This window comes from Akebia trifoliata, chromosome 8 (assembly GCF_017979445.1).
Source record: "Akebia trifoliata isolate Shusen 1 chromosome 8, ASM1797944v1, whole genome shotgun sequence".
Classification (NCBI taxonomy): Eukaryota; Viridiplantae; Streptophyta; class Magnoliopsida; order Ranunculales; family Lardizabalaceae; genus Akebia; species Akebia trifoliata.
In genome coordinates, this window is record NC_141382.1 from 51,394,548 (window position 1) to 51,501,274 (window position 106,727).

Consider the following 106,727-nt stretch of genomic DNA (forward strand, 5'->3'; position numbering starts at 1 on the left):
CCAACTCCTCCCAAAATTGATCCTTGAATCTCCTATTGCTCGGCCCGCCCAAACACACCACCAAATTAGCTAAATTGGTGAAGTCTTTGGGTGATGATACCAAAGACCTGCCTCAAATCCTGCCAACACTGAGTTACAGAGAACTTGTTAAAAACTTGCTTATCCATCAAAACAAAATTGTACAATCCATAGATCTCTTTGGTATCTACTTACTAGATATACTGCAAAACACAAATCAGGTCTAATACATAACATTGCATATATTAAGCTACCAACAACATGAGCATATGGTTGGGCTTAGACTCAGGTTTGACGAATTGCAAAGAAACTTTGAGGTCATGGGTTCAAGTCCAGCTTACCCACCCATAAAAAAAAAATACATGTGCATATGGTTCACTTTTCATTTCCCTCCTTTTGGTACCTTTAACTATTAATCTAGTTTTGTATTTTTTCAAGGATGCATCAAGTTTTAATTGCCTTCTCAAAATCCATTCACACCCAATAACATTTCTATTTTAAGCAAATCCGCTAATTCCTATACTTCCTTTTAAAATAGAAGATATTATTATATTTACTCTTAATATCAATGATGCCTTTAGTCCCTTGTTTGTTAGAGTCCCACCCCCTCCCTTACACATTTTTTTGCTTTTTCACTACTCAATTGACTGATACTATGATGTTGTTGTTGCAATTTAATAACACATATTCACTAGAATAACTTCATCGACTTGAGATCTTGTCCAAAATCACCTGTCCCTCTAAGATTCTTGTATAACCACCTTGTTCTTGACCTGAGGCAAGAAGAGTTTGCGATTTATTCAAATCTAAGACATAGTTCGAGTCTTTTATAACCACCTTTTTATTGACCGGAGGAGAAAGCAGTTTTGTTGAATCCAAATTTTGTAATCTTGTGTGTAGTCCATTAAAGTTGTAAAGATAGGCAGCCTTAATCATGTTGAATCCAAATTTTTGCTGAACCCCCAATGCTAGGCAACCATAGACTACAAGGCTTCAGCCGCTTGACCATTTGTTTGAAACATAGATTTAAACCTAAGTGATTTATGAAGTACCAAAATCATAACCTACAAAGCTAGAAACCCCTCCCCCAACTTTCTGGAATTCATGTGGCTAGCACATGCCACTTCAGATATTGTCTTAGTCTCGTCTGTGAATGAGTTTTCCAATAAATTTGAGTCATCTCACTCAACGATAAGAAAACTGAACTGTGATTTTAAATCTTGTCCGATAGGCTTGACATGTCTATCGGTCTCATTGGTGGACGACACAGACGTATTGGACGAGTCATCTAGGTCTCAGACAAGATTTAAAACAATGCTTCAGCCAACACATTCAAGTTGCTTTTCAATAATAAGAAAAGTGTATTTCAAACACAAATTCAAGAAAAGTCCACTTGGCTAAAAAGCACAAATACATTAAATTAAAACTATAAAAATACAGATACACTACACAGATAGGTTCAATCAAACACTTAAAAGTTCATATCCTCAATAAAATAGAAGTCTATGACTTGGTTACATACCTTCATTAGTCTCCCATGAAACGCCTCCAACGAAGATTTTTCTACCAAACAAGAAAAATTACAGTTATTCTTCAATATATCGTCATTTTGGCGGCAACTCAGGAGGGATGATGAAATTCATCGTGAGAAGCGCTCTCCGTAAATCTAAAACACCAAAAATTTCTAACAGAAGCCCATAGAATCTATAATCAAACCCTAAGACCTTACAAACTAACCCTGGAGTGGAAACAGGACTGATGGAACGCTTTAGATCATCTCTTGCACTATCTACAACATCGATCTGACGTTCTGAAGATTTTTCTTCTTCAATTTCTTCAAGAACCTCTCTTTCGCCATTATCGGCGATGAAATCAACTCCATCTCGCTTCTCTTCTGCAATATCCATGATTTTTCTTTTTCTCTCAACCTATAGACCTGCAAATGAAGAAATATTATTTGAAACTAGCCCTAGATTTCCCTAATTCTATCTTTCTAACCCTAATTAAACCAAACAACCTAGATCGAAATACCTTCCTATCTAGGTTTTATCAGCACAATATTTCGATTGGGCGATCGATTATAGGGGATTTTTTACGAAAGATAGATACGTTTTTTTAGGGCTTTTGGATTCAGAAACCAGTCCCTGTGCGCGCGCCTCTTTGCAAAGAAAATTTGATGGAATTCAAGTGATTCATTATTTTCTTCTCTTTATATTTTTATAAGTTCTGAAAGGGGTGCGCGTACTACGCAGTACGCACTTGGCTTATCAGATCACGCAACAAATTGGCGGTAATTTAGATATAGCCCTCAACTTTTTGGTGAATATTTGAGAATACCCCTTTTTGACAGTAATGAAATCCACCTTACCTTGGTCTTTTATGATAGACCAAAAACGAAAACCCGGAATGCCCTCATCTTCATCTCTAATAAAATAAGAGAGCTATTATTGCCACACCTACTTTATTAACGCCACATCAACTGTGTGTAATTTTTTTATTATTTACATAAGAATTGGTGTGGCGTTAGTCAAAATTGATATGACAATAACAACTCTCTAAAATGATCTTTCTTTTCAAAATCAATCACATCAACCTTAAAAACTCTAGGCATGGAATTTTTTAGATAAATAGATAATTTTAAAAAAAATTTGATGGAAAAATAGAGAATTTTATACAAAAACATCAACACAAGGTTGAAAATAATGAATTAAAGATAATGTGGAGTAGATTGAAAGTAGTTCACCATGGAGGTTGAAGAGTTGAAGAACTTTGATTATTTTGAGAGTAAAATTAAGGTGAATTTTTTTGTTTAAGGAGTAGGTGAGTTATTTTGTGTCAAGGGTGTTTAAACTAGAATCTCAAGTGGATTAGTACGAACAAGACACCTAATCTCTTAGAGCACTATATCTCGTTTAATTCTCTCTATACATAGAATACCCTCACAATTAACACATACCAAGTAAGTTGGGGATAAACCCCTACGAGTGCCCCAATGAGAGTGCTTAAAGTTGCTTAAAATATTGTCAAATTCTCCATGATGGAATCAACTTGTCCAAGTCAGTTCAACTTTGCAACAATACACTTCAAAAATGCACCTTGTGAGATTAAAAACTGATCGACTTAGTTGATCATATATAATATTTTTGCAAACTGAAAAATATATATATTTTATTTATTTTAAATATTAAAACGTCTATAAGTTTAATACATTTTGATTTGACAGATACAAGACGAGTCACGATTGTTTAGCTTGACTGGATGCTCTGTACATCCGTGTCAAGTCTGAGTTTTAGGGTTTTAACACTGGTTTTAGTTTTTGAAGTGGTTAATGAGTAATGAGAGAACAGCGCATGGGGAAGGGAAAATCATTTGGTAAAAAGCATTTTCCTCCAAAGGTGAAAAATCACTTCATTTCATCTTAAAATTGCATTTTCCTCGGAAATTTTTTTCCACACGTTCACTCCATGCACAATTATAGAGTACCTAAAATTAATTAAATGAGTAAATGACATAAAAGATATAGCTTTAAAAGAGTTAAAACAGAAAAATAAAAGAGTTACTATTGCCACACCAACTTTTACTAACACCACAGCAACTGAAATTCTTCAATGATTTACATCAGAATTGGTGTGGCATTAGTAAAAGTTGGTGTTAGGGAAAGGAAGATCACGAAAGAAAAATGTAGGCAACAAAGAAGGATTTGAACAAATGGGAATTGAAGAAAAAACACTGTGACTTGTCAAATTCAATTGAAGGAATGGTCCAAAAGCCTCATGCCCTCCAAAAAAAAAAAAATACAAAGTACAAGACAAACCCATACTACTTCACTCTGAACTATTGACAACATATGGAAAACAGAACAAAGACATGAAATCTAGCATATATTTCGGTCATTTTACCACCATTTCAGTGCTTTTCTTTTGCTGGGGACGTTATTAAATGATGCAATGTGGTTGCTTGGATGACAGTGCTCGGGTTTGAATCCCTAGCACGTATTGATCCGGAACGCCTAAGGTTTGTATTCCTCTCAACACCGCCACGTACAAAACGTCGTAATGAATGTGGAAGGTGTTTCACAAGCCTTCTTGAACTCACCAGTAGAATCACACCCACAACTATGAATAGCCTACACTTGTAGAATTTCCAAGTGAATTTCAATTATTAAAAAAAAAAAATTCAGAAATTAAGGTAGGTGAATCCACAAGTTACCATCCAAGAAGGAGCCAAAGCCTAGCAACTGAAGCCGAAGGCAATTGTTCACCAAGAGCAAGCATGCCAGCAACTACACCAGTCACTATTGATGCCACGGCAGCACAAGTGGACACCACGATGGCTCTCCCATGTTTTAAACCTCGTGTCTGTCCATGGATGGGAATCATCATATTAACATATAGCGGAACTAAACTATTAAGAATATCAGAAATCCATCTGCGCAAATAGTAACATGGATGGGTTCAGCAAATATCGTCTTTAAGATACCTGGTAAATGAACCCAGTGCCGCTACAACATATACTAATTGAAATACACATGGGAACCAACATCTTGGAGAAGCCCTGCTCTAAGAACAGAAACCCCATCTTGGAAATCACAGATGCCATCCTGCAGTTATATTCTGGGGTATAAGTAATCCTCAGTAAAATAAATATAAAAATAAAAAATTCAGACCAATCTTATTATATGTAAATCCATGATAACTGAACACAATCTGTGCATTTGTAAGAATTTAATAACAGTATAACAATAACACTATTTGCATTAGTGCCTGTGCCTGTACTCAATAAGGAGAACAAAAATCAACTTCAGCAATGAAAAATCAGAAATTTCCTAACACATGCCAAAAGTAAGAGCTAAAGTTTGAAAATCATCCCATGAGAAAGAAAATAGGGATCCCATACCATCAGCTATACTAACGATGACTTTTAGAAAGCCCCAAACATCTTCCACCAGTATTAACCAGGTTGGACCCTTTCTCAAAAACCCAACAACGACCTAATATTCACTCATCACTAAATTGATTTCCAATAGTTCACTGCATCAAACGAAACTATGGGTCTTCTAAAGCCCAACATATTGATTAACACCTCCCCCGGGCACAAGTTCTAAGTCTTCTATTCTTACACATCAGAATTTGTAGACCAAATTTAGCCTTTGCCACAATGAAGTTTGAAAAAAATAAAAAATAACTAACAACAACAAACTTTTAAGTTTAATCATCTGTTGCCATTCCAAAGAAAACAGTGCCATCCATATGATAGCACACAGTTTCTAAAACATAAATAACTTCTTCCAGACAGTCATGTCGAATTTTATGAAAGATCTTCCACCATATAATTCTATCTTTATCAGAAGTAAATGCATAAAATTAGGCCAGGATAATTTCTTTGAATTGTTCTTAGACAGAATAAAATCAATTCTTATCTTAATGATGAAAACACACAAGGAAAAAAAAAGCAAATAAAATAGATTCAGGGAAAAATAACACTTCAAATAGAAAGTAGAATGCAAATCTAAAGAGGCATATAAAAATGGATCAATTACAAATTAAAAAGAAAATACTAAAATGGATAAAATCAAAATAATCAACAGTCAAGAGCTTATAATGGCACATAAAAGATCAATTCTACTTCAACTAAAAGAAAACTAGAAATTAGTATAAAGATGCACTTATGCTTTTAAGATTTCTCTTCAAAAAATTCATATTTTGAAGCCAAAAAAGAAAACTGAAAGCTGATAAAGCGTGAAGTATCTGAATAAAATAAGAAGACGAGAGACAGTGCAGAAACACCACCCAAATAAAATGCCCGATTCCAAGCCATATATAATTTCCTCAACAACTTCAGATTGTATCTGCATGGGATAGACAGAATGTCACAAGTTGAACAACAGAACTGTCAAAGAATGGGGAGAAAAAAAAAAACCTACACACCATAAGATACTAAAACATGGAGCTAATGTAGTGTGACCAGAGCAGATAAGGGAACTCACCAACTCCTGTTCTCTTCGTTGACGTTGGCAGATGCGAAGCCATCCATTAAGGAGGGCCTATAAACCCATGGGCCACACCAGTTTTTAGAAATGGGAAAAAAAAAAAGTAACCAAAAAAGTAATCATAAATACAATTCCACAAAAAACATGCAATGAACATTCTTTCATTGACATACTCCTCCTATAGGTATGAAGATTTATAAAGGGATAAAGCACATTTAAGTAGAAAGCGGAATATCATATAGAGGAATGATCAATATTGTAAGTTCTTCTGGCTTGGGGTCGTTCAGCCTTTTCAAGTTCACCTGGTTAAAAGTCAGATAGAGATGTAACTAAAAGTGCAAATAGATTTGGAATCTGAATATGCCATTTATCCATGGCTTTGAGAGGGAATAAGGAGTTCACTTATGTTTCATCTGTTACTTAAATCTAGGATTCAGTTTCATTAATGAAGTCGTTTTTTCTGCTAGAAAGCGAAATTAGTGATTAATAATTAGTAATTAGTAGGTGAAGGAGGGTTTTGAACCCCAGGTTGTGGTATCAACATTCGCAGACTTTAACCAACCTAGCTGCACCTTCATTTTCATCAATGAAGTCATTGTATGATGTCACAAGAGAATCTAGATTTTTGAACTTCTTAATATAACACTGTAATCATAATCCATCCAATAAAGAGATCCCTTTTGAGACCTAAAAAATTGCTTCATAGATTCAAGTAGCACTTAAGAACTTGGTGACATGACAAAAATTTCTTATAAAAGCTAGGGATGCCTCCAGAATCATTTTTAGATTATTGGAAAAGTAAATATTACTTATGTCAGATGGTGCACAGGATATGATACCTACAAACAAGATGGAAATAATGAAAATCAGCCAAGGTAGATTGAAAACAGATATGGCAGAAGCCTTTTGCTCCTCTCCTCCAACACCCACTCCTGCAAAATAAAGAAGCACTCATAACATTAAAAGCCAAGAATGCTCTATTGGCCACAATTCATGTAACAACGATATGACACTTGTAGGATTTTTTGGAAGGTCGGACATCAATTTACACTTGCATCCATGTGGACACGTCCTAAGTCCTAACACACGTCCTGGCACATACATTTCTTTCTTCTTCTTTTTTACTTTTTCAGAAAGGACTTATGAGACAAATTGAACAGTGTTAGAATATATAAACAAATTAGGCTTCTTAAATGCGCCATGTCAAACACATACCTATGTCAGACATTGATACACGTGTATATGTCATTGTTAAATATCATATCTGAGGTAGATCCGACGGTTGATGATCAAACAACTGCAGCCCCACAATCACCCCTCATCAAGACCTTTGATCCTAGGCCCAAACCAGATAGTTTTATGGGGTTCAAGGCAACACATACATGAGGGGAAGACCTAGAGAAAGAGAGATCCAGAATCAGCGGGCCACATGACAGCCCACATGAGAAGGTAGGTGGTATTATCACTCGCAGACTTTACCAGCTTCCAAAATTGGAACCTAAACTCGGTTGTGACCAACAAATAACTTCCATCATTAATGGCAGTTACATGACCAAGTCCTGCCTCATGTAAGACTACTAAAGGGCGAAAAATTGTTTCAAAAGAAAAGGATGGGAGTGTTTAGGAGGAGTCCAAATCCTTCCAGATTTTTGTGCAACCCAAGGACCCATTCATGCAACTATCTAAGGCATTTTAATGCCCGTACGATTAGAAAGAATAAATTTCAAAAAAGAAGAGGAAACGAAAAATACTATTATCAGTATGAGAATTTGAGATACTGTGGTGACCCACAACTTCTAGAATATCAGAGACAAATAGGAACGGAACTTTCCAAGTGTAATGCTCTATGAAACAAACTTGAGATGAATCACAGATTGGTTAGAATAAGGAGAACTTTTACGTGGAACAAAGGATCCAGGTTGAAAATACGCTTTGTGCCTGTTGGGGAAGATGATCCCCACTGAAGCAGAGGATCAAAAGCAAGCAGAGGGATTTAAGTATTTTAGTTTTCCTTTGAAAATCCATATAATTGAAATATCTTAGATTTATGTGTAACTTAGGGCGTTGTGTACATGGTTCCAACAAACTTGCAGATTCTTTTAACTAAAGAGGTTGTGTCTAGTTCGTCTCCATACATTGGAAGATGCCTCTAGCTCCCCTTTAACAAATTTTCATCAATTACAAAAAAAATATAAAATAAAATGCTTTACCTTACACAGTTCTCATGCCTATCATTCTTAATTTCCTATTTTAAATTTTTTATTCAAGAAAACAAACCATTCTTTAATTTGATGTTGAATAAACCCTATCATGTCAGGTTTCTACTCTACACATTGGAATATCTGAAAGCTCAATGTCACTCTAGTTTTTCTCTTTAGGTAAGTTCTGGTATCTTTCAACAAAAAGAATAATAACAAACTTACATTACCTATCGTGCCAACACCTGCCAAGGCAATCCCCACCCAGTCAATACCATTCATAACTTCCTTAAGATAAAAATGAGAAAAGATGCAAAGTATGGCAAGGCCGCAACCAGAAACTGGTTGTATAACAGATACCTGCAATAAATATATTGATAAGGTTTTCAGGACAATGTATAAGCAACAAATTGTAGATAATGTACCACAAAAATATACAAACGCAATAGATGATGGAAAAATAATAGTTCAATCTTGGGTTAACTCACCGGAGCTTGAGATAAAGCCCTCAACATCAATAGGGCTCCAAATATATCCATAAGAAAACCTATAATCCATGCTTTGTTGAAAGCATATGCTCTTAACACCTAGAGGCAGCCATTTAGGAAATTTAGAATGATACATAAAACAAATATATATACACAATACATGCTTTGCTTTCAAATTACAAGAAGTATCCCAAAGAATTGGAGTTGAACATGCTTTGCTTTTAAATTGATAAACACATATTACAAGACTCCTCCTAGATCACAATATTGAATATAATATTGGAGTCTGAGAAGGTGGTGATCGGAGAAGGTGGGTTGGGTAAAATTTATTAAATGTGTTATGTATTGAATAGGTTATCTATTTAATAAATGTGTCGGGTTTAAGTTTTCGACACGATTATTAAAAGGGTCAGGTTTGGGTTGGGTAAAATTTCAGAATACCCTTACCTCAACATCACAGGACTCGACCTATTGCCACCCCAAGAAACCGAATACACAACTTGAGGGAGCAAACCCATGTCGCTAGTGTTACCATTGAGCCAACCTCCCTGGGATTACACCCTTTCACAAAATTGTAATGGTGTCTTTCTTTTTTGTTTTGTTTTGTTTAGCTTTTTTTTCTTATTGATTGATAAAAGAAAAATTATATATCAAAAGAGAAAGAGGCCAAGGGGACCTCCAAATACAAGGTAATTGAAAGACAGGAAAAGAAAAGAGAATAACAAAACATCACAAAAGCACAAAATAACTTACTAGACCATGGAAGGAACATAATATCTCAATCTCCAGATGTAAAAGAGGACATACTGATGTTAGAAGCAAGGAAGGAGGAATAGTGGGATGGGGACAATTTACAAGAAATTTTTTGTTCAGGAAATGTTTGATGTGGTGTTTCAATAGTATTACATGCGAGGGATAGTTGAAAAGATTTTGTGGATGCCAACTTCTTCTAAATCCTATTGAAACACCAGCTATCGTAAGCAACGATAAAAATTGTAGTGCCCCTAAGTTCGAAGAGATTCTTTTTCTTCTTTTTGAGAGAGAGAAAAGAGATCTTCTATTTGCTCGAAGTCATAACCATCCATTAAAATCCACTTTTATCAATGTTCTATACATCTGTGTTTTCATATAATATATGAAAATCAAAACTAGAATATAAATGTCTACAAAACAAAACCTTTGGATCTCCAAAAAAAGTCACCCCTATCCCTAAACATGAAGAGAAGACAATGCCCCCATTAAGACAACCCTCATGCAGATTATAGGGATAAAAGAATAAAATCAGAATTTATCAAGAAATTAATGAAATTTATACAAACATACATACACCCAAAAAGAAACTACATCAATATCAAATTGAAAAAATTAAAAATCAAAAGCGAAGGAAAGTGGGAAAAACATGCCTTAAGCTTAAAAGAAAGAGGAGGGAGAATGATGGTTCCTTTCTTTTGCAGAACTTTCCCTATATTGTTTCCAGCAGTCGCTGCCAAGGTCAGGCAGATGGATTCCCACATCTCTCTCTCTCTCTCTCTCCCTCCCAATTATGCAAGATCTTGGTTTGGTGGTTTGAGTCTTTGCGGGGTTTCTTTACGTTTCAATTTTTTAGATTATTATTATGTTTCACTCACTAGTCACTATATTATAGGGTGAAAAGACAAACTTATCCTTTCTATAACAAAGACAAATAGTTTTTACTGGATACTCCGTATTTATGCTTATGAAGGACATTTTTGGTATAAAAAAAAAATCAATGATCTTCGTGCATAACTGGTCCGAAGATCTTCTAAAAATTAGGTTGTTATTTTATTTTATTTAAAGATTAAAAAAATTGTTAGAGAATTGCTATTAACACACCAATTTTTACTTATAACACACCGATCCATATGTACACAATTGCTTAATGAGATATTTCCTATGATTAAATTCCCAAAACATATTTTTCCAGTGAATTCGTCACTTTATATTAACAAATTCATTGATAAATTACTAGTACGATCGTTGATATGGCAAAATCATAATTATTTTATCAGTAAATTTATTAATTATAAAAGTGACAAATTCACTAAAAAAATATGTTTCAGAAATTAAAAAGAATAATGTACCGGACTCATAATTTTGTCATATTCTACCCATGAAATGGATAGTCACCTTGCTTAATTTCAAAAGGATTTGGTGTTGTAAGTAAAAGTTGGTGTGGCAATAAAATTTAATTGTTTGATTGTTGAATTAATTACTGAATATTTGATGGTAGCTGTTATTTGTATTTGCCAAAGTTACTAATATCCACTAATTTGTTGGAGGCTAATTCTAGCCTCCGAGTTCAATCTAAAAAGGAAACTATTCATGGTCTAATCTTAATTTCTTTAGAAGATAGTCTTAAACTTGGATTAATGTCCATCAATCGAATTAAATCTAGTCAGATCATGAGTTAATTAAAAATATATTAAATTTATAAACATTTTAAAAGTAATTTTTAATATTATAAAATGAAAATTTTGTAAAAAAAAAAATAATACAACTTGATTATTTTAGCAAAAAAAAGGGCTGAAACAAAAGTATCTTATAGCAAATCAAGTGATTTCCTACAGTGACTATTGTTTTGGGACCAAAATATCATTGTGTGAAAAAAAAAAGAACTTTTTTTTTTCACCAAATACTTTCTTCTACGAATTAACAAACACATCTCTCTCTCTCTCTAGATCTCACGTACATCTACTTCAAATGGCTGCAACAAAATCTTTGTGGCTTGACCGCAAGCCTAGCATTATCTTCTTTCTCGAAATCGAACTCGATCTCAAGTTTATCTTCATCTAGTGGCACGAAGGGGTAAGCTCAAAAACCTCAAACTCCATTCTCGATCTACCCCTCTCAAAGACAAAAAGGTACATCCACCCGTTCCCTCTCTCTATCTCCATTTTGAATCTCCCCATCTGGAATTGCCATCATGGTGGATTACTTTTGTACTTTAGTTAGGATTTGTAATTTTCCTTAAAAGTTCATGCTAATTATTAATAGGATTTGTTATTTTATTTTTCTTCAATTTGTTGATTAATTTTAATTAATTTTTATGAATAAACAAGATAAGATCATGGTGCATTTGCCACAAGTTTACATGCACTCATGCATCTCAAGGGGCCGACCTTATGTCAAATATCTCTATTTTTTTTTTCAATATTTTGGCTATAACTCAAATAATGGAGTGTCCTCCAGTGAAAGAGCATATGTGGTTCCTACACACTTCCACACTTCCTACAAACTTCCACCTCAGGAAAGTGAGATATGAGGTACAATCTTAAGGTTTCTTCAACATTATTCATGTTTGAATAGTATAATTTTCAAGCCCCCTTGTTGGCCACCGACAGAAATTTATACCGTCTTTCTTGTTTGCTTACGGGCGGGCTATTGCATGTACCCAGGGGATTTGGATGGATATGGTGCTCTAAGAGGCCAACTGCCTTGCCCATGCTTGTCGGGTCTATGGTCCGGCCACCCCATCGGAAAAAAAAAAAAAAAAAAACATATCGAATAGCTTGTTGAGTAAGGATTTGGCCCACTACATGATTAGATTACATCAGATTTCCTTGTCTAACATTTCAACACTAATTCTTATGTGGCCTTTTCATTGTCGATTTTCTGGTGTGACAATCAAGGGACACTAGAAGAAGTCCAAGTCGGTTCCTTAAAGATGTCTCAATCAGTTCAAGAATGGAACGTCAATTGTTTCTAAATTCTAATTTCAAGTGTTGGCCATGGGTTATGTTTAATTATTCAAATTAATTTAGTAGATCATGCTTGTGGGAGTTCTTTCTTATAAAATATGTTGTATGTGGGTGGAAAATCAATGTAATTGATCAAATTAATTTAATAAGTGACTTTTGTAATTGAACAATGATAATCAATGTTCTCTTTAAATTTCTGATCGCTGATAGGTGCATTTTCAAGTTGACTCAAATGATTTGACTTTCAAATTTACCAAGTTGAATCGACAAGTTGGGTCCATCAATTTTTTTTGGTTGAATCACCTCGAAATCCCATTGTGTTTTTGACCCTTCAAATCTAAAATTCATGTTGATCGAATTTTTTTTTACACATTGTTTTTCTTCAAAATCCAATATGGTTTTTTATTTATTTTTGCTAGGCAAGCGAGATTGGTGGCCACTAATTAGTAGATGAGCATGCATGCAAGAACAAGTTCTAAGCTCTAACCTACTATATATAGATGCTACCAAAAGAGGGCTCACTAGCAGAAGATGCCCATCATCATTGGTGACGCAAGTCTGTTTAGAAGCACAATGTGTGGAGATTCTTTTTGAACAAGTAAAGCTATGGGGAACCAAGCCATATGAATTATAAAAGCAAACCCTCCTCATTGCCCACTCCCCAAAAGGGAGACCCTAATTTTTTCTAAAGTAAACTGTTACAACCCCACATGTTGGTGGTGGTATAATTGTAATAAACTTGTGATGGTAACACATGTCCTTGCACAAATGAGTTTAATAGAGTTCTTCCATAAGTAGAGTCCTTCATTAGTTGAGTTCCTTAGTATTTATCAAATTCTGGAGTCTGTTGTTACTAAAGATGGGTAGGAGTCTTAGGTGGCAAGATTCACTTGCACTATGTGAAAACTGAAAATTTTGACATGACAATTTGACGTGCCAAAGCCCACAAATTTTTGAAACTGAATTTTGACGGCCATGACTGTTGATATTTTTTATGTTCTCCAATTCGACGGTTTAGAGCAATCAAATTTATGTCATCTTCCATTAATTTGATGGTTTCGGTCTATTGAAAAAAAATATTTGACAATGAAAATTTAATTTGTCGCCTTGGTCCATCGAATTTTATGAAATTCGACGGCTTTGGACTGTCAAATATAGATTTTTTTTCCATTGTGTTGCATATTTGTAGGAGTTAGGTAGAATAATATATTTCATGTTGAACTTCTTTTTGGAATTAATGAGAATTATCAGAGTTTCTTCCAAAGGAACTAAGAGGGGTTGTTCTCGCTCTAATGAGAACAAGTCTCCCTTTAACGAGGATTCATTCTACAAAATATTGTTTATTTCTGTGTATTTGTAACAGGTTTGTTACATAACCCCCACTACTAAAATGAGAAACATTTTATTTTTTTCTCTTTAAACCTCACCATTTATCATCATTAGTGCAACAGTTAGAGATGTAAATGATGAGGTTCATATGATATACCCTTTGTTCATTCTCCAATGGCTCTACACATCATAAGATGCAGACTCTTCAATCATTTAGTTAAAGATCTTGACAAATGGTTGACTCCCATCTATATGGCTAAAAATTAAAAATGTTAAAATGAAAATGAAAATGAAGTTGAATTTGATTCTTGCAATTCATTTGCTTGCCTAGCAAAGAAAATAAAGTATGGCATCTAATAATAATTAATAGGGAATGAGAGAAAGAGGCAAGACATCCATTGAACAATGCTTTTGTTGTGAATGGAGAGAACATTTTCAATGGTTCTTGGTATAATTTTAGTTTAATTAACATAAAGCATATATACTTTAAGATATTTTCCGCCGCAATAAATCTTTGCTTGCGCAAAGTTTCAAGGCCATGTCAAGCTCTGGTTGGCTGTTGGTTTCATAAACAAAGAACATATTTTCTTTCTCTTTCTCTTTTTCTAATTAATGGGGCCAGCCATAGTTGAAACTAATATTCCTTTGTAAGGCTTCAAGAAGAGATGAACTTGTTTGTGAACTAATACAGATTACACAGATGCATGTAGATGATCACAAACAATACATGGATCATATCCTATGATCCCTGCCATGCATATGATATCAATGAGCTTTTTTTCCCTAAATTAACCACCACCCATCATTTAATCCCCAATTAAACACCCCTCCACGATTGGGGTGCGATAGGTCTGCTTGGACTAAAGTAGTATTAAGATGGGCAACCTCCTGGGAAGTTCTTGTGCTGCACCCATCCACGAAAGAACTTGTCCTTTGTTCAAAACTCATCGTGACAAATTTGAACGTGCCAGCTTGGTAAGTTGATATAGTCTGTGAAAATGCTAGCTTGCCTAGTCAGTCAAAGTCTATTAGTGTTAACCACTAAGTCACTTGCTTATGAAAAAAAAGTTGGTAGTCTGTTAAACACTTGGATTAAATAGTAGTCTTCTTCACTTACTTAAAAAAAAAAAAAAAAAAAGACACTCTTTCTAGTACTAGTAAGCTTGCTAGGTGAAGGAATGACCCACCTATCAACTGTCTGCAATTAATGTACACTAGAAGGTGGCATGAGCAAATTAAGAAGGTGGCATGAGCAAATTAAACGCACATGTATCAAGAGGGTCTGTTATATGTTAGTAACATTGATCGATTAAGGGACTGTGAATATTGCATAAAAAATATATTTTTGTAATTTTGAAAACTAACTAACGACATTATATACAGACACGGCTGCAATTTTCTTGATTTTTGACCAAAATAACCTCGATTATATTAAATTTAAATATAAAAGTGGCGGCATGTATGACCACTCAAATTTTGGTGTTGAACCACTTGTACTCTCTCATTATAATAGTAAAGATAAAGATGGTGCATCCATAGTAGATAGATATAGTTGATAAAACCTCACTTTTTTTCAACTCTCTAAAGTTGTTGCAAAAAATTGGTCTTTGGTGGTCCATTTAATTAAGAATATAGGACTGCATGGGAAGAGAGAGGATTGGGATCGAGATTAAGTGATAGGAAGGGGGTGGTGGTGGGGACTGAGAATTAGAGATTTAGAATTACAAGGCGCATTGGTAAGAGGAATTGAATAAATGAGACATGTTGGGGTTGTATGGAGAAAGAAAGTAAAAGATAGATAGCTCTTTATCTTCTTTATCTAAAAATATTTAAAGTGTAACCAATAGGAGCTAAAATCACATTTATGCCATACGTGATCAGCAGCTCTTCTCATCCTATATAAGGTTTGCGGTCCTTCCTTCTTCATCCATCAAGTTCTTCATCCATCAAGTTAAGCTTTCCTTATTTCTAGTAATAATGAAATAGTTGATGAGGTTGTGTAGAGAGGATTGTGTGAGGAAGGTAATTGTTTTGTTTATTTGGGTTTCAAGGAAGGTGACAGAAGAGAGTGAGCACACATGGTTTTTCTTGCATGAAGGTCCATGCTTGAAGCTCTGCGTGCTTACTCTCTATCTGTCACCTACCACCATCTCTCTCTCTCTCTCTCTCTCTCTCTGTATTTTCCTAGTACTTTTGCAGATGTTAATCATCCTCTTGAAGGGTTCTTCCTTGAAAACTACATATTTGATGCGTGTCTTTGTATGTTTTCCCAAGTACGTTTGATTAACCTCTTGGAGGGTTCTTCTTGAAAACTGCATATGTTAGTGTGTGAGTGGTTAACTTTTATTACTTTTGACTTTGAATCCTTCTATTTTTAGTGTTCTTCTTTGGAAACTAGCTATTATTGGGTGCTCGTTTGTGTGTTACTTTGGCTAATTTTCATTGCTTCTGAGTTTTGTATCCTTCTGTTTAAGGGTTACTTGGAAACTAAATATTCTTGTGTGTGTACTTTCATTACTTTCAAGTTTTGCATCCTACACACAACACAGCACTCTGTTAGTTAGTCTAGTCATAACCATTTTAATGAGGGTACCATGTCTTGAGATTCACTTTGGACAAGCATCATGCCGATCATTCGATTTTAACCATCCATTAGTTTGACTTTCTTAATTTCTAGCTAGAATACAAAATAACTCAAATTTGGAATGATTTTGGGATCAACTGATCAGTAATTGATCATGGATATACATGAGTTGGTGGGTCATCTTGTACTCTAAAGAAATAGGATTCATTATAAGGATGATAAGGTCCATCATCTCTCTCATAGGAGTATGGAGCAAATCTACTCAATGTACAGTTAGGCTAAGTTATGGTCACTTAGTCATCATCCCACCTTGACTAAGATTTGTTTAGCCCCCAAGGATTGCCATGTTGATCAACTCAGCCCAAATTTAAATCCAACAATAAAAAATAGAGAAAGTTTCCAAAACGTGATCAACTTTTGACGAAGTTCCCATTCCGACAAACTGTTCATTTTAATTCTCAAAACATGAAGTGAGATTGCAGGTTTTTCAAAGTGACGATCTCACAGGTTTAAAGTAGTGAGATCACCATTTTTTTTTTTTTTTTTCAAAGTGACTGTCGCTAGTTAAAAGTGATATGATCTCAAAGGTTTGCAACAATCTCACTACTTTAAACCAGTGATATCGTGACTTTGAAAAACCAGCAACCTGGATTTTTCAAGTTTTGGGAATTAAAATGAACAGTGAGCTGGAATCGAAATTTTGTCATATTCAGATCATGAAATGGTAATTTACCCTAAAAAATATCTTTTTTATTTTATTTATTTTTTTTTTTTTTGTGCTCAACATCTTTGTGGCATATGATCATGTTTTTAATGACACATGGAACTTACTTGGCTTAGTCAGGAAATTATTTTCTTAGGCATTTGCATTGGGTGGGAGGGGGGACTTGGAAGGTAAAAATATTGCTATAGAATCTGACTCATTCTTTGTAGGGGTGTTGAAAGGGGGTAGTAATGTGGGTGGTCGATGAATGGGTTAAGGTTGGAATATTGTTTGAAATGAACAAATTGGGTGTTCCCCAAGTAGTTTGAGGGGGGAATAAAGTTGCCTCTTGATATATACTCACATCCAGAACTGAAGAAAGATATTTGATGATTTAGTGGAGGTGTCTACTGTCGTAAAAGGAGCTCTAGTTGGGCCTCTATGCCTTCTTGTTATGTTATCTTTAGAGTATATCCCCTATCATATTGCACTGTAATTTCATTTAATACATTTCTTGATTAGCAGAAAAAAAAAAAAAAGTTTTTAACATTAGTAGAAGTATCTCCTACCCAACATGTCACTCCCCCATAAACTGATGCCCTAAAACCTGATGCTCTTTGTACACTCTCTGGCGTGGCAGTGCATCGAACCATAGATCTTTTTCCTTGTGTATCCCGGTGTTCCTTTTCTTTTAGTGCTTCAACCCAAAGTGATAGCTTCTAGGTAGTTCAGTGGATAGTTGCTACGCTCCAGCTCACTCAAGAATGGGACGTCATTGGTCCGCCACTTCTAGTAGCTGAGATCGAAACCCAATCCAAATATAGAAGAACTCTTGGGATGAATAATAAACCACGAAGTTGCACTAAATCAATCTTAAAGGGTTTATATATATATATATATATATATATATATATATAATACATAGCCATGCAATGTTCACTACGAAACCTCAAGTTGTACCAAGAAAATTTAATAGTTTCCTTTACCGTGCTCACTAGTTTGAAAGCATCATCATTTCCCATATATGGTTATGGAATCTCTTTTTTGGGAAGAAAGTCTTGACAAAAATTTACATTAATGTAAAATGAAGTTGAATATCCATAGTTTTTTTCCTCACATCATTGGGTTTCTCCATACCCTTTTGGAATGGGACTTGTCCCCCAAGTTGGCATGTCTTGTCCCCATGGAAGTTATATCTCATTATTCAAAATCTCCACTTAGCCTTCATCTTTGAACTTATCCTTTTGTAAATTAAGAAAACTTCATACTTTAATGCAAGTTTATCAAACATTTAAACCTATTGCAAATTAAGAAAACTTGGATACTTCTACACATATTAATCAAAATGTGGATAGTACTATATATATATATTAGATATTTTAATTCTTATTCTAAAAAAACATAGAATAAATTTAAAATTAAGAACATAATAATTTTTTATGATTAATTGTATTATTAAGACAAATCTTCATAATGCAAAACACATACTCTCTTACTTAATTGAGTTATGAAGACTCATGTTCAAAAAATATAACGGTAGGAAAGAAGAGATATAATAAGAGTGAAAAAACTAACTTGTTGATTGATAATCTTGAGATTTAATAATAAGTTATATTTAACGACTATCTAATGGTAAAAACTTTAAGTGTAAGGAGAGTATAGTGATATATATATAGTATAAAAATTGGGTTAATTTGTATTTTTACCCCTTTTGTAGAAAGTATTTTTAACTACCCATTAGGGGTGTAGCTCAACAATAAGACATAGCGACAAGAGTTTGCTCCTCTCGGTCATGAAGTTCGAAATTGAATGCAACCTTTGGATTACTTGGTACGTGGGGTTGTGGGTTCAACATGGGACCTTAGGGACCGATGTGGGGATACTTCCTAGGTTAAAAAAAAAGGAGGTATTTTAACTGATTTAATTTGGGAAAAGAATAAATTAGAAATAATACAAAAAATGTCAAGAAGTTGCGAATTTTTACAAGGAATTGAATTGGAAGAAAGTTTCAATTGTTTCAATTGTATCACTTGAAAATTCAAGTATAAATAGCGAACTGTTCAGAGAATTAATAACTATGCTAAAACAAAGCTATTGATTGAATAATGGAAATATGTGAGTTTCCTTTGACGCTCATGACAACTTCTACAAATAATTATAGATTTTCCCTTTAATATGCTTTTCTTTTTCGATTCGGTATCTAAGACTCAATCCCGTACCCCCTTCCCCACACACCAAGTAATTCTAGGACAAATCAATGAGGGTGACCATTAATGAGGGATTTGAACTCAACACCTCTACTAGTGTTTGATTAGGGAATAAAATGGGTCAAATTTTATCTGAATTTAATAGGTTTGGTTCTTTCGAGTGTGTCTGAATAAACAAATGGGTCATATATGGGTTGATGTCCCATGACTTGAGTCGAATCCGTGTCGGATATGGATCCATTCCTATAGGGTAGTCGATTGGTTCGAAATTATTAGATCGACTTACCCGAATCAATAAATTTAGTAGGATTGAATCTAGATATGGGTTTAGTGAAGATAAAATGGTTCGGATATGCTTTCAGCTAATATAATTTGAGTCCGATTCGGATATAGATAAAAAATTCGGATATGAATATCCTTATATCCGGCCTGAACTCAACCCATTTTAAGCCCTACGTTCGATGTCCATGTGCCCCGAAGTATTGCACCATATGGCACACATAGTAGATCTAGAGTCGTTTACTTAACCTACCTCAAGGCGTACAAGATCCCCTCTCTTCCGTTTATAACCAAAATCTTCGACCTGTTCTCTCTGCTTTCTGCTTCCATATGTCCACCTCGAGAAACACAGTTAATTCCCAGAACCAGAAGAAGTCAACCAAAACTTGTTGACTTGAGAGTTTTGACCTCCATCTAGGGTTTATCACTCCATCGATGGGTAGTAGTACTAACAGCGATGGCGGCTCAGCCACGCCAACAACCGTAGCCGTTGCTGTGCGCGGTGGAAGCTCTTGTGAACGAGCTGTTCGTTGGGCGATCGCGAATCTCATTCCCCATGCCCATCGCTTCATCCTCGTACATGTCATGCCCCCCATCACATCAATCCCTATTCCATGTACTCTCTCTCTCTGATTCTCGTTTTTCCCTAATTTCTGCATGATTGAGATTCTGTTCGTCAGATGTGTAATTTACCCAAAACATAGATTTTTTAATCCTCTTTTCATGTATTTTCCATCTTTTCTCCTTTTCTCACTAAATGAAATCTCAGAATCTATTTGGAATTTGGCTTGTTTGGTTAAGAAGATTGCTTAACTCCAGCAATGCTGGAATCTGAAATTATTGCACATTTGACTGGATTATTCTTGTTTATTAATCAATCATACTATAAGGAAGAGATTTAGGTGTATTTTAGTCAAAATGCTGTTATTAACAAGGTTCTATAATTCAACTCTGTGGTTTAGAGTTGATCATCAGACAGTTATCTGTAATTTTGTAATTAATTTGATCTTTAACAATATACGTGCAATTAATCCGTCGCGCCATCCATTAGCGATTAATATTTAATGTTCTTTCTTAAAAAAACAGCAAATGAATGCGGTTCTAAATTCTAAAATTTTAAAAATGTTTTTTCATATATTATATTATATTAATTCACCAAAGTTGATTTGTTAATCATTCAGTTGGATCAACTCGATTGACAGTTTTTAAAACTTGCTTCAAACCCTTTGTTGTTCGATATATACTCACTTTTCTTTGGGGGGGGGGGGGGGGGTCATTATTCTACAGCGGGGAACAATATGCCAATCGGACAAATGGACGCTGATGTGGTTGCCATGTATACACAAGACATGAAGTTAAAATGCAGTGAAATCTTTCAACCGTTTAAGAGACTCTGCAAAACAAGGGAGGTGGGTTATTCTATTCTTTTCATATCGATTTTGCTACAATTGAAGTAACTTTCATTATGAACTTGTGTAGATGGAGACTTTGATACTGGATGATCAGAATCCTGCACCTGCACTGTTGAGATTTATATCTGAATCTGATTGTAAAATATTGGTGCTAGGTTCTTCGTCTTCAAACTATATTTCAAGGTATGGATCGTTAATGTCTAAGTGAACTATGGTTCAGTTGCTTAGTTTTGTTGAATTGGGGTTCCTAATTTTTTGTCGTAAATAGTTTAATTTGTTTGGATGATACCTCATAGGAATAGGATAGAGCACAATTACTTTTTTTTTTTTTTTTTCTGGTTATCAATTCTGTCATTTGTGCTAGCAATAGATTTTTAAAAGAAAATTTCAATGTTAAAAGGCCATACAACTGAAATTTTGTAACTTATTAGTAATCCTGTCTTTTGTCTTGGCCAAGAGATTTATAAACCATCATCATTCACAATGTTTTATTCCAATTATTTGAGTTGGCAGCATGAATCCTGTTTCGCCATTGAGTTCTATCTAGTGCTACTTTTCTTTTTAAATACGATTTTCGTCAAGATATTTCCTTCATTTAGATTATTTTTTATCGGTAATAAAAGAAGTTTATTAAAAGGGAAATAAGATGAAAATCCAACTGTACAAATAAAAGGGTTGGGGCATTGCCTATTGGGGTTACTTCTAGAGTCATTCAGAGCTGATATTATATCATTCAATTGATTTTACTGCATACAAGGATCAGGTCCATCATTTTTTATTGTACCAATTTTCACCTTTAAAAAAAAAAAATCTTGTCAATGCTCCACTATTTATCTTAGATACTTTCTTCCTATACAATGTTCTAATTCATGAATAAAAATGACATTTTTGGTTGCAACTCACAACTTTTTAGGAAACTAAAGGGCCCTGATGTACCATCGACTGTTCAAAAATTTGCCCCAAACACATGTGATATTTACATTGTATCAAGACACAAGCTCCTCACAAAATTCTCCAGTCCCTCCACCGCTGGTATGCTGAAAAGGCTTGGTTTTCCAAAACCAACTTGTTTTCACTTTGTACTTAATGACTTTCTGTCTATCAAAATTCCATTATTTTTATGGCTTGATCTTCCCAGGGACTAGTATCGAACACAGGATGTTTACTCCAGCAAAGCATGGAGAAGGTGCAAGTACCATTGATAGCAACATGTCTCCGCTTCACTCTACTTCTAATTCAAAAGTGAACAAAACCTTGGAAGCTTCATCATCAGGAGATCTAAGTGATTCATATTCTCAACCATGTGAATATGGGGTTCTTCCATGTGTTCTGTTGTAGAAGATCATCGTAACTTTGAAAATAGAACCTTAGAAATTCAGATGGTCAAGGAACATGATTTCATGAGTTATGCTGTTGTAGAAGATAATGAAGAAAGAAACCATCAAAACTTTGAAAATAGAACCTTAGAAATTCGGACTGTTAAGGAGCATGATTTCATGTCTTCTTCTAAGGATGCGAAGCAGGTGAACAATTCTAAATTCTATTTATGGAAAGTCAAACGAGTTCTTTCATTAACTTTTGAAACATCTCATTTCTAAAGTGAAGCAATTTGGTTCCCCTTGTTGACAACCTGTTGTGAAATATATCAGAGATACCAAATCAGTGCTTACATCTGTGGGATGAAATATTTTTGTGCAGTTGGAGCTTGAAGCCGAACGAGAACGACTGCGCCTAGAACTACAGTCTACTCTTGCCATGTATGATCGAGCTTGTGATAACTTGGCCCATGTCCAAAATAAGGTAATAGTTGGATCCATCTACATTATCATAAGAGTTTTTCATGAAACATGTTCATACAAATTTAGTGGAAAAAATGTATACTAGACAAGAGTTCCATCAATCCATTTTTTTCACTAACGCTCAACCCATTGATCTAGACATTTAATCAATGGCCACCTTTTTGGATGGCTCATTAATTAACCATCAGAGAATTGCCTTCTAGAATCTGTTAGCAGCAATTAATTAGCTAAATATGATAGTTTTAGAGCTAAAATTTTATAGTTTAGAACTGTAGCTTTTAATTTTCATTTAGAAAAAGACATCTTTGGGCTATCCTTCCTTCAGCCATTGCTTGGGGTCTTTGGATAGAGAGAGACAACATGGTATTCCAAAGCAAGGAAAATACGTCCCATGTGGTAATTATCCTCCTGTACTTTTGGTCAAAGTTGAGCAAGGTTTTGTGCAAGTTGCATTCCAGGATTTTGTTTTCAGATGGGATTCCATTTGTGATTCTTAGTTTTTGTGGGGGTGTTGTATTGCTTTTTGTTTGTTTGTTTTTTCTTTCTCTTGTATGCGGGCCTCCTTCCCTCTTTGTTAATAATATCTTTTACACTTATCAAATTATTATTTTTTGATTACTTGTAAAGTAATAAATTATGCACATATATGATTAATAAACCTCTGGCCATTTTTACAGGTCCAGTCGCTATCTTCTGAATGCATTGAAGAGACAAGGAGAGTGAATGTTGTCCTGGAAAGAGAGGAAACGTTGAGAAAAATTGCTGCTGAGGAGAAAGCCAAGCATTTGGAAGCTATGAAGGAAGTTGAGGTGGCAAAGCAATTGCTCTCAAAGGAGGTTCATGATAGACAAAGAGCAGAACTGGCTGCCCTCAAGGAGTCATCAGAGAGACTGACATTAATTGATACTCTATTGACTATTGATAAAAGGTACAGAAGGTACACCCGGTATGAAATAGAGGTTGCAACTGAGTTTTTCTCTGAGGCCAAGAAGATAGGTGAGGGTGGGTATGGGAAAGTGTACAGATGCAGCCTCAATCATACCCCAGTTGCCATCAAGGTTATTCATCAGGATACATCTGAAAGGAAAGAAGAATTTCTTAGAGAAGTACTACTAAACTGTCATCGTTTTTGGTTATCTGTAAAGGTTTTTTTCGCATTTAATCATAATGATCTACCTCATTGAGCTGGATTTTTTCCATACTTGGCAGGTTGAAGTTCTTAGCCAACTACGTCATCCACACTTGGTTTTACTACTTGGTGCTTGTCCTGAAATCAGATGTCTAGTATATGAAGACATGGAAAATGGAAGCCTTGAAGAACATCTTTTATGCAACGAGGGCACAACACCTCTTCCATGGTTCTTTCGATTTCGAATTGTTTTCGAAGTAGCTTGTGCTCTCTCATTCTTACACGGTTCAAAGCCAGAACCGATTGTCCATCGGGATCTGAAACCAGGAAATATTTTGTTAGATAAAAATTTTGTAAGCAAGATTGGAGATGTTGGGCTAGCCAAACTCATGTCAGATGTTGTGCCTGACAATGTCACAGAGTACAGGGACTCACTTCTTGCGGGTACACTTTATTACATGGACCCTGAGTATCAAAGAACAGGTACCGTTAGACCCAAATCAGATGTATATGCTCTCGGAATAATTATCCTCCAGCTGTTGACAGCTCGCCATCCAAATGGGCTCTTAACGACCGTGGAAAATGCCATAAACAATGGGTCCTTTGCAGACATGTTAGACAAGTCGATCACAGATTGGCCACTTGCAGCGTCAGAGGAATTAGCGCGAATTGCATTGAAATGTTCCAGACTAAGATGCAGGGATAGACCTGATCTTGAATATGAAGTCATGCCAGTTCTCAAAAAGCTTTCAGACATGGCAGACGCAAGTGTTCAGCTTAAACAAGACTTTATTTATGCACCGAGCCACTACTTCTGCCCCATACTTCAGGTGAAAAATTCTAAACCCTAGAAGTAGATCTTCTAATGTGATGCTTTCTTTCTTTGTCTATTTGGTCATTATTTTGGGTAATGCAGGATGTAATGGATGATCCTCACATCGCGGCCGATGGATTTACATATGAGTACATAGCGATCAAGGCATGGCTTGAGAAACATTCCATATCTCCTGTGACAAGGCTCAAGTTCCCACATAGCACGTTAACCCCGAACCACACATTGCGTTCTGCCATACAGGAGTGGAAGAGATGTTCAACATTCTGAAGTTGTGGAATTGAGAAAGACTGTACAAATGTGTACTATTTGAACTGAGATTAGCAAATAAACGATTTTCACTCTATTTTCTCAACCATATGGGAGTCTGCACAGGTACCAAGGGGAAATAGTATATTTGTAAAGTTCGTATCCAGTACTGTATATTGTGCAAGTTGCCTCCAATTATAGATATTTGCAAAGTTCATCTCTGGCACTGTAGGGTCGGTTTCTTAGATGTATTTGAAGGATGGTGTACATAATTAATAAATTATATGCTGTCTAACCTTCTCTTTTTTCTTAAATTTCCATGTTTTTTGTGCAAGGATTCACGTGTTGATGCGTTTCATGTTTGAGAATCGAGTTGATATAGGGAGTTCCAGGGAAATGATGGAATCCCCACAACCCCATCAAGGTTACTAAAATGTCCTTAAACAAAATTTACGTTGGAGCATCAGAAGTATGGCTGAGATGGGAGAAACGACACATATTTACATACTTTTCAGCAAATCATTTTCAAGAGAATTCTAAATATCTTCCCATCAGCTCAACTGTATGTTTGATACTCTTCCCACACAACCATCTTTGTGGCAAGAAAATCTTAAAAAAAAGGTACATACAAGAATAGTGGATTCAATCTATTAGCACCCACCTTCTACTTATTCTTAGCCATGCACCAAGTAAGTGTTTGGATGGGACTCCTCGGCTATTTCTGACTCTTGCGGGGGGAGTTAGAAGTCGCTTGGCGACTGTTTGGATAATGAACTCCACCCAAGTGTTACTCCATGCAAAAGTAATATTTACTCCTTGAGAAGAAATCTAAAAATACTGCTTTTCAAATAGATCTTGCGGGGAGTCAATTTACACAGGAAAAGAACTGTAGATTTTCAAAAATGACCTTGACCTTTTTATGTTTTTCTACAAGGATATCCCTCATATTTCGATCTGTGCTTCACAAACTCTTAGATCTTACTTTCCTCTTTTTTTGCTTTAAATAATTGAATATTTGCGAATATGCTTAGAATTGGATACAAATTAGAGAGATCCAATATGTTTTTATTGGAACAAATTCTCTGATCCTTTTTCAGTCGAACCAGTGCCCTTTTCACTACCATCTTCACTCCCCCAATGGACAGAAGGTATCACTTAGAAAAAGAAAAATTATGTTTTTTGGTTATTTTTGGGGTCTAGTTTGAATTTTTTTGTTTATGGGTGTTTCTAAGTCTTCTTGATCATGTTCTCTTTGCAATTTGTAAGAAATGTGCTACTGGGCTTTTCCTTTTTTTCAATTTTTTCTTTATGGGTAGATGGGGGTTTTAAAATTGATTATTTTTTGTGGATATTTCTAGAATCTTGGAAAAAAAAAACCTGAAAGTGAAGATGGACTGTGGGTTTGAATCAATTTTTTGTGGCTCTTATTTCTTTCTATATGATTGAGGGATAAACGGGTGTTTTTGACCAATGGGGTTCTTGAAATCTCTAAAATTATTTGCTTTCTGTGTTGTAGTTTTTCAATTTGGTGCAATGATGTCCCAATTGATCTTCGGTTGGTGGTGTTGGAAGAAATTATGACCTGTTGTGGGTTCTTGCTTTTGTTACAGGTGTATTTTATTTTGAATATTTGGTTTTTGTGTTTTCTTGATGGGTTAATTTTTTTTTTTTTTGTAATTCTTCGAGGTTGGGTTGTACTTGAAGATGTCATGTGTTGAGCGCATACAATTACTTATTTAGAGAATTAATCAAGCTACAAACCCCGCCCCCTCCGGTACTGTACATTGTAAATATAGTCCGCCGACCCATTAAACATGGCCTTCGATTACAGATTTATCTTGTCCAATACATGAACTTTCCAAATCATTATACTTCATATTTTCTATTTTGACCAAATTTGAGCTCTCACAACAAAGAGTGGAAATGGCTCCTAGAGGAATGAATCATTGCATCATATGTTCTTCTAAAAGACCACCAACGGGTAGGAGACTTGATGCTATATGTTTCATCATTATCACCATTATCATAAATACATCATGGTGATTTATGTATTTTGATTTTTCATACATTTGAATTTAAATACATACGTTTGGTTGTAAATTTTTGAATGTAATTTTGATAGGTGAAAACATCCAATTTTTAAAGGAGGTGTTATCAAATTTTTTAACATACTTGGGTTTAAATATAATTATATTAATATTTATAGTTAAAATGTCAAAAACAGTATAGATTGAAGACATATTATGATACTAAAAAAATAAAAAACAGTAACAAATAAAATATAAGGGTATTCTGATTTGTTTTTTTCCAGAAAACATGAAAAGTCAGTATGATTCCTAAACACACTTTCAATACAAAAGTACTTCTGTCAGTACTTCACAGAGTTGATCCCCAAACACCCTTTCAACATAGAAGTATTTCTCCAGCTTCTTCACATAATACTTCTAATTATGATATCCAAACATGCTTTTACTTTCTTGGGTGGATCTCTATTTTGTACACGGAATATGGCAAAATTTTGAGTCCAATACACTTCATTTTAAATTCCAAAACCTATTTTTCTACTAAATTCATCACTTTTATAATCAACGAATCCATTGATAAAAAATCAATAATTTTACCAAATCAGCGATCTTGCTAACTCCTTGGTTATAAAAGCGACGAATTCACTCTTTTTTGAAAGAGAGCTGCTATTGCCACGCCAACTTTTAATAAGGCCACATCAAAGAATTGCACACAATTAGTGTCTCTTTAGTAAAAGTTGGTGTGGCAATAATAACTCTCTTTTAGGAAATTTCTCTCCATTTTCATGATTCTTAAATAGGATGTAGTAAGTAAAATATGGGTTCCAATAGCACTTTCACTCATCATCAAAGAAAGTCTCAAATTGAGCTGACCCCCCCACCCGAAGAAGTCCAGAGAACATCTCTCCCTTCCCTCCTCCTCCTCCTCCCTCGTTTCAGTTTTCACCTCTAAACAAGAAGAAGTGAGAATCGAAGGAGAAGATCATTCATGTTGTGAGAGTCGAATAAAATCATCAGATGTCTACGATTTACGTATTAGAGCCTCCCACAAGGGGGAAAGTGATCCTGAATACAAGTTACGGACCACTCGACATTGAACTTTGGCCTAAAGAAGCTCCCAAAGCTGTAAGAAACTTCGTCCAGCTTTGCTTAGAGGGTTACTACGACAACACCATTTTTCACCGTATTATTAAATCATTTCTCGTTCAAGGCGGCGATCCCACAGGCACTGGCACAGGTATCCAAACCTTCCTTCCCCAATCCCCATTTATTTTACTAATCAAATCATCGTTCATTATCCGAACTAGGGTTTCCCGATTAATTCGCCGAATTAATCGATCCTGGGACCGAAGACCTCCAATATTTTAGTTTTGTCAACATTCAAACATCAAACATCAAGAAGAAGATAACTGAATTACGAAACCATACCGAATCTGAACTTTGTTACTATGGTTATAGTCATGTCTTGAATGAAGATTCATCTTATTGTTCCGAATCCAAATGATTGGGATATATGTTAGATGTTGAAGAATTTTGTACCTCTAATTCATTTTTATCCAAAGTCACATCTTTTTGTTAATTTAAGTATGTTATCGGTCGATATTTTCAGGTGGTGAAAGTATTTATGGGAGTGTATTTGCTGATGAGTTCCATTCACGTCTCCGATTTAAGCACAGGGGTTTGGTTGCATGTGCGAATTCCGGATCACCACATTCAAATGGAAGTCAATTCTTTATGACTTTGGATCGCTGTGATTGGCTTGATCGAAAGAATACCATCTTTGGAAAAGTAATGCTGATTTTTATTCTCAAATTTTATTTTGTAACATGATTCAGATGTTCTTTTGTTAGTACTAATTACGATATTTATAGGTAACTGGTGAGTCAGTTTTTAATCTTCTGAGGTTAGGTGAAGTTGAGACTGATAGTAACGACCAACCATTGGATTCAACACCCAAGATACTCTCTGTTGAGGTAGGTTTACTTATTATATTTATATAAATCGATTGTGTAAGATGTGTTTGTAACAATTGATAACTTTTCTCGATTATATCTATGTTTCAGGTATTATGGAACCCTTTTGATGATATTATTCCAAGGAAAGTACATGGAAAGTCTTTTTCTCATTCCACAATTGACACTGAAAGCAAAGATCAAAAGAAGAAAGCCGTAAAGTTAGTTTTATTATTCTCCACTTGAATCCTTGTATTTAATGGGGAAAAATCGCAAACATTTGATGAGCATTGTGATTTGAAAAATTCAGAAAGCTGAACTTGCTTTCGTTTGGAGAAGAAGCAGAGCAAGAGGAGAAAGAATTAGCAGCTGTGAAAGAGAAGATTAAGAGTAGTCATGATGTATTGAACGATCCTCGTCTCCTGAAGGATGAAATACCTAAAAAGGAATTGGTATAACCCAACTTGCTCATTTCTATTTTTACTCTGGTGCTGAATCAACATGATTGTATAGTCTATTTTAGAGTCCAACTTTGAGGCCACTTCAAAATTTTGAAGGAACCCTCCTCATTACAAGACATGTGGAGTTTTGTATTTATTTCACGCTCCTACATTTTCATCAATATTTGGAAGACCTCCTTGTAAATGCCATGTGTAATCCAAAGGAGAGGGTTCTACCAAAATTTTGAAGCGAAATGGCTGCTTCAAAAATTTTTTCCTCAATTTTATTGACGGACATGCATCTCTATTTTCCACTGTTTTATGTTTGCCTGATTTAAGTGATATCTTATATGCAGAGCTCATCAGAAGTCAAGAGGACAAAGGATTTGCAAAAATCTGTAAGAGAAGCTTTAACCTCCAAAAAAGAGGAACCACATAAAGAGTTAGAGATGGATAATTCTAGTTCTCATGATGTTAGTGATGAAGATGAGGCCCAATTTGATGCACGCATGCGTCTACAAATTCTTAAAAGGAGGAAGGACCTTGGAGATATTCCAACTAGGCAAAAATTGCATAATGGTAACGTAATATTTTTTTTACGAGTGAAAAATATTTTATTAATGGGGTGGTCGAGATGACCTAAAACCCCAAGGAGAGAACAAAGCAAGCTAACTAAAACAACACAATTAAGAGCTACCCATATGGTCACAAACCCAATCCCACCTCCCCAAGAGGTCTTCAAAGAAAATCCTTCTTGCTTCAATGAATACTGAGCTCCAATGAAACAGAAGGCCTAGAATGTCAATGATAACCTTGTGGATTTCTTGCTCTTTATCCTCAAACACCCTAGCCTTTCTTTCACGCTACAACCCCTCAACAAATGACAAAGGGAAGACGAGACCACAATTTCCTCTTAAAAGCTTGAAAATCCACTCCCCATTGAGACCAACATATTCCAAAGAGTTCTAGGAATGCACCCCATCATTCCAAACAAATAAAAGAAATGAGACCAAATCCTAGATGCAGCCTCATAGTGAAGGAGGATATGGTTCACATATTCTCTGTCGGACTTGCACAAGCTACAAAAGTTAGCTGAAATAATCCCCCTTTTCATGGAATTATCCAAGGTTAACAACTTTCTTTGAACTCCCACCCAGATGAAAAAAACAATTTTGGATGGGACAAGGGCTCCCCACACCCCTTTAAAAGGAAAACTCCTGATGGTCAAATCAAGGCTTTAACTAACCAAAAAACTGCCCCTTTTTTCTAACCTCCAAACACGGGCGTCCTCACCTCACTTCTGTGGTTATGCATTCTTTATTCATAAGATTGGTCAACATGAATGCTTTTAGCAATCATTCGTGCTCTATGTTGTCTTTCCCTCTTAATTTTTGAGTAATGATCCTATCTTTGGAGAACATTGGACTGACATATTCTAAGCCCAAAGTATATCATAACCACTGGCATAAAGGAGCAATGCTCTAGCTCTTACTTGGTAACATGTTTACCAAAATGATTTCCATGAAGGTAAAATGAATGCCACATCGTTCTTTGATCAATTGAGTTTATAGGATAAATAGAATTATTATGTGGGGAACTGGTGTACCGAACATCAATTTCATTTAACCATTTTGAATTTATACAACTCCCTCCTTTTCTACCAATATCAACAATAGAATCTGAACTTAAAATGAAGTCTTTAGAGAACAATCCTTGAAAGTCTCAAAATTGCTTTGTCCAATAGTACTAGGAAGCTTTGATGGAGAGGAGGATCATGTGTGGTTCTACTTCCTTACCTTCCTTCCAAAGACCTCACCATTTCGAGAAAGGAAACATTCTCCAAAGGATTTTTCTTTTAGTAGAGAAATCATTTGCTCATTAACTTTGGAAAAAGTTGATAATAGATGGCACTAAGATCCAACAAATACCAAAAATACTGACGAAAGTCCAAATAGTTCTTGAAACAACACAATGAATAAGAAGATGATGCAAGGATTCTCTATTGGATTTGCACATGGAGCCAAAATTGACAGCGTAATTGAATGATCAACTAAGATTTTGTCAAAAAAAGCGAACCAGATGAACAAGGTAGCTTTCGTGGCTGATTTAGACCCCCAAATGATGGTGGTTGAGAAGATTGAACTACTAGTGTTTACAAAGATAAATAAAGATCTTAATTTGAAAGATCCTTTGGCTCACTTACAAATGTTTGTCCTTACCCAGTGGAGATATAGGGGTATCAGAAAGCCTTGTAATGGTCTCCACCTCCCAGTCATTGAGGTTTCTTATGATGCTAAAGTTCTGCGACAAATTATTGTAAGGCCATATAATCAAGTCTTCAGGTTTCTTATTTGATTACTTCGCCCTCTTTGAAAATCTTAGTCTGGACCAATTTAATTTTTCATTGCAATCACTACAAGAAAACATTAAAGGGCCAATACGAACACCATTTGCAAGTGGGAGGCATCCACTCAAATCAAAGTTCATCTGCAAATTGTAGATGTGAGATCATTGGACAGTACCGACAACCGCATTGAAGCCATACAGCATACCTATATCAACTGCACCATTCTGCACAAATCTCTCTCTCTCTCTCACTTATATTCTCTTTAAGGACACTGTTTCACCATTGCATGTTTTTGTGTGTGTTTGCAGAGAGATCTAGTCCGAAGGAGCATGGAATGTCCCCTCCACGGTAAAGATTTAGATCCAAAAGTCTTTAGCTTCTGATAGTTACCTTTTGTTACTGTATTTTGTGTTGCCCCTGAAATGGACCTATTTCCAGTGTTATTTATCAATGATCTTTCACGTTATGATACATGGACAGTTTGTATTGTCACCATATTCATGTCGACAACGCTTCACACATACATGTCTAATTTATAATTCTCTGGGTTTCACCAAAAGCTACATGTTATTGGAGTTGTTGAAAGGGACATACTCTTCTCCTATTTCATTCAATTGATATCTGCCTGTGAAATGATTTCATAGGATCCCATGAAATGTGATTAAGGATCTGAAAATTCCTTGATATTCAAATTACTTTGCGTGCTCATCAGGGCAACACTTTGATTCCTTCCACCTTACATTCTGATCAGGGCGGACAGTGAGGACTCTGACGACAAACCCAAGGTGGAAAAACTGTCTTTGAAGAAAAGGGGTATAGGCTCAGAAGCCAGGGCTGAGCGTATGGCTAAAGCAGATGCAGACTTACAGCTGCTGGGCCATGCTGAGCGACTTAGACAGTTGAAGAAACAGAAGAAACGCAGGCTGCAGGGCCGTACAGAAGAGGTCTTTATTCGATACACCATTTTGGATGGTCAACTGTTTTTAATCTCTCTTTTTTCTCCACCATTAAACTAATCTTGTTGTTCATGGTAGTTGATTACTACTCCATAGATTACTTAAGTAGCTTAATATCATTGATTTTTGGGAACAGAGAGTTAAGTACCAGCCTGAGGCAGATTGACCCCAATGAGTATATGGGCCATCAACAGTCCAATTCTGGTTTCCTATTCACAAACACAAACGGCCATGTAAACCTGAAATGTAATGAATAGCCCACTTGTTTATTGGGATCACTACTCGTCAGGTTGATTCTATAATTTCTCCACTTGAAAACACAAGAGTACAGTCTGAGCTATACTGCCACCTTTCGGTACTTTGCAATATGTACATACAAACACACACACACACACACACACAGGGGCAGGATCAACAGTGCACTAAACGACCCACAAAAAAACCCACACTTTTTGTCTTATATGGTGGGCTGATTTTTGACGAGAATGATCTCTATGGTGAGGAGATCATCCTCACCAAAATCAGCCCTTTCCACAACTTCTAACCCATATAGGACAAAATGCGTGGGTGTTTTTGTTAGGTAACGATTCTTTCCCATATATATATATATGGGGAATGCTAACGTCTAATACTTCATGGGGACATTAGCATTGTCCAACACATTTTTTTTTTCCAATAATACCCCTTCTCGTTTTGTCTTTTATTGAAAAAGACAAGGTGATGTTAGTCTTTTGCACAATAAATACTTGTTTACATAATAAATGCTATGAGCATTTAAGTATTTTGAATTAAAAGTCTTTGTTGTAATAAATGCTTTAGCAATCAATGGCAACATAATAAATGCATTTATTAATGGCATAATAAATGTATTTATTGCATAAAAGATTAATATACCCTTGTCTTTTTCACTAAAAGACAAAATAAGGAGATGTATAATTGGAAAAAAAAAGTGTTGGACAATGCTAACGTCCCCATGAGGTCTTGGACGTTAGCATTCCCATATATATATATATATATATATATATATATATATAGATATAAAATTATTGAAGATAAACAGGAGGAAGAATGTCACCTTGTGAAAATCTGGATTTACATTACTTTGAATCCATGAATGTTGTTCCCTTTTTTTTAATGTCTCTTTCTGCTGTGAACCTTGTTTTCTTGATTTAAGCATTTTGATCTGGACTATTTTTAGGTGCTGGCAAGACTTGAGAAGTTTAAGAAGTCCATTTTGACCAAGCCCATTGCACCAAGTGATGAATCTCGAGGTGGCAATGACAATGACTTATCTGGATGGAGTGCCACTACGTTGAAATTCACACCGGAGCCTTCTGGCAAGGCAAGCTTCATTTCCTTCCCTCTCTAATACATGGAAGTATTCTATTCCCCATGTTGCTAATATAAGATTGTCGAAGTCCAACTCAAGTAGGGAGTATAATGGTTTTTGGAATGCACAATTTACTTAACATTAATGATTTTCTTCTCAGAAAATTTTCACTTGGTCTTCACTCGGTTGACATGGCAAGTGCACAGAACCGTAGATCTTTTTCCTTGTGTATTCTGAAGAAAAAAATCTATGGTTTTGTGCCCTTGCCAAGTCAACCAAGTGAAAATTTTTGAGTAAGAAAATCACGGCTCTTTACTTAAGTGTTATAAAGTAGCACTTTTATAAGGCTAATACTATAATTTTTGATGGAATATTTTATGATATTTTTATCATCTATACTAATGTATCAAGCAACGTGCCCTCACTTATCAAAGCCGTATCCCAAGTATTTGGGATTGGCTAAAGGAATACTCTTCCTCCATTCCAATTTTTCTAGAGTAAATTGTGATTCCACTAGGGGTTGTATAATTTATAGATTCCACAAGAAAGATTCAAATGACTAGGTGGCTTTTTCAACATTCCTTTTGTGGGGTTACGATATAAGGTTAAAATCTTAGGAGACTTCTTTTATTCCTTGGAGTTGAATTGTATTTTCATAAGGGATCATCATTGCACATTTTCACGGAGAAATATTTCCTAAGAAAATGATTGTCCCGTCATTCCATGAAATCCTAATGTTACTCTAATGATTCCCCCCCAACTCAAAACCTAAAAAAATCAACTACCTTCTTTCTACATTTCCCTAACAGTAATCAAACACTGACAAACATCTTGAGAAAATCCATTTTTTTCAGGATTGTTTCCTTGGGAAATTGAATTTTGTGCAATAATATTTGCCCTTTTATGAAATTTAGTATTGGCCTTACCCAAGTTGAGCTTCATGTGCATGACATGTCATTTTCCCCTTAGTATAGACAAGATACATGTAAATGCACATTTTATTTGCTACAGAGAATATCACTTGGAAAATATAGACCTCGTAATATATGGTAAATGGTAATTCCTATCTGGCATCGAAGATAAAAAACACAAACATGAATTCTTGAAGTGTAGCACCAGAATCTGCAGTGCCAGTAGATAAGAAATTCCATGCAACAGTATGTGTTAATGAATTGCAATTTTTTACAGGATGGTATGGCTCGGAAAGAAGATCCCAACGATTATGTGGTGCACGATCCTCTTTTGGAGAAGGGTAAAGAGAAGTTCAACAGGATGCAAGCCAAGCAAAAGCGCCGGGAACGAGAATGGGCTGGCAAATCCCTTACTTGATCTCATACTTGGCCTCCCGCTGGGGATTCTACACTACAAGTCGTCGGTGAGCATTCTCAACGCCAATCAAAGAAGCACATGGAGGAGCAGCATAGATCCTGTTGTTTGTGTGATCAAATTCCCTTGAAAGAGCTCAAAATCCACTTCCATAAGAAACAGTCAGATCCTCTGTCCATTTTGACAGGGATAGCAGTTTGAGGTCTTGCAAACATGATTATGAATCGACACATTGCCCTTTACATTCCTTTTATGGTGTTACTGATCCGTATTTTGTTCTATCTTTTCTGGTTCAAATTGAATATGATACATAGCATATAGGCGTCTGTGACTTTTACTTGTTTGTAAACGAGATCTAAGGATTTCGGACTGTTGTTTCAATGGGTTTGGTCATTTTTGTTTCTAGTTCCAGATTATCGGACTTACGTCATTCTCCTGAAAAATTAAAAACAAAGCACCTTTTTTGATATTTCCCTAAGAGCAATTTTTCAATTTTTTTTCCACATCAAGAATGTTGGATGTCTGGGTCTGGGACAAGTTTTTAAAACAGGTTTCCCATGCTCTTCATTGGTGATTTTAGATGGTAAGAGATAAATGTTTATATTGTATGATTAAATTAAATTGTTTTATCTGAGAGGTCTCCTTTGTGTTGGTCTTCAAGCACGGATATGAGACAAAATCTTCACTAATTTAATGAAGTAAGGCCCAAATAGGTGTTGCTTTACATGATAATTTAAAAGACCAAAATGTCCACCACTTTTACATTTAATATCTAGGTCATCTCTTGATTGTTTTTCTATAATGCAATCAACTTCAACCTATAGATATTATATATCCACTTCAACTTTTAAACCTCAAAAGGAAAATAATGGAATTTTGGATAGAAAAATCTATGTTCTTTATAGGATTAAGGGAAGGTTGAAACAACAGATTAAAGATGAGTTTTAAAACTATGATCTAAATTCCAAACCTGTTTTCGTTGATACACCGAAGGAGGTTTGGTTTCACCAATTTACTCATGGTCTTGTATTCAACCATGGGCCTAGTCTAAAGCCCAAGGTGATGAAAGATTAAATCTATGGATATCGATAAAAATAACCAATCTGATTGGATGGTTAAGATTATCCAATCGGTGCACCTAGTGGGTTAAATAAAAGGAAAACGACTCTCTATCTAACACACAGTTGAGATTTTCCGTGAAAGTTGTTTCCCTAGAAAAATATGTACTTAATAATGATCTAGAGGAAATCTATGTTTTGATTAGGGCTGTCAATGGAAAAGATAGATCCCATAAGTATTGGACCGGACCTTTATTAGATGGGGTTTTTATCAGAATTCAATATTAATATCTAGATCGAATCCATTAGGGTCCAAATTAGGTTTGGCCCGATTTTATATACTTTCTATAGGGGTAAATCTAATATCACAAATGTAACAGGGGGCGTTTCCAAAATACCCTAAATAAAACTGTTTAAACTTTAAATGAGGTCCACTAGAAAGTGTACGAGTCAGAGTAGGAAACCTACTAAATTCATTAGTAAATTACATAGTCGGAGTTGGAGTTGGAGAAGAATTCGTATTAGAAGAAGAAGAAGAAGAGGGAAATGTAGCCAGTTCCAGCCCTCTATAAATACAACTCCTGCCCTCTTTAATCGCTACTTTTCAAATCTTAGATCATAATGGATCGGATTTCGGGTATGATCCGATCCATTGACAATCCTAGTTTTGATTTCTTAATCTCACCACTAATGTCACTAATCTATATAAATTGTAAAAGGGTAAATCTAATATCACAAATTTAACAGGGGGTGTTTCTAAAATATCCTAAACAAAATCATTTAAGTGAGGTACACTACGAGTCAGAGTAGGAAACCTACTAAAGTTAGAGATTGAGACTGAATCCTAAATAAGCACATTTGGAGTCGGAGAAGAATTCGTATTAGAAGAAGAAGAGGGAAATGTAGCCAGTCAGCCAGCCAGTCCTTTATAAATAGAGCTCCTACCCTCTCTAATCTCTACTTTTCAAATCTTAGAAAGAAAGAAAGAAAGAAAGAGTGAGAGAAAGATATAATTTGTTTAAGTAATCATGTCGAAGAAGGTGAGTTTAATTACTTGTGATGGAAAGGAGTTTGAAGTGGAAGAAGCCATAGCCATGCAATCCGAAACCATCAAAGACATGATGGAGATTGGTTTCACAAAGGATGGAATCCCATTGCCTAATGTGACTAGCCATGTAATGTCGAAGCTGATAGAGTACTTGAAGAAGCACGTTGTTGACGATGACGATGACGACCATGATGATGATGATGATGACGATGACGATGTTTGGAAGAATATATCAGAGCTAAAGATTTGGGATTTTGGATTTATCAATGACATGGACGAGAACGAGTTGTTGAATATTCTCGTAGCAGCTGATGATCTCGGGATAAAGAAGTTAAAATATTTGGCTTTCGAGGGAGTGGAGAAGACTATTAAGGGAAACCGTCTAAAGGAAATTAAAGAAATATTTAATATTGACAATAAGCGAACAGTCACAAGAGAAGAATATTACGACCACCCCTATCTCCTTAGTGAAGAACAATTTTCCTATTTTTACATTAACTCCTTTAAGTTTTCCTCTTAATTAGTACTTAGAATCAGTTTCCTAGAATAATAGACTTTTTTTTCCTGATTTATTATTTTAGTGATTTGTTTCTAGTGGATATATGTAATCGAATTCTTTGCTGTTTTTTTTTTTTTCTAATTTAATTTAATTTTTTAAATAAAAAATCCAGCAATAAAAAATTATTATTATTTTTGTTGGAAATAATCCTTGTTCTTCTTCTTGGAAGTGAGTCTGTTTTTTTTTTTTTTTTGGCTTGGAAATTTCCTTTCTCTCTCTGTTTTTTTTATTTTTATTTTAGTAACTTTAGATGTGTATCCAATTAACTAACTAAAGGTTGAATCGTTGAACTGCCAAGATTTTCCTAAAGGTTTGCTGAAACCAATCCCCAAGAAAAGTAAATATTCTCATCTCAATCGTTTGCATGGAGACTCACAAGTCCACTCTCAGGTTAATTAACAATAATAATAATAATAATAATAAACATTTTTCTACAATTTTGAAACCTAACCAAGTGATTAGAGGGTCGTGAGTTGTAATTTTCTTGGTTGTTGATATACGTACCTTAGTATATTAAGTTTAAGAGTCACGATAACCCACGCTAAACCGATGCTCTTGACGTGGCAGCAGTGCACAAAATTATAGATGTTTTTCTTTGGCTTATACAAGAAAAAATATCTATGATAATATATACTATGTTAAAGAGAGTCCTTGGCATAAATTGCTTTGAATGGATAAATCAATCATTTGTCCTTTGGGAATCCGACGTTAATCCTCTCGTACCTACTAATTGGTGTACCTGAGATGCATTTCCTCTAATCCCCAAAAAGACATTATTTGTACAAGGTGAGAAGAGTCAGTCATCCGAAAATTAGGATTCATTTCTTGTCATAAACTTTCACTTGTAGCTTACCATATTTCAAAGGATTGACTAGTTTTTTCTATATCGCATGTACATTCCCATAATGATGGTGCTAATATCTATGGTTTCATGTTAAGAGCATCATTTTAGTGAGTCAATTTTCATTAGTAAATGTGGGGTCATTTGTAATTATCCAAATTTTTGTGTGGAACCACTTCTGTTCTGACTTCTCTCATTATAAATAGCAAAGATATGTATTACATTTAGAGAGCTTCTATTGCTTCGCCAACTTTTTCTAAAGCACTTAAGAAATACTACTATATATCAGTTTATCAGATCTTCTATCTTTCTTTTTTTAAAATTTAACTTCTATAATTATATTTATTTTCTATTTCAGAAAATTAAAATAATATTACATATCCATGGATGTGGTACTTGATGTGATCAAGTTTTTAGCCATACACCATCCTAGATACAACGGCGATGTCCTTTCAATGTTGACCTAAACAATTTGACGGCTTAATGTGCTTTCAAAACAAAAGGAGAAAGGGAAAGAAAGCATTCAAATAAGAGTCGTGCTGGAGTGACCTCAAGATTGTATCTCACATTGCACTCTCTTGACGTGGAAGTGCGGAGGAATCACAAATGGTTTTTCATTCAATTCACTCAAGATTGCACCTCACATCGCACTCTCCTGATGTGGAAGTGTAGAGGAACCACATATGCTTTTTTACTCAAATCACTCAAGATTGTACCTCACATCACACTTTCCCGATGTGCAAGTGTGAAGGAACCCTAGATGCTTTTTCACTTGTTGGAATTGTGTGATGTGAGGTAAAATCTTGATGTCACATAAACATTATTCTTCAAATGATGGAATCCAATATCTCTCTTTGAATCTCTAAATCTTTTGAGTTTTTAGAATATTTTTCTCTAGAGGACTTCTCTTCTTTCATCTACTCCCTCTTTCTCTAGAGAATGGGTTGTTAAATATGTAAAAAATGATTAATAGAAAATTGGGATTTATGGTGAATAAATTATAACTAACAAAAATCCATGATATAAATCCATTAAAATTATGTGGCCTCCACTTATTATATAACTGATGTGGGGAGGGGCATGGGAGGGTTAGGGGACTAAATTTCATTGAACATGTAAGCCAATCCGAATAGGAATTTCAAGTAAAAAACTCCAAATCTAACTACCTTTACGATTTATTCAATAAAATGGAAAGTTATTAGCCAAAAAAATAAAGAAAAAGAAATCCCTTAAAATGAAACAAAGCATATTATGTTTTCCGTTCATCTCATAATTGAAATCTTTTATGATACCAAAGGGTTTGCGAGATTGCTGAGACCATGCCTCAGGAAGTGGAGGTCTTGACCTCAAATCACCCCTTAGGGGATACCTTTGAAGATTTAATACCCCAGCTTAGTAGAGTGCTCTAAGATGTCAAGACACCTTGATTAAAAATAAATAAATAGAATATTCCTATTAACATAATTGAACCAAAAACTGCAAAAAAAAAATTACAAATTAAAAATTAAAAAAAAAGTTATGACACGGATAAATAATTAACGGGCTGAAATAATCAAATCAATACTATTAATTATATTTTTATTTTAAGTACATGGTTCATTTCTCGCAACTATGAAAAGTTCATTGTTCATCAGATGGTATTTTCTACACCAAACCATAGTTTTAAAACTTGAAAACTTGACTTGATTTGGATGTCCAACGAATCGAGTTGAGTCAAGAGTTTCCAGTTGATTTATCCAAATTTTTTAATTGACTTTTTCGGAGCAGAGACACCTTGAACTCCAATCGAGTTGATTCAACTTGGCTTTGACTCAACTCGATGAATTTTAAAACCATGATCCCAACATGTTGACTGATAAAAAAATTGAACGTGGGTTAATTTAATCTAATTTCTTCGTGGGTTTGTATTCAATCAATGGGCCTAGCTAAAGGCCCATGATAATGAAATATTGAAATTCATAGATGTAAACAAATCACCAATCTGATTGGATAATTAAGATAAACCGATTGGTAGGGCTAGTCGTGATAATTTGACTCCCCATGTGACATATTAACAAAACAATACTCTCCTGACGTGGCATGTGTTAGAATCATAGATTTTTACCTCGGGATACACACCTGCAATGCCACGTGGGCCTGCTAATCGGTGTTAAAATTAGTAAATTTATATAGTCCGAGATAGGAATTGTTTGAATAGAGAATAAGTTGGAGAAGGAAGTCGAGTTAGATTAGAAGAAGAAATAATTATTAGTTTTATAAATAAAAATAGTAGAAAGAAAGAGAGAAAGAAATTGTTTTTGTAATCATGTCGAAGAAGTTGGTGAGTTTGATTTGTTGCGATGGAAACAAGGTTGAAGTGGAGAAAGGCGTGATCATGCAATCCGAGACCATAAAACTCATAATAGAGGATGTCTCCATAGAGAATGGAATCCCATTGCCGAATGTAAACAGCAAAACAATGCAGAAAGTGTTGGAGTACATGAATAAACAGCACGTCGATGATGATGATGATGATGATGATCTCAACAAATGGGATTCTGAATTTATTACAAATTTGAATAAGGATGAATTATTTGACATCCTCGGGGCTTCACATTATCTTGAAATAAAGAAGCTATATAATTTGGTATGTCAGAGAGTTGCTAATAACATAAAGGGAATGATCTCAGACGAAATTCATGATTATTTCAGTATCGAGAATGATTTCACCCGTGAGGAAGAGGCGCAACTGCGGAAGGAGAATAGATGGACAGCTTGATTAGCTAGCTAGGCTTGATTTGATGTTTCTAGAATTTAGATTTGATTTGATTAATTGTAATAGAATTTGACTGTTATTCGAAGAAATAATATATTTGTTATTTTGAAATTTGCATTTTTAATTTTTGCCTATTATTCAAAGAAACTATATATGTTTGTTATTTAGAAAATTGCATCTTTTGATTTGTATGTGTACTTCAATCATAGTCACAACTTCTCTGATTTTTTTTCGAAAATTTTGTATGATTCTTCAAATATAGATCAACCGACTAAATCAACGGATTAATTGATTATTTGTAGAATAGAATTTTATTTTATCTGAATATTCAAATCTCAAGAAAAAGATAGGATCCTTGGAGAGGTTGAAGGTGATGGGTTTTTTAAAGAAGCCCCAAAAACATCTTTTAAATAATCAAAATATATATTTTTTTTTTGGGTTAATTTTTTTTTTATTTTTACATGGATAGAACCAGAGCAGGCTGGCTTGAACTCAAACTAGGCACAGCCCTAATTGATGGGTGAGCCTGGGTTGGAATATCTCAACCCAACCTCAATTCAGGTCGGATTTGGATTGAGGGTTTGAGTCACCCAACTCAAGGCCAACCCAATGTTAATATTATATTATTTATTTAGATTTTTTTTTTTTGTTGTTACATCTTATTATTTAGCTTGTGGACAATTGGATACTATTAATATAAGTTTTGATTTATTATGGTTTATCTAAGTATTCTTTCGATGATGGATAGTTTGTATATAATTTTATTTATTATAGTTGTTTTGTTTTTTATGTTGTAATTTTTTTTAAATATAAAATTTATTTGCTAATAAAAGTGAAAAGAGGGTTATTAAACAGCCCAACCCAACCAAACTACTCAAAATTACCTAACTCAAGCTCATCCGAGCTCAACCCGATTTTTGAAGATCAAGCTCGGGTTGAACCTGGGTCAACTATCCAACCTGTCGAGGTTGCAACCCTAATTTTTACCAAACTTTTACATTTCCAAATCAATCCAACTTGGTAATTGTGTCTGTAGTGTAGTAGAATTTTCTCTTAATTTTCTTGGACTATAAGAAACTGACCAATTAAATTGGCAAGTTGGAAAATTAATTGGATATGACATTTTATCCATCACCCTCAATATATTATTTTCTTCAATATTCAAAAATTTTATGAGGGTTGAAGATTATCGGTTTACGTCATAATTTAGAAGACCAAAAATTCTCTGAATTTTACATTTAATATGAAGGCCATCTCTTGATATTAGCCTCCCTTTGTATATAAGGGTGGGGACCTTCGTAGCCCCATCTTACCCATAAAAAAGAGAGTCATCTCTGGATTGTTTTTCTTCAAAGCAAGCAACTTAAACCTCAAGGAAATTGATGGAATTTTGGATAGAAAAATCAATATTTTCTTTTAAAGGTTAAGGCTAAGATGAAAACAATGGATTAAAGATAAGTTTAAATAGATTAAAAATAATTTATCATATAGACTAATGGGCTTGATATTGAAGATGATAGTATTTATGTCATTTAGAATTAATCTTTAATAGAAGACTGAGGTCAAGGGACCTCTTATTAGTTTGAAGTTGAACACATAGCACAAAATCCCCCCACCGAGAAAATCGTGATAGATGGTATTTCTAATCCAAATCCAAGGAATAGAGTTGAATTAAGTCCTAAAATCAAGGGGTTTGGAGTTAAGAATTTCCAGTTGACCGAGTCAACTCGAAATCAAATTGAGTTTATTCATCTTAGATCATAATGGATCGGATTTCGGGTATGATCCGATCCATTGACAATCCTAGTTTTGATTTCTTAATCTCATCACTAATGTCACTAATCTATATAAATTGTAAAAGGGTAAATCTAATATCACAAATTTAACAGGGGGTGTTTCTAAAATATCCTAAACAAAATCATTTAAGTGAGGTACACTACGAGTCAGAGTAGGAAACCTACTAAAGTTAGAGATTGAGACTGAATCCTAAATAAACACATTTCGAGTCGGAGAAGAATTCGTATTAGAAGAAGAGGGAAATGTAGCCAGTCAGCCAGCCAATCCTTTATAAATAGAGCTCCTACCCTCTCTAATCTCTACTTTTCAAATCTTAGAAAGAAAGAAAGAAAGAGTGAGAGAGATATAATTTGTTTAAGTAATCATGTCGAAGAAGGTGAGTTTAATTACTTGTGATGGAAAGGAGTTTGAAGTGGAAGAAGCCATAGCCATGCAATCCGAAACCATCAAAGACATGATGGAGATTGGTTTCACAAAGGATGGAATCCCATTGCCTAATGTGACTAGCAATGAAGTGCCGAAGCTGATAGAGTACTTGACGAAGCACGTTGTTGACGATGATGATGACGATGACAATGACGATGTTTGGAAGAAGATATCAGAACTGAAGATTTGGGATTTTGGATTCATCAACGAAATGGACGAGAACGAGTTGTTGAATATTCTCGTAACAGCTGATGATCTCGGGATAAAGAAGTTAAAATATTTGGCTTTCGAGGGAGTGGAGAAGACTATTAAGGGAAACCGTCTAAAGGAAATTAAAGAAATATTTAATATTGACAATAAGCGAACAGTCACAAGAGAAGAATATTACGACCACCCCTATCTCCTTAGTGAAGAACAATTTTCCTATTTTTACATTAACTCCTTTAAGTTTTCCTCTTAATTAGTACTTAGAATCAGTTTCCTAGAATAATGGATTTTTTTTTCCTGATTTATTATTTTAGTGATTTGTTTCTAGTGGATATATATATGTAATCAAATTCATTGATATTTTTCTCTATTTTCTTTTATAATAAAAAATATTATTCACATATTGCACTTCTTGACTTGAAGAACAATAGATGATTTTCATCGAGAGACGAATGAAAAAGAATCTATGGCTCCTGTCCACCATGACTCTTTTTTTTTTCGTGGAAATTTTCTTTATCTATCAGGTTCTCTTCTTTTTTACTAACTTCAGAGATGCGTCCAATTAATAACTAACTAAAGCTTGAATCGTTGAACTGCGAGGATTTTCCTAAAGATTCGCCATAATCCCTAGGAAACCTAAATATTCTCATCTCAGTCGTCTACATGGAGACTCACAAGTCCACTCTCAGGTTAGTCAATAAAAAAAGAAGAAGCGAGAGGATATATATTTCTACAATTTTGAAACCTAACCAAAAACTCATTTTGATGTCTCGTCCATGTACAATACCTATTCCGAGACGTCTCAGCTGAGGTATCCTATTTATTTGAATCGTCTAGGATAAAATTTAAAAAAAAATGCCTTAGAATTAGAACAAATCATGTTTTTGAGATGACTTGTCAACTTATCTTGTTGGTGGATTATATCGAGAAAACTCGGATGAGTTGTCTTGATCTCTAACAAGATTTAAAACCATGTAACGAAATGATTAGAGGGCCATGATTTTGTAATTTTCTTGGTTGCTCACAATAGCCCTAAGTATATTAAGTTTAAGAGTCATGATATAAAGTATCGTGTTAAATTACTGATACTCTTGAATAACGCTCTTGAACGTGACCGTGTACAAAATCGTAGATCTTTTTCTTTAGGTTACACAAGGAAATGTATCTATGCTTCTGTCCAAATGCCATGTCAATAGGGCTAGTCAAAAGCATCATTTTATCAATAGTCTAAGTTTTAATGTAAATGGGTGTTTATTTGTGATATCCAAATTTTGGTTTGAAACTTCTGCTCTGCCTAATAGTAAAATGGGAGTCGTTTTGGATTATGAATCTCTAAATCTTTTGACTTTTTTAGAATAAATATTTTACTTCTCCCTCAGAGAATGGGTTGTCTTATGTAAATCCGTGGGCCATACACATAACATATTAGGTATATTAAATATGTAAAAAATGATTAATAGCAAATAGCGGTTTATGGTGAATAAACTATAACTAATGAAAATCCATTTAAAACTATGTGGCCTCCACTTATTATATAGCTGATATGGGGAGGGGGAGGGGAATAAATTTCATTTAACATGTAAGCCAATCCGAATAGAAATTTCAAGTGAAAGAACTCCAAATCTAACTACCTTTGCAATTTATTAAATAATATAGACAATTTCTAGAAAAAAAGAAAAAAAAAGAAAAAAGAAAAAAGAAAAAAAGAAATCCCTCACAGTGAAACAAAGCATGTATGTTTTCCCTCCATCTCATAACTGAAAACTTTTATAACCCAAAGAGTTTGCGAGATGGCTAGGACCGCGCATTAGGAAGTGGAGCTCTTGAGTTCAAATAACGCCTTAGGGGCCACCCTCAGGGATTTATCACAGAAATTACCTAGCTCTTGTGGGGGTGGGGGGAGTGGACTACATGCATGTGCCTAGGCCTGTCAATGGACCAGATTGGGTTTGGGCCGAGCTTTACTACGCTAGAAAGTTGGCCCTAACCCAATTCATCTAAATATCAGGCCTGGCATAATAAATAAGATCTTAGTCCAAACACAATTGATTTCCACCTACATTCGGGTCATTTGTGGGCCAGGTCAAACCCATTTTAAAAAACACTATAAAGGTAAGGGGATCATTATTAATTTATAATAAAACTGTTATATATTGTATCTAATATGGGCCTATATTCAAAATTCAATCATGGCCTAATAACTAAATGGACTTAATAACTCAAACCCAGTCCATAGCATTCCAGGGGCCAAATCATTTTCAAAGACACTAAGAAAGTAAGGGGTTCATTGTTAATTTATAATAAAATTATTATATAGGATTGTGTTCCGTGTACACATAGGGCAACTTATAAAGCAACAAATCAACACAGTCGTCGGATTAAAAGATGATCTAACGGTTCATGTTATAAAGTAGAGAAATTAAATCATGCGGTTCATGTTATAAAGTAGAGAAATTAAATCATGTGGTTTTAATAAAAACACTTACAATTTTAACTATTTGTAACTACCTCCTCCACACCCACTTCAGCCTCTTCATTGTCGTTCTTTACTATGAGTGTTTCATTGAAGAGAATGAGAAGAAAAGAAAGAGAAGAGAGAGAAAATAATGGATTATCGTTTAAACTTCTTTCTCTCTAAAACATATTCTTTCTTCTTCTTCCTATATTTCCTTCTCTCGCTAACCTGACAGCAACTTGATCTTAGCGCTAAAGAATCTGTATTGGTAAAGATTGGAAAAGATGAAACCAAACCCTAAAATGGTTAACGATAGCGGTAACGATACTGATGATATGTCCCAACCACAATGAAGGATCACCAAAATGGTGGAAAATAATTTTTTAAGTTTGTACGACGTGTTCCAAATTGAAACTTGATTTCAGGAAATGTCTTTGGCGACATTACACACCAAGAAATTTCCTTCTTAAAACTCTGATTCCTATAAAACCCCACCTTACTCTTCTCTTCTTTTCTTCATCTTCACCAAGCTTCAATTAATTATGTCTATAAAACCCATTTCAATGTCTAAGGGAAAATGTAACATTTCAACCAAAGAGAGGATGGACAAAAACCAAAATTTTCAAGAAAATTGTCCTCTCAATCATGGGTTAGAAAAGGTGGATGATGGGAAAGAAAAAGAAGTTGATGAAGAAAAGCTTTGATTCCTCAATTGCAGCTCTAGACGACAATCTCCAAGTCCTAGAAGGCCAAATCGATTGGGGTTTCTGAATTGGGTAGATGTTGTTCTTATTAATGAATTGGGTGATATCCTTCTCTGTAAATTAAAGGGAGAGGGTCTTGTAGTAGATGAGATCTGATTTAAGTTGTAGACTAATGGGCTTGATATTGAAGATGATGGTATTTATGTCATTTAGAATTAGTCTTTAATAGAAGACTGAGGTCAAGGGACCTCTTATTAGTTTGAAGTTGAACACATAACACAAAATCCCCCACCGAGAAAATCGTGATAGATGGTATTTCTAATCCAAATCCAAGGAATAGAGTTGAATTAAGTCCTAAAATCAAGGGGTTTGGAGTTAAGAATTTCCAGTTGACCGAGTCAACTTGAAATCAAATTGAGTTTATTCACCTTAGATCATAATGGATCGGATTTCGGGTATGATCCGATCCATTGACAGGCCTAGTTTTTATTTCTTAATCTCATCCCTAATGTCACTAATCTATATAAATTGTAAAAGGATAAATCTAATATCACAAATTTAACAGGGGTTGTTTCTAAAATATCCTAAACAAAATCATTTAAGTGAGGTACACTACGAGTCAGAGTAGGAAACCTACTAAAGTTAGAGATTGAGACTGAATCCAAAATAAGCACATTTGGAGTCGGAGAAGAATTCGTATTAGAAGAAGAAGAGGGAAATGTAGCCAGTCAGCCAGCCAATCCTTTATAAATAGAGCTCCTACCCTCTCTAATCTCTACTTTTCAAATCTTAGAAAGAAAGAAAGAAAGAGTGAGAGAAAGATATAATTTGTTTAAGTAATCATGTCGAAGAAGGTGAGTTTAATTACTTGTGATGGAAAGGAGTTTGAAGTGGAAGAAGCCATAGCCATGCAATCCGAAACCATCAAAGACATGATGGAGATTGGTTTCACAAAGGATGGAATCCCATTGCCTAATGTGACTAGCAATGAAGTGCCGAAGCTGATAGAGTACTTGACGAAGCACGTTGTTGACGATGATGATGACGACCATGATGATGATGATGATGATGACGATGACAATGACGATGTTTGGAAGAAGATATCAGAACTGAAGATTTGGGATTTTGGATTCATCAACGAAATGGACGAGAACGAGTTGTTGAATATTCTCGTAACAGCTGATGATCTCGGGATAAATAAGTTAAAATATTTGGCTTTTGAGGGATTGGAGAAGACTATTAAGGGAAACAGTCTAAAGGAAATTAAAGAAATATTTAATATTGACAATAAGCGAACAGTCACAAGAGAAGAATATTACGACCACCCCTATCTCCTTAGTGAAGAACAATTTTCCTATTTTTACATTAATTCCTTTAAGTTTTCCTCTTAATTAGTACTTAGAATCAGTTTCCTAGAATAATAGATTTTTTTTCCTGATTTATTATTTTAGTGATTTGTTTCTAGTGGATATATGTAATCGAATAATAGATAAATGTTTGTTTTTCTCTGTTTTCTTTTATAATGAAAAATATTATTCACATATCGCACTTCTTGACTTGAAGAACAATAGATGATTTTCATCGAGAGACGAATGAAAAAGAATCTATGGCTCCTGTCCACCATGACTTTTTTTTTTTTTTTTGCGTGGAAATTTTCTTTATCTATCAGGTTCTCTTCTTTTTTACTAACTTCAGAGATGCGTCCAATTAATAACTAACTAAAGCTTGAATCGTTGAACAGCGAGGATTTTCCTAAAGATTCGCCATAATCCCTAGGAAACCTAAATATTCTCATCTCAGTCGTCTGCATGGAGACTCACAAGTCCACTCCCAGGTTAGTCAATAAAAAAAGAAGAAGCGAGAGGATATATACTTCTACTATTTTGAAACCTAACCAAAAACTCGTTTTGATGTCTCGTCCATGTACAATGCCGATTCCGAGACGTCTCAGATGAGGTATCCTATTTATTGAATCATCTAGGATAAAATTTTAAATAAATGCCTTAGAATTAGAACAAACCATGTTTTTGAGATGACTTGTCAACTTATCTTGTTGGTGGATTATATCGAGAAAACTCGGATGAGTTGTCTTGATCTCTAACAAGATTTAAAACCATGTAACGAAATGATTAGACGGCCATGATTTTGTAATTTTCTTGGTTGCTGACAATAGCCCTAAGTATATTAAGTTTAAGAGTCACGATATAAAATAACGTGTTAAATTACTGATACTCTTGAATAACGCTCTGGAACGTGACCGTGTACAAAATCGTAGATCTTTTTCTGTAGGTTACACAGGGAAATGTATCTATGCTATGCTTCTGTCCAAATGCCATGTCAATAGCGCTAGTCAAAAACATCATTTTATCATTAGTCTAAGTTTAAATGTAAATGGGAGTTTATTTGTGATATCCAAATTTTGGTTTGAAACTTCTGCTCTGCCTAATGGTAAAATGGGAGTCGTTTTGGTTTATGAGTTAGATGGCATGTGTTGAGGTGCGGGAGGAGGGTTTCAATCCTCCACGCAAAGACGATCTGGACTCATCCAATAATCTCTCCTGAATCTCTAAATCTTTCGACTTTTTTAGAATATTTTACTTCTCCTCCCTCAGAGAATGGGTTGTCTTATGTAAATCCGTGGACCATACACATAACATATTAGGTATATTAAATATGTAAAAAATGATTAATAGCAAATAGGGGTTTATGGTGAATAAACTATAACTAATGAAAATCCATTTAAAACTATGTGGCCTCCACTTATTATATAGCTAGCTGATATGGGGAGGGGGAGGGGAATACATTTCATTTAACATGTAAGCCAATCCGAATAGAAATTTCAAGTGAAAGAACTCCAAATCTAACTACCTTTGCAATTTATTAAATAATATAGACAATTTCTAGAAAAAAAGAGAAAAAAAGAAAAAAAGAAATCCCGCACAGTGAACAAAGCATGTATGTTTTCCCTCCATCTCATAACTGAAAACTTTTATAACCCAAAGAGTTTGCAAGATGGCTAGGACCGCATATTAAGAAGCATAGGTCTTGAGTTCAAATCACACCTTAGGGCCACCCTCAGGGATTTATCATAGAAATTACCTAACTCGTGTGGGGGTGGGGGGAGTGGACTACATGCATGTGCCTAGGGCTGTTAATGGACCAGATTGGGTTTGGGCCGAGCTTTACTACGCTAGAAAGTTGGCCCTAACCAATTCATCTAAATACCAGGCCTGGCATAATAAATAAGATCTTAGTCCAAACACAATTGATTTCCACCTACATTCGGGTCATTTGTGGGTCAGGTCAAACCCATTTTAAAAAACACTATAAAGGTAAGGGGATCATTATTAATTTATAATAAAACTATTATATATTGTATCTAATATGGACTTATATTCAAAATTCAATCATGGCCTAATAACTAAATGGACTTAATAACTCAAACCCAGTCCATAGCATTCCAGGGGCCAAATCATTTTCAAAGACACTTAGAAAGTAAGGGGTTCATTATTAATTTATAATAAAATTATTATATAGGATTGTGTTCCGTGTACACATAAGGCAACTTATAAAGCAACAAATCAACACAGTCGTCGGATTACAAGATGATCTAACAGTTCATGTTATAAAGTAAAGAAATTAAAGCATGTGGTTTTAATAAAAACACTTACAATTTTAACTATTTGTAACTACCTCCTCCACACCCACTTCAGCCTCTTCATTGTCGTTTTTTACTATGAGTGTTTCATTGAAGAGAATGAGAAGAAAAGAAAGAGAAGAGAGAGAAAATAATGGATTATCGTTTATCCTCTTTCTCTCTCTCTAAAACATATTCTTTCTTCTTCTTCCTATCTTTCCTTCTCTCGCTAACCTGACAGCAACTTGATCTTAGCGCTAAAGAATTTGTATTGGTAAAGATTGGAAAAGATGAAACCAAACCCTAAAATGGTTAACGGTAGCGGTAACGATACTGATGATCCATATGTCTCAACCACAATGAAGGATCACCAAAATGGTGGAAAATAATATTTTAAGTTTGTACGACGTGTTCCAAATTGAAACTTGATTTCAGGAAATGTCCTTGGCGACATTACACACCAAGAAATTTCCTTCCTAAAACTCTGATTCCTATAAAACCCCACCTTACTCTTCTCTTCTTTTCTTCATCTTCACCAAGCTTCAATTAATTATGTCTATAAAACCCATTTCAATGTCTAAGGGAAAATGTAACATTTCAACCAAGAGAGGACGGATCAAAACCAAAATTTTCAAGAAAATTGTCCTCTCAATCATGGGTTAGAAAAGGTGGATGATGGGAAAGAAAAAGAAGTTGATGAAGAAAAGCTTTGATTCCTCAATTGCAGCTCTAGACGACAATCTCCAAGTCCTAGAAGGCCAAATCGATTGGGGTTTCTAAATTGGGTAGATGTTGTTCTTATTAATGAATTGGGTGATATCCTTCTCTGTAAATTAAAGGGAGAGGGTCTTGTAGTAGATGAGATCTGATTTAAGTTGTAGACTAATGGGCTTGATATTGAAGATGATGGTATTTATGTCATTTAGAATTAGTCTTTAATAGAAGACTGAGGTCAAAGGACCTCTTATTAGTTTGAAGTTGAACACATAGCACAAAAATCCCCCACCGAGAAAATCGTGATAGATGGTATTTCTAATCCAAATCCAAGGAATAGAGCTGAATTAAGTCCTAAAATCAAGGGGTTTGGAGTTAAGAATTTCCAGTTGACCGAGTCAACTTGAAATCAAATCGAGTTTATTCACCTTAGATCATAATGGATTGGATTTCGGGTATTATCCGATCCATTGACAGGCCTAGTTTTTATTTCTTAATCTCATCCCTAATGTCACTGATCTATACAAATTGTAAAAGGATAAATCTAATATCACAAATTTAACAGGGGGTGTTTCTAAAATATCCTAAACAAAATCATTTAAGTGAGGTACACTACGAGTCAGAGTAGGAAACCTACTAAAGTTAGAGATTGAGACTGAATCCTAAATAAACACATTTGGAGTTTGAGAAGAATTCGTATTAGAAGAAGAAGAGGGAAATGTAGCCAGTCAGCCAGCCAGTCCTTTATAAATAGAGCTCCTACCCTCTCTAATCTCTACTTTTCAAATCTTAGAAAGAAAGAAAGAAAGAGTGAGAGAAAGATATAATTTGTTTAAGTAATCATGTCGAAGAAGGTGAGTTTAATTACTTGTGATGGAAAGGAGTTTGAAGTGGAAGAAGTCATAGCCATGCAATCTGAAACAATCAAACATGATGGAGATTGGTTTCACAAAGGATGGAATCCCATTGCCTAATGTGACTAGCAATGAAGTGCCGAAGCTGATAGAGTACTTGACGAAGCACGTTGTTGACGATGATGATGACGACCATGATGATGATGATGATGACGATGACAATGACGATGTTTGGAAGAAGATATCAGAACAGAAGATTTGGGATTTTGGATTCATCAACGAAATGGACGAGAACGAGTTGTTGAATATTCTCGTAGCAGCTGATGATCTCGGGATAAAGAAGTTAAAATATTTGGCTTTCGAGGGAGTGGAGAAGACTATTAAGGGAAACAGTCTAAAGGAAATTAAAGAAATATTTAATATTGACAATAAGCGAACAGTCACAAGAGAAGAATATTACGACCACCCCTATCTCCTTAGTGAAGAACAATTTTCCTATTTTTACATTAACTCCTTTAAGTTTTCCTCTTAATTAGTACTTAGAATCAGTTTCCTAGAATAATAGATTTTTTTTTCCTGATTTATTATTTTAGTGATTTGTTTCTAGTGGATATATGTTATCAAATTCATCGATGTTTTTCTCTATTTTCTTTTATAATAAAAAATATTATTCACATATCGCACTTCTTGACTTGAAGAACAATAGATGATTTTCATTGAGAGATGAGTGAAAAAGAATCTATGGCTCCTGTCCACTTTCATGTCAAGAAGTGCGATGTGAGGTTCAAGCTTGAGGTCACTCCACCATGACTTTTTTTTTTTGCGTGAAAATTTTCTTTATCTATCAGGTTCTCTTCTTTTTAGTAACTTGAAAGGTGTGTCCAATTAATAACTAACTAAAGGTTGAATCGTTGACTGCAAAGATTTTCCTAAAGATTTGCCAATACTAATCCCTAGGAAACCTAAATATTCTCATCTCAATCGTCTACATGGAGACTCACAAGTTCACTCTCAGGTTAGTCAATAAAAAAAGAAGAAGCAAGAGGATATTTCTACAATTTTGAAACTTAACCAAAAACTCGTTTTGATGTCTCGTCCATCTACGATTCCAAGACGTCTCAGATGAGGTATCCTATTTATTTGAATCGTCTTGGAGATTTTAAAAAATGCCTTGGAACTATAACAAACTATGTCTTGCGAGATGATTTGTCAACTTGTCTTGTTGGATGACAATATCAAGAAAACTCGGACGAGTCATCTTGATCTCTAACAAGATTTAAAACCATGTAACCAAGGGATTAGAGGGCCGTGGGTTGTGATTTTCTTGGTTGTTGACAATAGCCCTAAGTATATTAAGTTCAAGAGCCATGATAAACTAATGTGCTGACTACTGATGCTCTTGAATAACGCTCTTGAACATGGTAGCGCACAAAATCATAGATATTTTTCTTTGGGTTACACAAGGAAAAATGTCTATGGTTCTGTGTAAATGCCATGTTAATAGCATTAGTGAAAAGCATCATTTTATCATTATTCTAAGTTTAAATGTAAATGTGGGGTTATTTGTGACATCCAAATTTTGGTGTGAAGCCACTTCTGCTCTGCCTAATAGTAAATGGGAATCGTCAGGAAGTGACCTCAAGATTGTACCTCTCATCGCACTTTCCCGAGTTGATGTGTGGAGGAACAGTACCTTCAGCATTTTTAGCAAATGATGGAATCCAATAAGAAACCAGATCCTATGCACCCAGAGTAGTGGAAGATTGAAACTCTCCTCCCACGCATATGCCACGTTAGCCACAATATAAGGGATTGATGCTTAAAATATTTCCTTAAATTTTTTTTTTTGATTGTGACTTAGGTGGCATGTGTTGAGGTGCGAGAGGAGGGTTTCAATCCTCCACGCGCAGACGATCTGAACTCATCCAATAATATCTCTTCGAATCTAAGTCTTTTGAGATTTTAGAATATTTTTCTCTAAAGGACTTCTCTTCAATCATCTCCTCCCTCAGAGAATGGGTTGTCTTATGAAAATCCGTGGACCATACATATAACATATTAGGTATATTAAATATGTAAAAACTGATTAATAGCAAATAAGGATTTATGGTGAATAAACTATAACTAATGAAAATCCATTTAAAACTATGTGGCCTCCACTTATTATATGACTGATGTGGGGAGGGGGAGGGGACTAAACTTCATTTAACATGTAAGCCAATCAGAATATAAATTTCAAGTAAAAAAACTCCAAATCTAACTACCTTTGCAATTTATTAAATAAAATAGACAGTTTCTAGAGAAAGAACAAAAAGAAAAGAAAATGAAATCCCTCACATTGAAACAAAGCATATGTGTTTTCCCTTCATCTCATAACTGAAATCTTTTATAACCCAAAGAGTTTGTGAGATGGCGAGGACCGCGCCTCAGGAAGTGGAGGTCTTGAGTTCAAATCACCCCTTAGGAGTCATCCTTAGATATTTATCACTGAAATGACCTAACGCTTGGTGGAGTGGATCGGTGGACTACATGCATATGCCTAAGGCTGTCAATGCTGAGCTTTTCTAAGCTAGAAAGTGGGCCCTAACCCAACCTATTTAAATATCAGGCCGGGTTTAGTAAATAAAATCTTAGTACAAGCCCGGTCGATTTCCAACTACATTCGGGTCATTTGTGGGCCTGGTTAAACCCATTTTCAAAGACACATTATTAATATATAATAAAATTATTATATATTGTATGTAATATAGTATAATGGGCTGGGCAATCCACTGGGCGAACATTCAAAATTCTACCCGGCCCAATAATTAAATGGATTTAATAACTAAACCCAAACCCGGTCCATAGCAGGCCCGGGCCCAAACCATTTTCAAAGACATTACTAAAGTAAGGGATTCATTACTTATTTATAATAAAATTATTATATATTGCATTTAATATAGTATAAAGGGCCGGGCCACCCACCAGGTATACGGTCAAAATCCAAAGCCGGCCCCATAGCTAAATGGAATTAATAATTAAACCCAAACTCGGTCCATGGCAGGCTGACTGGATCGGGCCAAAGCCCAACTGCAAAACCCCCAGTTAAAAATAAATAAATAGAATTCTATAAACATAATTGAGCCAAAAACTGCAAAACAAAAGTAACAACACCGATAAATAATTAACGGGCTCAAATAATCAAACCAAGACTGTTAATTTTATATTTTATTTTAAGTATATTATTTTGCATGGATGGAGATATAGTCGTTGTCTTGTTCTTGTAATTGTGGAAAGTCAGGAGTGGATCCAAGACATTTTTTATCACCTTTTTGTCTTCTCGTCTTTACTATTAGGCCGATAGTCCATTGTTCATCAGATGGTATTTTCTACTCTAAACCATAGTTTTAAAACTCGAAAACTTGACTTGATTCGGATGTCCAAGGAATCGAGTTGAGTCAAGAGTTTCCAGTTGTTTCAACCAAATTTTCGAATTAACTTTTTTGGGGCAGAGACACCAAAACTCCAATGGAGTTGATTCAACTTGGCTTTGACTCGACCCGATGAATTTTAAAACTATGAACCAAACATGTTGGCTGTGATAAAAATTGAACGTGGATTAATCTAGTTTGTGGGCTTGTCATTCACCCATGGGCCTAGTCTTAAAGCCCATGATATAAATAAATCACCAATCTGATTGGATAGTTAAGATAAACCAATTGATAGAGCTTTGGCGTCAAATAAAGAGTCGTGATCCCCCATGTTGCATACTTAAAATACGCTCCTGACGTGTCATGTGCTAGAGCTATAGATTTTTGCCTCGGGATATACATCTGCAATGCCACGTGAACCCACTAATCTGTGTTCGAGTCAGAGTAGGAAACTTAACGTGAACCCACTAATCTGTGTTCGAGTGTTCGAGTAGGAAACTTAACGTGAACCCACTAATATGTGTTCGAGTCAGAGTAGGAAACTTACTATATTTAGATAGTCCGAGATAGGAATTGTTTGAATCGAAAATAAGAAGTTGGAGAAGAAGTCGAGTCAGATTAGCAGAAGAAGTAATCTGTAGGTTTTTTTCTATATATAAAATCTTAGAAAGTAAGAAAGTAAGAAAGAGAGCTTGTTTCTGTAAACATGTCGAAGAAGGTGAGTTTGATTTGTTGTGATGGAAACAAGGTTGAAGTGGAGGAAGCCGTGGCCATGCAATCTGAGACCATAAAACGCACTCTGGAGGACATCTCCACAGAGAATGAAATGCCATTGCCGAATGTAAACAGTAAAACAATGCTGAAATTGTTGGAGTACATGAATAAGCAACACATGGACGACAATGAAGATCTTAAGAATTGGGATTGTAAATTCATTACTAGCTTGAATAAGGATGAATTATTTCACATCCTCCTGGCTACACATTATATGGAAATAAACAAGTTATATGATTTGGCATGCCAAAGAGTTGCGGATACAATAAAGGGAATGAATCCACAGGAAATTCGTGATTATTTTAGTATAGAAAATGACTTCACCCCCGAAGAAGAGAAGCAATTGCGGGAGGAGAATGGTGTTTGAGAGTTTGATAAGATATATAGGCTTGATTTAGTGTTTCTAGAATTTATATTATATTAGATTGATAGTAGTAGTAGTTGTAGAATTTGACTGTTTTTCGAAGAAATAATACATTGTTATTTTGAAATTTGCATCTTTTTGCCTATTATTGGAAGAAACTATATATGTGTTATTTCGAAAATTAATTTCATCTTTTGTTATGTATATACCCCGATCGATATAGTCACAATTATTTCTTTGAATTTTTCCAAAATTTGTATGATTCTTAGAATAAAGATCAACTGAATAAATCAACGAATTAATTGATTATTTGCTTATTAGTTGTTGAATAGGATTTTTATTTTATCTGAATATTCAAATCTCAAGAACCAGATTGGATCGTTAGAAAGGTGTGATGGATTTTTGAAAGAAGCCCAAAAAAAACATCATTTATATATAAAATATTATGTAGAAGATGAGTTGAGCTTGTGTTAGAATATCTCATATGTTGACTGCACATCAAATTTAGTTGAGGGTTTGGGCAACCCAAACCCAATCCTATATACTAAGATATAAATGATCTTATATTAATTATAGATTTTTTATTTAGTTTCTTTTTAGTATATCTTATTATTATGGCTTGTGGACAATTAGATGCTATTAGTATAAGCTTTTATTTAGTACGGTTTATGTAAGTATTCTTTCAATGATGGATTTGAAGGTCGTATAAGATTTTATTTATTAATTGTTTTGTTTTTAATGTTATAAATTTTTTAAATATAAAATTTATTAGCTAATCAAAATGAAATTACAGTTATCCAATGAGTTCTACCCAACCAAACTACCCATCATTACCTAACTCACACTAACCCGATTTTAAAAGATCAAGCTCTGGTTGGACTTGGGTATATTCTCCAACTTGCCCAAGTTGAAGCCCTAGTTTTTACCAAACTTTCACATATATGAATTGATTGAACTTGGTAAATGTGCTCATAGTGTAGCATAATTTTCTCTTAATTTTTTTGAACTATCAGAAACTGGCCAATTAAGTTGGCAAGTCAGAAAAATTCATATTGGATATGATAACATTTTATCAATCACCCTAAATATTTTATTTTCTTCAATATTCAAAATTTTTAAGAGGGATTGTTTTGATAGTAAGCCTAAAAACAACATTGGTATATTACGGATGTGCTAATTTGCTTACTTTGTAGAGTCTTTAGTAATGATAAAAGGCTTACCAATTCTCCTTGGGAGCGGATCATCTGTAGTGCGTCTTCCCTACAGTATCTGTAGTGATATTTAACGATTGAAGGACAACCTCGTCACATATCCACAAAATCTGTTTCGTTAAAACATTGGAGTCATGGACAATTCATCTTCAAAGCCTTCATCAGACTCAAAGAATTCTATTTGTTTTTCAAATTTTTTTTTTTTTTTAAACTTTGGAGGTCATGGACCGTTCATACAAGATTGAATTGTCTGAATTTTTTTTTCAAGATGTCAATCTCTACCACTTAAAAGCCACTACAACTACAGGGAAGATGCATTACGGAGGATCCGCTCCCCATGATGTCAATCTCTACTATTAAAAGTCACTATAGAGGATCCGCTCAACCCCCCCACCAAAACAAAATAAAAAGTTAGTTTATTACCATTTTAGTAAAAAAAAAAATTATTTCCAAAAATGGTGAATTATTGTTTTCAGACTTAATTTGAATAGTGCACCATTTTGAGATTTATTCAATTTTCCATCTCCAATCTGATAATTTGCTCTTAATTATTTATGGTTGCATACAAATATGTTTTGTAAGTGGTGGATAATGTCTTGAGATGAAGATGATGAACTACCAAAAATAGTAAAAATTAGGGTTATATTAGAAAAAAGGATGAGAAAGAAAGAGGTCCCTCCTTTGTTGTCATAATGTATTATTTACAGGCAAAAATAAAGAAAGATACCTTTATGTTTTCTAGTTGATGGAAAGCCCTCTTGACCTTAGTCTTTTGTTATACACTAATTAGGATTACTTACATGCACTTATGATTCATTTTGCACTATCCATATGCTTCAATCAACGTGGAAACTGATTTGAACTAGTTTGGAGTATTAAACTTATCTTAGTTGAATTAGAACGACGTGACTTAGTTGAATTAAAACAATTAATTTTTCTCAATTTTCATTTTGATTATTAAATCAATGGAATGAGAATCAAATTAGAACCATCTAAAGAGAACCGTGAATTTTTTTTTTTCTGTAAATGGTTTTGATCAATGTTGGTTCTCAATCAATTTGATTTGAAAAGACCCAATGCTAATCGATTCCAATTAGAACAATGCTAAAGTGACCTCAAGATTAGCCCTCACGTCACACATCCTGACATGAATCTAAATGGGAACCATAATGCTTTTCCTCGATAACCAAGTGAAAAAGCACTTTCACGTCAAGATGTGCGATATGAGGTCAATCTTGAGGTCATTCCAGCACGGCTCTTCCAAGACCCAAGACTCATGTAAGTCATATTAAAAGTTTGTCAACCCGTCTCGTTGGTGGACGATACCGAGACGATTCAGAGTCGTCTCGGTTTCGGACGAGTTTTAAAATCATGCTTGAGAGTTGGGACACACTTCCCAATGTATTGGTTGTTTGACTTTAGTTTTCTTCTAGAAGGCGGCGTTGTTGAGTTAAAACCCTCAAAGAAAAAGGTCGTGAGTTCAGAGAGAGAGAGAGAGAGAGAGATGGAGAGAAGACTTCGTGAAGCAGCGGTGAAAGGGAATGTGATCTCTTTGCTTGAATTGGTTAAAGAAGATCCACTACTCCTCGATAGAACTATCGTATCTTGCATCTCCCAATCACCTCTACATATCGCTTTGACCCTTGGTCACATAGATTTCGCTCAAGAACTTCTGACTCAAAATCAGGATACCTAAAGCTTCATCGAAAGGATTCTAAGATTGTTGTTATCGATCGATCCTGATATCTGTCTTGTTCGTAATCAAGATGGTAAAACTCCTCTTCATCTGGCAGCCATTAAAGGCCGAGTCGAGGTCTTGAACGAGTTAATCCGGGTCAAACCAGAAGCGTGTTTGGTCTTAACGGATCGAGGAGAGACTGCTCTGCATCTATGTGTGAAGCGTAACCGATTCGAAGCACTGAAGCTTTTGCTGGAGACAGTACGGATGGATGAGTTTGTGAACTTGAGGGATCATGATGGGAACACTATCTTGCATATTGCTGTGGCCAACAAGCAGATTGAGGTATGAATCTTGATCTTGATTCATTGCATGTGGTCCACCAATTCATCAATCCTGACCGTTTAAATTTGTGAGAAAAAAAAAAAATTCTATTAAATTGATGTTTGGAATTTGGATGTAGGGTTCTATAGCTTGGCCATTGGCCAAACCTAAGCTTGTGGAAGTTCTTCACAAGTTGACTTGACCGTGGCCCTGAACAATTTCACAAGTTGTTTCTTACCATTACATATCCATAGTCAAGGTGAAATCGTTCCTCATGTTGACTCGTCCGAGTCAACCGGGTTTTATGTAAAATAATTCATTTTAAGACGTTCTATTGCCACACCAACTTTTACATAGAGCACCTCATGTTGTGTATTAATTGTTTTTTTTGGACAGGTGATGTGTTTTAATTCTTCCTATAAACTTATATGAATGAGGTGTTCTCTAAGTAAAAGCTGGTGTGGAAATAGAAGCTCTCTTATTTGTTTTAGTGATAGTAAATATTTTTATATATGATGAATGAGATTTTGTGATAGAGCATTTACTAATCGACCCCATAATAAGCTAAGACTATAATTATTGAAGTATAAATATACATTAATAAGTATTTTAAAAAGATTTATATAGTTTGATTAGTCCGAGATTAGATGACTTGGATGAGTCAGTCAACTCAGTATTGTGGGGAGAATTATTTAGACTTTAGGGACATGGTCCGTTCAATTTTATGAAATTGATGCCTATCGTCATTCTTCTTGGAAATTTAAGATTATGTTGACAATCCACTTGAGATCTTAGGCTTCTTTGTTGCACAATCTCGTTGACCCAAATTCAACAAGATCGCTCATTGACCATTCCATTGTCGCCATGTAGCTCTGTTGCTGGTCAGTTCCTGGCATATCTAATGCCATTAGCCCTTCCCAAGGAGACACTACTCGGTCATTCTGTGGTCACCCGTATCCATGCCACCCACTTTATTGAAACCACATCAAAGCATGCATGTCAGATAGACATGGCTACCTCCTTGACATGCAGGGGACTATTGTAGATGGTGTTCTCCATGGCATCTCACATGCCATAGTAGTTTGCTTACAAGCCCAGCATGGCATGCACAATGATTAATCTGTACGAATGGTTAGCTGACAAAGTAGGCGTGGCCACGTGGAGCCAAATCTGTCGGTTGACCTGATGGCATGACATGGAAGATCTAGGTGATCCCACCTACTTTGAGACAAGAGAGTCCCCATACATTCTTTGCCTCCATGGACGTAAAAGTGGGATTGGAGTGCCACAATCCTTTTGTCTCTACTTCTCTTCCCCATTGACCATCCCACTTGTCCCCTATCTCCAAACATCCTCTTAGCACAGTCATTTTTGGTGCCTCGATCACTGAATGGTTTAGATGGAAGCTGAAGCCATTGATTATCTCTGCATCTCATTGATTATAGCAGTTCTATGTATATATCACAAAAACGTTATGCTCTGTTTTGATTTGTGAGATGCTGTTTCTACGAAAATATTTGAATGAAATGTAAAGACCATATAGTCTTACTGAAAATTCACATAACACAGACCCAAACAAAGCAAGGGTACTATCCCTACATCCAAAAATCCTATGGTCAGCCGAAGGCGCCAAACCCTATGGCCTTAGAAAAATGCTGCATTGCCCCTTGAAAATATATGATTCAACTGGTTGCATGAGCCATGAAGCATTACTGAAACTTGTACCTGTGCACAGATTTGGTCTAAAGTGTTGTAGGTTGGCTCTGTTTTCCACCCATATTTACATTGTAGGTAAATGTCAAAATTGTGCAGATCATAAGGCTTGTGCTTACTGCTACTGGAATAGAAGTGAATGCCTTCAATGCAAAGGGTTTTGCAGCTTTAGATGTTTTAGCACAGAGTACCCGAGATTTGAGTGATATGGAAATCAAGGACGCCCTTCTAGCAAGTGGAGCTTTAAGAGCCAAGGATATACCATTGGTGGCTCGTGAATGGGTTCCAACGAAAATTCCTTCCACCATACAACCACCACCATCACCCAAGGACCCTTCATTGAAGAACCAGGTTAAGAAGCATAAGCATACCGACTGGTTGGGTAGGAAGAAAAACGCATTAATGGTTGTTGCATCATTGATTTCAACAATGGCCTTTCAAGCTGGGCTTGCCCCACCAGGTGGTGTTTGGCAAGATGAAGTCACTAACGATCCTGATGTCAAAAATCACCATGTTGGGATGTCTATAATGGCTTACAAGGATCCAAATGCCTACGGTCAATTCATGATTTTCAACACGATTGGTTTCCTTGCATCTCTAAGCATAATCTTGCTACTTGTTAGTGGATTACCTTTGAAACAACGAAAGTGGATGTGGCTTCAGATGGTGATAATGTGGATTGCAATCACATCAATGGCGTTAACATACTTCATAACGCTAGACAACATGACAGCAAAGCAAGTTAGAGGTGTACTGTATCACGTAACAAAATATTCTTTCATAGTCTGGTTGGGGCTGATAGGTGTCCTTTTAATAGTTCATTTCGTTCGAGTGATATATTGGTCTCTAAAGAAGTTTGGAGTATTGAAGGAGAGGGAGAGGGAACAAAGAGTTACAATAGATGATAGTTGTTCTGAAGATTTTTGATACCAAGAATGTATTGTAGGGCTCCTTTGGATTGAGACAAGCCACAGGTTGAAATTCTCCTTGCCTTATCACCTACATGTATTAAGAAATGAAGAGTTCTCATTCAAAAAAAAAAAAAAAAAATAGTTTGTAAAAGTTTGCCAACATATCTCAGCAAATTGTACTACCAATCTCATGTTGTATTTATGTCAGGATGGATTTGAACTGATTTACATTTTCTTGCCTTTTTAAGGAAGGTCAATTTAGTTATGTTTTTAAAACCTTATCTTGTGTTTATGTTGTATTGAGTAGAAGTGATTTACACGTTCTTGCATTCTTCTCCAATGACGGGTGAAGCATTAGCCTTCTTTCTTAAACATCATCTATTTAAGTTCATCTTCAATCTATCACGTTCTACCTTGCCTAGATCACTAGTAGAAAACACTTTCATTTTCTTAAAAAAAATTCCATACTTCTACTTCAACAATCCTATATTGTTTTTGTGACTTGAAGATTGAGGTAGATAAAATCTCAAGGTTGAAGATGAGGTTAAATTTTTTCACCCAATAGGTCAGGGATGACTGGTTTTGGAAAGAAAAATAAAGGGTTTTTGGCTGGGTCATTTTTTGTTAGTCTTTTAAGAGAAGCCTGAGTTTAAGGTTACACCAGTGGTTTGAAGACATGGGTATCTCAAATATTCACTGAAACAATGGAGGGGTGTGTCCAAATCACCCTTCACAGTTTCATTCAATCTCAAATGTAAATTTTATTTATTTATTTATTTATCCATCGCAGAAGCCTACTAGTCCAGATCAAAATATTAATGTCTTGAATTTGATACTTCTGAGACAAAATCATGGTACCAATGCTCAACATTTTGACGGCTGAGATGGGACATGACTAAAATCTGAACTAAGCCGTATCTTGTCATTTAAAAGGTAAAATTTGTAACTAAATTTCACAAATATACGATCATTGAGATGCTCTAGTAGTTCATGATTCCCATGCAGTGAGAAAGAGGAACATAATATATAAATTTTGGGTTTTGTTAACATGTGCCCTAAGGGCACGCATTAGGTAGCATTAACTACACCTCTAAACTTTATTTACCTACCAAAAATGCCCTTCAAAAGTTTTCTACAAAAAAAAAAAAACCCCTTAGGGCAGACATTAACAAAATTCATAAATTTTTTATCAATAAAAAGAGGAAGGTATGTAACACAAGAACTTCCCCTGAGATCACCTATCCTAACACAAGAAATTCCAGTCACACGCACCATTCCCTTGGAAAGTCCTATGTGCAACTGGTTGAATCGAGGGTCAACCAGAACCTGAAGGGTGGCCCCAAGGAATTCATAGCTTCATGGGGTTTCAAACACTTGACCTACCCTTCCTGAGGAGCTTATCAAGGCTCGGCTTGCCACTAGGCCAACCCCTTGGGGTTATGTCCAAGTGCGTTTAACTAAAGAGTTTTGATAGAATCCAATCGAATACCATTGAAGTTACATTATACAGAACATGATTTTAAATAAATGTGATTGGTTCATAAATTATTTGATTATTTTGAGGTACTCCTTTGGAAGGACTTAAAAGTGAAAATTGTATTAGATACTGTGAGACTTTCTAACTAATAACATATCCATGGAAGAATAACAAAAATTTCAGAAATGCCCTCACCTTCGATTTTCATGCCAGAAACCCCTGATTTTCAATCCTAGAAATGAATATGACTTCAGCCACTAGGTAATTTTTCCTTGATCTCTTCCACACCTATTCTTCAAACCCTCATCTGCAGATCTTCAGTACAGCTCCTTGATCTTTTCAGGGTTCAGAGGTGAAGGATTGATATCACCCAAGGTTATTTGTTGTTTCATCAACTTGTAGATATCATCAACCGAGAAAGGTATACCGCATTGAACCCTTGACCAAAGAATATATTAGTCCATCAGATGTGTACAGAAAATGAACAAGGATCAAGAATTCTTCAGTTTAAATGAAGGTGCATCAACTAGTTTAGTTGGCGAACTCAATAGAAAAGAGATTTAAAAATAAAATAAAATAAAAAACTCTCTTTAAGGAATGTGGCTAAGTTGATTATTCACAAACATTACCTCGAGTCTTCTTCCAATAATAATAAACCTGTGACACCATCGTTGAATTCCTTAGTCAGTCGAATGTTCACACTCGAAAGGATCTAGCATAAAAGAGGAGTTTCAAGTGATTTATCGGACACAAATGAGAGATGCAACAACTGATAAATAAATAAATAAATAAAAGATCGGCGGTGAGTAGAAAGTTAAACCCGTTCCAGACTATACTTACATCCTCAATTATATTGCAATTGTCAAGCGAGCTAGCCAAGTACATTGTACAAACATTGTGTAATTGATACATGTTGAGTGCCTGAAAATTATCAAAGAATAATAAAAAGAAAAGTCCTATCTTTCGGAACGAAAAATAAAGCAATCTTTCAGTAGGAGTTGAAAGGTTCAAAGGAAAGGTTGACCTACTGGACAAATATTTTTTGTCACTTCATCAAAGGTCTTTTTTTGCCTCTGGTGTATGACCTGATTATCAGCAAAGAAAAAGAAAAAAACAAGATAAGTTAATAGTAACTGAAGTATTAGATATGAATGAGCAGATAAATGAATCACACCAGCAATTCAACTGCCTGCCTGATGTGTCTCAGTTCATCCCAAGCTGATCCTACATCCTACATGCAATTTATTTGTATTGCTAAGTCTTCCAAAAGAAAAAACTACTGAAAATAAACATGACAAAGGGATTGATTCATGCTACCTCTTCAGTTGCATCAAGGCACCATCTTTTTAACTCAGCTAACCCTTTTTGTATGCCCTTTCCATCTCTCAATGAGCAATGGGAACACTGTGAAAGAAGACTGAGGACAATGAAAGGAAAATAAATAATAAACACAATAACAAGTGAAACAAAAGTTAATAATCAAGAAAATAAGAGTTAGAACAAATTTACCTATTGAATAGCTGAACATTGATGAATGAGAACACCTGAGTGAACACATTGCAGATTAAGAATGGGGGAACCTGTAAAGGAGGAAAGTGTAAAAGGGTCGACTAATAAGAAAGATTATAATGATTGCATTGTTCACTTTGTAACTCACGTAATTGTCTCTCAATGTCCTCAAGTAACTGTTCAGGATTTCCACGATGCTATGCCAGCTAGGAAATAAAGCTTGTCCAGGGACAACAACATGCATTTCAACTCTTTTCTTCTTTACTTTGATAGGTAAAGGTTTAGTGCTTTGCAAGGTGACGATGGGCTCAAGGGGGTTTGAAACATGTGCTTTTGAATGTGATCCTTTCATTATAGGTTTGCGGGATACTATAGGTTTCTGCATCATAATGGAAAGATACGTAAGTCCTAAAGCACATCAACATAACCATTCAAATATGCTACGGAAACATGTACATTCCACATTTGGGTTTAAGAAGGACAATGCAATATATCATACATATGTCATAAACTGATAAACATAGTATTTCTTCTTATTTTTCTTATTATTTTCACAACTTAGTAACAAGGAGATTTCATGTTTTATCATTTTAGGCGAGTCCTGTACATTCAGATTATATTAATTATCAGTTCTCAAGATGGCGTGCCCCTGAAGTACTGATATCCTTAACCATTGCCAACAATGAAATCAGACAAAAAGGTCTTTGGGTACAAGTTACTTATCAGTGACTGAATTTGAAACTGAGCGACTTGTCTTTGTTCAAGTCTAATTTCTTGTGTATGATTAAATAGAGTAACAACTACCTTGATCAGCAATTTAAGGAACGGAGAGATGTCTTTCTTCAGATTGTCTCTTATTATTCCATACAATTTCTCAAGCAAGGCTATGAGTTGTTGTTTAAACAGTAAAGCTGGAGAATTGGCTTCAACTTGTATGTCATCCAGACCATTATGCATCTGAAAACTAAGAAATGAGAATCCACCACTTTGTGGAGATCCTGGAAGTCCCTAAAGAAAATTTTCAAAGTTAAAAGACAAAATAAAGCAGAATGCATGAAGAAAGATTTTAAAAAGAAAAAAAAAATGTTTGTTACTTGAGATAGCCTCTCAAATAAAGAAGCTGAAGTTGATTTAAGCCTTTGTGGAGTCGAGCTTGCTGCGTCACTTGCTTTTAGTGTCCGTTGGAAGAGCAAAAATAAAGTGGATGAATTAGACAACCAATAGGATAATACGCCATTATCATCCTTGCCCTTCAATGAGGTAGAAATAGAAGAAAAAAAAAATCACATAATGGCCTGTTGTGATTAGAAAATAATCACTATGTAGTTGACACCAATGGAAGTTTGGTGGAAAGACCAATGTAATTTAATAATCAATCCTGTATATTTGAAGTATTATATATCTGATGATTGTAATCATAATTTACCGATTAGGATAAAGATCTTAAAATTATGAGATACCTTTATAGCTAAGCCAATTGTCTTAATGATATGGTCAAACACACTAGTTTTTTCAACTGAAAATGATCTCCAGTGAAGAAGGCATTTGTATATGACACAAGCAGCAATGGGTACGCCAGTTGCCGAGAATCCCAGGTCATGTGAAATGCACTTTATCAGTAAGTCCTGGTTTTCATGTATAAACAAAGCAGAATGAAAAAAATAGATTACTAAAAGGAAGTAACCCTCAAACGTTCGAAATTTAAATACAAAATGGAATAAGGTGCAGAGAGCATGTGACGAAGGATAAGCAATATGTCCCAAGTGTTTCATGCATACCTGCTGCTTCTCCTTAAGCGATTTCTGTGGCTTTTGCACAATTTTAGGCTCACGTGGATTTGATGCAACAAGATTCAAATCCTAAGACACAATAAATTTTTATTAATTTAACTCCTCAATATGAACACGAAATGCAGCACAAACCTCAAAAGTAATAGGATATTCTTACCGACATCATCTTTGTTTCCCCACTTAGAATATTACCATTCTCTAGTGCTTGTTGATGAAGTACTTGATTCTCTGAATCGATATTGGACAGTTTCTTTTCAGGCCTATATCATAGAAACAGATGTCAACTTCAAAAAGATTCAACCATTTTCACAAAAAGTTTCCATTCATGTTCTAAGTCCTATAACAGGGTTTTCTTTTTTTGAACTAATTTGGTGACAGTATGATGCTAAGTAATATTTTCATATAAATCAAATCATAATGTCAGAAGGGGAAAGAAAATGATTGGTTTCAAGTTTCAACCACACGACACATTGTGCTGCTTATAGATGCAAATGCTAGCATTTTAACCTAATAACATGGCAAATTGAAAAATAGTTTTGAACCTCTATATCAAAGGAATTCCACTTTCTAAGAGTTTTGTTTCAGATATTTCGTCGTGCAGACATGGGAAACGTGCCCTGACTAATTTCAATAAAAATTTATTCATTCAATAATTCTCCACAATTATTTAAATGTTATCTATTTGATTTTGAGGTGTATAAGCTTTTTAAATATTTTCTCTCTATATTTCATAACTTAGCTGAAAAGATATTTTTTTGGAAGATCTAAGTGTAATTATATTAAGAGACGCACCCTGACTGATTTCAATAAAAAAAATTATTTATTCAATAAGTTCCCACTATTATTATATGTTATCTATTTGATTTTGATATGTATAAGCTTTTTGAATAGTTTCTCTCTACATTTGGATATAAAATATTCAAATGATTCCGTTTCTTGTATCATATGACACGTCACACACCTCAACATAGACTCTTGAAGTTGATCAATTTTTCGCTCCGCATTTTCAAGCTTTTTGGTCAGTTGCCCTCTTTTGGCTAGAGCATCAGCGAAAGCTTGCTTGACCTTTTCTACTCTTTTTTTTTCTGATAACAACAAAACCTGTAAAATAAATAAAGGTTAAGTCAAATGCGGATCACATTAATAGATAATTTGAGTTGTGTTGAGTGTTGTGTTATCCACCTCCGCTCCAGGGTGTCATGTGCTCATGTATCGTGCCCTAGTTCGACCTATGACCCTCTTATATTCAAAGTTGCTCCTTCCCCATTAGATCAGTCTTTTGGGGTAAATAGTTGTCAACATGGTATCAGAGCACTAGGTTCGTATAGGTCTTGAGGGAATTTTCCACCCTTATGGATGAGGAGTGTTGAGTGTTGAGTGTTGTGTTATCCACCTCCACTCCTGGGTGTCATGTGCTCACATATCATACACTAGTTAGACCCTGACTCCTTATATTCAGAGTTGCGCCTTCCCCATTAGATCAGTCTTTTGAGGTAAATGGTTGTCAACAATGGTGGTTGTAATAAATTTTCAACTATCCAATGAACCAAAATCCGAACGATAAACAACAAACTAATAACGATTCTCATTTGCAAAAAATCTTGATGATTCCAAGCCATGGTTTCAAAATTCGGTTTGACGTCTCATCTCATTCATCGACGAGATCAAGTTGTCTCGGACAAGTCAACTCATTTCAGATGAGACAATCCATTTAACTAGGTTTTATATTGATTGATTTACATATATTTAAATTAAAATAATTATAATCTTTTTAATAAAATAAGATAGATTATAAAATGTTTAGTCCTAAAATCATGTTTTATTTATATAATAAATATTTTAATTCTAAAAAAATTAATTATTTTAATCAAAATCTCGGTTGACTCAGCCGAGTTTTACTAATTCGTCCGAGATTTTTAAAATATCGTCCAAGACATCTTGTTTATCTCGCAAGATGATATGAATGTTGAGACACCGTGTATATCCGTATCGTTGCTGAATGAGACCGAGACGACTCGGGCAAGTCATCTTAGTCTCGGACGAGATTTAAAACCATGTTCCAAGCATAACTTTCATGACTTAGTTGTCCAAGATAAATTTGAATAAACATAATATAACAGTCATGTTGATACACCAAGTGGATATGATGAAGGAATGGAAAATACTGGTGATCATGTCGCTCATAACCTGCACATATTTATTAATCTGTTTATTTACTTGCATAACCTGCACATTATTATTCATGATCTTTACTCTAATTATGATAACAGTAATGTTCTTTTTTATTTCTTCTTTTTGATTGGTGAAAGTACTGCTTCCACAAATTTAAATTTTAATAAATGTATTTATGTGAATAATTACTTTGGAACCCTTCACGATCTATATGGGAGGATTTTCTCATTCTAGAAGTTCAAGTGACATCTACCTATATATTATTCAAGAGTAACACCTCAACGATGTAATGTAAAATATGGGTATAAACATTTCAAGGATACATGAATAACATCCTTCAATAAAAATTATAATAACTATACAATGCGAATTCAGATTATCTCTAATATATATTTATAAGGTGCTTAGAAGTTGGAATCCATATGCTCACTCACATATCATTACTTTCACGACCCATTTTAAGTCACACAAAAACATCTGATGTCTCGAGTGTTACATATGAACTACTTATAAATGATTCTACAGAGTGGTGCATCTTCTACTTTTATTTTTTTAGCAAAACAAATCTTCGATTTATTTCATTATTTTTTGTGCATCTCCATGATTATTCTAAAACATAGAAACTCTAGAAGGTGTGAGAAAGAGAATATCAGCATCTTATATCAGACAATCATTCAAGTTTAGTGAGTATACCTCTAGTCTCTCGGCCTCAGCAGTTAATGAATCAACCTTCTCTGTATTTTCAATTAAAACAGAGGTCTCTTTAATTACAGGTGGTGCTTCTTCATTAATTCTCCGAACAGCCTCTCGTTTTTTGAGAAGGTTGGAGTTTGCCTCATCTAATTGTATTTGCATTGCATGTAAAGCATCTTGTAATTGTAACTCATGAGTTGGGTCTTTTACATCGTTCTTTTTGTCATTAAAACTAATGCAAATCATCTGCAAACAAGTAAATGAGAAGCAACCAGAGTTAAAATCCTTCACATCAATCATTTTTAAGTTACACTAGCTTGAGAAGGAACCAATGTACAATTACTACATTTTTGTCCAGTAATTCAGTGTAATGTATGATTTTATTGGCCAAAACAAATTGAATGTGTTGTATCCATGGTTTCAAATCTCATCCAAGATCAAGATGACTCGGACATTATCATTCAGGAGTGAGTTTGACATACTATGTGAATCATCCCGAACAACATCCCACCGTTATAAATTTAGGGGTCCAACTCAAAACCAATTGGCAATGAGTGGAAAGACCCAGGAGCTTATAAGGAGAGAGACAAGGCAATTTGTGTCCGATGCAGGAATAAACTCAACTCGCCCCCACACAAATGGGCTGGACTGGGCCAAAGCATGTGTAGATATCAATTGGGTGACGTGGAAGAGAGAAAGGCCCACTCTGATACCATGATAAGTTTTAGGGTCCAACTCAAAATCAATTGGCAATGAGTGGAGAGGCCCAAGAGCTTATAAGGAGAGAGACAAGGCAATTGGTGTCCGATGTGGGACTAAACTCAACACGTCGAGATGATTCGGGCAATATTTTGTAAATCTTGGCCAAGTCAGTAAAACTTGTCCAAATCAACTGGGTTTATATTTTTTATTAAAATAATATTTTTCCTTTAAATATTTATTATCTAAATAAAAATATGCTCTTGTCACTAAATCTCCTAATCCATCTTACTTTATCAAAAAACATAATAAATCATTGCAAACCAAGTTCTAGCATGTTTTTAGACAAGTCAACTCAGTATCCACCCAAGGCGAGATACCAACATGTTTTTAAATCTCTTCTGAGACTGAGATGACTCGCTCGAGTCATCTCGACATCATCCATAAATGAGACGAATAGACAAGACATCTCACATGTGCAAAATATCGCAAGACAAACGAGATGACTCGGACAATATTTTCAAAATCTCGGCTGAGACAGTAAAACTCATCCAAGTCAAGTGGGATTTTGTATATTTTAATTTAAATAATTAAATTTTCTTTTAATTTAAATATTTATTATTTACATAAAATATGATTTAATGATTAAGCATCTTCTAATCTACCTTATTTTATATATAAAAAAAAAAATATTTTTATATAAATAAATAATTGCAAAATGAGTTAAATGATTTATCTTGCCCGAAACAACTTGGTCTCATCCATGAACGAGACGAGACGTTAAAACAAGTTTTGAAACCATGGACCCAGTTTTAAAATTAAGAATCCAGATCGTATGCACCTAAGGTAGAGGATTGAAACCAAGGAAATTTTAAACAAGACAAATTTTAGGCATCAATCCCTTGATTTTGGCTTATGTGGCATGTGTTGAGATGTGGGAGGAGGAAGCAGATCCTTTGTAACACAAATTCCCTATAGAATCCTATAGTAATGTTTAGATGGTTGAAAGAGTGCCACATCAGCAATACAATAAATTGTACCCTTAAAAAATTGAGCATTCAATAGCCATTCATTTTTAAAGACATTGAACCAGAAAAAAAAAAAAAAAACCTTCTTTTTTGAATTTTAAAAAAAAAAAAAATCATATCTAAACCATGATCACAAGAGGGCTGTGATGTTATTTTTTTATACTACGGTTCTCTCTCATCCATGGAGAGAGTGCTACAGAGGATTCCTCTGCTTCCGTGGAGGAGGGTTTCTATTGAGTTTAGTTCCACGTTGGATACAAATTGCCTTGTCTCTCTCCTTATAAGATCCTAGGCTCCACGCATTGTCAATGGTTTTGATTTGGACCCCAAATTTATCAGTTTCAATCCTCCACCCTGGATGTGATCCGGACTCCAAAATTATAAGGAAAATGCTGAAATGACAAAAAGTATTTCCTGAAAAATCATCTACGGTTATGTAGGCATGTCCACATCAGATTTGTGAGAATCACAGTAAATCCTGCGTCACCCCCGCACGACTCAAATTATAACCATGGTTGCATCAATGAGTCAAAGTTTGACGGCCACGTCAGCAAAACCCGGGTTCTGACGTCGCAATTTGTTCTTAAATCGGTCAGCTGTACATTTTTCTGGATAGAGCACCAAATCATTTTCTAAGACAAGTACTAAGAACCTAATTGACTTCTCTCTCTCTCTCTCTCTCTGTGACTTTCATTTTTAAAAAGTTGAGGGAAAATCGATCAATCTCTGCAAAATTAATTAACTAAATGTGAATAAATCTGAGTGCTTTTGAATGAAACTGTTAATGGCAGAAATAGACGTAATTCGTAAGAGGGCTAAACCCACAAATCTTGTTTTTTATTTAGATCTAACTCGTCCGAGACGGGATGACTCGTCCGGCTCTTCACGTTCTTAAACGAGACACCGGGTTCGAAATCCATGGACCAATCTCTCTCTGTTTTTTTTTTTTAATTGGTAGCAAACTCCTTATGTCTTAGAGAATTTATAAACAATAATATTAAAAAAAAAAAAAAGAAGAACACAGGAGTTCACCATTGAAATTGAAGTGAGTCTGCTAATTACCTTGATTCGATCTCTGAAACTGAAACTCTGCTTCTTCGCCTTCCCAACCGAATTTCCATCGTCGAGAGTCTCTTCGTTGTTGGACATTTTTGTCTTTTTTTTTTTTTTTTAATCTTTCAAATCTCTGTGCCTGCCCCGAAGCTTTGGCTTCTCTGTCCCCTGTTTTTTTTTTTTTTTTTGTGAGAAAGAGAGAAGCTGCAAGAAAGTCGTTGACAGAAGTGGTGAAGTACTTGAGATACGTCATACGTGTAGAATATAATATTGTATTATTGCAAATGTTGGTAGCATTAAAAAAAGAAATAAAGAAATAAAAATAAAGACTATGGCTGTGATATCGCCACACCATTAAACTATAAATAATCCCACTTTACAATGTTCTGTAATTAGCGAATCCAACCTTTTAGATAGATACATAGTTGATTGGCCATTAATCTTATTTACATATCTATATAAAGGGTCAGTTGTCAAGTTCAAAGGACAACCATTTCTACATACATATAGACAACGTGTTTTATGGGCAAAAATGTTTGGAATGGACTTATTTTTTGTGAGGATGATCTCTGTGATGAGGAGATCATCCTTGCCAAAAATCAGCTCATTATGAAACTTCTAGACCGTCCAATTTTTGTTGAAAAATTATAGACCGTCCAATTTTTGTAAATCAATTTTGATGAGGTTACAAGTTTTGGAATGGGATGATTTTTTGTCAGGATGATCCCCTCATCACAGAGATCATCCTCACAAAAATCAGTCCATTCCAAATATTTTTACCCATATAAGACAAAACACGTTGTCTATATGTGTGTAGAAATGGTTGTCCTTTGAACCTGACCCCTATATATATTATATATATATATATATATATATATATAGGGGTCAGGTTCAAAGGACAACCATTTCTACACACATATAGACAACGTGTTTTGTCTTATATGGGTAAAAATATTTGGAATGGACTGATTTTTTGTGAGGATGATCTCTGTGATGAGGGGAAAAAAATCATCCCATTCCAAAACTTGTAACCTCATCAAAATTGATTTACAAAAATTGGACGGTCTATAATTTTTCAACAAAAATTGGACGGTCTAGAAGTTTCATAATGAGCTGATTTTTGGCAAGGATGATCTCCTCATCACAGAGATCATCCTCACAAAAAATCAGTCCATTCCAAACATTTTTGCCCATATAAGACAAAACATGTTGTCTATATGTGTGTTGAAATGGTTGTCCTTTGAACCTGACCCTATATATATATATATATATATATATATATTATATTATATATATTTGATTAAAAAATTATTTTTAAAAATATAGTTTTTTTAAACATTTTGAGAAATAAAATCTTCAAATATCAAAATTACTCTTTATTTATCCGTTACTTACAAAAAAAAATAAAAAAAAATCATTTGACGATCTTGCTACATACAAATTTTCCAAACAAGGTCCTTTGATTGTCTTGCCATTGAATCACCTATATTTATTCAAATTTCTACTTGTTAATGATAATGCATTGTTGTAATTTTTTTCAAATTAGATCGTTGGACTGTTTCATTTTAAAATTTTATTAAAAAAATGAAATTATACAATCAAACGACCTAGTTTGACGAGGATAAATTCAAAAACTTCAATTAAGATGGTCAATGACCTAATGAGTAAAATTTTGAAATTTTTATTTTTATATAATAAATAATAATTAAATAATTTTCCCTAGTTGATTTACTTGTAAAATTCTGCAATTGAAAGTCTTGTAAAATCTAAATGACATATGCAACTAAATCACTTAACTTCTCCCTCTATTTAATGAAGGTGATTAACCAAGCCTTATTTACAGGTACTTTAATAGAATTGAACTCCTTAAAAAAATAAAATTAGACTAGCATGACTGTATTAATAAGATTTCAAATTTACCAAGGGTCATTGAGTCCACATGGTTTGCCTCGATTTCAAAATAACACCCCCTCCCTCTAGAATTCATAAGATAGATTATTAGATTTCGAGAGAGAGAGAGAGTAAAAAAAAAAAATTACACTTTGATCCAAAGACTGTAAAAATGCATGGTCACGGAATCTCCAAATTTAACAATTTATGACTCAAATTTTATTTATTTATGGAAAAATTACTCGGGAACTTATTTCTAAATAGTCCCTACGGTTTAGGTGATCTCGTAATAGTCCATTTAGTAAAAAATTTCTTTCTTAATGGTCCCTTGACCTGATCTCCCACATTTCTCACAATTGAATGCCCTAATCATGTGAATTCCTTAACCATGCAAATGCCATCGTTTTCATCCCAAAAATTTGGATTTTGGCATCTCAATCAAGATTCCATTCCATCGAAAAGAATTTAAGAAGGAATAAGAAACCATTTTCAAGGGATTTTTTTCAAACATTTTAAAAAAATATCTAAAAATTAGGATTTTTTCACTTTTTCTTTCTTAATTTTGGATAAAATTGTTCAAGAATGGTGCTTTTGAGTTAAAATCATCTAAACAAGCCATTATCTCAAGTTTTTAGTCGATCTTTTCATGCATTTAAATTGAAAATCGAAAACAAATGAATTTTACGAGTGTTGAGTTCAACAATAAAAAATGGTGAAGTCGACAATAAATAGTAGTGAGTTGGACAATAAAAGTTGTGAACTCAACAATAAATAAAAAAAGTCAAGTTGGACAATAAATAAAGAAGTGATGAGTTAGCTAATAATGAAGGACCAGTACGAAAGAAAAAGTTTACTAAATGCCCGATCATACTATGGCACAAAACTCAGGGACTAATTAGAAAGAAATCTCTCCACCAGGATCCTTTAAGTAATTTTCCCTTTATTTATTGATAAACCTGTTTTTAACGGGATCAACAACTTAATGACATGTTCATTGAAAATGGCTTTACATGTGAAAAGAATAACAAAAATTTCAGAAATGCCCTTCTCTTCAATTTTCATTCAAAAGAAAAAAAAAATTTTGATTAATTTTCTCAGAAAATACATTTGACTTCCACCTTTAGGTAATTTTTCTTTGATCTTTTCCACCTTGTCGTCAACTTCTGATCGGCAGATATCTCTAATTTTCGCCAAAATCAGAAGAGCACCTCAAAGTCTGTGGTCTAGTAACACAGAATTTTCACGACTCAGAGGTGAAGGTTTAATATCACCCATATCTATCTCTTGTCGCATCAACTTGGAGATATCATCAACCGAGAACGGTATACTACATTGATTAACAAAACAAGAATATATAATATTAGTCCATGAAATGTGTTCGGAGCACAAATGAGGGATCAAGAACTCATTAGTTTAAATGGTAAAGTCTATGGGTGATGACACAAAAATAAATAAATAAATAAGTACACTCTTAGTTTAAAGCATGTGGCAGGGATTGATTATTCGAGAACATTATTACCTTGAGTCTTCTTTCAATAATAATGAACTAATGACACCATGTTCGACTTCCTTAGACAGAAGAACTCTCACATTCAAAAGGACCTAGCATAAGAGAGGAGTTTCAAGTGATTTATTCATGTCAATGAGTTGCAACAACTGAAAAAAGAAAAAAGAAAAAAAAAACTTATATTCATTTTTTAGATTATACTTACATCTGAAATTAAATTTTTAGTGCCATATTTGCTATCCCAGTACATTGTACATATCTTGTGTAATTGATGCATGTTGAGAGCCTGAAAAGCAAAAAAAGAAGAATATAAAGAAAACTCCAATCTTTTGAAAAAAAAATAATTAAGTAATCTTTCAGTAGGAGTTGAGAGGTTCAAAGGGAAGGTTAACTAACTGGACAAATGTCTTTTGTTATTTCATCGAAAGTCTTTTTTCGCCTAAGGTGAATGATCTGATCATCAACGAAGATAAAGAAAAACATGGTTGGGTAAGCTGATGAGTAATAGTAAATAAAGTATTAGATATGAATGACTAGATAAATGAATCACACCAAGAATCCCGCTGCCTGCCTGATGTGCCTCAGCTCATCCCAAGCTGATCCTGCATCCTGCATGCAATTGATTTGTATGTTAAGTCTTCTGAAAGAAATAATGCTGAAAATAAACATAAAAAAGGGATTGATTCATGCTACCTCTTCAATTGCATCGATGCACCATTTTTCTAACTTGGCTAACCCTTCTTTTATGTACACCCCGTCATTCAATGAGCGAGACAAATGTGGCGAAAGAAAACTGATCGAGGACAATGTAAAGAATGTAAATAATAACACAATGACAAGCACGGTAGAAATAGTAGTCTTTTTTGTTGAGCTAACATACTACGTAACATATTCATTGGGATCACAATAAAATAAGTGTTGAACAAATTTACCTGTTGAATAGCTGAACATTAATGATGGAGAATATCTGAGTGAACAACTTACCGATAAAGAATGGTGGAACCTGTAAAGGAGGAAAGTGTAAAAAGGGTGTACTTATAAGAAGGATTATCATGATTGCGTTGTCAACTTCGGAACTTACGTGATTGTCTCTCAATGTGCTCAAGTAATTGTTCAGGATTTTCACAATGCTATGCCAGTTAGCAGTTAAAGCTTGTCGAGGGACAACATACACAATTTTCCTTTTCTTTTTCCTTTCAATAGGTAAAGGGTTAGTGGTTTGGAAGGTGAAGTAGGGTTTGAGGGGGTCTGAAAAATATACTTTTGAACATGACCCTTTCATTAAACGTCCACTGGATGTTCTACGATCCTGCATCAACATGGAATGATACATAAATTCCAAATCACATCAACATAACCTATCAAATATGTCAAGGAAACGAGTACCTTTCTTCTTCTGGGTTGAAGACAGACTATGCAGCACATCATGTATATGTCATAAACTGATTCTTCTTCTTTTCTTTTCTTTTTTTCTTATTTCATTTTAATAACTTAGTAACAAAAAGATTTCACTATATATCATTTAAGGCAAATCCCCGTACATTCAAATTATATTACATGTTAATTCTCTAGATGGTTGATGTGTGCTCCTACACCGATATCTTCAACATTGCCAACAGTGAAATCAGACAAGTGTCTATGGGTACAAGCTACTTACAGTGACTAAATTTGAAACTGGGCTACTTATCTTTGTTCGAATCTAATATCTTGTTAACAATTAACTCATTAAAAAAAAAACTTCATTACAAATGAGAATGTGTATGATTAAATAGCGTTAACAGCTACCTTGATGCACAATTCAAGCAACGGAGAGATCTCTTTCTTCAGATTGTCTCTTATCATTCTATATATCTTCCCAAGAAGGTCACCAACTTGATTTTTAAACAGTAAAGTGGAAGAATTGGCTTCAACTTGTATGTCATCCAGGCAATTATGCATCTGAAAGCTAAGAAATGAGAATCCAGCACTTTGTGGAGCTGCCCGAAGTCTCTAAAGAAAATTTCAATGTTAGAAGACGACATACTGCATAATACAAGAAGAAAGATTAAAAAAAAAAAAAAGATGTTTGTTACATAAGATATCCTCTCAAATAAAGAAGCAGAAGTTGAGTTAAGCCTTTGTGTTGTCAAGTTTGCTGCTACACTTGCTTTTAATGTGCGTTGGAGAAGCAACAATAAGGTTGATGAATTAGCCAACCAATTGGATAATACACAATTATCGTCCTTTCCCTTCAACGAGGTAGAAATAGAAAATATCAGATAATGGCACGATGCAATTAGAAAACAATCATAAAGTAGTCTTTGATCAATGGAAACATTGGTTTGGTGGAAAGACCAATGTAATTTAATAATCAATCCTCATTGAAGTATTATGAATCCAATGATTGTAATCGTAATCTACCCATTAGGATACTGATCTTAAAATTATGAGATACCTCTATAGCTGAGCTAATCGCCTTAATGATACGGTCCAACACACTAGGTCTTTCAACCATAAATGATCTCCAGTGAAGAAGGCACTTGTATATGATAGAAGCGGCAATGGGTACGCCAGTTGCAGAGAATCCCAGGTCTTGTGAAATGCACTTTATCAGTAAGTCCTGGTTTCCATGTAGAAACAAAGCAGATTGAAAGAAATAGATCACTGAAAAAAATGAACCCTCAAAAGTTGGAAATTTAAATTCAAGTGTTCCATGCATACCTGTTGTTTCTCATTAATCGATTTCTGTGGGTTTTCCACATTTTCAGGCTCACGTGGCTTCGATGCAGCAAGATTCAAATCCTAAGACACAATACATTTTATTTATTTACCTCCTCCACATACACACCAAATGCAACATAAATCTCAAAAGTTACAAGGTATTCTTATCAATGCCATCTTTGTTTCCCCACTTACAATATTACCATTCTCTGGACTCCTCTGTCAATTCAAAGATGTCTCTCATGAACATAAATGTGAATATCCAAGGAAATATGCAACATATTATGCCATAGGTACCTGAATGATGATTGTCCCTAGCCATGAAGCTAAATTTTTACCAGTTGGTGTGGTGACCAGTGCTTGCGGATTAAGTACTTGATTGTTCGACTCTATATTGGATGCTTTCTCTTCAGGCCTATATCAAAATCCCAACAAGCTTCAACATACTTATCATGAGAGGATAGAGTATGATTGGTTTCAACCACACGACACACGTTCCTACTAGATGGAAATGCTAGCTTTGTAACATAATAAAGAGGTTAAAAAATAATTTTAAACATAGGCACAAGGAATTTCCAAATTCTAGGAGTTTTGTTTCGGGTGTTGTGTTGTGCCCACATGTGAAACCGACACAACATCTGAAACACATGCTGACTAATTAAAAAAAAAAAGGTTCATTTATTCAATTATTTTTCTACTATTATTTATACGTTATCTGTTTGATTTTCATATACATTAGCTTATTTCAAATAGATCCTCTCTATATTTCATAACTTAGCAAAAATAAAGGGGCTTTTTTTTTCTTTTTGAAAGATATAAGTGTAATTTATATTAAGAGAACTATGATCGTGCTGACCATTGATGAGGAAAGTGTACAAAGATTAGCCCCCAAGATTACAAATTGAATCCCATCTGAAAAGTTAAGGCTTCAAAGAAAACACTCTTGAACTTCTCAAATAACTTACACCATAAATAAGGAATAAATCATTTTTGTTGCCCATTTACAAGAAACAGAAAGAAGAACAAGAAAAAAAGAAGAGAAAAACAAAGGCAAGCAGAGCAAAATACAACCCACCCCTAACAACTAAGTGGTACAAACGACTCCCACTTGAAGACAAAATCCTCGGAAGAACACACCGTGGAAGTCTTTACATAATTTTCTCCAAAAGAAGAATAAATCATGTTACAATATAGAGATAATTTTAAATGATATATCTTGAACCAAAGAAATAAACAATCCTTAACAAAATATGTGGCATTTATCAAGTTCATTATGTGAGGCTCACTTAGTAGCAATGAAAACAGTGACACACATGCATGCGTTGAATAAAGGGCAAACTTAACTCAAACCCTACCAAGGGGCAATCATGCAGGGAAATTCTATCAAATCACAAGCTAACTTCTGCAAACTAGAAGTTCAGAGAACTAGAAACAAAGAGTCACATTCATAATGCCAGATTATTTTTTCTTTTCATATAGAATCTAAACTGAATAATAATATTTGCATCCAAGTAAGACATAGAGGGGAGGACTGAGATATAGAGGGTATGAAGAAGTCTTCAACAAACCATGGTAGGCCAAGCCTAGTCTCTGGTTCTTGAGATATTTAATGTGATCACAAACAATTCTTGTATCATGGGACAAACCTCTTAATAGAGTCTTGAAGCTGATCAACTCTTCGCTCTGCATCTTCAAGCTTTTTGGTTAGTTTCCCATTTTCGGCTAGAGCATCAGCAAAAGCTTGCTCAGCCTCATTTGCTATTTTCCCTTCTGACAACAATAAAGCCTGTAGAATTAATAAGCGCTTAAGTCAAACGTGGCTCACATTACTTTGAGTTGTCGTGCTTATACTAAATTTTCAACTCAATTCATGAACCAAAATCCTAGGTTTCCTGAATGACAAACAACACGTAACAATGATTTTCACTTATAGCAAATTTTATGGATTCCATGCAAATACGTTCATTGCTAGCTTGTCCAACTTTGAATAAACATAACAGTTGAACCATATGGATACACCAAGTAGATATGAAGGATCGGAATACATTGGTGATCATGTCCCTGTTAACCAACATACATTTATTAATACGTTTATTTACTTGCATTTTCACGTTGTTATTTATAATTTCTTTTTACTCTTACTATCATGAAAGTAGTTTCACAACTTTAAATTTTAATAAATATATTTACGTGAAAATTTTCCTTAGGAATCCTTACGATCTCTGAGACGATTCCCCTGCTTTAGCCACTCTAAGAGTTAAAGTAGAAGAAAGTATTGAATTTGAAACTTTCTGATTTGCTGGACTAACTTACACTCTTATTGGATATGCATATATAAATATAACAAAACAAACTAACATGTGGGAGATCATGTGTGAGGAGTTTCTCAACAGTTGAACGTGTGAGAACATGTGGACTTCTAATTATAACTGCAGAAGGTGTGAGAACCTTTGAGCTAAGACCTTTGGGCTGGGCTTTGGTTCTAACTGCTAACACTAGGGACATCCACTTACATGTTTTAAAGAGTTCACCTCAATGATTTAATGGAAACTATGGACATGAACATTTCAAGGATGTATGAACATCATCCTTAAATAAAACTATCATAATTAGCTAATGTGAATTTAAATTATTTCTAACATATTCATACTGTGCTTAGAAGTATGAATCCAAGTGTTCACATATCATTACTTGAAAGACCCATTTTAAGTCGCGCAAAATATCCCATGGCTCAAGTATTAGTGGCTATATCTACATACTTCCAAATGATTCTATAGGGTAGTACATCTTCTATCTATTTTATTTAGAAAAATAAATAAAAAATCTCCTTAATTAATTACACTTTGTGCATCTCGAAGATCATTCTCTAAAATGGAATCTCTCGCAGATGAGAGAGAGATAATATCAATACATTATATTAGATGGAACATAAAATGTAACGGGCTTGACTCGAAATCCAATTGATCCCAAAACCGAGTTTAGTGGGTTTGGATCCTTAGAGTTGTTCTAAGTTTAAAAAACGAGTCGAATATGATCTAATGTCCCTTGAACCAACTTGGATACGGGTTGAATATGGATCCGGATGATATATTGCTTTGAAAACTATATTTTTCTAAAGAACAATGATGAATGCAAGTGGTTTCGGTATGTGGATGACGTGGCAAGGGTACAGAACCACATATCTTTTTCCTGTGTATCGCGAAGAAAAACATCTATGGTTCCCTTCCCTTGCCAAGTCAACCATGTACCTATCTGCATACCAAAACCGCGTGCATTCATCACGACTCTTTTCTAAAACATTGATTCTTAGTTTAAAAGGATAATAAACAGTCCATAATTATCCAAACCGACCTGATATGATCCGAATCAGGCAATTAGAATTGAGTCAAATCGGGGATTGGATTTAGTGAACACAAAATGATTAGGATATGGTCATAGTTAATTAGTAATATCCGAGTTGGTATAAAGAAATCCGAATCTGAATATGGATAGATTTTAGATCCAACCCGGGATCGACCCATTTTAAGTCCTAAAGTAAAATTAGAGAATCTGCAATTCAAGTTTAATGATGAGCCCACTACCTTTAGTCTCCGAACTTCAGAAGTAAGTGAATCAACCTTATCTGTATCTTGAATTAAAACAGGGGTCTCTTTAATGATTGTTGGTGCTACTTCAAAAACTCTATGTGCAGCCTCTCGTTCCTTGACAAGGTTGGAGTTTGTCTCTTCTAATTGTATTTGCATTGCATACAAAGTATCTTGTAATTGTAACCGAGTTCGGACTTTTAGATCATCTTTTTTATCAGTAATTTTAGAGCTAAACATCTGCAAACAAGTAACATGAGAAGCAAACATAGTTAAAAATTATGTGTATGTGTGTGTGTTTCATTTGTAATTTTTAGAGAGAGAGAGAGAGAGCTAAACCCATAAATCTTCAGAAATGGGAATGGGTGTGTAAATGGATCTAAAGTGTTTTTGAGTCTCAGAAACAAACAACGCTGGAATTTCGTTTTTGTTTGGGTGGGTTTGACTCGTCCCGGGACGAAACGAGAAACCGGGTTTGAAATCAATGAACCGATCTACTTAGTTTGACAGGACTTCTTTGAAAAAGAAAGGCTAAACATACCGAGTCAAATAAAATAACAATTTAAAGATGAGAGAGTCAGGCTGAGGCAGCATTGAGTGAGTGAGTCTGCTAATAATTACCTTGATTCGGTCTCTGAAACCCTGCTTCCTCGCCTTCCGAATTGAAATTCCATCGTCGAGAGTCTCTTCTTTGTTGGACATTTGCGTCCTTATTTATCTTTCAAATCTGGCTTCACTGTCCCTTGTTTTTGTGAGAAGGAGAGAAGCTGCAGCAAAGTCGTTAAAAGAAGATCTCTCTCTCTCTCTCTGAAGGTGGCAGCATTAAAAAATTGAGTATCTGTGATATTGCCACACCATTAAATTACGTATAAACCCCCAAATCTTAATAAAATATATTAATTAGTGATTAAAAAACACTCAACCATGATTTTAAATTTTGGTTTTGCATCTCGTCTCGTCATGCCAGATACCAAGTCGTCTTGTACGAGTTTTCGATACGTTTAAGATATCTCATTCCAAAATTTGAAAAATGAACGTAGGGTATTAAATCTTGAAAATTTGACTTGTCCATCCGTCTCGTCCATGCTTGATATCGAGACAACTCGGGCAATACATCTCGGTCTCGAAAGAGTTTTGAAACCATGCACTCAGCAGTCTATTCTAAAATCTAAATCACACCATTAACGAAAGAGTGCTGATTTTGTAACTTAACTTGACAAAATAACTCAAAAACTCACCGATGTGTTTATGAGGATATGCATTGTGTATACCGAGGCAAAAATCTATGATTCTTTGCACATCCCACATCGATAAGTTTTTGAGGTATCCTATTTGGTTGAACTAGAAAATCATTACACTTAGTAAAATTATTAAAGTAAATATAACCTTACTAACTTACCAGTAAGATTTCAAATCTTATTAAAAGTCAGTAAGTTCACCTCGTGTGGCATCCAAAAACATGATCAGATGTCATAGTGATGCAGAGAACACAATTCTATTATATGGCTTTAGTAGACTATCCATTGAAGCTAGACTCAAGTCTTTTTTTTTTTTTTTTCTTTCTCAACCTCAAGATGTTAATATGCATGGTCAAAGAGTGTTGCTGTAGTGGTCAGGTCTGGATGGCAATTTCACACTTTTAAATGATTTTGGCGTGGTTTGAAATTAAAAATAAAAATTCGAGTCAAATTTTGGGTGGGGATGGTTTTGATACACATGGCCTGCCCTGATTTTTAAATATCTTCTAATTTTTTAAGAGAATTGCTATTGGCACTCCAACTTTTACTTATTACACCCTAATTAAAAATAAAGAAAATAAGTCAATGGCTGACAAACATTAAAAGATTTGGTGCCAATAGAAACTCTTTATCTTTCTTCTTTTCCTTTTCTTTTTAATATTTCTATTTTTTTTATTTTAAGATTTTAAACAAGCCAAATCATAATTGTAAACAACTGTTGAAATTGTTTGAATGGGTGTTTCATGATATTGAGATAATAATTTGAGCTAAATCTTATGCAACCTACTATAAATTGTTTTAATGAATTTTTCAAGACCATATATTGGAGCTTTGTGTAAGTTTAGTGGTGATTACCATTTAAAAGTCTTATTAGGGGATTTTTTGTCTTTTTGTAAGGATGAAGTCATAGATGATTGAAATGATATTAAAGAAGATCTTGGGGAAAGGAATTGATACACTATATATTAATTATATGCCATTCTATTTAGGATTTAAATATTTAACCTATAGAAATTGCCAATAGTTACATATTTTCCTAAAAATACTGAATCATATATCATTTTTTATAAAATATTTATGAAAATAGTAATATATCTAAAATTGTAATTGTATTTCTTACGTATACGAATAATTTAATAATGATCGATTTATGCCATTTAGTTGAATGTAGGTTCACAAGGATAAATAAGTAAATAGCAAATGTGATTGTACAATATACATAACTATTTTGATAGAAATAAAAAATTACAAAATTAGATATATGGACATTTTCGCAAACTTTAAAAAAAACTAATTGATTCAATAATTTTGCAAAAATACTCTGCCTATGTTACCTGATTTGTGGGTTCGCTCGATTCGAAATCGAATTTGCAATTCGTGGGTCGCTACTCAATAATGAATCTGATTCATAAGGGTAGACAGAGGTGAGGGGTATTTGAAGGTTCAAGTGATGAGTAGAGTGAAAAGAGCTTGAATGGCATATTTTGGAAAGAAAAAAAATCTAAGTTTCTATTGTTTATAGGTTAACAATGAGGGTATTTAGTTAATTTTCATCAATTTTTTTAAAAAGATCAAGGTCAAAGGGACATACTATGAGTTTAAGATCTTAAGGGGTTGTCTAAAATATTATCAACATGTGGAGGGGTTAATAATAAAAAATAGTTCGTTGAATTCGCTCAATTACACAACTGTGAACTGAGAGCGAATCGTACCGCGAACTCGTTCACGATTCAGTGTGAAACCAATGAATTAAGTAACCATGCTCCGCATGCGATCACAAATGCATTTAAAAGAGAGATGCACTCACACTTTTGAAATTTAAAATGAGAGAAGATCAATAGACCCTTATGAATGCACACGAGATTATAAATCTTAAATACTACATACATTACATGCTAATTCAGCCATGACTGCAAGGAAAGAGGAAATTTTAAGTTCGGAAAGTCCAATTCAACCATGAGATATTGGAGAAAACCAATTAAGAAATGAAGGTAAAAATGATGGGAACTATGTAACTATTCAGCACTTGACTCACTTATTTAACCTAAAATATATTAAATTAAAATATGCAATTATTCATTACTTGACTCTCTTATTCAATTCTCAGCATGTTTAACTTGCAACTCTTCGTGCCATTCGCTTCAATTGACAACACACATATCCGACAAAAGACGCCTTGTGTTCTTTTGCTTTTTTCTGATTAATGATGATGATCTTGAGAAAGATTCAAAGAGAGATGAGGATCTCAAGAATTATGATTCTAAATTTATTACTAGTTTGAAAAAGGATGAATTGTTTGGCATACTCTTGGCTTCACAGTATTTTGAAATAAATAAGCTACATATATTGGCAGAGTTGCGGATACGATAAATGGAATGAGCACAGAGGAAGTTCGTGATTATTTCAGTAATGAGAATGACTTCACTCCTGAGGAAGAGGCACAATTGCAGAAGGAGAACGGATGGACTGATGTTTGAGAGTTTGATTAGCTAGGCTTGATTTCCTGTTTCTAGAATTTAGATTATATTATTAGTAGTAGAATTTGACTATAATTCGAAGAAATAATATATTTGTTATTTTGAAATTTGAATCATTAATGTTTGCCTATTATTCAAAGAAACTATATATGTTTGTTATTTAGAAAATTGCTAAAACAATATTTTGTATGATTCTTCAAATAAAGATCAACTGACTAAATCAACGAATTAATTGATTATTTGTTTATTAGTTGTTGAATAGGATTTTATTTTATTTGAATATTCAAATCTCAAGAACAAGATAGGATCTTTGGAGAGGTCGAAGGCGATGGGTTTTTGAAAGAAGCCTCAAAAACATCATTTATATAATCGAATTTTTTATTTTTATTTTTACTAAGGTTGCAACCTGGATAGGCTGGCCCAAACTCAACCTAGGCACAACCAGATTGATGGGCGAGCCTGGGTCCAAGTTATGTAGAAGATGAGTTGAGCTTGGGTTAGAATATCTCAAATTGATCTCAATTCGGGTTCAACTTGGATAGGTTCGGGCAATCCCATTCAACCCAAACCCAGTGCTATATATTATAGATTTTTTTTTAGTACATCTTATTATTATGACTTGTGGACAATTGGAGATTATTAATATAAGCTTTGATTTGTCATGGTTTATCTAAGTATTCATTCAATGATGGATTTGCAGTTCCTATACGATTTTATTTACTAGTTTTTTATTTTTATTTTTATTTTTTATATTGTATTTCTTTTTTAAAATATAAAATTTATTTGCTAATCAAAATCAAATTAGGGTTATTCAATGAGAGCAACCCAATCAAACTACCCAACATTATTTGGCATAGATGGAGGTAGTCGTTGGCTCGTTTCTCGGAACTGTGAAAAGTCAGAAGAGGATCCAAGACAATTTTTTTTTAAACCATAGTTCTTTTTGTCTTCTCGGCCTTACTATTAAGCTGAAAGTCCATTGTTCATCAGATGGTATTTTCTACTACAAACCATAGTTTTAAAACTTGAAAACTTAACTTGATTTGGATGTCCAACGAAGTGAGTTGAGTCAAGAGTTTCCAATTGATTCATCCAAATTTTTTAATTGACATTTTTTGGGGCAAAGACACCTTGAACGCCAATCGAGTTGATTCAAATTGGCTTTGACTCGACTCAATGAATTTTAAAACTATGAACCCAACATGCAAAAACCTCTTTTGACTGGATGGGAATGATTGTCGTGGGTTTGTATTCAACCCATGGGCTCAGCTAAAAGCCCATGATGATGATATATTGAAATTCATAGATATAAATAAGAAAAAATTATCAAAACGGTACAGTTTTGGAAAATATTTATCAAAACGGTACACTGTAGCAATTAATTCCGAGAACAAAAAAAATAATGGATTACTATTTTTACCATTTTGGTAAAATAAATTAATTCCAAAAATGGTAAATTTACCGTTTTTGAAATTAATTGCTATAGTGTACCGTTTTGATAAATAATTGAAAAGTTGTGCATGTTTTGGTAAATCTGCCTATAAATAAATCACCAATCTGATTGGATAGTTAAGATAAACCAATCCGTAGAGTTAGTCGTGATAATTTGACTTCCCCACGTGGCATACTAAAAATACTCTCCTGATGTGGCATGTGCTAGAACCTTAGCTTTTTGCCTCGGGATACACATCTGCACATGCCACGTGGTCCCAGTAATCAGTGTTCGAGTCAGCGTAGGAAACCTCCTAAATTTAGATAGTCCGATCCGAGTTAGGTATCGTTGGAAATTGAATCGAAAATAAGAAGTTGGAGAAGGAAGTCAATTCAGATTAGAAGAAGTATTCTGTAGTTTTTTTCATTATAAAAACTTAGAAGAAAAGAAAGTAAGAAAGAAAGAAAGAAAGAGAGAGTTTGTTCCTGTAAACATGTCGAAGAAGGTGAGTTTGATTTGTTGTGATGGAAACAAGGTTGAAGTAGAGGAAGCCGTGGCCATGCAATCTGGGACCATAAAACGCACAATGGAGGACATCCCCACAGAGAATGAAATGCCATTGCCGAATGTAAACAGCAAAACAATGCTGAAATTGTTGGAGTACATGAATAAGCAACACGTGAACGACGATGAAGATCTCAAGAATTGGGATGGTAAATTCATTACTAGTTTGAATAAGGATGAATTGTTTGACATCCTATTGGCTACACATTATCTTGACATAAGGAAGCTATATGATTTGGCATGCCAAAGAGTTGCGGATACGATAAAGGAAATGAAACCACAGGAAATTCGTGATTATTTAAGTATAGAGAATGACTTCACCCCCAAAGAAGAGGAGCAATTGCGGAAGGAGAATGGTGTTGGAGAGTTTGATAAGCGAGTTTGACGGGAATAGAATGGGGTTGGAGAGTTTGATAAGCTAGGTTTGATTTCATGTCTCTAGAATTTATATTATATTAGATTAATCGTAGTAGTAGAATTTGACTGTTTTTCGGAGAAATAATACATTTGTTATTTTGAAATTTGCATCTTTTTGTCTATTATTTGAAGAAACTATATATGTTTGTTATTATTTAGAAAATTGCATCTTTTGTTATGTATGTAACCCGATCAATATAGTTGCAATTTCTTTGAATTTTTCCAAAATTTGTATGATTCTTGGAAGAAATATCAACTGATTAAATCAACAAATTAATTGATTATTTGTTTATTAGTTGTTGAATAGGATTTTTATTTTATCTGAATATTCAAATCTCAAGAACCAGATATGATCGTTTTGAAGGTGATGAGTTTTTGAAAGAAGCTCGAAAAAACATCATTTATATATAAAATATTATGTAGAAGATGAGTTGAGCTTGGGTTAGAATATCTCGACCTGATCTCAATTTGGGTTGAGGGTTCGGGCAACCCAAACGGCAACCCAAACCTAGTGCTATATACTAAAATATAAATAACTTTATATTAATTATAGATTTTTTTATTTAGTTTTTTTTTAGTGCATCTTATTATTATGGCTTGTGGACAATTGGATGCTATTAATATAATCTTTGATTTAGTATGATTTATCTAAGTATTCTTTCGATGATGGATTTGAAGGTTGAGTACGATTTTATTTAATTAGTAGTTGTTCTGTTTTTTATGCTGTATTTTTTTTTTCTTTTAAATATAAAATTTATTTACAAATCAAAATGGAATTAGAGTTATTCATCGAGCCCAACCCAGCCAAACTACCCAACATTACCTAACTCGAGCTAACCCGATTTTAAAAGATCAAGCTCAGATTGAGCCTGATTGAGGGTTCTGCTACTTGGGTTGAACCTAGGTTTACTCTCCAACTTGTCCAAGTTGAAGCCCTAGTTTTTGCCAAACTTTCACGTATCTTAATTGTTCAAACTTGGTAAATGTGGCCGAGCTAGCATAATTTTCTCTAAATTTTTTTTGGACTATTAGAAACTGGCTGGTTAAATTGGCAAGTCAGACAAATTAATCGGATATGATAATATTATATCAATTACCCTCCATGATTTAAGAGTGCTATTTGAATTTTTTTTTTTTTTTCAAGTTTTGATTTAATAATTTAAGCATTTGAAGAGTATATTTTTTTTATAAATAAAATCAAAATTTCATTCTTAAATCATCAAGAAAACATAATGTTGGTTAATGGTCAAGGGAGTAAACCTAATATCACCCATTTTACAGGGGGTTATTTCTAAAATACCCTTAAGAAACCTGACAATTTTCTTCCTCTTTTAAATTTTCATTCCAGAAGAGACTCTAGGCCAAGGAATAGTTTGACTATGACCCCACAATTTACCATCCGTTAAGCTTAACTCTGATGATGTTGGTGGCCAACTGCTGCTAATTTTAGTACTCGATAATAACTGACCATTGGACTTCTTATTACAACTCAAATTTGGTGAGCCCTTTTTCCTTTTTTTTTTTTTTTTTCTAAATCCATGCAAGTGATTTTAATATCGTGTTGATTAGAATTTCTTATAATCCTAAATCACAACAAACGAATCTAGAGATCTATATTATTTCCATGTGCATAAATTTGATACATTTAATGGAACGAAAGATTTGGTGGAACATGTGATGCACTATAAGAACCTTACGGTTTTGTATCGATGTACAAGACAATCTCACGATTTCAAAGTTTGGCTTTTGGCTCAATAGAGAGCTTTGTGCAGTTAAGAAAAACTGTTTGCGGTCCATTTCACTCACAAAATGAAGCGGAAGCACGGAGTAGACATTCTTTTTCACTCGAAGCAATAGAAGGAAGAAGACATCATGGATTTTACAACTCAGTTTAAGGTCAAGGCATTAAAAATAGAGAACCCGGAACATTGGCTTACGTGGTTCTTTTTGTTAATTTTTAAAATTAAACGCTTCTACATATCTCAAGAAAAACAGATTGTATTTTAAATAAATGACATGTCACATCACTCAATAAATATCTCGTTAAATGTGTTAAAGTGAAAGACTTTGTAATTACTTTCTAACAAAACTTAGTAAATGTTAGAAGAAGAAAAAGATTTTATGTCCTAAAATAATAAAATGATAATTTAAAAATGTAGTAACATATTTTAGTAATAAATGAAAATACTAGTAAATATATGGTAAATTCTCTTACTAAATAAAGATTTCACCATTAGTAAGAGTACTCAGGCTTACCTCTTGGCATCCAAAAACATTATCTGATGCTTCAGGGTTATTGAAGATGAAATTCTATGAATTTTAAATAAAAAAATTTAGAATATATATATATATATATATATATATATATATATATATATATATATATATATATATATATATTTCACTGCTCAATTTCATTTTTAGGTTTTGGAGTTACGTAGAAGTTTGGTAGCCGACCATTTTCAAAACCTTGTATCATGTAAAACAAATCATTTAACTCCATTAACAATTATTTAGTAAAATGAATAATATTAAATGACTCAAAAAAAAGACACTAAAAATGCACTCATTGGCGTGACGATGTAAAACGAACCATTGATTTTTTCCTTATGTATCTCAAGAAAACATCTATGATTCCATATACACCACCACATCAATGAGTGTATTTATTTTTAATCAGTTTACTACGGCTCCATTAAAATACATTTAAATATAAACAATTATACATTTCTATAGACCATGAACGAGATCAAGTTATCTTGAATAAGTCATTTAGTCTTATATGAGATAAATCACTTAGCTCAGTTGACGATTATTTATTAAAATATATTTACATATAAACAATTAAACATTTTTTATAAAATAAGATAGACTATAAAATCAGTAGTCACAAGATAATTTTATTTAAACAATAAACATTTAAATCATTAAAAAAAATTATTTTATTCAAAAAATACAATATAGAATTTTTTTTCTTTGACCTCTTCCACCACGTCTTCAATGTCTTCTCAGTGGGCATATCCAATAATATGAGTCGTGATAATCTGACTACCCCACGTGGTAAATTCAATTGACTACCTGACATGACAAGCTCAGGAACCGTAGATCCATGCTTCTCGATATACATGGTTCCCTCGGGATACACTTTTTAATGGAGAAGTGTAATTGTGTATTCCGAGGAGCACATATATACAATTCCCAAACTTGTCATGTCAGGGTAGTCGATTGAGTTTGCCACATGGGTAGTCAGATTATCACGATTCATCTAATATTCACCAAAATTGGAGGAGCACCCACCATTAAATTACCCTGAATACTTGGTACACCCCCTTGAATATTTTGCTGTATAGGGAGGCAGAGGCAATGAATGGGTCACCCAGAGTTTTCACGACTCAGAGGTGAAGGATAGATATCAAACATGTCTATCTGTTGCATTGGCTTCAACATATCTTCAACTGAGAACGGTATACTGCATTGACCAAAGAATGTGTTAGTCCATGAGAAATGTATACACAACATGATTGAGGGAATAATCAAAGCATGTCACAACTCAAGTTAATGTATTCAAGAACGTTACCTCGAGTCTACTTCCAATAATAATGGATTGCTGACGGCACTGTCCAAGTCCTTAATCATCAAAACTCTGACACGGAGCATGACCTATATAGCATAAGAGGAGAGTTTCAAGTGAGGTTTATTGGACACAAATGAAAACTACTACAACAACTGAAAAAAAAAAAGGCGGTTGGGGGGAGGGAGGGACCTGGCGTAGGGCTTGTTTGAGGGTAAACCCAGGCTCAACCCATGTGACAAAACCCTCAATCCAAGCTCAACTCAACCCAACTATTGGGCCAGAGTTCGTTAACCCAAGCTCAATCCGAGCTTGAGCTTCTAAACTTGTGTTGAACTTGGGTTAGCCCAAGTTAGGTGATTTTGAGAGTTTTAGGATGATGCTTCCTTTCACTCCTTAGTTTTTATGTCAGTACCATTAATTAAATTACTCCTCATCTTTAAGAGATCTTTACGTACTATATATGAACATATATAACAATGGTTTCAAAAGAAAGCCAAAAAAAGAATTTTTTTTCTTTTCTAGGAAGAAATAACCAAAAAAATACTTCAAAAAAATATAACTAATATAAAGTATTTATACACTAGTATGTAGCTTTGGGTTCGGGTTGAGGTCGCATTGAGATCTTCCAATCCAGGCTGAACTCATTTTCTACATGGCCCCAGGATCTCCCATCAATTGGGTTGAGTTCAGGCCAGCCAGCCTAGGTTGCAGCCCTAACCTGGTGGAATGAATATAGGGATTGAAGGCGGTCATGGAAAGATTGGACTGTGATTCCTAAATCTACACTATACTTACATCTTTAGATACTCTGTCAGTGGCACGTTTGTGATCCCAGTACATTGTACAAATCTTGTATAATTGTTGTATGTTGAGTGCCTGAAAAACAACAAAGAAGAATAAAAAGAGAAGTGCAATCTTTCATAACCTAAAATAAGGCAATCACTGGGTAGGAGTTGAGAGTTTCAAAGGGAAGGTTGACCGACCGGACAAAGTACTTTTTTTACTTGGTTGAGTGTCTTTTTTGGCTTTTGGCGTATGACCTGATTATAAACAAATCAAAAAGAAAAACATGGGTGGGTCAGTAAGAACTGGGTTTGCATGACAAGTTATATAGTAACTAAAGGTATTAGATATGATTCACACCAAGAATCCAACCGCCTGCCTGATGTGCCTCATCATGTCCCAAGCTGATCCTGCATACTGCATGCCATTGATTTGTATGAAAGTCTCTCTTTCCCACCACCAAAAATAAAAAAGAGTCTGCCTAGCCTTACTAAGTTAGTAAGGCTTTCACCCTCACTAATGGTCCTTGGACTCACCTTGTGGCATCCAAAAACATGATCTGACGCTTCATGGTTGTAGGAAAAAAATTCTGGGAATCTTGAATTTTTTGTTTTCCAAAAAAGGTTATTTTTCACCGTTGAATTTCAATTTTAAGTTTGGGAGTTATGTGGAAGTTCAGTAGCCGTCCAATTTCAAGACCTTGGATCTAGTTCCAAAGAAATTGTTTTTTGAATATATATAGTTGTTTTGGAATTTAGTTTTTCGATGAAACTTAGAGGGCTGTGGTTTTGGATTGCTGATGTGGTAATCCATTTGAGCAAAACGACCTCCTTAGTAAGGCTCACTATCTTACTATGTTAGTAAGGAAAGGGTTTTAAAAAAAGAAAACTACAGCTGACAATAAACAGAATAAAGGGATTGATTCATGTTACCTCATCAGTTACTTCAATGCACCAGTTTTCTAAATAGGATAAGCCTGCTTTTACATACTCCACATCACTGGATGAGCAGCACAAACGCTGCAAAAGAAGGCTGAGGAAAATGAAAAGAATGTAAATAAGGACACGATGACAAGCGCAACAGAGTTATACTCATTTTTGGTCGGCTAAAATACTACATAACAGATTTAATGGGATCAACAAGAAAATACGAGTTGAACAAATTTACCTATTGAATAGCTGAACATTGATGAACGAGAATACCTGATTGAACACCTTGTTGATTAAGAATGAGGGAACCTGTAAAGGAGGAAGTTGAAAAGAGTGAAGTTATAAGAAGGGATTATATGATTAGGTTGTCAACTTTGGAACTTACGTAATTGTCTCTCAATGTCCTCAGATGATTGTTCAGGACTTTCACGATACTTTCCCAATGAACAAATGAAACTACTTGAGGGGTATAAACATCTGCTTGAGAACGTGGCCTTTTACGGTTTGTACTGGGACCCTACATCATAATGGAAAGATACATGAGCATTTCAACATAATCTATCAAATATGTTAAGGAAACATGTACATTCCTCCGCCCAAGTTTAAGACGGACAATGCAGCACATCACACATGTCATAAACAAATAAACATTGTTTTTCTTCTTATCATATTTTAATAATTAGAACATTTCACTTTGTATCATTTGAGGCAAATCTGGTACATTCAAATTATATTATCGGTGACTAAATTTGATTTTGAGCCCCTTACCCTTGCTTGAATCTAATTTCTTGTCAAAAAAATAATTTACTAATCAAAAACCTTCATTACAAGTACCTGGATGCTCAATTCTTTTTTTTCTTGACAAGTAGTAACCTGGATGCACAATTCAAGCAATGGAGCAATCTCATTATTCAGATTGTCTCTTATCATTTTGTATATCTTCTCAAGGGAAGCTCTAAGTTTCTCTTTAAACAGTAAAGCTGGATAACCGGCTTCAACTTGTAAGTCATTCAGACCACTAAGCATCCGAACACTAATAAATGAGAATCTAGCAATTCGTGGAGGTGCCTGAAGTCCCTAAAGAAAATTTGGGAGTTAGAAATGTAAAAATGCATGAAGAAAGATCTAAAAAAATAAAATAAAATTGCTTGTTACTTGAGATATCCTCTCAAATAAAGATGTTGATGTTGATTTAAGCCTTTGTGGATTCGAGTTATCTGCGTCACTTGCTTTCACTGTGCGTTGGAAGAGCAACAATAATGTCGATGAATTAGACAACCAACGGGATAATGAGTCATTATCATCCTTGGCCTTCAACAAGGTAGAAATAGAAAATATCAGTGAAATGGCACGATGTTATTAAAATACAATCGCAAGGTAGTCTGATCAATGGGAACATTGGCTTGGTGGAAAGAAAAATGTCATTAAATAATACAAAATTTCTTGGAAATTCAAAGTATTACAAATTAGGATATAGATCTTAAAACTATGAGATACCTCTATAGTTGAGTCAATTGTCTGAATGACACGGTCAAACACACTAGTTTGTTCAACTGTAAAAAATGACCTCCAGTGAAGAAGGCATTTGTATATGACACAAGCAGCAATGGGTCTGCCCTCAGAGAATCTCAGGTCTTGTGAAATGTACTTTATCAGCAAGTCCTGATTCTCATGTAATAAACAAAGCAGATCGCAAGAAGATCACTAAAAGCAAATGGACCCTCAAAAGTTGGGAACTGAAATACAGAACGGACAAGCCAATAAATTCCAAGTGTTTCATACCTGTTGCTTCTCAATAAGTGATTTCTGTGTCTCTTTTTCAGTTTGAGGTTCCCATTGATCAGATGCGGCCTGATTTAAATCCTAAGACATTATCAGATGGTTGAAACATAATATATTGTTTACCTCCTCAACACACAAACACCAAATGCATTTCATACTGATGTTATCTTTGTTTCCCACTTTAGAATATTACCATTCTCTGGACTCCTCTGTCAATTCAAAGATGTCTTTGCATAAAGATAAATATGAATATTCAAGAAAATACGCGACATATTATGCCATAGGTACCTGAATGATGATTGTCCTTTGCTGTGAAGCTAAATCTTTTCCAATTGGTGAAATGTACAGTGGTTGCTGATTAAGTAGTTGATTCACTGACTCTATATCTGACAATGTCTCTTCTGGCCTATATCATAGAAACAGATCTCAAATTCAGAAAGATTCGACAGCCTATTCCCTCCATTTTCACTAAAATTTTCCATTCGTGTTCTAAATCCCACAGCACGCTTTTTTGTGGGAACCAATGTGGTGACACTATGCCACTATGTTATACAAATGAAATCATATTTATCTTGAGAGGAAAGAGAATGATCGGTTTCAACCACACTAAACATGCTCCTAATAGAGATGGAAATGCTAGCTTTGTAACCTAATAAAAAGGCAAATTAAAAAATTGTTTGAACCTACGTATCAAGGAAATTCTATGTTCTAAGAGTTTTGTTCAGACATTGTATTGTGCTCACATGTCAAACACATGCATCCTGATTTCAAACAAAAGCTAATTAATTCAATTATTTTCCTATTGTTATTTATATATTATCCATATGATTTTGAGAGATATTAGTTTATTGCAATGAATTCTCTCCATATTTCATAACTTATCTGAAGTGAAGTTTTTTTAAATTTGTTATGAGGACATGTAATTTATTTTAGAGAACGATGGTCAAGCTGGCCATCGAAGAGAATAATGCACAAAGATTAGGCCCCAAATTACAAATTGAATCCAATCTGAAGAGTAAGCCTTCAAAGAAGACACCCTTGAACTCCTGAATAACGTACATCATAACATAAAGAATACACCATCTTGCAATATAGAGAGAATTTTAAAAGATCTAGCATGCAACATAAGGAATAAACCATCCATAACAACATATGCGGTGTGTTAACCAACCAACTACTCCAAAAGACTAATCTTTTGAAAAGTGGGAGAACTATGAATATAAGAGGGTCATGGGTCCTAACTAGGGTATGACACACCCGAGAGTGGAGGAAAATATACACTCAACATGGTGTTTATCAGGTCTTTGGGAGTCTATGAGGCTCACTTAGTAACAATGAAAACAATGACACATGTCTGCAGCCAGATTACTTTGGTTAGCACCAAGCATAGATAAAGATGAGACGTAAACTTGATTCAGACCCTTCATGGCGAAGGCATGGAAAGGAAACTCAGGAAAGTCACTAGCTAACTAAGCAGAGAGTCACTTTCATACCGTCAAACCAAATTTTCTTTTAATGTAGATTCTAGACCAAATAAGTACATTTGCATCCTAGTAAGCCATAGAAAGGATGGTAGAGAGGATAAGGGGAAATCTTCATCAAACCAAGGTAAGGGCCAAACCTAATTACTTTTTCTTGAGACATTTAATGTAATAATTGCACAGAGGTGATATCAAATATTTAAATGTTCTGTTTCTTGCATTTATCATATGACAAACCTCCACATAGAATTTTGAAGCTGACTAACTTTTCGCTCTGCATTGTCAAGCTTTTCGGTCAGCTGCCCAATTTTGGCTAGAGCATCAACAAAAGCTTGCTTGGTCTCTTCCGCTGTCTTTCTTTCTGATAACAGCAAAGCCTGTACAAATCGTAAGGGTTAAGTTACATTTGCGTTGTGATGCTTATAATAAGCTTTCTATTCATTTCATAAACTAAATCCCGAGTTTCCTGAAAAAGAAACAATGAAGTAATAATGGTTTCCGTTTATAGCAAATTGTGGTGAATCCTTGCACATATTTTCATGGCTAGCTTGTCCAAGGAACCCTGCTAGTTCTACGGGAGGATTCCCATGTTCTAAGGAATTCCACCTACATGTCTTCACGAGCTGCACCTACACCTCAAAGATTTAATGCAAAAAATGCGGGCATAAGCATTTCAATGATATAATAACGTTATCCTTCTGTAATATTATCATAACTAGCTAACATGAATTCAGATTATTTCTATTTGCAAGACCCATTTTCAGTCACACATAAACATTCATCCGTTGGACAAAATTGTATATTTAGTATCAGCTTGAAAGCAAACACTACCCTCCATTGGTGCAACTATAGCTACATCTATCTACTTCTCAATGACTCTATATAGTAGTATGTCTTCTATCTATGTCATTATTTTCTGTGCATCTCGAGAATTGTCCTCTAAAATAGAAATCTCTTATAGGTGAGAGATAATACAAGCATATGATATTAGGCAATCAATCATTCAAGTTTACTGAATCTACCCTTAAGCTCTCAACCTCAGCAGTTAATGAATCGATCTTCTCTGTATCTTGAATGACTGGTGGTGATTCTTCAATAGAACTCTGAGCTACCTCTTGTTCCTTGAAAACTCTGGAGTTTGCCTCTTCTGGTTTTATTTGCTTTGCATGCAAAGCATCTTGTAACTTAGTGATTTCTTGGGCTTTCACCTTCTCCAAGTCAGTCTACATTTTAGAAGAAAATATAATTACACATGTAAGTCTAATGTGATTTGTCTCGCATCCAATACAACCAAGTAGACTGAAAATTTCAACAATGAAAGACAAACATAGAATATCCAATACCCTTAATCGTTTCTCAAGCCGCAAATGAAGTGTAAGTTCCTCCACTCGCCTTGCTAATTTTTCCTTTGCTTCTTTAAGGACTCTAGTTTCTCTTGTAGCCTGAAAACATTCACATGAATGATTGCCACAAGTACATAAAAACTTCGACGAACACCACATTAAGGAATTATATTAAAGTGTCCAACCATTCTGATCTTTCTGAGCCCTTTCCTAGCAACCTTTTGTCTCCAACCACACCGAGCAATTATTGCCGCCTTCAGAAGATTCTTATAATATAAATAATCTCTCTGACAATGCCAATGAGCCTGAAAGCCAATAACATGTATGGATTAACAACTCAATATCTGAGCTTCTAAATCTAAAAAATCATGAGAATTGGAATGAATTTATCTTGTAATTATAAGTGAATTTAGACCCTACAAATAAATAGAAAATCCACATAAAAGATTAAAAAGATCTTTGTGACACTAAGAGAGAACACCACCTGGTTGATGATTGGAAATTTAGTTTTCTCTCCAAGTCTGAATTTGTTGTGTGCAACCATTGCTCTTGTGTGTGTCTGCAATGTGATTGCAGATGATTGCACTTTAAGGTAAGATTTCCTGGCAATATATTGACGCCAATTCTTCTGAATTGTCATGGCTGCTGCTTCCCATCTCAACTGCTGTTTGAAGGCAATTTTTCCTTCAAATTGAGTGAGACATTCATTATTCAGAAAAAAACATGATGGATACTGTGTCAAATAATAAGTTCCTAACCATGTAAGGTACCTCTCCATTGGGATTGCAAATAGATTGCAGCCCTACGTAATGAGATGAACTCCTTGTGAGCAATTTTTGTACGAATTTGTCTTTGAATGGCTTTAGCTGCATTGCCGACTACCCCTGATCTTCGTGCATCCAACTCTTCCATCTGATCAGCTCGCAAGAATACCTTTGTTTTGCCAATCTGTTAAGCAAAACATGAAGGATACCATGTGAAATAATAAGTTCCTAGTGGCAAGATACGTCACAGACAATAGTTGGGTTTAGAACACAAGGATTAATAATTCTAATAGGGTAAAAACATTTATAAATCATCAAGAATCATTCAAAATATCCAGTGAAACACCCTTAGTGGCATTAACAAGCTTAAAAGTTTGTGGGAATGTTGAGACTACCTGATAACCTTTCAATCCATTTTTGTCCAAAATCATTTGACATGCAACCTTTTCATCATATCTGTACATTAACAAAGGAATCCACATGAAACACCATTTGATATCTAAATGAACTCAAATGGTAGGAATCAAATAGTGTTTCGAAAAGCATCCCTTGTAACACATAGATGGAATAAAAATGACTTACTTTCCTTCCAAAACTTCTGGTGCAAGGATGCCAAAGTGGTGAAGAAATTCAGAAAATGTTTGTCTAGTAGGATATCCAGTAAAGCTGATCCAAATTGCCCCAAGAACACCCTACAAGTATGATATGAATGGCAAACCATTTTAATTATGTCAATGTAAACTTGGTAATTTATGGGCAAATCAACTGCAAACACGTAAATGAGAAGCAACCAATGTTAAAGAAAACTCTCATCTAACTTGATGGGCATGATCAAGTCACACTAGCTTGATAAGGAACCAGGTGCAATTAATATATTTTTTTTATCAGTTATTCGGTGTAATTTAAGATTTTATTGGCCAAAACAAATTGTGTCATATCGTCAAGTAAAAGTTTAGGAGGTCACATCAGCATGAGGTAACCCGGTTGCTCTATGATTCCCGGACACTTGGGTAAGGGTGCAAATGGGCAGGGACATATCCGTCCATGTTTTTTAAACCGGGTTAGGCCCAGGACCCACCCCCTAAATGGGCTTTGTGGGCCGTGCCTTCGTTAAGTTCCACCCCTGAATGGAATTCTGAATTGGGTTAGGGTTGGGAGTACCGAGAGTTGTAACTCCTAAAACGAACTTCAACATTTGATTGTCTTTGAGAGTAGGAGATCGAGTCATGATAGGATGCCGAACACAAAAAGTTGGCATCCATCACCACATGGTGGTTCAAAGGTATCCAGGACCTTTGATGCAAGGGAGATCTCGGTTCAAGACATTATTATTTCCATTTTGGGTCTTCTTTTCCTTTGAAGTAAAATCATTGAGTCTAAAGTAGCCTTCTTCGAGGACTTCTTGGGGAGATGGTTGGGGGGGGGGGGGGGGGGGGGAGGGGGATATAGATGTCTGTTACGCTACCCATAATATGTGGAAGTATTGATGTAATTAGTATTCACAATCTTTACTTCTCTATCATATTGCTCAATACGTTCACGGATAATATTACTAATTTCGTCGGCTCGAATGGTTACCATGAGTCTTTCGTAATTCTATTCTTTTTCAGAAACAAAGGAAAAAATAAATAATGCCTACAGTAGAAGGACTAATCAGTTATTTCTTTCATCGCCCCAAACAAAGTTGCAACTACACCTCCATCTACCGAACACTAGAATTTGAGGAAAAAAACAGATTTCCTTGAGATTAATTTCAATCTTCTAGGGATTAATACACCTATTACAAGAGATAACATTTTTCTCGGGAATCCCTACCATCCCAAGGATCATGTTGATGGAGAGTCTTCACTTGTTGGTGAGGCTGGCATCTTTGAAAAGTTAAGGGGTCACATACGGCCGTCCGACAAAACAAGGATTAGGGTCTTCATACTGAACCTAAGGGTAGAGCCAGGCTCAATAATTTTCAGCCCATCAAATCTGGGTTGGGCTAGGTTCTAATAGTGCCCAGCCAGCCTGGCCTGACCCCAGCCCATTATTATATCTTTTAGAAATATTCATAAAATATTTAATTAGATAAATAATTTTCTAATAAAAGTAGAATGTATTGTATAATTATAATTTAGCTCCCATTTATAATAATTATAGGTTAATAAGACACTTATTCCAAATACGATTGGATAATTTTAAAACACAAACAAAAAAATTATTTAAAAAAATAGAATTTTAATTATAAAAGGGCAAATTACACTTTTGCCCCCTATGACTTGGCATAATTCTATGTCAACCCCTAATGTTTTGATAATTGCATATATCTACCCTACAATTATCTAACGGGCTCACTTACCTCCCTTTTGTCTACTTGTCGTCGACCAAACAATTAAAAATTGATTTTCTACTTCTTAATTTACCCTTTTTAAAATATTATTATTTTTTATTTTTAAAAAATATCCCTATGAAAAAATAGGTTGAAGCATAAGAATGTGAAACCTTAGAAGAGATATTTTATAGTTTTAAAATTTTATTTAATTTATAAACAAAAAAAAACAAAAAAAAATGAAAAGGTAAAATAGTAAAATAACATGTAAACTTCAACACTTCATGTGAAAGGGATGTAAGTTCAATTGTCAAAATGCTAGGGCGTCAACTTAGAATTATACCAAACAAAAAGGGCAGGGGTGGAGCCAGGATTTTTCCCATGTGAGGGTAACCAAGAATATAAATTTTTTATGTGGGGACAATTAATAGTGAAAAAAATGATTGTGGGGGCAATAGTGATAGATTTGTTTATCAGGTGCTAAAATCTGTCTCAATAGCTAACTAATCTATAGGCATAGGAAATTCTTGTGGGGGCAAGAGCACCCACAGCCCCGACGATAAATCCGCCCCTGCAAAAGAGGAAGGGGTCAGGTTAGGACTCAACCGAGACCAACCCAAATCTGCCTATCGACATTTCTAAATTTGGTTACATATGTTAGAGCCTGGGTGGGTTGATGTATGGGGCTTTGGGCCGGTCTTGAGAAATCTAGACCCAGGCCCACATATTTATATATTGCACTTAGGTATGGTCTAGCCGAATTTTCATCCCTTAATAATAATAATAAAAACCAACCCAACTGAGAAGACTTAACGGAGTTGACCTCCTTGTCATCTCGTTTTATTTGGGGTTGACTCGCCCGAGACGAGATGAAAGAAGATCATTTCGGTCTGGGCGAGAGTGCCAAGAAAAAACGAGAAACAAGAAACATGGATCGCTCTGGTTTATTTGAGCGAAAAAGCCAATCACAATGTCAAAGTTAAAAGATGAGAGACATTGAGACAGACAACTTTGAGTGATCAAGTCTGCTAATAATTACCTTGATTCGGCCTCTGAACTTCTGCTTCTTCGCCTTTCCAATTGAATTTCCATCTTTGTTGGACATTGGCTTCTCTGTCCCTATTTTTGTGAGAAGGAGAAAAGCTGCAATTCCTACAACATTTTCTCTCTCTCTCTCTCTCTTGGTAAGGTAGATATGTGGTTTATTTATTGAAAAATAACATTGGTCAAAGTGGTAGAAAGTTTCCAATGTAGTAGTGTTAAGAATTAGAGACGTTGACTTAATTTAAAATAAATTTGGAGGATTATTTTAAAAAATTTAGTGAAACAAAAACGATATTTAAAAGAAAAAAATGAATGTGAAGAAAAGTCAAAAATTAGAAATTAGAAAAAAAAAAATGAATAATGATATAAGAGACCTCACATTCACATTGATTCACATGTATTGTGGAGAATCTTCAATGTACTTCTTTGATCTGGATCATCTGACTTGCATTCTACGGTCGTTTAGTATAAAAATTCCATGTCATTAACCTAATGTAAAAAAAGGGCCATTTATTTTTTAAAGAGTCGTGATATTCTGACTATCCCACGTGGCAACGCAATCAATTACTGACGACAAGTTTGAGAATGGTAGATCCGTGCTCCTCGGGAAATACATTTCTCTCGATATACACTTTTTTTTTATGGGAAAGTGCAGCCATGTATCTCAAGAAGTGCAAGTCTACGATTCCCAAACTTGTCATATTAGGGTAGTCGATTGAGTTTGTCACGAGGGTTAGTCACATTATCATGATTGATTTTTTAATAGTCATAACAAAGCCATTTGTTACAGTGACCACTACGAGAAAATTAAAAAATTCGACAGAAAAAATTGACAGGCCAAGGCTCATGAATTTTAGAAACTTAATTTTGATAGTCTAGGATCATCGAAATTCTTAATGTTCCCAGATTTGACGGCTTAGAGCTGTCGAATTTCTCCCATCTTTCATTAATTTGACAATTTTGACCAGTCGAAAAAATAATTTGACAATGAAAAATTCGACCTCTTGGTCCGTCGAATTTTATGAAATTTGACGGCCCAAGACCATCAAATTTGGCCTTTTTTCACATTGTGGACTCTAGTTTTTGGAGAAAATGATCTCAGGAAATTAACAACTCATAGTTTTTTTTTTAATTTAAAAATAATATATATATATATATATTTTAAGGTAATTTTTTGTGAAAAGGTGTTTTTATCTTTTGCCTTTAATACTTAAGTCCGGCCTATTTTATGCCCTTACCCACCCAAAGGTATGTTTTTAATCATACTCTATTAATAAAGACTCCAAAATTAGGGGAGATAAGATTAGGGGTGTCAATGGGTCGGTTCCGATTTGGTTCTTATGAATATTAGAATCATAATTATTATATTTTTATCGATTCCAATTTTAAAATAAGTAGAATTGGAATTGCATAAAAATCACACGTACCCATTGAATTCGGTTCTTAAGAATCAAATGAGAAAAATTATTTCAAAATCCGTATAAAAAAAAATTCTTTCTAAAAATAACATATTATTTATAAAGTTTCAATTTAATAATAATTTATTCCACTAAAAAGATGATTTAATGATTTTAATTTTTAAAATAATTAAAATTCATCTCCTTTACAAGTAATAAATTTAAAAAGAAATGACCCATTTTAAGCTTAAATATTTAGTTTATATGAATTTGAAGAACTTTATATCATATATGTTAATTTAAAAATATAGCATAACCTTTAATCATGTATAATATAAAAATAAATGACAAAATAAATTGATTTCGGATACCGTGGGTACCCATTGGTTAGAATCTAATGGTTCCAGTTCCTATTGGTTCGATTCCATATTAAACCTAGTTCTAATCGATTACAATAAAAAGGAAACCAAAACCAGGGTTTTTGATTTCAGTTCCAGGTAAATGGGTACTCATTGACACCCCCAGATAAGTTAAAGAAAAGATTTATTTAAATATCAATTTCATCATGGAATCCATACGACTATCTTCCCATTTCAACCCTAGTTTATATGAAATTCTTGATAGTTGGCAAAATGAAAAAAAGTTGAAAAAATCAAATTGTGGCTCATAAAAAAAAGGAGAGGCTTGCCAATAGTTTCTCATCTAGTTTTTGTTGATGACATTCTCATTTTTTCTGAGAATTTTAGTTCCCCGACTTCAAATTTGAAAGTCCTTCTTGAATTGTTCTATCAAATCTCTGGTCTTCAAATCAATATTGATAAGAGTGATGTGTTTTCTATCAGAGTATTAGATATGTGAAGCATTGTAAAAAAATATACAATGATACACCAAATCATGTTTAAGGAGATTGAGAGAGATTTAAGTATGTTAGATTAACTAGATATTTGAATTGATTGTGATTATCTTATCTGTTAGAGTTAATTATTAATTTCTATGTAAACCCTATAAGGTCATCTAATCATCCAAGAATAAATCTAATTCTAGATTTTCACATTTTCTAGTGCTTCATGTACGGATAAAACATCAATTCTAAATATTCTCTCTTTAGATGACCTTCTAGAGTTGTGTATTTTGTTAGTTGGGCCTCCCTCTTTTCCCCTCCCGTTTGATTGGCAATGTGTCAACCATTTCTAGATAATATTCAAAGGAGAGTGGAGGGGTGGAAAGCTCATCTTCTTTCTTTTGCGGGTAGACTAGAATTATTAAAATAGGTTCTTTCCTCTTTTCAAATTCATTGGTTTGTGTTTTTCTCTTCCAAATGGAATGATCCTAAAGATTGAATTTATCCTAAATTGGTTCCTTTAGAGTGGTCCATCCTTGAATGCCTCATTACATCATATTAATTTGAAAAAAAGTTTGTAAATCTAAGGAGGAAGAGAGACTTGGGATACGAAGGATTAAAGATTGGAACACCATTGGCCTTATGAAACTGTTCTAGAAGGTGGTTTAGAACTATTCAATTTGGACCAATTGGTTTCAGGCTCGTTATGTTAAAAATGGTGATGTTTGGAGGTGCCAACCTCCAAAAGATTCTTGGGCTTGGAGAGGAATCATTTGAGCTCGGTTTTGAGAGGCACAGAATATTAGATTCTTGATTGGAGATGACTCTTCTACTGATTTTTGGAAAGACCCTTAGCTGGAGGGAGGTTCTTTAATTGATAGATATGGAAGATGTCATATTCATCGAATGAACATCAATGTAAACGCTAAAGTAATCGATTTTGTAGGCGTGCAGGGGTTAAGTAGTGAAAAATATCAGATTGGCTAAAATATCTGATTCACAGAGGCTCATCATTTACCTTGGCCGAATGAACATGATCAGATTGTCTGGACAACCGTGTCGAATGGAAAGTTCTCTCCTTCTTATCAGCTTGGAATGTTAGAAGGGATGGGGGTCATGAAGCCCTGAGGCATCATGTTGTTTGGAATATACTAAGAATTTCGAGGCATTCTTTTGTTACATGTCTCGCTTCTATATAAAAATAAATAATAAAAAAAACTTGAGAAAAATGGGCCTTTATATGATCTCAAGAAGTGGTCTTTGCCGAATAGCTTGTGAAGATAATGACCATATATTCTTTACCTGTACGGCTGTTCGTTCGATTGAAATGAAGGCTGTTGTGCAAGGTTTAGCTGTTGCGTTAGAGCAAGTATGCCATCGGGTTTTTGTAAACATAGATTCTCTTTATACAATTAGGAATGGGAAGCATTCTTAATTGGTTGATCCAACCATTTTATAGATATCAGGGGTTGAATTTACTTGGAGAGAAGTAAAT

The 106,727-nt window shown here is 34.6% G+C and overlaps 8 protein-coding genes and 5 pseudogenes across 19 annotated transcripts in view; 8 read left to right on the plus strand and 5 right to left on the minus strand.

The window, feature by feature from the left end:
* LOC147397655 (heterogeneous nuclear ribonucleoprotein 1-like) overlaps positions 1-2,202 on the minus strand; it is a 4,868-nt gene extending 2,666 nt beyond the window's left edge. The window contains exons 1-3 of the mRNA XM_086449523.1: positions 2,050-2,202; positions 1,756-1,954; positions 1,541-1,581 (exon numbers count right to left, since the gene is read on the minus strand). Coding sequence (XP_086305649.1) covers positions 1,541-1,581; positions 1,756-1,925 — 211 coding nt within the window. The 5' untranslated portion in view covers positions 1,926-1,954; positions 2,050-2,202. The remainder of the gene's footprint in view (positions 1-1,540; positions 1,582-1,755; positions 1,955-2,049) is intronic.
* Positions 2,203-3,733: 1,531 nt separating this feature from the next.
* Positions 3,734-10,287, minus strand: LOC147397656 (magnesium transporter, putative (DUF803)). Its single transcript, XM_086449524.1, has 9 exons — positions 10,097-10,287; positions 8,694-8,792; positions 8,436-8,565; positions 6,851-6,939; positions 6,005-6,061; positions 5,808-5,866; positions 4,498-4,618; positions 4,228-4,376; positions 3,734-4,144 (listed from the first exon to the last, which is right to left on the minus strand). Exons 1-9 carry the CDS (start codon positions 10,205-10,207, stop codon positions 3,925-3,927), a joined length of 1,035 nt encoding a protein of 344 aa, XP_086305650.1. The 5' UTR covers positions 10,208-10,287; the 3' UTR covers positions 3,734-3,924.
* A 9,533-nt stretch (positions 10,288-19,820) lies between these two features.
* Positions 19,821-25,243, plus strand: LOC147397657 (U-box domain-containing protein 34-like). Its single transcript, XM_086449527.1, is given in 10 exon segments — positions 19,821-20,130; positions 20,802-20,923; positions 20,994-21,109; positions 21,840-21,958; positions 22,065-22,261; positions 22,264-22,449; positions 22,625-22,726; positions 23,403-23,831; positions 23,935-24,684; positions 24,771-25,243. Coding segments are annotated over 10 exon segments (2,388 nt in total). The 5' UTR covers positions 19,821-19,949; the 3' UTR covers positions 24,957-25,243.
* Positions 25,244-27,799: 2,556 nt separating this feature from the next.
* Positions 27,800-35,779, plus strand: LOC147397658 (Cyclophilin-like peptidyl-prolyl cis-trans isomerase family protein). The gene is made up of 10 exons (XM_086449525.1): positions 27,800-28,196; positions 28,569-28,747; positions 28,831-28,932; positions 29,023-29,132; positions 29,222-29,363; positions 29,708-29,930; positions 32,007-32,046; positions 32,450-32,642; positions 33,853-33,996; positions 35,173-35,779. Exons 1-10 carry the CDS (start codon positions 27,977-27,979, stop codon positions 35,311-35,313), a joined length of 1,494 nt encoding a protein of 497 aa, XP_086305651.1. The 5' UTR covers positions 27,800-27,976; the 3' UTR covers positions 35,314-35,779.
* A 1,617-nt stretch (positions 35,780-37,396) lies between these two features.
* On the plus strand, positions 37,397-37,936 carry LOC147397659 (SKP1-like protein 13 pseudogene; annotated as a pseudogene).
* Positions 37,937-41,121: 3,185 nt separating this feature from the next.
* LOC147397660 (SKP1-like protein 12 pseudogene) lies at positions 41,122-41,574 on the plus strand (annotated as a pseudogene).
* Positions 41,575-43,732: 2,158 nt separating this feature from the next.
* Positions 43,733-44,254, plus strand: LOC147397661 (SKP1-like protein 13 pseudogene; annotated as a pseudogene).
* A 12,227-nt stretch (positions 44,255-56,481) lies between these two features.
* LOC147397662 (SKP1-like protein 11 pseudogene) lies at positions 56,482-56,916 on the plus strand (annotated as a pseudogene).
* A 611-nt stretch (positions 56,917-57,527) lies between these two features.
* LOC147397663 (uncharacterized) lies at positions 57,528-63,067 on the plus strand. The gene is made up of 3 exons (XM_086450216.1): positions 57,528-57,583; positions 59,823-60,147; positions 61,939-63,067. The coding sequence occupies exons 1-3, from the start codon at positions 57,528-57,530 to the stop codon at positions 62,764-62,766; spliced, it is 1,209 nt and encodes a 402-aa protein (XP_086306342.1). The 3' UTR covers positions 62,767-63,067.
* On the minus strand, positions 62,703-73,351 carry LOC147397664 (myosin-17-like). Of its 8 annotated transcripts, XR_015180321.1 has the most exons (17): positions 73,181-73,347; positions 70,392-70,637; positions 68,488-68,627; positions 67,684-67,786; positions 67,515-67,595; positions 67,197-67,361; positions 66,831-66,986; positions 66,541-66,744; positions 65,885-66,115; positions 65,737-65,807; positions 65,545-65,644; positions 65,402-65,458; positions 65,256-65,312; positions 65,068-65,148; positions 64,857-64,939; positions 64,423-64,665; positions 62,703-62,838 (listed from the first exon to the last, which is right to left on the minus strand). XR_015180321.1 is itself a non-coding variant. In XM_086449532.1 (16 exons), exons 1-16 carry the CDS (start codon positions 73,265-73,267, stop codon positions 64,619-64,621), a joined length of 1,854 nt encoding a protein of 617 aa, XP_086305658.1. In that variant the 5' UTR covers positions 73,268-73,348; the 3' UTR covers positions 64,004-64,618. The 8 variants fall into 8 exon arrangements, 4 of the variants coding, with proteins under 4 accessions (XP_086305659.1, XP_086305658.1, XP_086305657.1 ...); XM_086449532.1 differs by lacking the exon at positions 62,703-62,838 and having other exon boundaries at positions 64,004-64,665; positions 64,857-64,884; positions 73,181-73,348; XM_086449531.1 differs by lacking the exon at positions 62,703-62,838 and having other exon boundaries at positions 64,007-64,665; positions 65,737-65,771; positions 73,181-73,348.
* Positions 73,352-76,013: 2,662 nt separating this feature from the next.
* Positions 76,014-83,638, minus strand: LOC147397665 (myosin-17-like). Its single transcript, XM_086449541.1, has 16 exons — positions 83,474-83,638; positions 82,850-83,092; positions 80,915-81,054; positions 79,566-79,683; positions 79,269-79,349; positions 79,003-79,167; positions 78,641-78,796; positions 78,354-78,557; positions 77,650-77,877; positions 77,501-77,571; positions 77,262-77,361; positions 77,121-77,177; positions 76,965-77,021; positions 76,774-76,854; positions 76,581-76,663; positions 76,014-76,388 (listed from the first exon to the last, which is right to left on the minus strand). The coding sequence occupies exons 1-16, from the start codon at positions 83,552-83,554 to the stop codon at positions 76,271-76,273; spliced, it is 1,983 nt and encodes a 660-aa protein (XP_086305667.1). The 5' UTR covers positions 83,555-83,638; the 3' UTR covers positions 76,014-76,270.
* A 4,854-nt stretch (positions 83,639-88,492) lies between these two features.
* LOC147397666 (SKP1-like protein 11 pseudogene) lies at positions 88,493-88,948 on the plus strand (annotated as a pseudogene).
* Positions 88,949-91,937: 2,989 nt separating this feature from the next.
* Positions 91,938-103,401, minus strand: LOC147397667 (myosin-9-like). 5 transcript variants are annotated; one of them, XM_086449537.1, is made up of 22 exons: positions 102,990-103,401; positions 100,219-100,328; positions 100,032-100,092; positions 99,643-99,820; positions 99,357-99,556; positions 99,058-99,177; positions 98,873-98,971; positions 98,552-98,752; positions 97,767-97,906; positions 96,337-96,454; positions 96,049-96,129; positions 95,764-95,928; positions 95,422-95,577; positions 95,101-95,334; positions 94,652-94,783; positions 94,505-94,575; positions 94,270-94,369; positions 93,698-93,754; positions 93,538-93,594; positions 93,350-93,430; positions 92,558-92,640; positions 91,938-92,449 (listed from the first exon to the last, which is right to left on the minus strand). In XM_086449537.1, exons 1-22 carry the CDS (start codon positions 103,053-103,055, stop codon positions 92,353-92,355), a joined length of 2,607 nt encoding a protein of 868 aa, XP_086305663.1. In that variant the 5' UTR covers positions 103,056-103,401; the 3' UTR covers positions 91,938-92,352. The 5 variants fall into 5 exon arrangements, with proteins under 5 accessions (XP_086305663.1, XP_086305664.1, XP_086305661.1 ...); XM_086449538.1 differs by having other exon boundaries at positions 95,101-95,343; positions 96,049-96,117; positions 102,990-103,399; XM_086449535.1 differs by having other exon boundaries at positions 95,101-95,343; positions 102,990-103,399.
* Positions 103,402-106,727: the final 3,326 nt, after the last annotated feature.

Excerpts from the sequence above, each read along its gene's own strand:
- LOC147397665 (XM_086449541.1), bottom strand. The coding sequence starts at position 83,554 with ATGTCCAACAAAGAAGAGACTCTCGACGATGGAATTTCAATTCGGAAG. Across the intron at positions 78,558-78,640 it reads TATTTGAGAGGATATCTTAT|AGACTTCGGGCAGCTCCACA; the intron begins GTAACAAACATC and ends AATTTTCTTTAG. Across the intron at positions 76,855-76,964 it reads TAACAAAAGACATTTGTCCA|GCTCTCAACATGCATCAATT; the intron begins GTTAGTTAACCT and ends TTTGCTTTTCAG.
- LOC147397667 (XM_086449535.1), bottom strand. The coding sequence starts at position 103,055 with ATGTCCAACAAAGATGGAAATTCAATTGGAAAGGCGAAGAAGCAGAAG. Across the intron at positions 99,178-99,356 it reads AATTTCCAATCATCAACCAG|GCTCATTGGCATTGTCAGAG; the intron begins GTGGTGTTCTCT and ends ATTGGCTTTCAG. Across the intron at positions 92,641-93,349 it reads CTGACAGAGTATCTAAAGAT|GTCATGCTCCGTGTCAGAGT; the intron begins GTAAGTATAGTG and ends TATGCTATATAG.
- LOC147397656 (XM_086449524.1), bottom strand. The coding sequence starts at position 10,207 with ATGTGGGAATCCATCTGCCTGACCTTGGCAGCGACTGCTGGAAACAAT. Across the intron at positions 8,793-10,096 it reads CTCTTTCTTTTAAGCTTAAG|GTGTTAAGAGCATATGCTTT; the intron begins GCATGTTTTTCC and ends GGCTGCCTCTAG. Across the intron at positions 4,145-4,227 it reads CTTTGGCTCCTTCTTGGATG|GCTATTCATAGTTGTGGGTG; the intron begins GTAACTTGTGGA and ends CTACAAGTGTAG.
- LOC147397663 (XM_086450216.1), top strand. The coding sequence starts at position 57,528 with ATGGCTTGTGGACAATTAGATGCTATTAGTATAAGCTTTTATTTAGTA. Across the intron at positions 57,584-59,822 it reads TTTTATTTAGTACGGTTTAT|CTTCATCGAAAGGATTCTAA; the intron begins GTAAGTATTCTT and ends GGATACCTAAAG. Across the intron at positions 60,148-61,938 it reads TGGCCAACAAGCAGATTGAG|ATCATAAGGCTTGTGCTTAC; the intron begins GTATGAATCTTG and ends AAAATTGTGCAG.
- LOC147397664 (XM_086449530.1), bottom strand. The coding sequence starts at position 73,267 with ATGTCCAACAACGAAGAGACTCTCGACGATGGAAATTCGGTTGGGAAG. Across the intron at positions 67,362-67,514 it reads CGCTTAAGGAGAAGCAGCAG|GACTTACTGATAAAGTGCAT; the intron begins GTATGCATGAAA and ends CATGAAAACCAG. Across the intron at positions 66,745-66,830 it reads TATTTGAGAGGCTATCTCAA|GGACTTCCAGGATCTCCACA; the intron begins GTAACAAACATT and ends AATTTTCTTTAG.
- LOC147397658 (XM_086449525.1), top strand. The coding sequence starts at position 27,977 with ATGTCTACGATTTACGTATTAGAGCCTCCCACAAGGGGGAAAGTGATC. Across the intron at positions 32,643-33,852 it reads TGCAGGGCCGTACAGAAGAG|GTGCTGGCAAGACTTGAGAA; the intron begins GTCTTTATTCGA and ends GACTATTTTTAG. Across the intron at positions 33,997-35,172 it reads CACCGGAGCCTTCTGGCAAG|GATGGTATGGCTCGGAAAGA; the intron begins GCAAGCTTCATT and ends AATTTTTTACAG.